General features: G+C 40.0%; 3 protein-coding genes across 9 annotated transcripts; 1 reads left to right on the forward strand and 2 right to left on the reverse strand.

The window, feature by feature from the left end:
• Window positions 1–9374: 9374 nt before the first annotated feature.
• igfbp6b (insulin-like growth factor binding protein 6b) lies at window positions 9375–18159 on the reverse strand. Of its 2 annotated transcripts, XM_067593286.1 has the most exons (5): window positions 18063–18159; window positions 12565–13076; window positions 11555–11589; window positions 10659–10778; window positions 9375–10276 (listed from the first exon to the last, which is right to left on the reverse strand). In XM_067593286.1, exons 2-5 carry the CDS (start codon window positions 12899–12901, stop codon window positions 10163–10165), a joined length of 606 nt encoding a protein of 201 aa, XP_067449387.1. In that variant the 5' UTR covers window positions 12902–13076; window positions 18063–18159; the 3' UTR covers window positions 9375–10162. The 2 variants fall into 2 exon arrangements, with proteins under 2 accessions (XP_067449387.1, XP_067449386.1); XM_067593285.1 differs by lacking the exon at window positions 18063–18159 and having other exon boundaries at window positions 12565–13323.
• A 202-nt stretch (window positions 18160–18361) lies between these two features.
• Window positions 18362–83325, forward strand: spryd3 (SPRY domain containing 3). Of its 2 annotated transcripts, none has more exons than XM_067593288.1 (11): window positions 18362–18488; window positions 24391–24518; window positions 26179–26254; window positions 29763–29887; window positions 32706–32841; window positions 32968–33156; window positions 52721–52870; window positions 66000–66057; window positions 72799–72918; window positions 73420–73562; window positions 82576–83325. In XM_067593288.1, exons 2-11 carry the CDS (start codon window positions 24391–24393, stop codon window positions 82651–82653), a joined length of 1203 nt encoding a protein of 400 aa, XP_067449389.1. In that variant the 5' UTR covers window positions 18362–18488; the 3' UTR covers window positions 82654–83325. The 2 variants fall into 2 exon arrangements, with proteins under 2 accessions (XP_067449389.1, XP_067449388.1); XM_067593287.1 differs by lacking the exon at window positions 82576–83325 and adding an exon at window positions 76370–81090.
• Window positions 83326–84100: 775 nt separating this feature from the next.
• Window positions 84101–114497, reverse strand: lima1a (LIM domain and actin binding 1a). 5 transcript variants are annotated; one of them, XM_067593291.1, is made up of 12 exons: window positions 109550–109675; window positions 109109–109176; window positions 106383–106561; window positions 103906–103951; window positions 100458–100898; window positions 91325–91391; window positions 89559–89656; window positions 87888–87953; window positions 87676–87727; window positions 87137–87201; window positions 86915–87048; window positions 84101–86018 (listed from the first exon to the last, which is right to left on the reverse strand). In XM_067593291.1, the coding sequence occupies exons 3-12, from the start codon at window positions 106505–106507 to the stop codon at window positions 84938–84940; spliced, it is 2175 nt and encodes a 724-aa protein (XP_067449392.1). In that variant the 5' UTR covers window positions 106508–106561; window positions 109109–109176; window positions 109550–109675; the 3' UTR covers window positions 84101–84937. The 5 variants fall into 5 exon arrangements, with proteins under 5 accessions (XP_067449392.1, XP_067449391.1, XP_067449394.1 ...); XM_067593290.1 differs by lacking the exons at window positions 109109–109176; window positions 109550–109675 and adding an exon at window positions 114370–114497; XM_067593293.1 differs by lacking the exons at window positions 109109–109176; window positions 109550–109675 and adding an exon at window positions 114307–114330.
• Between the last annotated feature and the right edge of the window lie 17218 nt (window positions 114498–131715).

A 131715-nucleotide genomic window follows, 5' to 3' on the forward strand; every position in this document is an offset into this window, starting at 1 on the left:
CTCAGAGAAACACTGGTACATGTATTAAATTCTGTTCAATTTCATTTCAAAGGGGCTTTATCGGCCTGGGAAACATACGTTTACATTGTCAAAGCAAGTGTGCAATAAAAACAACGAAAAAATGTACATAAACAGAAGAATTGTGATTTTGCTGTTAAGAAAATACAGATAAGTAAAAAAATAACTTTAAATAAAATAGAAAAATATAATTTGCAGTTAAAAAATAAAAATAAAAATAAATGAGAACTATATAAACACTGCAACATTTTTTTGTTTGTTTTGCATTTGTTTGTCCTTTACGAATGTATTTAAAGATATTTGTTCTGTGTATATGCACCATAAGTATGTCTACGTACAGAGATCAGCACAGTGCAGATGGTCAGTGCAGGAATATGCAGGTGATTGACAGTCTTCATGGTGGTTGTATTCAGTTCCATTTATTTTAGTCTCATCCACATACAAAACAACCGTGGGGTAAATTGTCACGATTCATTGCTGATCATATCTACTCTCACTTTACATTACTTTGTAAAAACTATTATGACAAAGAAGAAAAAGAAGAAAGACTAGGAAAACACTCCAAATTGACATTTTAATTTCTAGGTGGCAATCCCCATTTCCCATCCCAACATTGATGTCTCTCAATCCCATACTTACAGTAATAATATCTGGAAAAGAAATCCATCTTGATATTACAGATTACACATGGACAATAACATATAACACAAATGTTGTAAAAAGAAAAATAAATACACAAAAGAACCAGAATTACCTCTCTACTCATGAGTGCACCTAACTCTCATTGCCATCAGCCAAACTGACCATCTCTCTGTAAATTGTGTATTCTGTAAACTCAGCATACAAATTATTTTTTCCAGTGAGTAAATCTCTTTAATTACAGATTGCCACCTGTCAGAGGTCGGAGGTTCCTTCTTGAGCCAGTTCAGTGTTATTGCTTTTTTTGGCAGCTGTCAGCAGTAGGTGCAATAAATATGTCTTCTCCCTATCTTTAAAATTACATTTAGGCCTACTCCTCCTCCCTTGCTGAAAAATCCAGAATTTATGAATATGCAAACGTTGTTCATTTCAAAAGTTTAACTACAGACACAACATGTCCTTCTGAGAAGTCTGTTCTCAGTATATGTGTTGTGGAAGTTTCAAGCTTCCACATACTAGTGTAAGTTGCAATGGACCAATCCTGCTCATAAGTACATGTCTTAAACTCAGGTCTTAGGGAAGCACAGAGAAACCTTCCTCCTTCAGGAAGTGTCATTCTGCATATACATCATCTGCACAGTGAAGCTCAAACATACAAGTGAAGTAACAAAAGAAAAACTAATTTTGAGTGGAAGAGGGTTTTAAACAGAGTAGCTTATAAAAAAGGATAAAGGCAGTGAGCCTGATGGCAAGGTTATTGAACTCTCAAGTTATCTTTGATAGAGATAAAAAAAAAAACTTTGTTGGTTCAAACCTTGCAACTATGTTTAAGCCTGATATATATGTATTATGTATAACCTAGAGGGGGTTTTAACCTCTAGGGGGCAATGAGATCCCAAAACAAAGTCACAACATCACCAAGTACCAGCTGTGGAAGAAGCATCTTTATTTAAGTAAAAGTTGAAACACTAGTTCTAGCAGTCTAGAAATACTCCAATACAAGTAAAAGTCCTGAAATCAAAGTGTTACTTAAGTAAACCTGCAGAAATATAAGCAGTAATTTGTACTTAAAGCATCAAAAGTAAAAGTACTCATTATGCAGACTAGTTCCTTTAAGTGTGTTATATTTAGGGCTGGGTATTGTTTAAAAAATTACAATACCAGTACCAATACCAGTACCTTTAAAGTGATACCAATACCAGTAGAGTACTTCATTCTGTACCCATCATGTGAATGGAAGCATTCAGTTGCATAAAATTCCACCATTCCTCCCCATCCAAATGATTTTTACACAAATATGTTTTGAAAGTGTTTAAATTATTGACATATGTAATAAATAACTGTACAAAGCTTTACAATGAAGTATCATCACAGACTGTATGGGTTGTAGCTGCTCTGGTAGTGGGCCAATCACACCTCACATTAAATCGAAGAAGGTTTCCAGTGATTGGCTGTGAGACAAAAACCTACAAATAGTCATTTTTGGGTACAAAAATGATCAAATGCAGGTATTGTTTGACTGGAGAAGTTTCAATACCACTTGGTATTGGGTTATTTCAGTCGATACCTTAAAGGTATTGATAACCTGTATATATTATATTGTTTGTTTAAATACATGTAAGATGATTTTAATGCTGTAGTTCATCAATGTGGAGACAATTTTAGATACTTTGGGTAGATTAATAGTAATAGAACTGCATCATATTATATAAATGTTTTTATAATATTAATAATGATAATACACTTTATTATATAGCACCTCTCACACACTAATGCAGCTCGAAGTGCATCACAAATTCAAAAAAAGAAAAGAACAGACAATTTAAACAACAGTTAGAATATTAAAACATAATTTTATGTAAAATCTCACAATATTACCCTCTGAAATGTAGTGGAGAAGAAGTACAAAGTAGCATAAATATGGAAATTTAGTGATGATATTAGAAATATTACTCACTGCAGCTTTAAAGATATTCAACAACTCTGGAGCGTTAACAGATTAGCAGATTGTTTGCAGCTCTACCTACTCTACTTCTACTTTACAATTCACATTCATGCAATTGATCATTCTACTCAGAAGTGTGAATATGCTGTTTTTAAAATGAAGAATGATAAATTAATATTCTGTGCCACTTTCAGATGATGAGATGCAGGGGCGGAGTGGGAAAATAAGAATCAGCCTGAGACCTTTGACTTACACCAGCCCACTAAAACTCTCCTGGAGGAACACCATGCAGCCCAAGTCACACTTTTCAAGAATTACATAGTAGATTAAATTACTGTAACTATGATAATAACACCCTGTGCAATGTTATATAAGTATAATAATTTATATAATTTTGTAATGTTATAATTATTGTTTGCACTGTCAGATCAGATTCTGAGGTGATTTTATAACTGCAGTTTATAAAGTTGTGAGGTGGACGACATTAAGAAGCACCTTTGGATAATAAATCCACAACTGCAACAACAAAGTACAGTCTCAGTCTTCTGCAGCGAGCTAAACACACCTCCAAGGTTAAAGACAGCAGGTTGCCTTTGAAGTTTTTACTGGAAGCAATTGTGAAACCAGTGTTGGACAAAAATACCACAAACAACAGTCAGACTAAAGTTATTGTAAAAATGAATTAATACAGTAAGGAAACTGGATTCATGAAAGTATAAGTCAACAGTCAGGAGCCCAAATGAACACTGACACATGTTTCTTGTTGTAATTGTTCCTCCTGTTCATACTGACCATTAGAAGATCCCTCTATAATGCACTTACAATGTAAGTGATGGAGGACAAAATCCACAGTCCTCCTTCTGTGCATAAATGTATTTAAAAGTTTATCTGAAGCTAAAATGAAGCTTCAGCGTCCAAATTAGTCAAATCAAGTCAATATCACTCAGAGTTACAGGCTGTTTGTGCCTCTTTTTGTTAATATTCTTCCACTGCAGCTGAACAGGAAAATACTGTCCGTTGAGACGCAAAGAGGAAGTTTTTTTTTACTAAAGAGACTGTAACTGTGACAGATATCCACTTTATTTGACTAACTCAGACAAGTGAATCCTCATATCATATTGTGGAGTTTGTCCCCCATCACTTACATTGTAAATGCATTATAAAGGGATCTTCTACTAGTCAGTATGAACAGGAGGAATGATTACTGCGAGAAAAACCTGTTTCAATGTTCATACGGGCTCCTGACTGTTGTTTTAAGACAGTTAAGAGTCCACAAGAGTAAAAGTAAAATGAGTAAAATACAGTCAGCCCAATGGTAATTCAGCAGTTACTTAATGATGGGTTCAGACTACACAATATCAGCCTGATGATAGCCCGACTGTCAGGACTGAAAATAGGCATTGGACGTGACAATTGATTGTTTTATATGGAATGCCAAAAGGATCATTATTCGCCTGCTTCTAGCGCCATTTTCAGCAAGTGAATAGTGATCTCAGTGGTGTTTCATAGCAAGTCAGTCCCTGGCACCTCTTCGATGACATCATGCCAAGCCCCCTGGAAGAGCGCCGGGCTGTGAAGCCAATTTGACATAGTGGCCAAACCGTGTAATTCCGACTTCCAGGTCCGTCAAGTCAAATCATTGGAAAAGGAGCAGTTGTAAAACAGTGAATATATTTTTGTGAGCATCAAACCCCCGGGAAATGATTTATTTTACAATCAGGATTTGATCCACTGGGTCCAAAAACATTTCGAAAGTGAAGAACAGCTGCACAATTAATTCCTTTATCCCCATTCAAGTGAGCGAACAGACACCACTAATTAGCCGGAAGTCTCGTGCACATGCTCTATGGGCCCGAAAATCAAGGAAGTGTGAGCAACATTCTGTTAATTTCGTTACAGCGGGAAGCTAATTTCTTGGCTTGATGCCCCACTGAGCAACTTTCATAGGAATCTTCTACTGGAATCATTGAGTCTAGTATCCAGTTCTCCTTAATACATCCATGCATCACGTGAGTCGTGAAGCTAGCAAGCTATGATTGGTCGGGTACCAACGTGTCTCCTGGCCAAGTCACGGCAATAATTTATGACTCTATAATCATCTTATTTGACACAGTGACATCTTATCAGACAAAAATATCATGTAGTCTGAACCTGGCATAAGAGTGTTGCATTCGCAGAACATTGGCTCAAGATAGCTAGCTTAGTAAAGTGGCTAGCTTGGTTAGCAGTAAGCTGATCATAGAAAAACTGAAACTCACATATTAACAATCACAAAACAGCTGTAATGAAAGAAAACGTACAGGTAATGTTGTAACGAGGGAATTTGCAGAGTAGTTAGATAAAAGTTTACGGTCAATATTTGCCGAGTCACAGATCTGACAAAATGGTGGCTGTAACGTTGTCAGTTAACGGAAAATCCACCGCTGTGAATATGATGATTTCTATTAAAATAGAAAGGTCACCTATGTCGTAGAAATGTGCGGTTATTTTTTAAATTGGTGCCCTACAGCTAGAGAAAACTGAGAAAAAGGCTGCAGATTCCCCAAACTGCTCTTAAGTAGCAGTTAAGGCTGATTTATGGTGGGTCGCTTGAGACTTTTCATAAGTGTTGCTCGACAGAAATTACGTATTTTCTACAGAAAAAAGAGTTGCTTGACACGTTCTTTCATGTCGCGCACCTGAAGAATTTTGTCATGTCGCGGACACCATTGAATTTTGTCATATTTTGTCGCACAGTGTGATTGGGTAATGTTACTAATGTTGCCATGGAGATTATAGTTTTCACTAAACTTCCTTATTTCGGTCTGTAACTTAAGATAACTTCTAACGTCCTTGTTTAATTAGTTTAGCGAGCTCGTAACCTTTCACCAAAGTATAAATTGAAAACGTCGTGTGACACTTTAATTTCTGTTGAGCCACACTTATTAGAAGTGTAGAGCGACCTACCATAGATTAGCCTTTAAGCAGCAGATACAGTTATAACTGCCAGTAGGGGTTGCTACAGAAGCAGGATGTTCAACTGATACCTGCTGCTGGCGCCAGAACACTCGAAACTACCACACATTGTTTTGTTTTGTTTTGTTTTTGTCTCTTTCTGTTCATTTTTTATATATTTTTGTCTCTTGTCATTTGTTTCGTCTTCGTTCCATCATTAGCCTCCTGTTGAATATGTAAGTCTGTTTGTATTTTATTGTTGTATGTCTCTCCTTATATCACCTTGTCAAGTCTTGTATTTCCTGTTAATCAATTCAATAAAACAAAACAAAACAAACAAACGAAAAATTAAACAACCACTGTCGACACACGAACAACTAAAACAGTATCAATATTTTCTGGTATAGCACAGAAACGTCTCCCAACGACCACTTCGTCATCGATGAGATGGGAGATTGGTTTCGTATTTGACTGTATGTAAATATAATATTAGCCTATATTCCAAATTGAAGACCCATTTACATTCCCTTTGTAATAGGAGTTCCATCTTTTTCAGTATGCAATGAATGCAGCACTGTGTTTCCACTCTTTCTCACATACATTTCTTTTCATTTTTTACATATATGTCCATTACTAATTGAAATCATTTGGACAAAATAAGTGCAAGATATTACATTAAAAAGACCAAGTAAAACATAATTTGTAGTTTCTGCCAATTATCTGCTTTAACATAAAGACATTCCCTAAACTTTGTCCCAGAGAATTAATTGTTTCATTTTAAAATAGACACATGCTGTTTTTACTCCCATTACAATTTTTAATAGAGCGATACAAAACGGTAGAAGGATATATTGTGTTATGCTTTACATACATATCATCGGCTTCATCTCATGCTCAATGCACAGAAGAATCTCCAAGAATAGCAATCGCAACCACCACCCTAGATAGAGAAGTAGGACGTGTGGTGGAGTGATTTCTACAAAGGATCATGCTTCCTCCTTTATTTTCTGCAAGGCCTTCGTTTCATATTACGCATGGACAAATGGGATATTCTATGCTGTTACCTTGGAAACAGGCATGTATCGAGGCCCTGTGTGGAGAAGCAGGAGAAAATTATCCTTTATGTGCCTAGTAATGGCAGAAAAGCAGCATGACTCTAATGTGCTCTAATGTGTAATTTCTGTTTCACTGCTGGCAACTGCTAACTGTGACTGCAGAGGGGTTTCTCACAGCCACAGCTAATGGATAAGAGTATAAAGCTTCAAACCGAGGCTCGGTTATACACAGTAACCTGCTCATATGCTGGTGATGATTCAGAGGAACCCTCATATACTGTATTTTTTTTTTTTGGCTGAATGGAAACACAGCGTCCAAGTGTTCAGAGTGACTGTGCAGGAGCGTCCAAAAAAAAAAAATAGATGTACTTGTTTGTTTTTGTTAATGAAACTCACGCCTGTAGGAAATCAAGAATTTTCATCTTTATCTTTCATCTTTCTTGTCTTCCTGCAACTGATTTAGTATCACACTTAATCACCATCTTCATAACAGTTGTCACCATTCTGGCAAAACAATTTAGCACATTTCTTCTCAGAAATATTTTAAGTCCCCCTCCACTCATAAATGTGTTTTACTTGTCGTTACTTTAGTCGGATGTTTGAGCTTAAATGTGCAGAGTTTGACACTAGAAGGATGTTTTCACATTTATCTGCTAAAAAAGGAAAGTTTCTCTGTTCTCACCTTAAATCTGAGTTTAAGACATGTAGCTTTGAGCAGGATTTGTGACATCACAACCAGTTTGGAGCCAGTTGTGGTCCAATATGCAACTCAAGTACAAGTGTGATGTGGAAACTGGACTTTACAGTGAAGTAGGAGACGTCAATGATATAATTGTGTAATTAAATCTGTCATTGCTCTCTCTCTCCTCTTCCTCTGCCAATAGATCTGATTTATTATGGTTTTTAGATGGCTACTGGGTTGTTTTTAGAATGCCATGTTAGGTTGTTTCTATGATTGAATGTCTTATATGATTGTATTAGAAATTTTCCTCATGACTTTATAATCACATTTCTGTTTAATTCTTATTTGTACATTGATGGAAGAAGTTTTTAAATCCTTTATATAAGTAAAAGTATCATTACCAAACTATAAAAAGTAAAGGAAAATGGACTTAAAGTATCAAAAGTAGAAGCAATCATAATGCAGAATAGTTCATTTTATAGTTTATAATATATTATTATTATTACTGGTGTTTTCACATGTAAGCAGAATTTTAATGTTGCAGTTTGCTGTGGTTGATTTTATAAACTGTTGGGCAGTTTAATATTTAGCTATGTATCATGTTTTATAAGATGATTACATGTTTTGTATGTACAATATTTATCTGTAAAAAATAAAGTAGCATAAAATTAAAGAATTCAAATAAAGTGCTTCAAAACTGTACTTTAGTAAATGTATAGTGACTTTCCACCTCTGGATTTGTTGTCTGTAACGCACTGCAGTAACATCTGGGCCAAGACAATCTGGAGAAATATGTATTTTAAGGTTAAAATAAAGGTTAAAAACATCACCATCATTATAGTAATTCTTATCTTCCTCTTCCATCAACTGCAACATCATTAAAATTCCTCACAAACACCCTAATCTCTATGTTCATTGTACCTGTTGGAGGAAAGTAACTAAGTACACTGACTTAAGTTCTGTACTTAAAGACAAATTTGAGGTACTTTTATTTTACTTGAATATTTTAATTGTGTTACTTTATACTTCTACTGTACTTCTTTACAGATGGAAATTACTACTCTACTACATTTATTTAACAGCAACAGTTACTATATTGTACTTCAGAGATTAATATTTTACATACAAAACATGTGATCATCTTATAAATTAAATTTTCCAACAGTTTATAAAATAAGCAACTACAACATTAAAATTCTGCATCAACAATGATAATATATACAATATTATAAGCTATAAAATGAATCATTTAGTGCTTCTATTTGTGATACTTTAAGTACATTGTGATGATACTTTGTAATTTTCCTTTAAAAAAAAAGATTTCAAATGCAGGACTTTTACTTGTAATGGAGTATTTTTACAGTATTTTCAGTGTTTACTTACTTACTAAAGGATTTAAATACTTCTTTCTCTACATTATCAACCGCATTTCATGACAAGAACACACTCAACACCTGTTTTTTTATATTAATATATGTTTTATTCTTCTCCATTTTTATTATCATTATGTTTTATTTTCATATTTGCAAATCTTACAGGTCCTTTGTGCATGGACCTATCATCACGGCACACACATTGGCACAACAAGATTGGTCAGAAATAGATAAATTCTAATCACACTTTAATAGCACACATTTTCATGACTTTTGCAAGGACTCGGGAAAGACATACTATAACAATAACAAATTTGATCTTTTTTTTTTTCCCTCTATTGAAATCAGAATTTATAGTATGATGTGCCAAAATAAAACATAATAGTAACATGGACATTCTCAATTCTCAAATAAACAAAGCATAAATAAGAAGGAAATAAAAACATGAGATATAACCATAAGATGTACAGCAGTTGAATAGAGCTCTGATGAATGTGATGAGTTTTGCCATAAAGGTGCCTTTAAAGCACAACACTTCCCCTAACATGAAATAAAATAATCTCTGTCTTTAAATAAGAAACTGCTGACAATATAAAAATACATGGCATTGTACTGTAGTTCATTAAATAAACCAACAATTCATATATAAAATATTATATTGACGTGTATAAAAATATGCCTTACAACTTTTTGAAAAGGGTAACAGCCGTAAGCTTTTTGTCTGCCACTTCAGAACACACAGTCGACCACAAAATTCGAACATATGTACAAACAATCAACTAATAAGCAGTCAAAACGCCATTTTGACAAATAAAATGAACAGAAGCATCCAGGATCATTTTTCGTATGACTATTTTTTCTGACTTGACATATATATAAGATACTGTAAGATTCAAGCAGTACTTGATGGAAATACAGACTCAAAAATAAATTAATAGAAAAAGAAATATTTCTGTCAATTAGGTATATTGATATCAGTGTATCTTTGGAGAGAGGGAGAGAGGACGGTGAGGGAGACACGTTTTTCAAACATTTGTGTCACATCACCTGCGTAACAGTATTTCAGCCCACTGAGATCAGAACAAACACAGGCAGTGTCAGCTATCCTAAAGTAAAAAGGAAAACAGAAATCTACCAGAAAGCCAGGACAAGAGCCAGGGAATATAGAGATCATTCAGAGTAATACCGCTTGGATCACTGAGGCAGTTCACGGAGCATTAATGTGAGCATGCAGCATGTCACCAGACGACGCAGAGGACGTTGCTGCAACTGTTGAACATTCAGGCAGATGTTATTGTTGTCGCTGCTGGACTGTGAGTGTGTGTGTCTTGCTTCTAGAGAGGACATTAACTGGTGTGTATTTTCCATAGGAAGTGGTTTATCCCTGCTACCTCCTGTCCAGGCAGTGTCTAGCACATGCTAAAGCCACCCCCTCTCCCTGTGCTCCTGCTCCTCCTCCACCGCCTCCTCCTTCTCCTCTTCCTCCAGGCTCAGAGCAATAGGACAGACTCATCTCTCACTCCCCATCGCACGGTAAAGTGCCATCTTCGCTGGCATGTGAGGGCACGGGCGTGCCGAGCTCATCCACGCACCAGCAATGGCCACGCTGCATGCCCTTGGAGGAGCGGCACTGTGTGTAGAGATTAAAAGACAAGAGAGAGAGAGAGAGGGAGATTTTGAAAGGGAGAGAGGGCGGAGATTGAGTGGGAGAGTGGGGGAAAGGTGGTGAGAGAGGAAGAGAGAGAGAAAATGATATGTCATCATAGCGCAGTACTGATTCTCTGAGCCCACAGCTGAGAGGCTCAGAGAGAAAAGTGTCAGTTTATTCTCAGCCCCCTATGGTCACACAGACAAATCTCCGGATGCACCGATAGAAAGCTGCAGTAGAGTACAGCTCTCACAATCTCAGGTATACATACAGTGAGACATTTTCACATCACATAACATCTAAAAGCCAACAAAGTTACAGTTTTATGTGTTTTATGACGATTCAGGTGACTGTAATACTCTACCTGCTTTTTCCTGTAGAACCCACGAGTGTCACAGTTGGGTATATAGATGTCACGGTCAGACTGGAAGATCGTCAGCTCGAGACCTCTCAGGACACTATTGAGCAGTTTGCGGCAGGGTGCCTGAAAACAGCAACGCAGAGTGTGACTTCAAACATCACCAGAGGCAAAGCCAAGAGAACCTGTCTTCATCTGAGGAGAGAGTGGCTGCTATCTCCCCTCAGGTGATTATGTTGGCAAGAAAGTCTCTTTGATCACAACACATGTCGATGGAAATCACACAGGATTAGCTACAGTGATGCAGCATTACAGCCAGAAGCAGGGAATATGTATATTTATATATATCAGATGTCACATATTGTATAACATTATATAACCATATTGTTACACAATTGCTTTTGCTTTTCAGGTCACTGAATGGTTTGAAGTGACTGTGCGTTTTTTTTTTGTGTGTGTGTCACTTTGTGAAATTAAACTATGTGATCTTGATCAATGATGTGACTATTGTGATCACACACACACATATTTGTTCAAATGCTGCGGATCAACCGGCTCGCAAAGTGAAAAATCTGTGGCGGCAGCGGCCGACTTGAAACTTTCCTGATTCTCATCATGGTCAATTAGTTCTGCCGCATAGCAGCACACACATCATGCACCATAATGCATGGCTTCAGAGCCGTGTGTGTACATGCCACTGCAACACCCAAAACAGCAGAGGATGGTAATAACCCTCTATAATGCAATGCAGCTCGATATACAACCCTCTCCATCACATATGACGTGTATTAATGCAATCTTATTACATAAAAGGCTTTAAACATCTCAGAATTTCATGTCATTTAGGTGAGGATTTGTTCTCTTCTCTCATTAAAGACTGTAAAATAAGAACATGAACTTACTTTTTCAATGTCACCACTGTGTGAGGGATGGGGACCTGAGAGGAAATGACACACCGGCATGAGATTGTGATATTAAAGCAATGTGGCCATTAACATCGAACCACATCCAATGTCAAATTGTACAATATACACTCCATATACCGCATAATATTAAGGCTTTGGTATATATATATGTATATATTTGCATCTTTCTGCATAAAACATTACAAAACAGTCTCCCAGACTGAGATCTATCTGAGGGTGGTCATTCAATGAGAGACCTAATTTCCATCAGTATATTTCCTTTTCAGATTGGTAATCGCAGTATCTCAGTTTGAACAGTAGATGGAGATCACTGCAATAAAAAGCAGCTCGATCAGGATGTAGGTGACACTGTGACAGTTTCACATTCATTCTAAATTCTCTACAGAAAGACTGACTTGTAGGACAGATCATTGTCATGCACTCTGTCATTGAAATGGACGAATATTTCACACTGTACAAATCATATAGAAGCAGGTATATGCATCTTTACTTCTAGACTGTCGCAACACCCCCAAGACTAAATAAAAAGCTCACTGAATGCATTTCATAAATAACCCCTGTGCTTTTGGTGATTCGCCATCATTTCTGATTAACAAATTACAGTCCTTTACAACAGGACTGTAATGACAAATGACATTTTTATCACAGTGACTCCAGAGGCACTGCAGAGCAGTACTGAATGCTAGAGGTTTGCAAATTCATCTGTGGTGCACAAAATGCATCCAGGCTTAAATGTCACACACTAATTGGCCTTTCCTTTTTGTTGGTGAGTGACACAGCATCACATGCAATTCACAGCAATACAGGAGGCACACTGTATGCACAATTATCTTTGGTGGCTGTCACAATATCTTCAATATACCACTGTACATGTCAAGCCTACCTGCAGTGTCCATGCATGTGTCTGTGTGCATTTGTAGGTGCATGCATGTACGTGTGCATATGTGATTTCATGCACGTGTGTGTGTGTGTATACAGTATCTTACCTGTGGGGTGGGGCCTCTCAGTGGGACTAGTCCTGCTGTGCTTGGCGCAAATGCCCCTTCCCTGCAACAGAGCCTGGAGGGGGCTGTGCTCCCTTGGTGGGGGAACACAGCGGAGCCCCTTGGCACAGCTCAGGGTGTACACACCACAGGGCTCTCCCTGGGCCAACACTGACGTGCTGCCGGCAACATTATGGTCCCTGGGGGGCCGACCTGCCCCCAGTGGATCCCTGCAGGAGGGACAGACCTTGAAGGTGCCCAAGCGGTTTGCCCCGGTCCATGATCCGCAGTGAGCAATCAGCAACAAAACAACGGTTGTTAAGTTAGAAAGGATAGGCATTTTCTGTCCAGGTCTCAGGTTCTCCACACTGTCACTCTCTGTCAGTTAAATGTGGCTGATGCTATTTCTGGATGTATATTTCTCTCTCACTCTCCCTCCCTTTCTCTCCCCTTTCCTCAGTCTTCTTCCCGTTTCTATACAGTAGCTTTCCTTGGTGCTTTGCCGGTTGAGTCCCCTGCAGTGCCAGAGGAGACAAATGGAGATCGAGAGAGACACAGCAAAGCACCAGCTTTTAAAGATCTGAAAGGCGGTGATAGAGAGTGAGTGAGTGAGAGAGAGACAGGAAGAGAGAGAGAGAGCACAGTTATGACACCTTCAGGGGCTGGGACTCAGAGAGAGGGAGAGAGAGAGAGAGGGAGAGAGAGAGAGAGAGAGGGAGAGAGAGAGAGAGAGAGAGAGAGAGAGAGAGAGAGAGAGAGGGAGGTGGCAGGGAGGGAGAGAGCAAGTGGGGGGTGGATTATGTTCCTTTCAGAAATTATCAAAATCTCCCCACCCTTTCCTGTTATATACTAACACATACATCTAGTCCTTCATCTTACACTTATCTTATACATTACACATGCATACACAGAAGTAGTCAGCTATTTGCACTTTCTTTCCAATGTCAGAGACCTTTTCGGGGATAATATTTGCCATGGTAACAAATACAAACGTATATATATGTGTCTCCATCAGCGTCGCCACTGCAATGCCATTCGCTACAACAAATGCACAGCTGTGTGATTCCTCCTGCTCGAATCCTGTACGAGGTTATGACCGAGAATATTTCCTGTACAAACATGTAATCCTCAAGCTGAATTCCACAGCTGAGATACTCTGTCTTTTTGTCAAATTACAGACATCAGTCATAAAATTAAGTTAGTGACCTCCTGAAGGCACTGTAGTAATGTTTGTATATTACAAAACAGATGTGTAACATACTGAAGATGACTTTATGTGCCACGCACCCGACTCAATCTGTGCCTCACTTTAATCAAATCAGTGCCGAGTGCCAATCCGGTCTTTAATAAACCAGTGAACTTCTAGATTACATTTGAGATATTAACTGACTTCATGCATCGTGTCACATGTTGAAGTGTGAGGGCAGAGGAGGTTATTGCTCGCCAGTTGTTTGAATTGGAAGAGTAATCATCTGGATAATTAGGAGGAGGACTCGCTTTTGCAGGAATGCACATCGACCAGCCCGAGCCAAACTGCTAATAATGCAATCCATCGCTCCACTCAGCCAGTTAGGATTTTCTACACGAGTGCAATCTTCAAAAGATCACTACTGAGCACTTCACGTTTTTCTACTCGACGCACAACGCTAGCTTCTGACATAATTAAACTGTCATGCTTGTGTTACTTTTGTGATAAATACAAGTTGTTGGTGTATAGAGATGATGTTGTTCAATTAAAATGTACAAGGCATCATTCTTTTACTCTTCAAGACAGATGCAGAAGGTAACTTTGCAGCTACTCCGGTACCTGTTTTAGTGATTTAGTGAAAAGAAATTAGCGATTACTTGAATAATTTATAGGAGTGTTTTATATTCAAAACTACAGTAAAATCTGCAGTAACAGCAAATCTATTTAAGGCAAAATATTTTATTTAATGTTCTATTTTTTTGCCGCTGATTAACAACATGCAGAGAATAAATATCAAGGTTGATGCACAGACTGTAAATACTGTATGTGTAAACAGAGAAAGTGAAAGCAAAGTAAATAGTCTGCACATGAAGATCATCGGGTGTTGAGGAATTCCTGTCTTATCTAGAGTCCCATTGTATCCTGTGTTATCTGACATTGCCTTGCTGCCATGGGTGCTCTGTAAACAGATGCAACATGAACATGACACACAAAGAGCATAAACAGAATGAGGATATTGAATTAAAGGGCAGGTTCACAATTTTTTTTTGAAGTCTGTCTTAAAACAACAGTGAGGAGCCCAAATGAACACTGAAGTAGGTTTTTTCTTGCTGTAATCATTCCTCCTGTTCATACTGACTATTAGAAGATCCCTTTATAATGCACTTTCAATGTAAGTGATGGGGGACAACACAGTCCTCCTTCTGTGCAAAAATGTATTTAAAAGTTTATCTGAAGCTAATATGAAGCTTCATCCGTCCAAATTAGTCAAATCTAGTAGATATCTTTCAACGTTACAGTCTTTTTAGTGCCAAAGTCCCTCTTTTTGTTACTATACTTCCACCGCAGCTCAACACTGTCCGAGGAAACACAAAGAGGGAATTTGATGCTAAAAAGACTGTAAATGTGGCAGATATCCACTTGATGTGACTAACTCAGACTGCTGAAGCCTCATATAAGCTTCAAATAAACTTTTAAATGCATTTTTGCACAGAAAATGACTGTGTGGACACACTGTGGATTTTGGCCTCCATCACTTATATTGAAAGCACATTTGAAGGGAATCTTTTAATAGCCAGTATGAACAGGAGGAATGATTACAGCGAGGAAAACCTCTTTCAGAGTTCGTTTGGGCACCTGATTTGTTTTAAGACAGACTTAAAAAAAAGTGTGAACCTATCCTTTAACACTGCTGCCTTGGCATTACTCCACCTTTAGAGTAAGTTTGTGTCCAGGACATGGCCTTGAGACATTTATAAACATGTGCACAATGTACTGTGTGTGTCCCGCAGTAGTAGTACAGACATGACAGGGCACACAGACATACCCACTGGCTTGTACTTGCTGGAATTCAGGGCTACATGAGGCCAAAATCTGCCTTGCCATCAGCAGCCTGTTGTTCTGATGAATCTTGGCAAGGAGAGCAGAAATCACCTGCCGTCTCGTGTTCCCATCAGCTTGCAAGCTACAGCACTAGTCTGTTCCACATATCAGGAGAATGTTCCAACACACACGCCAGACCAATGAGGGCTCTCTTTTCCACATTCCCTTGGATTATTCGTCTTTTTCCTCATCCAGCCACACACATTTCTTCCTCTGTTTCTTCCTCCTCTCTGCCTCCCCGGCTCAGGTCTATCCCAGCTGGCTCAGAGAGTCACTTCTTCTTTCAACATAGCAACCAGAGTCCACACGGTGCTGGAATGGTATCCTCTGACCCTCTTGTTAGGCTGACCACCTGCCTACTTTGGTGCACATTTTTAAGCAGCTTTAAGACTTGGTGTTATTTCAGTTTAGGATCATTAAACACACTGTACAATTTTGAAATACTTGTACTTTACTTGTCCATTTTTTGCTACTTTATACTTCCAGTCCTCTTCATTTCAGAGGGAAATATTGTACTTTCTACTCCACTACGTTTATTTGACAGCTTTAGTCACTTATCAGATGAAGATTTGACACAATGGATAATATAACAAGCTTTTAAAATACACTTTTGACGTCTTACAAAAAGCAGTGTGTAGTCGGGGTCACATTTCACATGTCTATGAGTTGTTAACAGCTCCACCAAATAGTGACTTTTCCCTCTAAACTTCTCACATGGTTTCATTTCAATAAATGTTCAAATGATCCAATATTTCACCACAAATCAAAGTTTAGAGAAAAAGTCCAAAAACTGGAAACAGATTTGTGTATCAGAACTTTGTTTTTTCTTCTTTTCTCTCCCATTAATCATCTCATGACCCCTCAGATTTATCTGCTGACCCTTCAGAGGGGACCGACCCCTAGGTTGGGAACCACTGGACTAAACTAGCTAACTGTATATAAAGTAGTTGAAACTAGCTCCACCTCCAGCAGCTACAACAGCAACATGCTGCTCTAACACTGATGCTTCAGTATTAATAATCTAATGATGTCATATATAATAATATATCAGTCAGAGGGACCAAACCACTACTTTTATTTAAAGGTGCAGTGTGCAGAATTTAGTGGCATCCAGCAGAACGGACTTGACAGAAATGGAATATGATATTCATAATTTTTGTTTTAATTAGTGTATAATCACCTGCAAATAACAATTGTTGTGTTTTCGTTACCTTAAAATGAGCTATTTACATCTACATAGGGAGTGGGTCCTCTTCCACGGAGCCTGCCATGTTGCACCACCATGTTTCTATGGTAGCCCAGAATGGACAAACCGAACACTGGCTCTAGAGAGGGCCTTTAATGTTTTTTGCAAGTTTTGTGGCAACCGCAGGTTCTCCTACATGCTAATAAGGGGAGGGGGAGGGTATTCAATTGGTTGCAATCTGTAATATCACCACTAGATGCCACTAAATCCTACACACTGGTCCATATATAAATATAAATATAAATATAAATATAAATATAAATACATACACACACACACACACACACACACACACACACACACACACACACACACACACACATATACATGAAAGTGGAATCAGACTGTTGGACCTTGTTGTATATATATATATATATATATATATATATATATATATATATATATATATATATATATATATATATATAACATAATCTCATGATGTATAACTATCTGATATATAAAATATCAGGTCAGATGGACAATACCAGTACGTTAATACTTTAATACTTTAACTGTATTTTGCTGCTGATACTTACATACTTTTACTTCAGTAGGATTTTTCATGCAGGACTTTTACTTGTAATGGGGTATTTTTATATTGCTGTATTGGTACTTTTATTGAAGTAAAGGATCTGAATGCTTCTTTCACCACTGTTCTACTGTGATACTCACCGGACACAGGAAACAAGCTGGTTTCCTTTAAATGGGTTTCCTTTAGGATGATTGATCATTAAGAGACGCAGCTGATATTCTCATCACACACACACACACACACACACACACATACACACACCCACACACACACACACACACACAAACACACAAACACACATATTTTGTCCTTGGTCACTTTTGGGGACATTGCATAGACCTACATTCATTTCCTGAAGACTTGCCTTAACCATAACCACTACTTGCCTAACCCTAACCTTAACCACTGACCCAAAAATCAGCATTTTCCAATTGGGGACACAGCTTTTGTTCCCAATTGGACAAGCTGTCCCCAATTAACTGGTCTTTAGTCTGAAATTTGTCCCCAAAAGTAGCCTATGACAGACCCACACACACAGACACACGCACACACACACTTTGCACAGCTATCCATGTTAGGGCATTGCATTGGCTTACATTCACTGTGGACAGCCCAACCCAAACCCTAACCCCTAAACCTTAACACCTCACCTCCAACCTTGACCAGGATCACAGAAATGAGGTTTTGCCTCATTAGGACCGGGATTTGGTCCCCATGAAAACTACTGGTCCCGACAAGGTCGGTGTTTACACCGGAAAAGGTCCCACTGAGGTAACAAACACGCACGCATACGCGCAAGCGCGCAAGCGCGCACGCACACACACACACACACACACACACACACACACACACACACACACACACACACACACACACACAAACAGAGAATCCAAGAGGCATGATTGGCTGAATGCTTGTCACCATTTCTCAAAACTCGACGCGATTGGCTGGTGCAGTAACGTGGGTGTGATGTCACTGGGGAGCGCCGAACTCTAGTTTCCAAAGTTTTTATGTGGAGCTATGGAGAGCTGATGGACAAAAGCGAGTGTCTGTGTAATTAGCCGCGTAGATAACAGGTAAGAGATTGGCTAATCGATAACAATACCTGTAAGAAACCAGTTTCCTGCTCTCTACTCGCAGGAACAGTCGTAATGCATCCTCTTGATCAACGCCTTAACCGCAGCTTCAACAAACTAGCTGTTAGCCGCTTATGATGCTAACGTCCATCTCCGCGTCTCCACCAACTGACGAATGGACAACTAAGACTTAATAACGGCATTTAATTGAGAATAGGTGGTACATTATGATAAACTACAGTTGCAGCAGTTAACTGTCTGAACTTTAATGCTAGATTTAACTTGTCAAATTAGCTTTGCCGTTAGCAAGGTGGCTAGCAAGCAAAGCTGGATAGCGTTAACTGTAAACATCGGCACGCCCACTTCCCCCAGTCGTTACGGCAGTTTGACAGCTTATGTTTTAACGTCAATAAGTGAATGTTTTATTCCCTGAAGCCATCGGAAACAAAATATCTGAATGAGGTTTCAAAAATTTTACGTGTTTGTCCACCCAATCAAGACATCACTCAACGTCAAAGTACTGTCAATCAAATCAGTGCAAAGAATGATTACTGATACCTGCAGCGTCATGTGTGTGTGTTCTTCAGGGGTGGAAGTAACTAAGTACATTTATTCAGATACTGTACTTCAATACAATTTTGAGGTACTTGTACTATAGCTGAGTATGTCCATTTCATGCTACTTTATACTTCCACTCCACTACATTTATTTAAAAGCTTTAGTTACTTTTCAGATGAAGATTTGGCACAATGGATAATATAATAAGCTTACAACACATTGTTAAAGATGAAACCAGTGGTTTCCAACCTTTTTGGCTTTTGACGTCTTACAAAAAGCAGTGTTTAGTCGGGGTCACATTTCACATGTCTATGAGTTGTTAACAGCTCCACCAAATAGTGATTTTTCCCTCTAAACTTCTCACATGCTTTCGTTTCAATAAATGTTCAAATGATCCAATATTTCACCACAAATCAAAGTTTAGAGAAAAAGTCCAAAAACTGAAAACAGATGTTTGTATCAGAACTTCATCTTTCCTCTCCCATTAATCATCTCACGACCCCTCAGATTTATCTGGTGACCTTTTGGAGGGGCCTGACCCCTAGGTTGGGAACCACTGGACTAAACTAGCTAACTGTATATAAAGTAGTTGAAACTAGCTCCACTTCCAGCAGCTACAACAGCAACATGCTGCTCTAACACTGATGATTCAGTATTAATCATCTAATGATGTCATATGTAATTATATATTAGTCAGAGGAACCAAACCACTACTTTTACTGTAATACTTTAACTACATCAAGCTCATAATACTTATGTACTTTTACTTAAGTAGGATATTTCATGCAGGACTTTTACTTGTAATGAGTTTTTTTACATTGTTGTTTTGGTACTTTTACTTAAGTAAAGAATCTGAATACGTCTTCCACCGCTGGTGTTCTTGGGTTGGCCACCTGTGTCTTCTTACAAAGATAATGTTTCATTGTCACACGTCGCTGCAAGGGGATACAGCAAAGAACAATGTCAACTTTTAATTACATTACATGTTGACTATCAAACCATGTATGGATGAAAAATGAATGGTGAACCTGTAAGGAGAGCTAAAAATATGACATATGATATTATACTGTACTTATTTCAGGTTGTGTGACATTAATACAGTATAATAAAACACAAGGAATTTGTATCAGTATTTAGCTTCAATTATATATTGATATTGGCTGTGCTGTGTGTTCATTCTATATCTACTTAATAGAAACTAGCAGAGGAACATACATTATGAAAATGAGTTATTTTATCAACTTATGAAGTTTACAGAAGTAACTTTACTTATTTAGTAAATTCAGTAAACAAATATAATCATCTTAGAAGTTCCAGTAGATTCATTTTTCTGGGTGCACAGAGACATTGATAGCATCGACCCGTATTTGTTTTAGTTACTCTGTGGTGTCTTATGAAATGACTTTCAATGTTTGTTTTGTTACTGCAGTATTCAAACACTGAATTCAACAGCTTACAAATGACATAAATGCCTCTTATTGAATTCTTCCCTGCCCTAGTAATCTAAAATATGCTGACACATCTAACAATACAGTCCTTAAGGCTTGGTTTTATGGCACCGGGGCATGTTTCCTGAAAGCAATTAGCGTGCACTGCTTCCATGTATGTTGCGAATGGTGCCAGCGTCTTGTTTCATAAATGATTGTCATTTGAGTCATACGGTCCTCTCACATGCTCATGCATTAGTCACAAGTATGGTGTTCCCTTGGATATGGTAAATGCTTCAAAATTAACGCTCATGTTGCAAGTCACAGCTTGCATGTTGCGAATTTGGTGAAACAAGCCCCTGGTATGATGGAGCCAGCACCTCCAAACCTTCAAACCATGAAGAGACATAGAGATTTAACTACAACAGCAGTGCCCAGGATAAACAGTGAATTTAATTGCTGAGAAAAAAACAAAGAAGTCAAGAATGTCTTAATCAGTATCAATCTAAAAACAATAGAATTATAATGCTTGCAAGTGTTGTTATTGTGAACCTGCCTCAGTTCTCTCGTTATGGCCACATCTTAAGCAGAAAATGTATGAGAGGTTTCACTTATCAGAAACTTTCAAGCTACTATTGTATAAAATAATGAGGAGCACATGTGTGAGAGGAGCTGGGTAGTTGGTACATAGTATTGGTTAGGGCTGTCAGGATTTTGATTCTAAATTGAAAATCGATGGAAATGAGTGTTTGATTTGGACCTTTGAAATCAAAAGTAGGATCGGCAATTCTTCAACTTTTATTTTCTCTCCACCCACACCTACTTTCATGTGTCGGAACAAAAAAAACCCAACAAAAGCCTTTCAGAGACGACACAGCGTAGCTTACCGGCAGCCTGCAGCTGATTACTTTTCAAGAAACATGGAAATTACCTCAATCGGACATGGTGGGAAAGCAACAGAACAGAAAATCCTCCTGCCTCCGCCGAGACATTGATAGCATCGACCTGTATTTGATTTAGTGACTCTGTGGTATCTTATGAAATGACTTTCAATGTTTCTTTTGTTACTGCAGTATTCAAACACTGAATTCATCAGCTTACAAATGACATAAATGCCTCTTATTGAGTTCTTCCCTGCCCTAGTAATCTAAAATATGCTGACACATCTAACAATACAGTCCTTAAGGCTCGGTTTTATGGCACCGGGGCATGTTTCCTGAAAGCAATTAGCGTGCACTGCTTCCATGTATGTTGCGAATGGTGCCAGCGTCTTGTTTCATAAATGATTGTCATTTGAGTCATACGGTCCTCTCACATGCTCATGCATTAGTCACAAGTATGGTGTTCCCTTGGATATGGTAAATGCTTCAAAATTAACGCTCATGTTGCGAATTTGGTGAAACAAGCCCCTGGTATGATGGAGCCAGCACCTCCAAACCTTCAAACCATGAAGAGACATAGAGATTTAACTACAACAGCAGTGCCCAGGATAAACAGTGAATTTAATTGCTGAGAAAAAAACAAAGAAGTCAAGAATGTCTTAATCAGTATCAATCTAAAAACAATAGAATTATAATGCTTGCAAGTGTTGTTATTGTGAACCTGCCTCAGTTCTCTCGTTATGGCCACATCTTAAGCAGAAAATGTATGAGAGGTTTCACTTATCAGAAACTTTCAAGCTACTATTGTATAAAATAATGAGGAGCACATGTGTGAGAGGAGCTGGGTAGTTGGTACATAGTATTGGTTAGGGCTGTCAGGATTTTGATTCTAAATTGAAAATCGATGGAAATGAGTGTTTGATTTGGACCTTTGAAATCAAAAGTAGGATCGGCAATTCTTCAACTTTTATTTTCTCTCCACCCACACCTACTTTCATGTGTCGGAACAAAAAAAACCCAACAAAAGCCTTTCAGAGACGACACAGCGTAGCTTACCGGCAGCCTGCAGCTGATTACTTTTCAAGAAACATGGAAATTACCTCAATCGGACATGGTGGGAAAGCAACAGAACAGAAAATCCTCCTGCCTCCGCCGAGACATTGATAGCATCGACCTGTATTTGATTTAGTGACTCTGTGGTATCTTATGAAATGACTTTCAATGTTTCTTTTGTTACTGCAGTATTCAAACACTGAATTCATCAGCTTACAAATGACATAAATGCCTCTTATTGAGTTCTTCCCTGCCCTAGTAATCTAAAATATGCTGACACATCTAACAATACAGTCCTTAAGGCTCGGTTTTATGGCACCGGGGCATGTTTCCTGAAAGCAATTAGCGTGCACTGCTTCCATGTATGTTGCGAATGGTGCCAGCGTCTTGTTTCATAAATGATTGTCATTTGAGTCATACGGTCCTCTCACATGCTCATGCATTAGTCACAAGTATGGTGTTCCCTTGGATATGGTAAATGCTTCAAAATTAACGCTCATGTTGCGAATTTGGTGAAACAAGCCCCTGGTATGATGGAGCCAGCACCTCCAAACCTTCAAACCATGAAGAGACATAGAGATTTAACTACAACAGCAGTGCCCAGGATAAACAGTGAATTTAATTGCTGAGAAAAAAACAAAGAAGTCAAGAATGTCTTAATCAGTATCAATCTAAAAACAATAGAATTATAATGCTTGCAAGTGTTGTTATTGTGAACCTGCCTCAGTTCTCTCGTTATGGCCACATCTTAAGCAGAAAATGTATGAGAGGTTTCACTTATCAGAAACTTTCAAGCTACTATTGTATAAAATAATGAGGAGCACATGTGTGAGAGGAGCTGGGTAGTTGGTACATAGTATTGGTTAGGGCTGTCATGATTTTGATTCTAAATTGAAAATCTATTGAAATGAGTGTTTGATTTGGACCTTTGAAATCAAAAGTAGGATCGGCAATTCTTCAACTTTTTTTTTCTCTCCACCCACACCTACTTTCATGTGTCGGAACAAAAAAAACCCAACAAAAGCCTTTCAGAGACGACACAGCGTAGCTTACCGGCAGCCTGCAGCTGATTACTTTTCAAGACAACATGGACATTACCTCAATCGGACATGGTGGAAAAGCAACAGAACAGAAAATCTTCCTGCCTCCGCCGAGACATTGATAGCATCGACCTGTATTTGTTTTAGTGACTCTGTGGTGTCGTATGAAAGGACTTTCAATGTTTCTTTTGTTACTGCAGTATTCAAACACTGAATTCAACAGCTTACAAATGACAGCGTAGCTTACCGGCAGCCTGCAGCTGCATTACTTTTCAAGACACCATGGACATTACTGGAGTTGGAGATGGTGGAAAAGCAACAGAACAGAAAATCGTCCTGCTTCCCTGAAGTCACCGGTGTGGCAACATTTTGTCTTCCTCGTGAGTTTTGTAAACAACAGAAAAACTACAGTTTTAGGCTATGCTACACACTTCGGTAAAGTTGGAGATATATTGAAAGATTCGAACTTCTCAGATCAGTAACTCATAAGCGAAACGCTGTTACAACACAAACAACGTCTCTTTCCTATCGTAGTGAGGTAGACAACGAGCTACAACCTAATTTTTCACCGTCCTCCGAGCTGGACTAATAACACTGCTGGTCTCTATGTACAGCCGGCTGTGGGACGAGTGTGCAAGGACCGTTTACAAAGTGCAACACCTAAACTTGGTTTCCTCACCAAAAAGCCACCAGGATTAATCCTGTGAGGAAACTCAAGCTGTTGTTGTAAAGTACCCTTCTGCCATCTAGTGGCTCCTCTTTTTGTTTTTGTGTTTAACAGTTTTCCTATTGACTGGTGAAATAAGTTATTGTTACAATTTAAATAAATTATTTAAATTTGACCATATCTCTCTGAGGTTCAGGCAAAAAGTTGAAAGGACATAAAAGCAATGGACATAACCTGCCTACTACTAACTACTAACTTAATGGTTTCTTCATTCAGATGGATGACATCAATGTACTACACCACAGATGCCTCCTGAATTTGAGGCGTCGAATCCAAGACATTAGGGATGGACGCCCGGCGCAGGAACGATACATGAGGTTGCTGAAGGACGGAGACACGCTCAGGTCAGCCTGATTTAAACTCACCTTGGTGGGGATTGAGCTGAAGTGATTATGTGGCTTTGTGGGAATCAGAGTTGATCTCAAAAGATGCTTCCGTTGATATTGTGTTGGTTTCTCTGCCTACACGTTGGTGTGTAGCTGTAATTAGGGATGCACGATATTGGTGACGATACTGACTTGATGGGTTTGGGTATTGGCCATGATGTGATTGATCCACATTAAGTACAGTATCTTCAACTATTTTATTATATAAGTCTGTGTTTCAGGTAATCATTCAGTCATGGCAGGTCGTCCACTTGGTTTTTAGCGCCACAGCAATCCCTGGCCTCATATTAACGTTCATAAAAATGATCCCAACGAGTTCCAGGCAGAGAAGTGTACAGAATTGAGATTTGAGGAAAAAGAGAGCACTGGTATTGGCAGATATCCCAAGTTTAGGTATCTGAAGCAGTGCTTGGAAAGATATTCACTGATAATGACTGGTAAACCCTTAAAAACACTATATTTCCCCCTTAAAATCTATGCTAGCCATACTGGAAGTTTACAGTAGATCCTTTGCAATTAGTTTAGTGTAAATAAAATCTTGTGTTTGACTATGAACCTCAGAGGCATATACTTACCATGAATTTCTGTTATATAGTGACTACGTTAAGTAACAAAAGCAATGGATTCTTTATTCTAGCGATTTGATTTGGCTACTTACAACAATATACAACAATACTGATCCAATGGTTCAGAAGCTCCAGTCGACCTTTTTCACAGCAGACCTCGTCATAGTAGGACAAGCACAGGTGAATAATGTTAAAGCTGGCGTGCAGGACTTTTGTGTCCCCCTTCTGGCAGGGACAGTAATTACAAAAACACAGTCAACATGTACTTACGTCATAGGCTCCGCCATAGTGTACTCCGTCGCTACTGTTGTGGCTGTAAAGCGGTGTTTTGAGCGTCACACAATCCCCACAAAATGACTTGTTTCACTATTAGAATTTGATCCTTTCAGTCCGATAACATTTGGAAAGTCTAGAAGAGCCACACGATTAAATTATTTTAGCATGTGCTCGCTCTGCCTGTAGAGCAGAGCGGGAATGTCACACCAGACACCAGATTTTAAAAACTCCATATAACTGTGAAATAGAGATATTTACCTGGCGGTGATAGGCTTAATTTAGCATTGTGAGAACTTTTTTGGCAAGGGTTTGAAAGTAACAGACATTACTCAAGTGTCCCAGTAAGTCATGACAGCATGACACTGGACCAACAAGCATAATACCAGAACCCTGAAATCGAAGCAACTAAGTGGAATTCAGTCATCATTCCTTTTCCTGCCGTGACATGCCAAAATGTCATTGTGAAAATGTGTTTGTCCTCGTGTGTCTCCAGGTTTCCCTTCCATAACAAAACACACATGCTCATACTGTATGTTTAACAGTAACAGCCAATAATCACATGCCTGTCATTTGATATATCATCGTCTAATCACGTGGCTGAGGAGCAGTTGTAATCAGGTTTCATTGTCTGGGATGCACATTATGTCTCATTTGCATCTGCACATATTATGTTGATAGTGTTTCGACAATCCTTCGATCCAAAGATTGAAGAGGTTGTTTTGAGGTGTGTTTCTGATTGTGAGTCCTACTGTTAACCTGTAATTTATTCCCTGTAGTTACCAAGGGAACTCTGAAGAAGTGGGTTGCTATGTGGCTGGCCATCCTTTATCAAAGGGAAACTGCTACTTTGAGGTAAGGCACATTGATAGATGCCTATTGTGACATTGTTGGATTGTAACCGAGCTCTGATTGAGTTGCAAAACCCGATCGTCATCTCTGCTGTCTTTTTTTTTGTGTGCATGATTAGTCGTCGTGATCGCTACAAGCTGCTATCTCTGTTCTCCATTCTCTGTTTACCGTAAAAGAAAAGTAGATAATCATTAGAAAATAAGTGGTCCTTTGCACAATCATTCATTTTGAAATGTTGGGTGGGTGGGTGGATGGGTGGGTGGGGGGGGGGGGGCAGAATTACTCACAATATGATAGGCTTACCACATACCATCGTCCCTAGTTGTGCCCAAGATTGCTTTTCCATCCAGCCAGCAATTTTATCCCCTGGAATCCTGTTGCTGACAATTTTCTCAACTTCATATTAAATTCTGAGTGCCCCCCCACAGTCCCAGTTCACCAGTGCAAAACCACTACCTCAAAAATGTCGTAGCTGCATTGGAATGAGGGATAGGGTGTGGGTTAGGTGGTATCTCTGAGCACAAAGATTAGTCTAACATAGAGTGTTTTTATGCAGACAGGCAGGCAGGCAGGCGGACTGGCAGCAGGACATTCATTTAGCAAAGCTGATGTGCCCCTATGTATCAGCCCTTTTTTTTTAGTAGTTACTCATACATACAGTACAGCAGAGTATGAGGGGGGAAAAAAGTATCTTGGTGATGTAGCACAGGAAAGTTGCAAGAGTTCAGTCATAAATTAGATGCTGAGGGCTGCAGTTTGTTATTTATGAGCCAGCCTGTTTGTGTACGGTGCACGTCAGAGCAGGCCTCGTGACGTGTGGTCAAGTGACTGCAGGTGAGGCAGGCATACTTCCTTGTCTGGGGGGGGTTTTTTTTTTTTTAGGCTTCAGGAGGAAAAATTAAGCTGTACATTATCCAGTGAACCTACGTCATTGTGCTGAGCTACGAATAGAGCCAGACAGACAGGACCACGCTGCATCAGTGTCCCATAGCTATACCAGGCTTTCCTGCAAATGATCTATTTCTTCCACTATTCTTTCCCAGATTTTTTTTCTTGTTTTTTTTTTTTTTGTTTTTGAAAGGAGAAGCACCATTTTGAATATACATTTAAGCATTTCAGATCTGCTTCACTAAGATACAGGCTGACTGTGTGTGCTTTGACTTTATTTATCATGGCTCTAACGTGTCCCTGATGTGTGCCAGATGTGACATTTCCTTTAAATGTGATGTCAAACTCTCATCTGACCTCCAGATCTCTCTCTCTCTCTCTGCTCCCTAGCATGAAAATCCTCAAGATAACAACATTTATATTTAAATGAGAATCACATTTGGAGGCTGATAGATCCCTCTGACATTTAAACAAGTGGATTTTAATGTGGTCATTAACCACAGTTTAATACTACATTATTCTCCACTCTGTGACGCACATGCTGTCAGTTTCCCCAGATATCTCAAAAATTTGGGAGCTTTTATTCTGATAAAGGTCAGGCTACTGTCAAAGTATGCGTCACTGCTATCCTCGTGTTTCTCCACGCTTTGTGCTTTCACAAGGAACCCATTTCACCTTTGTCAGCGCTGCTGCACTTCCTCCAGTTTTTTTTTTTTTCGTCGTCTGTCTTCAAGGCCAGCGAAACATCTGCAGCATTCCACTTGTTTTAATAGATTTATTTAAGAAATTATTATATCAACAAAACTTAACGGCTCATCAGAATCAGATTTATTGCCAAGTAAGAGAGAAAGACAGGTGGTATAAATATATAAATAAAGTATTACAATAAAGAATAAGTACAAGAAATATATTCTATGTGAAGAGAGCTGTTAAGTTTAATAAAATATTGTGCAGGATATTTACTGGGAATGTGCAGATGTTCATAGTATAAGTGGCGTTTCTAACGTGCTAATGTAAATAATAGAAAGACTACAAATGTAACATGTGAGATGTGATGAGCTTACAGATGTGTAGTATAAGATTATAGATCTCACATTAATAGAACATGTAGTGTCTATGTGTGCGGTAGAGTTCCGTGTCAGCGGGGGTCCCGGGCCTTGTTAATGAGGCCAGCTGCAGTCAGGAAGAAACTGTTCCTGCGGTGTGAGGTTTTTTGGTCATGATAGACTGCGGCGTCTTGCCGGAGGGGAGCGCTCGGAAAAAAAAAGAAAAAGTTTATGTCCTGGGTGGGGTGGGAGGGGTCGGCCATGATCTTTCCCACTCGCCTCTGCGTCAGTATCAGTGACTAACATTCCTACTCTTTCCTGATCTAAGTCATCTCACATGTTTTTGTAAGTTTTATTGGGACATTCACACATACATTAATGGATTGTTAATGTGTGGAAGTGGTAGCCTGCAGAGGCCAAGAATTTAGTTTCTTTTAACAAAGCAGAGGTATAAAGTGCCAGACTGGACATCAAAGGAATCAAGCCTGGAGTTTGAGTCAGAGAAACCCGAGAAGTTTAGTTTCTCATGTGCTGATAGTTGTAATGGAGGAGCGGTGATTTGCGGTAGAGAGGTAAAGAACGGGGGAGGCAGGTAGATTTATTTTGACTCAAGACTATGATCATATGGTATGAAGCACAAACAGTGCATGCAATATTGTAATAACAAAACAATGGCGCACAGCATGGACACAGTACAACATGTTATTTAAACAAAGGAAGGTCATTATTCAAAAAGGCACCACATTTACAAATAACCTTTTGGATTATCTGATTGTATCAACAAAATTAATTTAAACAAAAGATGGGCAGCTTAAATAATACCTTGGAAAGTACCTTTCCCGACAACTGGTCATGCTTACAGTCTTACATTCGAACTAAATCAGATACTCGTCTTCTAGACATTTGTCATTAAAAGGTTGCAGATCTTCTGGTTTCTATCTAGTCCTTTATATCTTCTAGTGACCTTTTTAGATGAGTGCAAAATGACTCAGAGAAGTCATCGAGAAAAGAAGAGACCAAACACGTTCTCTTGTGTTTGTCTGCATTGTCTCCTTTCACCTCATTCTGCTCGACGGTGTGTGTCATTTCGCTCCGATTGAGTCGGCTTAGTTGGCGGGCTGGCGTGACGTCTGAGGGGGAGGCGAGGGAGGGGTGGGGGGAGGGGTGGGGGGGGGGTTGGTGGTGATTGTGGAGGTTTTCCCATGTGCTGCCAGTGGCACAGCTGTGTACCCGTGCAAGGAGTCAGACTCTGGGCATTTGGGTGAGCGCCACACAGACAGACTGAGGGCTAGGAAAGGGCGAGATTTACAACAGGCTTAATTTCTTGAGTCGGGTTTTCCATTCAAGGTGTGACTCGGCGAAGGTTCTCACAGTAAAATATAAGACTCGTGTTTTGATTTTGGTTTTCTGCTATAAATCCATGCTGTTTTTAAAAAAAGTACCTCTTCATTTTGCCCACACAAGTGAGTAAAAACATATAAAAAGCCTGCTCTAAGTGTAGCAGTAGGTTAAACTAGCTGTTTCTGGTGCCACAAGTTGTAGTTACATTGTTTTTGTTTGTGTGTGTGTGTGTGTAGGTGACAATAGTGGACACAGGGGTGAGGGGGACCATTGCTGTGGGCCTGGTGCCTAAATTCTACAGGCTGGACCACCAGCCTGGCTGGCTGCCATACTCTGTAGCTTACCACGCTGACAACGGCAAGTAAGTGAAACCACAATCATCTTTGCACTACAGTACAGCATTGGTTTCTTGGATGGTTTGGGGAAAATGGATTGTGGCCTGTTGCTGCTGCATCCACACATAACTACAACAGTAATTCCCTATATCATTCTTCTTAGCTCTTACTTTTCTGAGCATTTTTAAGCAGCATAAAACTCTCTGGTCACAGGAGTAGTTTTGGCGTAATGACGCTGAACCTTGCACCCCAAAACCTTTGGTTGCAAGGATCCAACTAACAGTTATTTTACTTATCAATGAATCTGTTGATTATTTTTTGTCTGTACAAGGAGTACAAAAACCCAAAGTGATCGTCAAATTGTTTTTTTTTTGATGATCACTTGTGTCAACAAAATCAAAGAGGGAGTATCAGTATTTCAACTGCAAATGACAGCTCGAGTCCCACAAAAGTTTGTTCAAACCAGAAGGGAATTTACAATGACATAAAACAGATAAAAGCTGCTAATCCTCATAATTGAGGTAGAACCAGTGAGTGTTTTGCATTTTTGCTTGTTAAAGGATTCAAATGATTAATTATCAAAAATGTTGTTGATAGGGGATGTACCAATCCAACTCTTATTGTGTGGATTGAGTATAGGCCAGACGTGACAGATACACATTAAATACAGCTGCTTTGCCAATGTCGTAAAGTTTTTTGCTATCAGTTACAGTAATTAAGTCGGGCTGTCGACTCAGTTTATAGCGCCGCAGCAATTCCTGGCGTCGTGTTACTTAAGCTGAGGTATCAGAATCTGTATTTTAGAGAAGAAGAAGTAGAAATTGTAAGTAATTCTGAATAAAGACATCCACATAAAGTACTGAAACTAAATTAAAATGTGTAAAAAGTGTACTGGGGGGGGTTTGACGTCCTGTTTTAAAGCTAGATTTACACTCATCTAGCACTTTATTAGGAACACCGGTGCAATCTAATGCAATCCCATACAACAGCTCTGCCATAAATTCTACTTTTACGAAGCTTATACGTTTTCATACATAGTAAACGCTGGTGTACTGGAGTACGTTATATTGTAAAGTCATGTACGTTAATGAGATGGATAAAATATTAGGAAAACATTTCAGTATCATGCATTTAAGTATACCACCACCACCGCCCACTACAACCTCAATAATAAACATAAAATTGAATTATCACCTTTCTGACAATGTCAACAAAAACTGAAAATGTAGAAGCTTCGTAAAAGTAGAATTTATGGCAGAGCTGTTGTATTGGATTGCATTAGATTGCACAGGTGTTCCTAATAAAGTGCTTGGTGAGTGTATATTTGTGCGTCTCGATGTATGGTGTTCCCACCATAGATGGCTCCAGCGTAGTAAATAATTTTATATTTCAGTATCTGATTTCACCTGTTGGTAGCCCCGCCGCAATGATGTATAGACGTGTTGTACATTATCGGTCTGTATTGTGCTGTCTTTATATACTCAAAAGTAACTGTGTGTTTACATTCTTTGATTAACTCTGATAAAATGAGATGAATTGTTTGACATTTTGGGAAATTTGCTTATTATTCCCTTCTTACAGAGAGTTAGATGAGAAGTTCAAAACCACTCGTGTCTGTGGCGTTAGCTAGAGCCTTCAGACGGTTAGCTTAGCTTAGCATAAAGACTGGAAACAGAGGGAAATGGCTAGCTCAGCTCTGTCCAAGGTAAAAAAAAAAAAATGCTTATCAACACCTCCAAAGCTTAGTAGGTAACATGTTCTATGTTGTTTGTTTAATCTGTAAAAAATAATAAAAATAAAATGGCAAGTTGTGGTGCCAGACAGCTTCCAGTCTTTATGCTAATTGCTCCAACTTCATGTGAGAGTAGCATTGATGTTCTACAGTCAAAAGTTTGGACACACCTACTCATTCAAGGGTTTCTTTACTGTTTTCTATATTGTAGAACAACAATGAAGACATCAAAACTATGAAATAACACATATGGAATTATGTAGTAAACAAAAAGAGTTAAAGCTGGAGTGTCTCCCCCTTCTGGCTGTGAGAGTAATTACAAAAACACTGTGGACACGTGCTTACGTCAGCCTACTCTGTCGCCGCTGTTGCGGTTGGTAAATTACCACGAGTGTCACACAACCCCTGTGAAATGACTCGTTTAACTATCAGAATTTGATCCATTCGGTCCGATAACATTTGGAAAGTCTAGAAGAGCCGTACGATTAAATGATTTTATCCTGATTCAAGTTAGCAGAGGGCTAACCGGAAGTTAGTCTCTGGGTGTGCGTTCAAACAGCCAGAGTAGGAATGTCTCTCCCCACATTTAGAGATTTAAAAACTCTGCATACCTTGAAATACAGAGAGATTTATCTGGCTGTGATAGGCTTAATCAGCATTGTGTGAACTTGTTTGGCAAAGGCTTGAATATAATGGACGTTGATTTATATGTAAAAGTTTCACACTGCGGGTTTAAACAAACCATTTCATATTTTAGATTCCTGAAAGTAGCCGCTGTCTTGCTTGATGACAGCTTTGCTCACTTTTGGCGATATCTTGATCTTGATCTACATAATTTTATAAGCCTTATTTTTATAGTTTTGATGTCTTCAGTATTGTTCTACAGTGTAGAAAATAGCAAAAATACAATATAAACCTTGAATGAGTAGGTGCGTCCAAACTTTTGACTCGTACTGTACATGCATAGGCTTCATTAATGTGACCTCATAACCTCACACACACAAGTATAAATTCAGCTTAATCCAAGTCACTTCAGTTATAAAAAGAGTCATGATTGAATTATTATTTTTAGCAGTAACTAGATTACTTATTTTGTCTCCTTTCTTCCCAAGGTTATATAATGGTAACCCTGTGGGGCAACAATTTGGGCCAAAATGTGCTCGCGGTGACCGCATTGGCTGTGGAATACACTCAGAAAATATCGAAGCAGGTTTTACAACAGTCTTTTTCACCAAAAATGGCAAAGAGGTAGGTGTTTTTGATCTTTTTATGACACTCTGTAAGGCTTTATTTCATGGACACAGAAAGGCAAATGAAACCAGCAGAACTGTCTCTGTTTCCTCATCTACTGTTTCCTTATAATCTCCCATCCAGGTAGGTTCAGTGGAGGTTCCTGTGTCTGCGGAGGGGCTGTTCCCCGCCGTAGGAATGCACTCCATGGGGGAGGAAGTGAAGGTTGACCTGCAGGCTGAGTGGTTCCTGGAAGAGGATGATAGTATGATGATGGTGGACAGCCATGAAGATGACTGGGGACGGCTTTATGACGTCAGGGTGTGCGGCACGGTAAGAAGAATGAGTCTTATCGATTGCCTCACTGTTAGAGGATGTTTGGGCGAACGTTTGGGGGAGATTTCCGTAATTCGAGGAGATCAGGTTCATCGTTCTGCGTTCAGAACAGAGATAACTCTTTTGTTTAGTCTAACACAAACATTGCAAGCATGCTGTCGTATTTCTTGGAATTTTAAGGGTTTGTTTTTTTTACTACAAGGAACTTTTAAGTGGTTATGAAACAGTCTCATGATGCCTCTATATGACCTACACAAGCAAACAACACCTCTATATAGTTATTTTAAATGACTGCTGAAATCAGACGGAATGATTTACGGCACCCAGACTGGAAAAACCTGTTTACATTACATGTAGCGTTGTAGCATGAGGGATTATAAAGACGTTACCAGGACGCAGGATTCTCTTTGTTTGATAGTGTTTAAAGTAAAGTCAGGCTTGTTGTCGGCACCATCATCATATTACAATTATTAATCTTTTCGTAGCCACAAATAGATACATCACCTTCATCGCCATGCATCCTGCAAACAGCTGTGTTTAAAAAAAAAAAAAAAAAAAAAAAAAAAAGACAAGTATTAAAAATAAGTCTTTTCTTTCACTCGCTTCCAAAAACAAATGAACGCGCTAGCTAGGATCTTTACGACACAAGTCGGTGGTGCTCATGGGAAATGCGGTCTTCATTTCTGGGAAAACATTACAGCTTTTGTCCACAGAGGGCGCTAAAATCAACACAAAATGAATGTTCCTTGCTTCTTTAAATGATAGTGTTGCTGTCTCCACAAAGCAGCTGCATTACTGTACCACTTTTTGCTGAATGTAGTTCCAAGCAGGACTTTCTGTAGCAATTAATCTGTAGTTTTTTTTTTTAATTAACCATTTGCAGAATACCTTTTAAAAACCCAAAGTGAATTGCTTATTTAATTCTGACCAGAAGCCAAACAAGCTAGAAGAGATTCTTGTGAAAATTAAACTGATCTTGCTTATTTTTTGATGCTGTACCACTTTAAGATTAATACTGTTTATAAATGTGATATGTGTTTCTCGGTTAACGATTAGTCTATTAATCACTTCGGCACGATATTTGCCTTCCTTTTGTTGCGAACACAGAGACACAACGTATGTGAAAACATACGGATTACACATTACATTTTGTTTGTTTCTCTAGCATATGTCTTTTGAGAGAGCTAGATTAAAGTAGCTTTCCTGCAGCTTGTGCATAGTGGTTGCCAGTTCCCCGTGTTTGTTTTGTACTCTTATGAGATCCTTCAGCTTTATGTTCTTTAGAAAATCCCTCTTTGTTGACAACTGTACTTAATGCTATCTTAATTTCGAAGAAAGCTCTAGACACAGTCACCCGAATTAGAATGATTTTGTCTGAGTCGTTGTATGATCTTGCTGGGACTGGATTGGGGTCATATTTAGAGTGTTTTTGCAGATTACTTCATGACATCATCTTAGGGATTTTCCTTTTTCAGAGTTCTGCAGAAATCAGGTTCACTAACAAGATAAACAGCAGACTCGCGGCGAAGACATTGAGTCTGTAGAGTCCGGGATTACGCAACACTTTGGCAAATTAACCTGCAAAGTTTAGACACAAGCTGGGTAACGTTGCAACTTTTTTTTTTTTTTTTTTTTTTAATTTACAGGCCTCAATGATAGGGGATGGGAATTCCATCTTCAGACTTGTTCAATGAATGGCACCTCCAACAGCTTTCAGTTGCCAGATGTTGAGAATGGTTGCCACACTGTAATTGCTTTAATTGCTCTCATAATAGTGTGTTATTACCTGAATTAAACATAATAAATTAAGATGCACACATTCTAACACATTTCTTTTGTTTTTTTCATGTTTTCTGTCACTCAAACAGCTGCATTAGATAATGTATGACATCCCGCCAGTGTTAGTGATGGTGAAATCTGATGCCAAACTATAAATCAGTACCATTCCTACACCATACACATTATCAGTCCTGGATGATTTGGTGCCCTAGGCGAATTCTCAGTCGTACCCTCCCACCTGGCCTGGTTTCCTTCGTTGACATGCTTTTGGCATATCACTAATACCGCTTTCAAACCGTGGATATGACACCGGAACGACGCAGGTATGACGCGGGTATGACGCAGGTGTGACGCAGGTCTACCCGACACGTGTTCTGCTCGTTGGACCCGTTCATTAGACAGCTGTCACCCTGCTTCTCACTGTTAGCAGAGGCTGCAGTCTGCTGAGTAGTTTCATCAAATTCACTGAGAATTACTCTGAATTACATCAAATAATTACCAGATAAAAGTTTCTGTTTCAACTCTCTGTCCATCTATGTCCATCACCCATGGATGCTCACTTTCTGTTTCCTTCTCTCTCTTCTTCTTCACCTTTTTTAGCAAGTTAAATGTAGGGCCGTCACCTAAAAGACGCTGAGTCGATGCATCAATCGATTAAACCCCCCCAAGTTGACTCACACTTTGTCAGTCGAGTTGCTGCCTTTTTTATTTTTAGCCACATCATTACACACAGAGTAACGCAGCGTGACAGCGTGAGAGGCTGTTAACTTTTACGCGTTCTTTGTCTTTAAATGACCTAAACACATAATTGTGATGGAAACAAAGAGGGGTTGATGGAAAACGGAGGAACGGCGTGATGCAGAGCCACCGTTTCCCGCTCGGAGCTCTCAGCTCCGCCGTTAAATGCAGGGAAGTCGGCTAAACTGCTGTTTAAACAGACACATACCAGCGTCTCTACCGTCTCCTCCTCTGCCGTCCGGTGTAATCGACTCTTTGGCTGACAGCGCTGTCAGCAGCCGGGCAGGAGAGAGAGAGAGACGCTCCGTGCTGCGCTGGCATTTTACAACTGATCTAATACAAGGACGCGCACTGCTGTGCTGATTTTCTCTGACGTTTACACGTGACAAACAGCATTAAAACACAAGTCTTACAGGTTAAACAGGAGACTCATCAATGTAGTGCGGGGAGGCTGCTATGCAGGTGCGCTTGATTTAACTGTAACTGTGATATAACCGGGTGGAGACATGAGTAATATTTCTCATAGGAGGCTTTATTGCAGAAAGAAACAAATTAGATAAGTAATGTTTAATATGCATGCCTATAAGAATATAGAGAAATATACTGTTGATGAAAATATGTGTCACCATAATTGTTTTCAATGAGTCATTATGGTCTCATTTGCTAAATTTGGGCCCTCTAATAAGTGTGCTGGTGTTGATTGACAGCTGTGATTGACAGCTGGCTCACCTGCTGGGACTCTCCGGCAATGAGTTGGACTTTTAGAGCTTCTGCTCAAAGAATAAACCTTTTTTTTTTTTTGCTCCAAACATGCAGCTCTACTGTTCTTACTCACTCATAACATGCTATCAATGTCTCTTGATTATGACACCTGTAGTAGCTGATGTATGCACCGATGTTCGCTTCAGTTAGAGAGGTAGCGGGGCGTGTTGCCAGAGCGTGAAAGGCAACACCCGGCACTCACCTACTGGTTTGCATCGGAGTTGGTGTGAAGCCAACTCCGATGCAAACCAGTGGATGACATCACATCTGGTTTCACCCATCTGGTCGGTTGTAGGGTAAAGATTTAGATCTGTTTTCTCAGACTAAACTCTGATTCAGATAGTCGATATTAGCCACTTGAATGGACTTGGCAACAAGTGTTTCATCAGAGGAACCACAATGCCGTATTCCCCCCCCACCACTTTTTTCTATAGTGAACTATACCACCTTTGTTCTATGTCAAGGTGTCAGCTCTACTCCCAACTTCAAAACAGCACAACCACAAAGACTACAAGGCAGCTTTCTCATCGACGGCCGTGTGTGTGTGTGTGTGGGTCCCGTATGTGGTTATGTGATAAACACGTCCGTCCGCAGCGATACACAAACATCTGAAATACACATACGCAGGCTATCATCATCTTCTTCTTCTTCTCTGGAAGCAGACAAGAGGTGATAAAAAGCAAAAAGGGGGGTGCCTGCTGTGGGTCAGAAGGATGATTCAACCAGCAGTCTTTGCTCTCTCTTGTCTTTGCGTCTGTGTCTCTCTTCTGTTTTTCTGGACCCAGGAGTCGGCAATGGCATGAAACGTGTTGATGGAGCCAAGTGCCTGGCAGTCCACCAGGTAGTAAAAATTCAATAAGTGGAGTAACGGGACTCTAAGGAATCTTTTACTCTTTCTCATGTGGTTGGAGGTTTTCACAGCTGGGGTGCCCGGCTGCTCGGGCAGTCCAGCAGTTTTTTTTATCCTTCTCCTCTTCTTCTTTTCTCTCCCTTCCTTTGCTCTCATGAGTAAGCTACCATTAGCGTTCACATCCATGATGTGGTCACCATTGTGAGGGTTTAAGCGGGTGATTATACTCAAACTGATAAGGCTGTCAGGTTTTGACTAGTACAAGGATTTAGTAAACACACTGAAGACAGGGAAGGGTGTGGGACTAGGTGGTAACAGTAGCTGTTTCCTGGAATGACGGAGAAAGTTCGGTTTGAACAAAAAAAAAAAAAAAAAAAACAAAATGAGAGAAAGAAAAAGGAAAGTGTTGCAGAGGAAATTAAAAGATAGGATGGGAGAGGTGAAGGGAAAGAAGAGGTTTGTTTTTGAAGGGTAGAAATCTTTAAGTAGAAGGATTAGTTTGAGGTAAGATTATGCTTTAACGGCAGAATCAGCCACAAGGTGGTCTCACTTAATCTCTGTTGGTTTTGACTTCTAATTAATTTCAATGTGGTTTTAAGCAGCACTGAAACTGTCTCAACTTTTCCAGGTGTCTACTTTAAATCTTCCTTTGAACGCAGGACTCCTCTCTTCTCCTCTCATCTGTCTCTTCTCTTCTCCTCATCTTTCTCTTCTCTCCTCTCCTCCCTCTCCTTTATCTTTCTCCCTCTCCTCTCCTCTCCTCTCCTTTATCTTTGTCTCGATTCCTCTCCTCTCTTCTCCTCTATCTTTCTCTTCTCTCCTCTCCTTTCCTCTCCTCTCCTCACCTCCCCTTTATCTTTTTCTCTCCTCTTCTCCTCTCCTCTCCTCAGTCTTTTCTCCTTTACCTTTGTTGTTTCTCCTCTCTTCCCCTCTCATCTGTCTCCTCTCTCTATCTTTCTCTCCTCTCCTCTATCTTTCTCTCCTCTCCTCTCCTCTCCTCTCCTCTATCTTTTTCTCCTCTCTCCTCCTCCCCTCCTCTCCTCTCTTCTCTTCTCCACTCCTCCATCTTTCCCCTCCTCTCTTCTATCTGTCTCTCCTCTCTCTCTCCTCCTCTTCCCCCCTCTCCTCTCTTCTCATCTCCTCCATCTTTCCCTCCTCTCCTCTATCTTTCTCTCCCCCCCCCCCCCCCCCCCCCCCCCCCCCCCCACTCCTCCATCTTTCCCTCCTCTCTTCTATCGGTCTCTGCTCTCCTCCCCCCCCCCCCCCCTCTCCACTCCTCTATCTTTCCCTCCTTTCCTGTCCTCTCCTCTCTCTATCTTTCCCTCCTTTCCTGTCCTCTCCTCTCCTCTATCTTTCTCTCCTTTCCTGTCCTCTCCTCTCCTCTATCTTTCCCTCCTTTCCTGTCCTCTCCACTCCTCTATCTTTCCCTCCTTTCCTGTCCTCTCCACTCCTCTATCTTTCCCTCCTTTCCTGTCCTCTCCACTCCTCTATCTCTCCCTCCTTTCCTCTTCCTCCTTCTCTCATTTGTGTGGCTACGCAACAGATATTTCCATGCTGGTGGTTTCCGATGACTTACGGATCTATCGTTGGGTTGCCACAGATGAATTAACACCACCTCTCTCTCTCTCTCTCTCTCTCTCTCTCTCTCTCTCTCTCTCTCTCTCTCTCCGGCTGCTCGGCGGTCGCTTTCACCCAACAGCAGCAACTCAACGCCAACGTAGTTTTTAAAAATTTTTTTTTTTTTTTTTTTACACGTTGCTATTTGATAAGTGTGGATAATCACTGCTGCTCCGGATGATGGCTGTCCTTACTGATTGTTAGGAGGTTGGGGGGGGGCGGGGGGGGGGGGGGGGGGGGGACTGAGTGATAAATTACTTTACTGACTGGTATGCTTTTGATGAAGCGGTACTGAGAAGTGCAAAGCCGCAGAATGTAGAGTACAATGGCGACGGTAGTGACTTGTCTGCAGCTAAGTCTTTGCCTTTGTGAACTGTTTACATTACAGTCGGGGGGGATGGCCACTCCTGTTTAGATAGGTGGGTATCTGATCCTAGATTTCTGCCCACTATCATCATACCTACCTTGCCAAATATTCCTCCTCCCTGCCCCCCCCCGCCCCCCTCCCACCACCTCCCGCTCTGTTCTATCTACTTGTGCGTTTTGTCTGTTTTATAACCCTCCAACTCTTTATTTCTTTCTCCCTCTCCGCTCGGTGCATCGTCATCAAAATCTGACATTTTCATAATTATCCTTGAAAGGAGCTCTGATAAAGTTACTTTAAAAAGGAAACTCCGGAGATATCTTTCAGGGCGGATACTGTTTTTTTTAACTCCGACCTCCTGGGTTTTTTTATTTTTGAACGTTCTTTATTTTGCTACGCTCCGAGGTCCCTTTCAACTTTTTAATCACTCAATCTCAAGGCCATTCGTTCAGGGTAATGAATACTCTGCCCTCCAAGTTCTGTTTGAGTGTGAAAAGTTTTAATTGAAAAGGCCGTGCCCTCGTCGGCTCCGTTTTGTCTATAAATCTTCGTACCAGCGTCTTGATACGCGATGAAAGCAGGTTTTTTTATCAACCTGCTGATTATTGTCTTGATGAATCAGTTTGTCTGGCTATAAAATGTCAGAAAATAGTGAAATAGTTTCTTAGAGCACACGGTGACATCTTCACATGTCTGATCAACAGTTAAAACCACCAGATATTCAGTTTACTGTCATGTTTGACAAAGAAAAGCTTCAAATCCTCAAGTATGAGACCAGCAAATATTAACCATCTCTCCTTAAAAAACGACTGAAATGATGAGATTATCAAAATAGTTCTGTTGATCGACTAACTGATCGACTAATCGTTGCATCTCTGTTAACCAGCCACTTCATCTACAGCCAACCTTAACTTTAATTAACAATAAATTGATGGTAATGAAGAGCAGAAGGAGAAACCACTAGTTTTAACAATACGAAACATTTCTTTTCTTTATTTCATCCATCAGGTTTTTCAAAAATTTTTTTTATCATATTATCAGAATTGTCAAGTTTATATCTGACAGAGCCTCAAAAAGATGAAAAAAAAACACCTGAACACTCCTGTCTCAGTCCAGTTCATCTTTTATTGTACATGAACATTACAGTGTTTGTACTCTTTGACATGAGAAGACTGTTTTCACATTCATCTGCTGATAGTGGGAAAGTTTCCCTGCGTTCACCTTTTTAATCTGAGTAGTAGACGGGGTGAACCTACGAGCACGACCGACAGTGACATCATCACACTATCCAGTATGAAAATGATAAGTGTGATATGGAAATTTACAGCGCGCATAGACTTTTCAATGAAGTAGGAAACTTCTTTTAGTCCAGCAGTGAAACGTTTGAAATGATATTTGTATATTCGTAGGAGGAGTTGTTTGTCATTTGAAGCCTTTTTTTCGTGGAAAAACTTTATTATTTATTTTAGTTGTCTTCGACATGTCCTGAGAGGACCTTCAAGGTAAACTTTGCGGTGATTCATGGATTTGATAAATTAATTAGGTACGAGACAGCGTTGCAGAGGCATGTTTTCATTTCATGGCTGTTAATCTGCTTAGAATTTATGGATGTGACTCCTGGTAATTCCCCTAATTTGACAGATCCTCCCCATGGCGAAAGGAAAGTGAAACTTGGAAACATATCATAATGGCATTGATAAACACTTATCAGTGTTTGCTGATGTGTCACACCGTCAGACGGCCTTTGTTTGAACGAGTCCAGAGCGAAGGCACAGAGCTCAGTGACGATGTGACAGTGCACTTTCTGTGTTTTTGTGATGGGGCGCGCAGTGCACTTGGAAATGAAGTGGGGGGGGGGGGGGATTAATGGAAGCTATTATCATTATCAACGGGTGCGTTAAGGGCTGGAATGAGTCATGACCAGTCACATCACCTCCTCTCCCTCCCTTTTTTTTTATTTTTTTATTTTAAAAGTAGTGCTGTGATGCACGCAGTCCAGTCCAGAAGAGAAAAGAGTATTTCTTTTTAAAACAAAGGCGTCCACATATTATACTGTAGCGCAGCAGGTTGTCTCTAACTTTCCCACAGTGCTTATTATTAGTGTTGCATTAGAATTAGACATGGCTGCATTTATTCAATGCTGCAAAAACTGCATAAACTGCATGTAGCATATAATGAACTTGTTTACATGACTGTTGTGGTTTATCGCCAAATCGACCGCCGGACTGTTTTTTGCAGTTAATATGCAGAGTGTTTGCTGTGGCTAGCTGGAAACATACGCACTGACTGACTGACTGTGTGTGTGTGTGTGTGTGTGTGTGTGTGTGTGTGTGTGTGTGTGTGTGTGTGTGTGTGTGTGTGTGTGTGTGTGTGTGTGTGTGTGTGTGTGTGTGACAGCTCAGCCTCTGACAAATCTCATGCACTCACCCAGAAACTTCAGTTTTTCCTTCACTTACTCTCCTTTTTTTCCTCTCGTCCCTGTACATTTATAAAGCAGAGTTATAAGTCTGAGCATACGTGTTTTTTGCAACATTCAAAACTTGTTTCTTGGCCTCATTTTGTTCCACAGGATATATTCACCTACGCTCATGTCTTTCCATTTAATTCATGCAATCAAGCCACTTCTAAAGAATTTTTTAAAAAAAATCTCCGTTCAGTGTTTTCCATCTAAATAGAGCCATCTGCAGTCGCGGTTTGACCACATCTGTCGCGGAAACATTAATAACAAATTCCGTCGTGAAACGTCGAGTCGATAAAGTCGTGACAAGAGATCTACGAGGGGAAAAATACTACGCTTTCATGACTTTCAGCTCTTTTCAGTGTTTTTTTTTTCATTTAAGACTGTGTCGGTATTAATGGCTTCCTATCCATCGGGTTAGCCAAAACTGTGTTTCATATCTGCTTTTACACTTACAGCAAAGCACAAAATTAGCACCAGACACCAACCAAAAAAAACTATTTATTTAGTGGCTGGTAAAAACATTCACTAGCTGTTTGACTGGTGGACAAAAAATTTTTGTACCCTGATCTACAGAAATGAAAAGATGTTACAAAGTGGTTTCCAGCAGCTTGAAACAGTGTAAAGCAGTCTGGGTGTGGCCACAAGTACAACAGACCTCACGTGACCACACCCAACAGACTGCATCTTTCTACCAATAGAGGGCAGTGCAGCAGTGCTTTTCTTATCTATTTATTTTCTCTAATTAAAGACAACTCTAACTAAAAAAGCTCTGATTTAAGTTGCTTTTAAATGTTGGAATGAAAATCATTTTCATCAGCTTCTTGGATTCTAAAATCAATCCGCTAACATTGTTCATAAAGATTTGATTGATCTGTTGGCTTTAAGTTTCACACTAATAAACATAATGTTCCTTTACAAGTGATCTGACTTCTTCATCTCACATACATGGAGGGATTTTTTTTTCTTCTTCTTCACCTTTCTTTGTCATGACTGTCAGCGGAAGGTGTCTTAGGCAAACATGTTCGATAATAATCCACATGAATGAAGTTTTTTTTTTTTTTTTTTTTTTTATGGCTTGCCACCACGCTCCTGCTCTGCTGTTTTTCTTTAGAGGAGACATTTGGCTGGCTCTCCACTGCGTACGTGCGGCTCAGTGCGAACACGAGCCTCCAATCCTCTGCCTCCTGTTGTCACAGCAGTCGCTGTGCCCACCAACTTAATCCCCTCAGCTGCGGATGAGCGGGCCGACAAGTAAGTGGACAGCACCTGAGTCTGCAGTTATCAGTTTTTCCCCCAAGAGTACCGGCGCTCCCTCACAGCCCATATCTCACGTTCACTGCCTCCCCCCCTCTCTCTCTCTCTCTCTCTCTCTCCACCACCACCACCACCACTCCCCTTCATGTGGAGATTAAAACTCTTCAAGATGTATGTATCTTACCCTCTGACACAGTTTTTTTGTGCTGCACAAAAGTTGGAGCCGTTTTTTTTTTTATTAAAAAACTCTGCTACACATTGCAGTATCTTCTCCGGGGTATCTCCTCTTCTGCCCCGGCTTTAAAGTTTATGTGAGCGTGAGCCACACCAGTCATTGTCAAGATTGTAATAATCATCATTGCTCCGTTCCTCGTTGTACCTTTTCCAATTGCCAGAGCCAGCTCAGTACCAACGCCCCTTCTAAGGTTGCCTGCTTCCTTCCTTCCTTCCTCTGGGAACAATAGTCGTGAATCCCAACATGACACTGCTCTTGGATGAAAGTTCACAACTTTCCCATCAAGTTTGATGTGTTTGCAACTTCCCAGCCCTAGCAGCGGCACCATTGCCGTTGCCTCCCGATCTCTGATCGAGCAGCGTGAGAAAAGAGGAAACCAGGAATAAGTAAATCCGAGGAAAGTCGACGGACCGAGCGGAGGCTGGCTCGTCGCGGCCTATTGGACCTGCTCCACACAAGATGACAAGAGTAAAAGCTCTGCTTTGTCCGCATCTGGACCCCAGTTGTTGGCTGTTGTCACCAGAAGATGACCCTACTCACCCATTATCCTTTAAAATATTTTTCTCTTCATTCTTTCCTCACTGGCTCTGTTTCACCTTTTTTTTTTTTTGAGATTCCCTTTCCATGTTGACAGCCTCGCACTCATGTTCTGTCTAAACACTCTTTAGTCTTTGTTTTGCTCAGTTTCACAGTCTCTCTGTTCTTAAGGTTCCCTGATATTCTTATAGAGGTATTAAAACACTCTCACTTGACAGGTTTTCCTTTCCAAACCCACTGTACCATGCAGCTCATTTGTTTTTTAGCTATCCTTACATAACTGATCGTAAGCTGTGTTTCCCCGGAGGTGTTTTTTAGTGGTAGAGGGGGACGTTAAGCTTTTGCTGTAAGCTGTTATGATGTTATTATTATTATTATTATTGTATTGACAAGAGACCAGAGGAATGATATCCAGGTCACCCGTGGCCAGGTCACCCATAGAGGTTTAATATATTTAGTCTTTGATTGGTTCTTTAGTTCGCTGCTGATTTATTTCTTTAAAAACATTTTTTAAATAGTGTGTAATACGGTGTCACGCTGACATTGTTATGTAACATCTGCTTTTATGTCTGAAGGAAATTTTTCAGCAGAATTTATTTCCAACTGTGGCTCAACTGTGGTCTTCAGTCGCCTGTCGCCTCACAGCAAGAAGGCACTGAATTTAAACCTGCTGCGTGGATGTTTACATGTTCTCAACTTTTCTCTCCTTGTTTCTCTGTTTTTAACAACGGGTTGAAATATCGTGTTGATAATTTTATTCACTTTCAGATTTAAGTCTGTTTTGTGGCTTGTTTCTGAAGGGCTGAATGTACTTTAAAACTGATCCCTGATTATTAAGACTAATGATTACTTTCATCATCGATTAATCAGTTAATCTATTTCTCAATTAAGAAATTATTCTTTTGGTTTATAGGATGACAGAATATTGTGAGAAATACCTATAACACATATACACAATATCACATAAGACTAAGAAAAGCTGGACCCAATTAATGTTTGGCATTTTGGCGTGAAAAATGACAATCATTTATCAAAATAGTTAGATTGACTAATGGATTAATCAATTATATATTTAAGGTCCAGCTCTGTTTATACTACATTCGGTGTCTGTGTAGTGTTCAGACATGTACAGTCATTAAGTTTATGCAGGGAAACCTCACGGAAATGAGAAAATGACAAAATTTACATTATGTTCTCACAGCTATGCAAACAAAAGTATAATTCTGTGCCTGGAGTCGTGCATGTTAATCATCAAACCTGAGAAAATATTACATTTATTAAACAGATTTTTCTTAAGTTGAGCTGAACTTTAAATATAAATTAAAGGATATGTTCACAATTTTTCAAGTCTGTCTTAAAACAACAGTCAGGTGCCCGTATGAACAGGTTTTCCTCGCTGTAATCATTCCTCCTGTTCATTAAAGATTCCCTTCAATCTTTCAATGGAAGTGATGGAGGCCAAAATCCACAGTGTGTCCACACAGTCATTTAGTGCAAAAATGCATTTAAAAGTTGATGTGAAGCTTATATGAGGCTTCAGCAGTCTGAGTTAGTCACATCAAGTGGATATCTGACACATTTACATACTTTTTAGCATCAAATTCCCTCTTTGTGTTTCCTCGGACAGTGTTTCCCTGCAGTAGAAGTATCTCTCTATATAAAGCAAGGAATCTGTCTGTATGTTTGTCCTTCGTATATCTGGAGAACCGTTCATCTGATCTACTTCATACCTGGCAGGTGGATTGCTGGAGAAAGGAGGAAGTGCAGTGTCAATGTGTAAAGTTGTTTGGATGGGCGGTTCTTGAGAAATATATAAGAATACCTCATAAACAATGTTGATTTTCTGCTTCTTCTGCCTGTGGTGTCAACGAGCAGAAATACTGACAGCGCCACTTTGTCATTGCAACCCACATTGTGGTCGGAGGTGGGATTACATCCGTAGTGTTAATGACTTGAAAAAGTTTAAGAGACTTAAGATCTACTATTGAACTGTGTGCTGTGAACGTAACTTGGCATGTATGTTCAAGACTTAGTGCTGGATGTCTCAGGCACGTTCACAAATATATAAAAATACCTCATAAACAAACGTTGCCTCTGCTTCTTCTTCTGCACATGGATTCAACGAGCGGACATACGGACAGCGCCACTCTGCCATTGCAAACCACATTGTGGTCAGAGACGGGATTACATCCGCAGTGATAAGAACTACCACAGAGAACGAAATGTTCCTCATGCCTGGGAACTTTGTATGTATGTTCAAGACACAGTGCAGGATGTCTCAGGCACGTTTTAAATGAGCGCTAAAGTTCATCTGATCAACTTCAGCTCAACTCAGAATTGTAGCCTCCAGATATTCTGCGTGTGAGGCGTTTAAGTAGCATCGGTAAATTGCAGCGTCTACCGATAGTCTGCATGAGAGGCGTTTAGGGGACGGGCACTGTTCTCTCTAGCTATTGAGTAATCAGCCTGTTCTGAACAGGCACGTTTTAAATGGGCACTGCACTAGTAGTAACAAAAAGAGGAACTAAAAAAAGACTGTAACGTTGAACTTGATTTGACTCGTTTGGACGGCTGAAACTTCATTTTCAGATAAAGCTTTCTGAGGGAAAAAGGATCTTCTAATGGCCAGTATAAACAGGAGGAATGATTACAGCACAAAAAAAACTATTTCAGTGTTCATTCGGATATCTGACTGTTGTTTTAAGATAAACTTGAAAAATTGTGAACACACCCTTTAATCTCTTCAGTTAAGTAGTTAGTATTTCTATTTCAGCTTCACTAACCTACATTATCATTTATTTTCTGAACTTGGTGATGTTTGACAAATCCCACCACTAAGCTGTGCTTACTCTACTTGCTCTTCCTCACTGGTTGAATATGCTAGAGGGCAGATCCAGGACCTGACTACATCATAAGCTGCTGCTTTAGTGAACCTTGTGGTAAATACTCAGATATTTTGAGGAAATCTGACCTGTGCCTTCATGTTAGTAAATCAGGCCCTGTGTATTTCTTGGTGAATCCAGTTGGAAGTGGAAGCTTCTTTCAATGTGTAGTCTCTGGACAGCAGTACTGACTTGGATCCTTGAAGAATGGTCATAAATCACCTTCCTCATCCCTCTGAGCAGCGCACTAGTACGACAACTGTGAATTTATTATTCTATACCTACAGTATATACGTCTTGCCATCTTTTCATGGCGTCCTCTCTCTCTTTTTCTCTCCGCTCATATTCAGCTTGTGTTTTTCCAACATTGGCAACCTTCCTGCAAAACTGTACTTTTTTTTTTTTACATCTTTGTCCAAATAAATCACTGGTGGTGGCAGTAGGTTGCTGGCACCGGGAGCCTGCAAGTTAATTTGGGCAACATCTTCCCAGCAGTGGTGATGGTGATAATGAATGGAGCGAATTAAAAGGTGATGAAAAGCTCCACATGGCCGGTGTGCGTGATGAGGTGTCAGCGAAGGGCAACAATGTGGGTCCTCGCCTCTCACAGGTTTCAAAGGAAATCTGGAAGGGACGATTGATTGATTAAACCTGCGGAGCGACCGCATACAGTCAAATGTTTTCAGGCGTTGTTTCGTGAAATAACTTGTGGCGGTTGCGTAGTATTCAAATGTTATTGCTAGTGTCATACCGCATGTGACGGCTGTGAGAACATAAAGATCTCAACATCAACGTCTCTTGTTGTCTTGCAGAATTTTTAAAACAGTGTTGCTGCAGGTGGGAATGTTGCCGCGAGGCATACTGCATGCATCAAGGCAAATATCATCTTGTCTTCTAACAGTAAATACTTGTTCACCTAACTGCACATCACTTACTCTGTCAGTGCTATGGTAATTACAGGTTATGTTTTGATTTTTGCATTTTGTTTTGCTGCTAAGTGCTTCTTTGAACTTCCTAATCCAGTTAAATAACGTTAGTCCCTCAGCAAGCGCTTGTCAGAATCACAATCAGAAAAAAACTGTATTGATCCCTGCAGGGAAAATTGCTTTTGTTACAGTTGCTCAACACACAGTTAGGAAAGAGGAAGTAAGAAGGTAGGAGAGATACTATAAAATGACATAGTAGTAACAATAAATACACAGCAAGTAAATGGAAAAATGTGCAAATGTGCAAAAGGTCACAGTATGGAGGCGTGCAAAGCGGATTAACAGTAATTTAACAGCACTTGTGATGTCACGCGACACATCACACGCTTAAACAAGAAAGTTGTTAAGGCTTCGTAATAAGTAATTGATTTGTTTTGGATGTGCTAATCTAAAAATCACACTAAATTGAAGATACAATAATTTACTGCCGAGTATGATGTTTGAGGTTTTAGCAGAGGACCTACCGTTATGAGTTGAGTTTGAACATGTGCGTGATTATGATGTTTTGAAATATCTCCGCTTCTAATGAATAGGCGGTTGTGATTTGTAGCGGTTTTGTTCAGGTAATTTATCACTTTAAAAAAAAAAAAAAAAAAAAAAAAAAAAAAAGACAGAGCCAATGTAGCGCGTTTCATGGTAATGTAAACAAAGTCATGACACGGTTTAAGGAAGAGTAATTTTCACACCGTTCAGCACTAGTGGATGCATTCAGCACAAACATCACCTGTTAGCCCGTTTAAAAAAAAAAAAAAGCAGCATTAAGACGGAGCGGCTGTAATCGGCTGTGGCGTTATGGCGTCGGGGTTTTTCAGTCCATCAGTTTGCTATGTGCACAAAAAAGAGTGACTGATGGACAAATCAGATTTGGCTACTGGAAGGCACCCAAGCCAAGTGAGAGATGAATTAGAGCAGGGAATCACAGCATCTGTTCCAAAACGACAAGGCCAGTGGATATATTTTCCATATTAAAGTGGCACATTTGGATCAGATCATTCAGATTTTTATGTTAATATATCAGTTTTTCAAGGACCACAAGTTGAACAGATAATGGAAAACAATTTAACGTAAAAAAAAAAAAAAATGCACTCTTTGTCATTTCAACTCTTCTAATCAGGTCAGAGTTTGGTGGAAGTGTGAACCGCATAATACAGAGGAGGTCTCTTAATTTCACCTTTCTTTAAGTTCCCTCCATTAGGTGTGACAGGAAATTGGCAGGACCACTCTCTGGGCGTTACATCTGTTTCCCAGGCAGCGGCTCAACAAAACACATCTTGCACACCATCATCACCGTTCTTACCTACTCAGAATTATAGGAGTGAGAGAGAGAGAGAGAGAAAGAGGGATAGAGAGAGAGAGAGAGAGAGATTGTCAGCTATCTCAGTGAGGCATGCTTCGCTCAAGGCTATGTCTCTCTTTTTTTTTTCTTCCCTCCTGTCTCTCTCCTCCTTCCATTACTCAGCAGCAAGAAGCAAGAGAGAAAAAAAAACACCGAAACTCTTTCCTGCTCTCCCGAAGGAACAGCAGTTGTCCAGGCATGAAAGTGGAGTAGGTTAAGGAGACACAAGAGTGCACATGAAAGGGCAGTCTGTAACAAAAAAAAAAAAAAAAAAAAAAAAGGTGGAGGCTAATGCAGGAGGTGTAACTGTTATCCATGTGAACAATTAATCAGCTAGAGTACTATAAAGGAAACTGTAAAGAAATCCGGTTTGGGTTTCAGGAATGTTAAGAGATCCTCTTTCCACTTTATAAGTGTAAAAAGTGCATCTCAGAAAGCTCTTTGCAACAGGAAACTAGCGAGAGGTCGGCCATGCGCTAACTTTCATCATCAATCAGCGTGTTGACGTGCACTTAAGGGTTACTGTGAACGTTCTCCATTAAACTGATTTCTTCTGAACTGTCATGTAAATCGGAAAACTGGCCACCGTAATCAGGATAGAGGGTTTAGAGAAATCTGATTTCCTCAGATAGGGAAAACAGACGGACAGAGCGTCGGAATGGTTGGCTAGGTCGCGTTAGCTTTTAGTTTGGCTAACAGACCGGCCAGCTAACCCCTCTTCTGCTTTCGTGCACACCGCTTCCTCTCGCCTCTGAGCCGTTATGGTCTGCCAGATCAGTCCACAGTGGAAGTGAGGCGGGCGAGTTGTTGAGAAGTTCACAAGTTCTGTTGGGCCGTACCTTCTCGGCCTAGTTGCACTGGTCGTGTTATGTGCATGCTTACTCACGTTAAGAGACTCTTTATGCCGTAACCAGGAGCCTGAGAAGCCGCTGCACTGCTTTGTGCTGCCATGAATACATTTGCATCTTCATAGACTCTGGAATTTTTAATGAGGGAGAAGGAGTAGATGTCATTTTAAGGATTTTAAAGTGGTAATTATACTTTTTTTTGGGTGGAAAAATCACATCAGAAACACATTATTGTTCCAAGCAGAATATCTTTATACATCTTAATACATGTGTGGATCTTTAAACAACCTTTCAATTAAGTTTGCTCTGCATTCATGGATATTTTTGAAGATTAAATCCTGTGGCATTGATGCACTGCTGCATTGATAATTTAAGTTTTTCACTGTAAGAATTCCAAAAATCTCTGGTGTCGGTTGTATTTTCCTTTTAATGTGGGCACACTTTGAACACTGCACGCGTTTACGAACAACCTGTTTTTTCGGTTTTGATCATTTGAAATGAACCAAAGTTGGCATTAAACATAATTTCGTATAATATACAGCTACACATCTATGTAAGTACTGCTCTCACCAACCATTTAATCTATCGTCAAGCTCACAGACTTAAATGAAAGTTTTCGACTGCCTCATTTTCATTTTTTTTCCAGTTTGAGGGATCGCTAGGCAACAGGCAATAACAAAAAAAGGGAAAATTGTAATAACTTAATTGAGACACTTGACTTTTTTTTTTTTTTTGACATGGATGTTGAATAGCTGTTCCCACCAGGTGTGTCCTTCAAGTGGCTGGCTAGTGAAACCCAGCACACCCAGGCGGTGTTACTTACACACACACACACACACACTCACACACACACATGCAAAAACACGTGCACACAAAGGCTTAATACAGAAGTAATTTCGTCCACCCCCACCTTGTCTGTCATCCTAGACTTTCAAACTGGGGGCGTATATTCGTCATTACACACACACATGCGCTCACATGGCATGGAAACAACGCTCAGCCTAAAGGCTTTGCGGTTGCCTAGCGGCCCACCTACTCACCTGTACCCACCCATCCCCACCTGTTTGGATGCTTAAGACCTAAAATAGACCTAAAAATAATCACATTATCACCGTGTACTCTACATGCAATCACTCATGCGGTTGTTCATACTTGTAGGATAGTCAGCCATGGGCGGTTCATTGAGAGTTTGAGTGGCTTTGGAAAGTGTCAGTCTATCATGATGCCCACTCACTTTACTGTAGGACACACACTTGCAAAAGCCAGTTGCGTGGTTAAGTCTTTCGCCTCTGGAACAAAATAAGACTAGGATCCTGCCCAAGCTTGATCTGCTGTCTCCATCTCAACTTTCCCACTGAAAAAAGACTCATTACTGCCAGCTCTTTAACCAGTCAAATAAAAACTGAAACAAAGAAAGTCAGGAAAATCCAACCACGGTAGAAACAGGTTTTTACTGACAAACTCTTAAGTTAAAGGAAAGTTGATTAATAGTTACTGTTTCGTTATTAGCTGCGTGTAGAAATACATGTGATGTTACAGAATACATCAAGTAACAACTAAAAAAAACCAGATTGTTCAGGTTGGTTGTTCAGATTTTCTCTCGCCAGGACAGTATGACACATAGTGTAAAGTAACACCACAATCATAAACTGTATGCGTGACTGAGATGAGCTGTAACAACGGAGTAGCTTCACCAAGTTCAACCTAACAAGCAACAAATGAAAAGGACAATCAATAATCTGAGTATCAATACACAGATCTGCTCAGCAACCCTCTTAAAATAACAAAACAAAGCTCAGAGAGTTGAGACAAGCTATTAAACTTCACGCTCCAACAGCTGTAACAGTAAAATATGTCTATGTAACAAATATATATCGCTGCCATTTCACAATTAATTGGTAAAAAAAAAACATTGCTGAGCTTCACAAAACTCCAACCACAGAGCTGCCGTTCCGCCTCATTTTCACCAGCTCACTTTGTTTTGTAATCAGTTCTGGTTGAAATTCAATTATCTTTTTTTTTTTTTCTTTATTATTTGGAACAAGCTCCGTGCCAGTTTTTGACGACAAAAGAAATCTGCCAAAACGTACATGTTTGCACTGATAAACACTTCACACAGAAGTCAAGAAGAAGTCGACTCCTGCCAACACTAATTAGATTAATGCCTGTCAATCATTTAAAGGAGGCGCCCAGGTCGGAGCGGTTTTCACTATTTGGATCTCTCTCTAGGAAACTTGGAAATAAAGAGGATACAGTTTAGGTGAAGAAACAACAACTGATGACATTTCTAAGAGCTGATGGCAAAACGACATAAATAATTAACTCTTATTACACTACAAATGAACTATTCTCCTGCACCTTTAAGGCTGAGGTATGCTTGGAACAAACTGACCACGTCTGATGGAGAAAAGTATTCATAGCTGTTCCAAACAGCCGCCATAGAGAAGAGGGAGACATGATAATTGTGCAAATTTTTCCCACTTTCTTACCTCTACACACCTGGCCAATGGTTGAGTGAAGTGGGATTAAATGTCGGATTACTGGATCGGTTTTCTGGGAAGTTACAACCTCACTCAGATGTCAGAAATGTTAGAGATAGGAGGTTTCAGACTCTTTTTAAACCATCTTACAAGCACTTCATCTGAAGCATACTGACTCCTTCAGCGTCAACATCATAGTATTGCGAAAGCTCGAGCAACATCTTTGATTGTGATCATCATTACTCAGCTGAATGAGCCTCGCGGTTCGGAGTTAATTAGGCAATAACTCAGTCGGTAGTGTGAGCCTGCATCTTATTATGCTCATGTTTATATCATTATAATCAATATATTGTTTATACTGTATCTCAACATATTAACCCCCCCCCCCCCCCCCTCCTCCCCCATATCCTTCTGTTTATCCCCTTCCCTCAGCTCTTGGAGTATGTTGGCGAAGGAAAGAGCATCATGGACGTGGGTTTGGCCCAGGCCCGCCAGCCACTCACCACCCGCTGCCACTACTATGAAGTGGAGATCGTAGATGCTGGAGAGAAGTGCTATATCGCTCTGGGCCTGGCAAGAAGGGTGAGCTCTCTAAGAAAAGAACAGCTTCACACACACACACACATCTACACTCACTTTTTTGCCCTTTTTTTTTCCCCTCACTGTCATATATTACTGTCCAGCTTAATGCACTCAAGGGACGTGGACTGCATGAATAAGCCTCCAAATGGCTGACTTATACTCTTCCCCCCGCTGGTCCCCGTTCAACAAGTGGTTGAGCTAACAACTATAATGACGGAAAACTTTGACAAAAACCTGGATTGGGAATTACGCAGGTCATTAGCATCTGCAAAACGTTCCTCAGATCCTGCCTTGGGAATGTTGTAATCTTGGAAGAGCAGCGGTGATAGTGTCTTTTTTTTTTTTTTTTTTTTTAAAGGTAGGATCCTCCACATAAATCTTTATCACAGCGAATAGAGAAAAGATGATGATGAGTGACTAAGACCGGACGATTGGCATCCGCGCTAGCGTTCTGAGGTCGACCTCTGCCTACAGTGAAACGCATTAAAACGGCTAAATCTCTTCTTCGCCTGCATTTCAGTTGGCAAACAACAAAACTGTATCGCAGCCAACATCTGGTAAGGAGTAGGGAGTGAGACAGACAGCCCGGCTGACCAAATAATTATTTAATGGTTGCAAAGTTGTGTGATAAAATCAACATAAATACAGGATAATGACAGCAGCTGTGCTGTGTAATCAGCTATATCATTGACATTTAATCACAGAAAAAGTAGAGAGTTGTCTCCTTAACTTTGCTGCCACACAGTCGACTGCGACCGGACAGCTACAGACAGTCTGTTACTGTGTCGAGTGCCAGCCCATTAAACCTCATCTCCCCCTGCTCTATGTGATCACTCTATACCGTGTGTGTGTGTGTGTGTGAGTATGAAATAATTATTTAATCACGGCCCATTAACACCAACAGCAAGCCGCTGCGCCGCGGTGATAAAATTATTATTTTATAATCGCACCGTCGTCTGACAAAATCAGCATAAATCCAGGTTAATGGAGAAATTTCCACTCTTGTTTTTTTGGGCCGTATTGACATTCAAACAATCACAGAGAAAGTTAGAGGGTGAATAAAGGTCGTCTTCTTTAATTTTTTTTTTTTTTTTACTGCCACACAGACCTGACCTTCACTGAGAAGCTTACATCACTGTTTTGCAAAAGCTCAGTTTTCCCCTGTACACACTGGAACAACAAGCTGGAGTTTTAAGATTTACACACTCTGGAGGCTGTTTTGGAAAAGATCCGTTTTTTTGGAGGGGGGGGGGGGGAACGCAGTTTTAGTCCCGACAGAGGGCTGAAAAAAGGAGGGAAAAAAAAAAAGATGTGTTTACAAATTGAACCGGGTTAGTGTGGATGTACTCTTTTTTTAGGAGGCTTGAACTGTGTGAAATAGAGTCTAATAGTAGTAAACATAGTGGTAGTTGTCATCAGCTTAATTTTCTTTCCCATTATCCAGCAGCTTAGCCATTCTCTTTGGATCTAATGGCCTACTTTGTGGAGATGAAACACGTCCAAGAGGAAAATACAATTAGAGAAATTTTAACACCTCTCATTTGAGCCCTCATTTCTTTTTCCAAAGAATGCACATGCGGTTCCCATTTCAGCATTAGCGCTGCAGCTCTGCAAGTGACTATTACCGTGTTGACCTGCTTTGAAGAATAAAACAGACAAACCTGTAGATGTTTGGGCGCTGACGCTGAGACTGATTCAGTATGAGCGTCATTGTTTAGGATCTTGACGTCAGTTACGTTAAGACTAGAGGTTTAACGGTACGTGTATTCATCCCGAACCGTTCCCTCGGTTCGGTACGCTTCATGACTCAAACGGTTGCTGTCGAAATAGTTTAATAATCCACTTAACTCTGACGTGTGGAACAATCATTCTAGAGCGCGACTTCCACCTGGAACATTTTAGCATGCTCATGGATGTATGCTAGCCGGCTTAGCCAAGGCTTAGCCTGGTTACCGTGGTTACCCTGTAACATCGCCGCTGTCAGAATGACAAACGAGAGACCTATAACACTGACTGAGTGCAACACTATGATTAAAATATGCTCTGTTATCTCCGTAGTGAAGCAATACCGTGTCTCCTCACTCCCCCTCCCCTCTCTTTTATGGTCGGCTTTTCACTTGGTTTGGTTCCTCTGACTGATATATTATCATATATGACTATAATTAGATTATTAATAGTGAAGCATCAGTGTTAGAGCAGCATGTTACTGTTGTAGTTACTGGATGTGGAGCTAGTTTCAACTACTTTATATACAATTAAACCATCAATCAACATAAAACAGCTGTCATCGGGTTGTGTACTGTTACACCCTTAATTAGGACTGTTTTTTATCCTCTCTAGTAAGCTTATAAAGTACGGGATTAAACTGGTATAAACGTCTATTTTCTTAATAAATGGACTCTTTTAGAAAACCTATTTGTATTACATGTTTACCTAATATTATTCTTCTGACTCAGACGCTATTTTGACAGTATGGATTCATGATTTGATATATTTTTTTTTCACACACTGTAAGTTTAGCCTTGAAAATGTTATGATTGTGAAATATTAGCGACTGCCAAAGCCAAGGTCCGTGGAGAGCTGCCAGCACTGTCTCTCTACCAGGGTCAAAACTCCTGCTCCTTTTAATAACAAAAATAAAAGATGAAACTTGTACAACATCTTTCAAGGTCTCAGAGGCGATTTATAAAACGGGAACAGAGAGAGAGAAGCACGGGTCAGTAGATGACAGTAAGACAAAGAGAGCTATAGATGAACACAGAGAGGAGGAGAAATACACTTGCACTAAGGCTGGGTTATGTATTGATATTATATCAATATTATGATATGACAAGTGTTGTCTTTTCCTGGTTTTAATGGCTGCATTACAGTAAAGAGATGTAATTTTCTGAACCTACCAGACTGTTCTAGCTGTTCTATTATTTGCTTTTACCTACTTAGTCATTATATCCACATTACTGATGATAGTCATCCCTACAATATTGTTGCAATATTGATATCGAGGTATTTGGTCAAAAATATTTATAACTTGCACAGTATACGTGTGTTCTGCTTGCAGGTTTCCATCCATGCCCTGTAATTTATTAGTAATATATTCATTATTTTAAGATCTGATCATCCTCTTTGTGGAAAAATGGCTGTTCTGCTTTTAAAAAAATTCATAAATGTCTTCTACCTGACAGTGAAAGAATAAGACACAACATTAAATCAGAACAGAATAGAACAAGTTTTTGGACATATTTGTGGAAACATCGTCTAAGCTGCAACCTTCTGACAAGAGAATGTCCTAATTTAGATGCTACGAACGTTGATAAAATATGTTTGTTTCTCCCTTTTTTTCCCCCCAACAAGCTCACATAGCGTAGCTTCAGCGATTTAAGACGTCTGTCCCCTTACAATAGTTGACATTTGGGAGAAGCGTCAAGCTGTTATGTACTTAATGTATTCGCTGGGAAAGTTTATGCAGTTAAGCTAGCTTGCTAATTGTAGCGCTTATTCCCACTATAGTATTATGATGGTTATTTCAACACCTGCTGAGTGTTTGGCAGTTCCCACACACTGATGTTGTGTTCGTTGCACGCTATACAAAGGATGGGGTTTACTGTAGGTAGCGTTAGCTGTCTCTCTTACATGAGTTAAGGGTTGTCGTGGCAAATGATAAGACTAAAACTCGCATTATCGTCTAGTTGTGCATGTCAGCACGCCGTATGTTATCCTGTGATTTGAATTATTTATGAGTTACTAATGTACTGAGTCGCAGAGTAACGTAAGGAGTGCTCAAATCACAGATAAGATGATTTAATTACAGTTTAAAGTCTTTAAATCATACTATACTTCAAATCTACATCGATTATATTTACTGAATTATGTTCTGTGAATATGGAGACAAAATCAGTAGAATATCCTCTGATGGAGCTATAAAAGGGTACATGTTCATACACATGCTCTCAATTAAACACACAGACGTGCTCCCATGGGTGAGGAAGACGTTGAGTGGTGATAACTCCAGTCCTATAACCTCCTCAGAGTTCCCTTCTCCTTACTTTTGCTCCACCACTTTTCTCTCTGCATCTGGGTTTCATTATAAAGACATTAAGTTTAAGTCCAGGAGAGGTGATAAAGCAGAAAATTGAAGGGCTTGGGTAATGACTGTTTACTCAACAGCAGTCGCAAGTTTGCATGCTTGTTGGTCTCATTCCCGTAGCATCCCGTGGTAAGACGACAGGCCTGAATATAAACACAAATCCGCTCATTAATGCCCCACAAACTGCTGGATTCTGCCTGTCTGTCTCTCTGTCTCTGTCTTTGTTGTGGTTGCTGACTGCATGCTCGTCTTTGTACTGTACTGTATTTTCTGCACTTTACAAATCTCTTTATCCCCCTATACCAGCTCTACGTCTCTATTCCCATCTTAACTTAAGCAGTAGCCCGCCGGTCATGTTTCATGAGAAGTGATAGTTTTTTATTTGGGTCTTTGTTTTAGCCACGTTGGTGGGATGGTGATGTTGGTCGGTCATTCCACCACTTTGGTTCAGACTGAAATATCTCAACAACTATTGGATGGATTGCCAAGAAATTTGGTACAAACATACATGGTCCCAAGATAATGAATCCTAATGACTTTGGTAATCCAATGTTTCCTCTAGCGCCACCAGCAGGTTGGCATTTTTGGTTCTGAGTAAAATATCTTAACAACTATTGGATGGATTGCCAAGAAATTTGGTACAAACATACATGGTCCCAAGATAATGAATCCTAATGACTTTGGTAATCCAGTGTTTCCTTTAGCGCCACCAGCAGGCTGGTGTTTTTGGTTCTGAGTAAAATATTCCAACAACTATTGGATGGATTGCCAAGAAATTTGGTACAAACATACATGGTCCCAAGATAATGAATCCTAATGACTTTGGTAATCCAATGATGTTTCCTCTAGCGCCACCAGCAGGTTGGCATTGTTGGTTCTGAGTAAAATATCTTAACAACTATTGGATGGATTGCCAAGAAATCTGGTTGACACATTCATGTCCCTCTCAGGATAAATTGTTATAACCCCTGACTTTTTTTACCTAGTGCAACCATGACGCCAGAATTTTAATTTGTCCAATACTAGATGGTGAACATGGTGATCATTATACCTACTAACCATCAGCTTGTCAGCATTGTGCCTAAGTACAACCTCACAGAACAGCTACTGTGGCTGTAGACTCTTAGTCTTGTTTGCATGTTGCATGACCAAAAATTGTCCCATTTCACTTCACTTTTCCTTTCCAAAACAGTTCAAGACGTTAAAATCGAATCAACTTGTCAAAAAAAAAAAAGGTGGAAGTAAATTTTTGAATCCCCAAAGCCACTGTTGCCAGTTTCCTGTCCAACAGGGAAGTTGGAGGAATTTGTGCTATGTGATAAGTTTGTGTTGTGTGTGTGTGTGTGTGTGTGTGTGTAATCTAAGATCTGTTTTGACCCTACTACAATTCCTAGACCTGTCATGACCTCTCACTTTCTGAAGATAAGGGTCTACATGAATGTACAGCATGCATAAGCTTGGTAGCAAGGTTGTTTTTCATCCGGTACACACAGCGGTTGCTAGGGTGTGGGACAAAGAGATCTAGGCTTAGTTAGCGGTGGAAGAGTGTAGGGGGGAGATGGGGAGTGCAGGGTTTTAAGGAGGTGGGGTAGCAAGGTAGATGGGGAAGCCTGAAAGTCAGGAGGTAGAAAATTCGAGGGAAGCTATTCAGAATATGAAAAACACAGGAAAAAAAGCAGGAAAACCCTCATGTCCTGAAAAACAAACAAACCCCTAAAATCCTTCAAAAAAAAAGAGAAAGATCATAACCCTGAGAAACAGTGGGAGGATGGAAAATGTAAAGGTGGGTTAGGGAGTGGGGCGGAATATGTGTGATAGTTGTAATGGAGGGGTGAAGGAACAGATATGTGGTTCATGTCATCAGTGTGTGACTGAAACAGATGGTTTTTGCGGTTCACCCTTGACCCTGTGTCTCTGATGATTGTCTTGACTCACTCTCTGTTCTGTTCATGTACATAAACACAGTCATAAAGCCACACACAAGAAATAAAACTACTCAAGAGGCTGGAATGGCAGCGTTTCCTCTGTCCTGGTATGCCCCGGGACCGGGTCCTGGGAACAGCTCCCTTCCTCTTCCTCCCGTGATGAAGCAGTCCTACTAACCTTTTTCAATGTTGCTCCTGTGAACCTGTTTATAATAACAGGGTCAATTTAGGATCAAACAAAGGACCAGTCACTCTGCCAAGACCTATGACGTTGAAGTTACAGAACACACGGCACCACTCACATAATTTAGGAGGTGCTCCTTGGTGCAATTAGAGAGATTGATATTAAGACTGACAACACGTTAAAAAACATATGGTTTGATGTCATTTTTGCACACAAGACAACACCAAAGTCATCACGATCCTTGTAATTTATTGGTGTGTGACTGCACTGATTGTTTGAGATGTGCAGAAAGGGTGATGAAGATGGTAAGGCAGGTCGGTCATTCGATCGCTCTGGTACAGACTAAAATATCTCAACAACTATTGGATGGATTGCCATGACCTTTGGTGCAGACATTCATGTTCCCCATAGGATGAATTGTCATAACTTTGATGATCCCCTGATTTATAATCTAGTTAGTTAAAAGGTGTATTTGCTCAGTTCTTTGGTTTACAACCAAATACCTGCAAAACTAATGGCGTCTCCATCATCCGCAGCTATACTTAAATGTTAATGCTAACATGCTAACCTAAGCTTGTGACCATGGAAAACATTGCCTGCTATAGATTAGCATTTTAACAATGTCATTTTGTGCTTGTTATCATGCTAAAAATAGTCCAGTCAATATTGGATTTTTGAGGCTGTTATCAATGATATATTGCAAATTGTTTGTTTTTTTCTTTCCACACACAAAAAATCTATTTTTGATACCTGACTGACACCTTAAATGGTTACCTGAAAGGTTTATAGAATGAAAATTTGCAGAACCCAAATGGAAAAATGAGTTGTTTGGGACACATTTGGGTAAAAGTTTGTATAAAATAATGTTTAATACACTGCTAAGCTGAACACCATGTGTGCACTGACTCCTACCATCTTTTCTGCCATTTATTCATTAATCATTCATCGATTTATCCGTTTATTTCAAGAATCACTTGCATCCATAGAAAGCGATGAACGTGCCTTAACATATTGACACTGAAAAAGGTTGTTGTTCTCCTTGCTGCAGCCAGATCATCCGCTAATGTCAGGCGGTTGCCGTTATCGCGTGGGGAGCTAGAGGTTTTAGCTCGATGACACAAGGTTAAACAAACAGACCTGCATTACTTCCCTCTGCCCAACCCCTATAAGTGAGGTTGTGTGGGCACGTACAAACAGAAACTCACAACTTTCCCTCCCCTCTTAGCCTCTTACAAACTCTACCTGCAAAACACACACACACACACACACATTACACACATTCATGGTAATTCATGGCTTTAGTTATATTTTTAGGCAGCTCTGTGATATGCCAGTGTGATAGCCGCAGTAGATGATGGGTATCTGCTTCCACAAGGTTCCCCTTCTTTGCCCGCACCTTTCCGCTCTTTCTCTTTCATACTTGTTTACTCTGCCACAGTGTGGAAATGCAGGCAGCTCTGATGACACCGGTGTAGCAGCTGCAGATCTGATATTGAAGGCTTTTTGCTCCACCATGCTCTGGACACGACGACAGTGTTTGTTGTTCTTAGAAGCAGCTTGCATTTCGCTGATGGCTTCTGCAGGCCGGTTGGGGTAGTGACAATGTTTTGAAAATTTACAGTATATCAGAGGCAGCTGCTTAACATGGTCTTCTTGCTGTAAAATGTATTCCATCATATGTTGATAGAGAAGGAGTGTAAGTGTGATTTAGTGGCGCCACCACTGATTCGAAAAACAAAAAGTCACAGCATTAACTGTTGTAATTTCCAAACCACATTAGGGTGGAATGTTTCTTCTATCAGAGGGAAGGCTGCTCCAAGTCTTTTTAAACAATATGATCTGTGCTTTAAATAATTGATGGCTAAAAACAGGTTATTACTGACTGAAAAAACATCATATTCACACCGAGAGAGCCTGAAGTTTAAAATCTTATTTTTGCACTCCTATAAAAATGTTCCGCATCTGTGTACCACAATTATTATAAACCACTTGGCAAAAAAAAAAAAAAAAAAAAAAATCATAATGATATGTTGGGTGGTGTATCACTGTTCCACTGTTTTACAAGTACACTACCTAATTTTCAGGTATCATTTATACTGTAGCAGCTTGAGTATGTCGAACTCATTTGAAGACAAAAGTGCGCTGTTTGTTACCAACTGAAGTCACTAAACCATGACTCCCTTAATTACCGTCGCTACGGCTGTTGAGATTTAATACACAATTAACAATGGTAATGGTGACAAATTAACCACCCCTAATTCTGTAATTTTTAAATAAATGGGTCATTGATTTCACACAGAGATAAGCGAAAGCGGTCTTATCATGTTTATCTAGTGACAGATTTGCAGACTGAAATTACAACCAGCGTAGCAGATTTTATCAACTGATGCTAACTAGCAAACTTAGCTCCATGAGTTGGTTGGAAATGCTCTCCTCGGCTTGAATCTAAATGAAAATCTGTTAAAAAGGGGTATTTAGTATGCGCTTGATGGCTACACAGTGTACATGATATGGGTTAGGGTTAGGGACACGGATACTAAAAGACTCGATTCGGCATCACGGTGCAACGATCCATGTAGAAGACATAGAAGTAAAGAAGTATTGCTCTTGTATTGCAGTGTAGAGCTCGTATTAAGTGTGATCATGAAAAATGTAAGATCAGACTTGTTGTTTCGTCCGAACATAACCTCTTTTTGGCTGCCTCGCTCACATACTTGTTCCTACAGTTTAATGTTACAAAAGAAAATGCTTCTAGGATGAGAACTAACAGATGGGTTTGGCAAACATAACGCTATCTTGGGTAACATTAACGGGGGTTGCTAAAGTGTAAAATTCCCCAAATTTTGAAAGTTAATGGTGCTATATGAAAAGTCTCTAAAAAGGGGCTAACCAGAGTTTACAAGGAGTATGAATATACAGTTCTGTATAAACGTTTTAGGTATTTTAGACGTTTAGATCCTTATCCATTATACAAGTACCATCACAGAGGCCTCTGATCGGTCCCAAATTAATTCTGCAGCATGACAACGATCCCAAAAATACAGCCAAAGTCATAAAGAACTATCTTCAGCGACAATGAGAACAAGGTGTCCTGCAACAGATGGTACGGCCCCCACAGAGCCCTGATCTCAACATCATGGAGTCAGTTGCTTCTGTCTTTTCATGTAATCCCAGACTGAGACGCCTAAATCCACAGAAGAGCTGTGGCAACTTCTCCAAGATGCTTGGAACAACCGATCTGCCAAGTACCTTTTTTTTTTTTTGAAAAACTGTGTGCAGGTGTACCGAGGAAGTGGAAGAACTATTTCAGTCGCTTGGCCGACCGACCGACCGACCGACCTTGCCATCCCTTGAGTCAGGCAGCTAGCACGGCTAAAAATCCAGCGATATCCAGCTGTTTATTACTGTAATTACTAAGATATTGTAAAGTTGTATCGTCAGTATAGAGAACGGAGTGCTGCCTCAGTTTTTCTCACCATCACACCATATTTATTTAATAGATAGAGCTCGCTGAGTAGATGTTTTTCAATTGGAGATGATGGACACAACAATTACCGAGAAGACGGCTATGAAAACAGACATTTAAGACTTTGATCCATTTATCAGACACAAGTCTGCGGTTTACATTAAAGCACTATAAATCCACCCGTTATTTGTTTAGCCATTCCTAATGTTGTCTTATTTCAGAGTGTTCCTCCAAATCACTGATCAGATTAGTGACTGTGGGTCATCAATCAGGGAGCAAACGCCCAGACGTTCCTCTCCTCGCGGAGATGCAGCCCACATGCCAGTCAGCCAGAGGAATCCTCGGGCTTGTGGTTGAGACGAGGGGGAAGAGGAGCAGACTTGGCGGATCAAGGGGTTTCAGGCTTGGAGCAGTAGCTGCATTCCTCCATGTCTCTCTGTCTTCCTCTGCTGGTGTCTCACTCTGTCCGTCTCCCCTCTCTCACTCCCCACCTCCCCCCTCCGCCCCCCCATCCATCTCCATTTCCTGTTCCTCAAGCCCCAATGGGGTTGTCAGACAGGATCGTTGATGTTTCCCTGATGTCCTGGCCTCAAACGCTGCACTCTGTCTGTCTGCAGTGTCCCTATTACTCATTTCTCTTGCCCACACAGGTGCTAATAGTAATAATTTAATCAGCCTTATTTTGTTTTTTGAGTAATATAGTGCCTCTCTAGTCCCCTGCATCCGTCATCTGTGGCTTTTTCTTTCGTTCGGGATAAAAGCACATTTCCTTTTACAGTGACTCGCTAACGGCTGACCTTTCGCTGTTTTTGGACGTCATCCTGGTTAAAATGTTGTATTTCTTTCAACTTGAGACACAATGAAAGGGTTTTTTTTTTTTTTTGTTGTTGCCTTTTTTTTTTGCCTGTTAATACTTACGGAAATGAAACGCAGTTGGGAGAGTTTACCTGAGAGAGAGAGAGAGAGAGAGAGAGAGAGAGAATATGTGAACAAGAAAGCATTTAGAAGATGTAGCCTACAGAGAGATGAAAGAGGAGCACTATTTCATTGCCCTCCTCCTCCTCCTCCTCCTCCTCCTCCTTCCTCTCTTGTTCAGTAGTGTGTTTCTACAGTAATGGAGGTGCAGCCTAGAAGACGGATAAAAATCTCTGGTAATTACCTCTGAGTCATACTCTGATCTTATCCGAAAAAGTTGGCCCACTAGTTATTTCTGTTGGCATGGTGAAACCTGGAGAAAGACATACATACTATATATGCAGACAGATGGAGAGAGAGAGAGAGAGAGAGACAAACACATCCTCAGCACTGAGAGAAGTAGCAGACACTGACAGATTTCCAAAACAGAGGGGCAGACGTAAAGGAATCCACACTCATTAATATGTTAACATGGGTAAAAAGGAATACAGCAACCCGATTTTTACTAAAAACCTCAAAAGGTCTCCTGGCTTTCTACTCATTCTACTGACATTAGCTCTATATTGGAAAAAAAAACAAAAACGCAGCATTTAATTCATTTGAATGGGTTCAGTCCGTTGGTGTGGTGGGGGTGTCGACGCAGAGGTCTCCGGCACAAAAAAAAAAAAAAAAAAAAAGTTGTCCTGACTCAACTTTTTCCACAACCCATGACATCATCCGGCAAAGCGCTTGTTTTGGCCACTTACATGCAAGCGCACATTCCTGGTAGATCACTTTGTAATGTAAACTAAGTATTCCTACTGTTTACCTCGCAACTGCCGTGATGCAAGGCGAGGCAAGGCAAGGCAAGTTTATTTAGATAGCACATCTCGTCAACAAGGCAATTCAGAGCGCTTTACATAAAACATTAAAAGCATTAAGACAAAGTGCAAAAGAAACACATCATAATAGGACATTTAAATACAGTTAAACACAGTTATTAAAGAGTTCTCCTCGAGTAAAGAGAGGAGAATAGAAGATAAAAATAAGCTGAAATAGAATGAGACAGATAAAATATGAGGATAAAAGTTACAGCCCAGTGCAAGAAATGAATCAAAAGCCTCAAATTTGATTTACTAAAAGGAAGCGGCGATACAGAAAAAGTCTTCAGCTGTGATTTAAAGGAACTGAGAGTTACAGCAGACCTGCAGGTTTCTGGGAGTTTGTTCCAGATATGTGGAGCATTAAAAACCCAACGCCGCTTCTCCATGTTTAGTTTCGACTCCGGGGACAGAAAGCAGACCCCCGCTCCCAGACGGACCCGAGAGGTCTGGACGGTTCATATCGAAGCAGCAGATCAGAAATGTATTCTGGTCGTAAACCATTCACTGCTTTTATAAACCAACAGTAGCATTTTGAAATCAAGACAAAAACTTTTCCAGAGTTGTAAAATCTTGTCTGTGAGTATTACAGTATAAACTACTGTGCTGCGTTTAGGTGTCTGATGAGCCTTAAAATTTATAGATGTTATTCAAACTGAGCTTCCTGGATCGCATTTCATTCTGGTCGCTACCTGAAGCTACACAACAACTGGCTAATTTCAAGTTGAACGCCCGTCCAGAAGCGACTGTTTTTTTTTTTAAATTTTATTTTATTATTTATTCAAACGACCTCTTTTTCATGGGAGAGCTGGACCCGACGTCAAGTGTCAGACAGGAAAATACAACATCAGGCATATAAATTAAAACGATGCTAAAAGCAGATGAGGACGTATGAAGGCTCATAAAACAGATTAAGTTAGAAAACAGTTGTCAGTATTAAGAAAACTTAAAGCGTAAAACAGAGACAATTAGTATTTATTAGTAATCATTCATCATAGAGTTTATAATATCTTTGAATTCAGTCTGGGATACCGAGTTCTTTAATTGAACTTCCTTCTGCAAGTGAAAACATTAAAGCTTTCTCTCTCGCCTCCGTCTGTACGCCAGGGACAGATAGTAGATATGAGGGAAGTTTGTCTAGAGTGGTTTTATAATTAAAAATATACCAAGAGGGAGTACTACTCTGGAGTACTACTAAGCATTTTGTGTGTGTTGTGTTGTTGGGTTAAAGGACTAGTTTGACGTTTTGGGGAAATACGCTTATTGGCTTTCTCGCTGAGAAACGGAGCCTCGCTGTATTTCAAGCTGGCACGAAAATCATTTTATAAAATGTATCCATGACTTTTCCTCTCAATAGGTGGTCCATATAAACATTCGACGCTCGTTCAGTCTGCATACAACAAAACGCTGATCTCTGCATCCTCGCTTGTTACTCCGCCGCCCGCTTCCAGAAGTTGAACTCCCTCCATCGGTCTCTGCCAGGAAAACTAAAAATCATATCTTTGCAATAAAAGATTAAAACCTTGATTTGATTTCGCTTATTCTCGATATTAGTGAAATTATGTGTAATTTTGGTTGAACGAAAGCCTGCAGGCTCTTGGCGTGTTCTTCTGTAATACAAAGATTAAACGTTTATCTCATCAATGACTTGTGAAAATGTGTATTTATGACCTGTGTGACTTTGTGTTTGTGCAGGACTACCCCAGGAACAGACACCCGGGATGGAGCCGAGGTTCAGTGGCCTACCACGCAGGTGAGGTTTTCACTTCGTTCCCTCCTTTTTTTCTCTCAGTGCTTCCCAAAAGGATATGGAGTCGCCAGCCTGGAGGGTCCGAGGTCATGGCGCTCCTGGAGAAAAATTTTGGCCGTAAAAGCCCAAATTTGGCAGGTTCAAAAGCCACTATTCCATCATATACATAACTTTTTTGCATATTTTAATAAGTTTGCTGGCTTTTCTTCTCTATTGATATCCTCCACACCTACAAGCAGTAAGCAGGTATGATTTAAGGATGAACATTGTTACACACAAAGCAGGAGAAAATGACAGAATAACCAAGAATGTAAACCATAGATAAAAATGTATGATGTGGAAAAACATATATATTACTGCAGGAAGTTCCATTACATCATATTTTATTTTTAAAACATGATTCAGAAGCATCTGACATTAGTTTGTATAATCGGTCAATGGCAAAAAAAAGTAAAAGAACATTTTAAACTGTAAAATTGAAATTACATTTTCCTCATATGACACACAGGCCTGTTACTTTGACAACACTGCCTGTTTCAGTGTGTGTTTGCTCTGCGTCTTAGCTGTAAAAAGCACAATGTAAATAAAGATAATTGCAGCACTTTCAGTGGACTTTTAAATACTTACTGTGCAAGTCGCTTCCGACGGTGTTTTTTCCGAAGTAGCCTGTCTGATGAGGACGTCCTCTGTCTGTGCGATCGATGCGATTCTTCTTCTTCATGTGTTTTGTCATCAATTATTTTTTTCTAATATTTTGTCAAACGCTGAACTCTCCGCTCTCTACTCGGCAGGACACAACCTCTCAGCTGATCACGCACACACACACATTTATATAGAGCATGTCAGGGCGGGACTGAAAGAGACAGATAGGAACGTTTATCTATCATCATGCTCGCATTGTTTGGAAGCGGAGGCTAGCGGTCGTAAACCTACACGCATAGCGAATCGCAACTTGTCAATCAAAAATATTTTTTACCCGAATGAAAACTGAATATGAAGAAGTAACACGGCTCGGACTTAAATGAGCCGTCGGCTGTTTGGGTCGGCATCAGTCTGCAGTATTTCTCAGGAATTCCCCCCTTTTTTTTTTGAATGAATGAAATAAATTGGAGATTCTTCCTCTGAAGCATCTATCAGCTACCTTTTTAAGACACAAACATCACAGGGCGCAGCGTCTCAGCTGGATGTTAAGGTGCCTAGCACAAACAGAGATCAAGGAGGATTGCAGGAAGATAAAAGGGCAGCAGGCAGATAAAACAGATGGTGACAGCATCAGAAAGAGGAGAAGGATCATATCTCCATCTCCTGCTCGCTCTCTCTCTCTCTCTCTCTCTCTCTGTGGGAGTTTCATCATCTAAATGCCTCTCAAGTGATGGACCACAAAAAACAAGACAGAAGAAACTATTTTTTTTTCTCTCAAACTTATCTCTTCCTTTGCTTCCACACACACACACACACACGTTAAGTCTTGGTTATTCACGACCACAGGCCTGTGAACATTATCTGCACAGGCATCCGCACAAAAAAACCCCCACAGCTCCCATTCCAGGCCTCAGCAGCGCTGCGCTATCAGTGCTAAGAGATTAGCTATCAAACCCCTGCTCCCATGATATGAGAATAGGTAGGTGGTTGTTATTACAGCTACAGTAGGTCGCCAGCTCTTTATCTGACAATCCACTGTCACAGTCAAGATCTTGTTAGTCCTTATCTGACCAAAGCAGTTAGGAGCTAGCTGGCTTATCAGCATTATTTTTGGTCTGAAGCATCCTATTGTTAATCTTTTCTCACAGGGAATTTCAGCTGCTCTTACTGAATGATTCACACGCCATAAATGTCACATTCTGTTTATGCTTTCCCAACAGGAAACGTGTATGATTTTATTTTTAGACAAAGGTTTATATACTTTCTTCCAGTTGACCTCCAAATCAGCTATCAAAACACATTTTCTCGTTCACTCCGCACATTCCATTCATGTTTCGGGTTGATGTTTATAGTCCTAAATCCTCCGTATCCCCTTCGCAGATTCCATTTAAACTTAAGGATACATTAATAATAATAACAGTTGATGCTGCGCGTCCTGCCCCCGGGGTCTGCGGATGATACCTCATTGCTGAGTGACAGAAGAGGCCAGTCGTTCAGAAGACTCATCATGCCAGTCCCAGAGGTCTAGCGCTGTGGTCTGCCTCGGGTTTGGCTGCTGTGCGCTGGACACCACAGAAATGTGCACGCCCCAGCACAGCTCCCATTCATCTTATTTGTTAGAGACTAAAATGATGTATGTGGTTTTCCACGCTGTGCGTATGAGGTTTGCCTTCCCATGCTTGGGTTAAGGTGCAGGCTCCGATCCAGCTACTTAAAATCAACAGCCAGGGCCTCTTCTTCATATCTCCCCTCCGCTCCCCGACGCATCCGAGATTCACACAGGACTCGCTCAGGAACCTCAAGAATTGCATGCAGATGCTCTTTGGCAGGGTGACAAAAAGTTAATGTATACACAGTATTATATACACTAGGTCATATAACCACAGCAGAAATTACTTAAAGAAGGAATGACTTTAGCTGTGTTACACTGGTTTTCCTGTTCAGTGCGAGCCAAGAATGCTGTGAAGAGCTGTTTCTGTGACACGTGGTACCTCTGTTATTAACTTTTATGGTTAGTTTTTGTATTTGACCTCAGTATCTAAAAGGCTAAACGTCTGCCAGAATATTCTTGGCAGGCTTTAGCTTCGTATAGACTGTTGAAACTCATTGTTATATTTTTATCGCACCCCATGCTGTTCTTTAGTGCACTGTGAGTGTTTTGTAATGTTTTTATCTTATATTTAGCATTAAAAGAAAACTGTGCATAGTTTTATATTACGCAGCAAATGAGGCAAGTGCATAAATTACAAAATGAACCAGTGCAACATTTCTCATTTTCTTATTTACACTTTAACACGTACAGTCGATTTCTATTCGTGTCATCCTGATTTATGGTGTGTTGTATTGGGCACGCGACCAGTGTTGACCTGGCTCACACGTGATGTGTATTATTGACTTTTAAGGTTGTTATTTTATTCCAGATATATTCCAGTTATATACACAAATGCCTGCCAACTATACCCCAGCTCCTTTGTATAGCTTGTATAGTTTTGAGAGTTCCTTGGCCTGCGCTGGTGTTACCATGAGTGTTTGTGTTGGGAACCGGCCCAGCGTGGACCTCCATCCTGTGCGTTGGCTTGGGTTGGCTCCGCAAGTTAATGGTCCGTGGGCCCCTGTGGGCCCTATCAGAGGCAACCAGCCATCCAACCAGTGAGTGCTCCTCAGCAAGCCTCATTAACCCTGTCACCCCCTCCAAAACCCCCCATCAGTGACTCACACGTGCTATGACTCAACACCCGCAGCCGAATGTTGTGCCCTACCGCCACCGCCTCCATCCATCCTTCACCACCAAGCTAACCTGAGATAATAGGGCTCAGTCTAACTTCTGTGGTGGGCCCTAATCTGATTCCAGCTCAGGTTCAGCAAAAACATTTATTCACTAGAAACATGTCTTGCAGGGAGATAATATCACCGTCTTACCTAATGGGACAAAAATGGATTCGGATGACAGTTTAACACTAAGTATAAAGCTTTGTTCATACTTGTTAGTGCTCGGGCTTCCACGCATACTTCAATCATTGATCTACGTATGCAGATGAATTCAGAACAAGATGGCGACCTGACGACAGAAGAAGAAGAGCTTCTTTCTCTGTTGCCTCTTGCTAAACAACAAGAAAAAAAAAAATAGTGTGTTCAACCTCTTAACTAGAATTGGATCAAGGATGGGGAATAGAGCCAAATTTGGGATGCACACGGACGTCCACAAAGGTCAATGCAAACCCTCATGGACAGTAGGAGATAATGAAATTTACATCACACGGAGCTTCGCAGCCGCAAGGATGCAGCAACCATGACCTGAATGGCCTTAACAGGCACAGAGAGAGAGAGTCTGGTAAACACATTAAACACTATCTGAACCAATCATGTACCCAAACCATGTGTGTGTCCGTATTATAGACGTCACCAAACCAAATGACTAAGAGGATGAAGGTCGTAACTAGTGATTATTTTCATGACTGATTAATCCACAAAGTGATGAATCATTTGGCTTATGAAATATCAAAATAAAAGTGCTTACAATCTGCCAAAATACAAGTTGATGTTGTCTAACTAACAGTCCAAAACCCAAAGATGTTCCGTTTACTGTCATACAAAACAAAGAAAAGCACATTGAAGAAGCTGGAACCATAGATTTTTGCCAATTTTGTATGAAAATTGTGTTGTTATCTATTAATTTTCTGTCAATCAACTAATTAATTAATTGACTAGTACAGCTCTAAAGGGGAATATACTGTATATTTTATATTATATATCAGCAGTTCAACACTTTGTTTGTGATAAAGTCTCACAGCAGCTGCAGATTGAATCTATCGTAAATCCTTAGGAACATGTGCAAACTCACGCTTGAGTGTTTGGGCTCACGGAATAATATAAATATAAATATATTTTAATTTTTTTCATGTTTAAGAGTCTGTGAAGTCATTATTCTCCGGGCAGGGAAGCCCAGTCTTTTCCAGACAAACTCTCATGTTACGAGAAATCCTGTTTTCCTGTTCCCAGCTGGTCTCAGTCCTCCGCCAGGTTCCCAGAGCTGCTCAGGAGCCACAGAGCCTGCCCTCTCCTCCTGTGGGCTCCTCTCCAACCCCCCCCACCACCCCCCCACCACCGAACACGGCTCCAGTTTTCACCTTGTTGTTACTCCTATAATCAACCTTAGACCCCCTAACACCTGGCGGCGGTCACATTAGCTAACACCTTCAGCCTTACCGGAGACCGCCTCAGTCTGTGATCTTGACTTTTTGCATTAACACCATCACCAGTGTGTTTTTTGCTCCCTGCGCTCGCAGCAGCAGCAGCAGCAGCAGCAGCAGCAGCAGCAGCCTCGGAGCCAAACTCTGGTCAGCACCTCTATGCTAATTTTAGACTCTCTAGTCTCCAACATAAATTTTAACATTTTCCGCCACAACCCTAGCCCCCGAAATGAGCTTGCTTCCTGAATATTGATTTCCAACCTTTTTCAGTACCAAAGCACGCCCGAGAAAAGTAACTCGAGTAAGAACTGATTGTTTTGCTCAAAAGTAGCTTTCTAGCTGCCAGGTACATGAATCCTACTGGAACTTAAAGGCTATTTCAGGACCACGATGGAAATAAGTGCTGTGTCGTGCTTGAATTTTATGCATAACACTTGTTTTATGTACGGCTCACAAGTTTGTTTTGTTCGTCTACATCTTCATGTTTCATGTCGGTTTGTTAGGTTTCTTGGTGAATATGTGGAAAAGGTTGTTAGGTTGTGATATGATGGAATAAAACCAAACAAAGTCATGATTATTCAAATGTTTATCCAGAAGATTTCATTTACAGCTGCAACTAATTGTCACTATCTAGTAAGCTTTTTTTTTTTTAATTTCATCTGAATAATTGATTTTCTACAAAATATCAAGAAATATTGGAACACACCCATCACAAGTCAAACAGATAACAACAATAAATACAGTTTCAGAAGCTGGAAACAGACAGTACGGTGTATTTTCCGTCAATGAATGACTTAAACAAACAATAGATTCCAATTGCTGATGATTCATTTATTTTCTGTCGATCGACTGATCGTTACAGCCCCGATCTCATTATTAAATATACAGAACACTCAGGAATCAAACAATAATAAAAACAAAACTCTGAAAGACCGTTCAACCATAACAGTGTGTGTGTGTTTACAAGCTCCTCTCCAGTAAAAGCGAGAGCAACAACAGTGTGTTTAAAGGATAATTAAAGTCTTACGCCATTAATTTAAGTCTTTAAATTTGTTTAGGTAGTTGGAGTCGGCGATTTTTTTTTTTTTTTTAATATATATAAATATAATCTGAATAAAAAAAACGAGCCAACGAACTCGAACTTGCAAGAATATGAAAAAATCCCTCCAGCTGCTGTAGCGAACATCCTTCCAGCCCCTTGACGCTCCGCCAGAGAGTTCTCCCACCGTTCCCGTCCCAGTCAACTGGCTCTATCCTTGGGCCCAAAAACCTAGACTTCCACATCCCAGCTCACCTCCAGTGCCAGCCCTTGTGACTCTCCAAAGCCCTTGCTCTGCTATTTTTAGCAACGCTGCGCCTGTGCCGGCGTGGCTTCACTGTTTGCCTAGTGTGTGGTGTTGTGACAAGGGCCCGCATGGGAGCCGTAATGATACAGTGTCTCCGTCTCCCTCCCGGTGCTCAGATAGAGATTGTTTAAACAGTATCCTGAGCCGGGGACGGGTCCCATGACAACTCCATAAATATTTACCAGCAGCAGCCACGCCGCTTCGCTTGAGGAGAGCTCGTCTGCAGGCTACCTCTGCAATGTTTTTCTTTTGCTCTTTTTTTTTTTTTTTTTTTTTTCCATTGTTGTCTCTCGCAACTGTAGTATGTGTTGTTTTGATGATTTCCTTTTGGATGTTGTTGATGTCTTTTTTTTTGCAAGATAGGTGTTTTTACTAGTGCTGCTTTGCCCTTTACAGAACATCCAGCTCTATATTGTATATATGCACATATAAACAGGCTGTAAACACATTAAACAAGTAGTCTTGTGGGTCAAGTTGAGCAACGGAAGTATAAAAATAACCTCACAGGTAAACAGACTACATGATAAACGGCTCAATTAAAAAAAAGTTTCCTTTTCTCCTGACAGATGACGGGAAGATCTTCCACGGCAGCGGGGTCGGGGACGCTTTCGGTCCTCGTTGCTTCAAAGGTGACATCATGGGATGCGGCATCATGTTTCCACGAGACTACATCCTGGACGGAGAAGGTGAGGGCGGAGGGTTCGGGTGGGACAATTACACTAGTCATTCATTCTAAAGTGGTTCGCGTGTCCGTGGGAGGTTTCGCTCTTATATCTACTTATCGTGGTTTTAGCATAAGACGGTTTTGGCAACATTTGGTCTTAATAGAGTTCATTGTGTTGCATGTGGGGGGGGGGGGAGAAAAAAAAAATGGATGTGAAGCAAAGTCCCCCACATGGAAAACCCCTTTCCATGAGAGACAAATTTAGGATTTCCATCCCTCAGGTGCTTTCAGAGCATTTGCATCACATTACGAAACCTTTGATAACAATTCCGTACTTCTGTACTTTGTAATGGAAATCATCCTAATTATTCAAATTCACACAACGCACAAGACGGCACAAATGAAATCTCAGGTTGCGTCATAACTCTGCAGGTACATGTTTTGTTGTCTAACTACTTCACTGCTCTGTGTTACCTGGTCATTAATGCCTTTTCTTCAAACAAACACACACACATGTCCTCAGGTGATATGGACGACTGGGATCGGCGGCTGGAGGTCCGTCCGGGTCAGGCAGGCGTCCAGAACTTATTTTACCTCAACGACGAAGAGGAGGAAGAGGAAGATGGGGAAGAGGTAGAGCGGGGAGAGGAAGGCAGGAAGGTCACGGTGAGGAACACTCCCCAGACATGACGCAGCTGTTTAGAACATACATGTAAACTGAACACGTCACTGACTGATTTGCATTTCAAACAGGAAATTTGTTCCGTTGCGTGACAGACAGATGAAGGCGTCATCAGGCCTTTTTCAATAGCTGCTTTTATTCAATGAAGGTAATAATTGGAAAAAAAAATGAAAGACATAAGCAACTCTACTTCCCTCCAAAATATGACATTACACCCCTCATGAATATTCATACAAGCTATAATTGATATTTTCCATAATAACTGTAATAAATGAAAGGCGTGGCTCTTAATGATGAACCTACAGAGGATTATCAGCAGCTCCTCTCGGCTTTACAGAGCTTCACAGTGAGTTTCAGCTCATGTTTAGCTTAACTCGACTGTTTTGGTTCACTCTCAGCTCTCTCATAATGTTGTTTTTGGCCGTAACAGGCAGCTGTTCTCAGACGGAAAGCTCTAAAAACCCCACTGTACACTACCTACTCCGCACCAAATGACAGATAAACACAGTTAGCTGTAGACTAGCTGGTGAACATAGTGGAGCATTCAGCAGTTAAAGAGCCAGATATTTCCCTCAGGAGTTGGTAGAGAGCAAAAACAAGAGTTAAAAGAGAGTGAATATTGGACTTAAATTCACCAGGTGGACAGACGCACGACTCCAAATGAATGATAATGTTGCTCCGTAACTGCTGGATGTGCAACAATATCTGTTTCTTATTAGGATCAATTGTTTTTTGTTGACAATAAAAAATGGAATTACCAGCCTTTAACAAACTGCTCCAAATACAAAGGTGGAGAATAGAGATACTGTTTATACTAGGGATGTCTCGATCAAGTTTTTCCAGCCCCAAATACTGATCTGAGTCCTTTTTAATATTGATTATCTGCCAATACTGAAGCTGAACTGATGCCACGATGATTTTAAAAAGCATCTGTCACATTGAAACAACAAGTACAGCCTTCTGACTGGGGCCAGCGCTCCAGGACGTGGTTTCAAAATATCAAATGAATCAGCTGAAATGATGAAAAATTAAACTGGAGATCGAAACTCCTGAAATTGATGCGACTCCCACTATAAAGCAAACAGATCAGTCATCAGTCATCGTTGTGGGGAAACTACAACTTCCCTCACAGATGATCTTTGGCTGAGCGCAGACAAACAAAACCAGGCGACAGCCAAGTTTTAAATTTTGGCCTGTCATCAAATCACTCACAGAATTAAGTTGCAACAGCTGATACGACCTGCCGCCACCGCCGCCGCCGCCACCGATGTCGTTGCGACCGTCAGCCCCGACTACAAATGAGAAGCTGCTAGCTGATTGTTTCATACACTGATGCTCTTTGCCAATAATGAAGAGAGAGTCAGTACATCAGAGTCTGAGTTAAACGATCCAAATGAGTTTTTTTTTTCACTCTCGTATAGAAGAGAGATGCTTTGACTGGAGGATGTTGTGAAGGAGAGCAGCGCTGCAACACTAGCAGGCAGTAATGTAAGGATCGGTTGTGTTTTGTCAAATACAGATCCTTTTAAAATCATCTCTAGTACATAAACACAGTGCAGCATCAAGCTCTCAGCCGTCCTTGTATCTCAATTATTACTGTCAACAGTCTAAATAGCCAAAGTACAAGATTGGTGGTCAGTTCCTTGTATGTTATTGTATTATTATTATTTCTTTTGGCAAACCTCAGCGACCTTGCACCATCAGCGATTACTCTCCTACTCTGGTGTAACTCGGCTCCTGTGGGAGGTCACCATCGCTCCGTGACCTTTATGTCGCGATCCGCACACCATCTCCCCCCCCCCCGTCTCACCACCACCACCACCACCACCACGCCTTCACACTGGAATCATCCAACCGCTTCGTGCTCCAACTGTTGTTTGTTTGTTATTGTTTTAATTACTGTGGTTTTCAGTTTGGGGAGGGGGGGCGGGTGGATGTGTGTGTGTGTGTGTGTATGTGGTACTGAAACCCGAGTGGGTGAGAATGGAATCGGCCGAGTCGTAATCCAGGGATTTGTCAATATTTGTTCAGCAGGACACATTACCCTCAATGCACTGCTCCTTGACATTACAGAGGTCTCTGTGGGCACGGCTGCACGTGTGTGCGGGTGTGGAGGGCGAGGCGCTCGTGCGTGTGTGTGTGTGTGTGTGCGTGTGCAATAAGGCTGTACAATAGAAAAGCCACAGCACACACACACTGAATCGCCGCGCTGCCGGTGTTGTTCAAACTAACGAAGCCTGTTGCAGTTTCACTCACCCTTCATCTGTAATTCAATAGCGGTTAAGCCTTTCTTTTTAGAGTGGGTGGTACAGTAAATGTTTGATATGTGACTCAGCCTGATTTATCGAAGACATACACTCCACAGTACTTCACTTGTTGTTTTAGTATGTTGGTATTTGCTCTCCGACTTGGAAAGAAGCCCTCGGTATTAGCATTGAAAAGCTTGTTGGTGTTCTTTTGAGAACAGCTAGATAATGTTTGATCACTCGCTGATTTAGTAGAGACATGTACTATAAACATTGGCTCCCCCCCCCCCCCCAAAGAAGACAGACATTACACTGTCACTTATTTGTTTAATGATATTTCCTAACAGCACATAATTCCTGTTTACAACTGGCGCACTGAAAGCTCTCAAATGAAGTTTGTTTTAGTATCAGCGGTTATGAAAAGTCTTTTCTTTAACAGCTAATTATTCCTTGGATCCATCAGCAGATTTACCATCACTGAAAGGTTTTTTTTCTGTGTGTGTGTGTTTGCTTTAACTCACTATCGCCCCCCTGTGGTGTTGCAGGTGTTCTTCACGAGGAACGGGAAGCTAATGGGCCGCAGGGAGATGGCGGTACCTCCCGGGGGTCTCTACCCCACCGTGGGGATGCTGAGCAGCGGGGAGAAGGTCAAAGTGGATTTGCATCCCCTCAGCGGATGAGCCGAGAGTACCCCGGACCCCGGACTCGTTACGCCCCCTGCGAACAGCTGGCTGCACTGTAGAGCTCACCCATGGTAGCCTAGCATGCTGCTAACAGCCCCACTTGCCAGAAAACACAGCAGCTGCGGTTCTGTAATGCACGTCGCCTCGTCATCTTCCTCGACACTGCCCCGGCTTTTATTTATAAGACTCGTACATTTCACCGTCATCACAGCAACACGACCGGGATCGTCCTCCTGGTTGCACGGTAGCAGAGAGGAGGTTACAGCGTGCAAGGTGCGGGCGTAGATGGCTGAACCTAGAAGCTAAAAAAAAACTCCTCGGAGATATTTAACTGTTAATTCTATGCAATCTGTACTGCTATCATCCAACCTCTTTTTTTTTTTTTTTCTCAGCTGTGTAACGCATGCAGTGTGTCTCTGAAACACTGAGCTGTTAAATCCCTCTCATGAGGTCTGGCACACTTAGTTTATTTCATTTGTCACGACCCCAAGCAAAGCAGAGCGAGGCCAACAGTTGTGCCGAGTCAGAGCTCGTTGGCAGTTTATGTTTCAGGGAACTGACCCTCTCTCTCTCTCTCTCTCTCTCTCTCTTTCTCTTTCTCTCTTTCCCTCTGTCTCTCTTTCTCGACCTCCCTCTCCCTGTCCTCTCTCTGGGAGAGGCTGCCCTCCTGTGAGCGATCAGGGACTTGCTGTTGCCCCACCTCACACTGCTCTCCTGGAGCTGCCTGGAAGCGAACAGTGGATTTGTTTCGACATTTTCAGAAATGCATCCATGATTACTGTTAGAGGGTTGTTACAGGTTTGGTAATCGCAACCAAACAGAAGATGTTGTTTCCTGGAAAAGTGGATGAATAGATCAGCAAGTTTTCTAGTTTTTCGTGTCGGAGCCAGATTACAAATGAAAACTTGTCAGGTATATTTTCTACAAGGCGAATCTGGTGAATACACGTTTAAATTTCTATTCTACGTCAAAAAAAAAAAAAGTTCAGGGAATGTATTTTGTTTTTGTACTCAGCACTTTGAGAACACGAGGGAGGCTGGGGGTAGACGTGTAGGGAAGACATGCTTACAGTGGGTGGACAAAATAACAGAAACACCTCCCGATATAATGCAGTCCGATGCAACACCAGCCATAAAAATATATATATATATAAAAAAAAATAACCATAGAGTTAAATCAATTAAAATGTAACTTTGTAAACCTCACACAGAAGAAGAAGAAGTTGCAGGGCTATTGTATTGGATTGCATCGTACTGTAACGTGTTGTAATTGTAACATTTTGTTCTCCGTATGTCGAGGTTTTACTCACTGTGCGTGTTTCCCCTCAATATGAAGGATTATTTCCTATCTGCATTTTCTTTTCCCACCTTTTTGAAGCCTAAAATTAGAATGACCTTTTTTTAAAGCAAGTAGTTTAAAAGATGCTGAAGAGCTAAGTGAATGAATTAATTACTTGCTTTTGTAGTCAGAAGGTAATTTCCTCTCTGTGATGCCATATGTGATGTAGAATTAACTGCTGGATGTTTTTTTTTTTGTTAAGATAAAGACAATAATGTTTGGTTGCTGGTTTTACTTTTTGTGTGTGTTGCCAACGGCACTTTAGTGATGCGTGTGGTGTGTCTGCGCAGCGTATGACAGCAAAACCAGGAGTCTGTATCACGAAGCGAGATCAGCGGGTTAGCCGGCTAGCTTTAGGCTTAAAGGACAGGTTGACGATTTTTGAATCTGAGTCTTAAAACAACAGTCGGGTGTCTAAATGAACATTGAAAGACATTTTTCCTTGCTGTAATCATTCCTCCTGTCATTAAAAGATCCCCTTCAAATGTGCTTCCAATGTAAGTGATGGGGGCCAAAATCCACAGTCTTCGTTTTGTGCAAAAATGTATTTAAAAATTCATCTGAAGATAATTTGAGGCTTCAGCAGTCTGAGTGAGTCAAAGAAAGTGAATCTCTTCCACAGTTTTCCAGATTCTCTCTTGGCACTAGAGGGAATTTGGCACAAAAAAAAGATATTTATCTTTGGAAAGATATTGACTTGATTTGACTCATTTGGATGCTGAAGCTTCATATTAGCTTCAGATAAACTTTTAAACACATTTTTGCACAGGAGGATTATGGATTTTGTCCCCCATCACTTCCATTGAATTTATTACTGGTGAGTACGAACAGGAGGAATAATGGTCAGTATGAAGAGAAGGAATGATTACAGCAAGAAAAATCAGTTTCAATGTTCATTTGGCCACCTGAATATTGTTTTAAGACAGACTTGAAAAGCTGTGAACCTGCCCTTTAAACTCAGGTTTTCTGGGACAGTATTACAAAGCTGGCTCACTTTAGCCAAGGTAGATCACCACGGTAACCTCGGCTGCTTTGAGGATCAAAACCTGTCAACAGCTCAACTGTTGACCAATCAGATCACTGGAAAAATATAGAAGTTATTCCTACAGGAGTTTACAGTAGTCAAAATAAATAAAGAAAAACAGAAACATTTTTATAGATCATCATTGATTATTTCTTCTTCATTGTCGATGAATCTGCTGATAATTTTCTCAATTGTTTGGTCTAAAACGTCAAAAAATTGTGAAAAATACTTAAAAAACCAATTTGATGTCTTTGATTAATAGTCTCAAACCCAAAAAACTATCTATTTACTATAAAGAAAAACTGAAAAATGTCACAACTGAGAAACTGGAACTTGATAATGATGATAAATCAATTATCAGAATAGTTGACAGTTAATTGTCTATCGATCATCAAACTGATTTCTTGCTTTTGTAGTCAGAAGAGGTGATGCCGTATGTGATATGCGTCTATAAAACTGAACTTCTTCATAGCTGCATAGAAAACCCAGAGTTAACTGAGCCTATTGATAACCAGCATCATGATATTGATTATCCAGGATCGCCGGTGTCGAGCTCAGTGAAGCGGCTAACCCAGAGAGAGCTTCATGATACAGGCCTGAAGCTGCTGAGTGAGAAATACTGTCGAAGTTGTCATATGTTGTCTGTGGAAGCTGGTTTCCACAGAAAATAATTCTGATTGATTATTTTTTTTCCTTCTGTCTGATTAAAGGGAATTATTATATCAACATGATTATACTGTATCAGCTAAATCGGTTAACCAACCTCTTAATCAAATCAGTTTACTCTGCGTCATCCGGGATGTGTGTTCAGCCTCTAGACGTCACACATCAGTATTTGTCCATCAGCAACATCAGCAGCACTGAAACATCAACTATAATGTACATTCTGGTAACGATTTATCTTACAAATCCTGTAATTTTATCCTAATTTGCTGTAAATTTTCTGAGTAATTTGCAGGTAAAAAATAGTTAATGGTTCATTTTTAGAACATTTTACAGAGAGGGTGGTGCAATTTGATACAAATTATAAGAAAAAACGGAAAAAGTGTTGAGTTGGTTTAGTTGGTAAGTCCCTGATCATTATACAGTATTTGGGCTTGTATGTAGTTGTTAATTTGGAAAAAAAAATCTTATCAAATTAGACTCTTAACACTTCTTTAACTGACAGAAAATACTTAGTTTTTAGTGTGTAGTTTTGTGTGTCAAAGTAAATAGTAGCATATTAGGTTGTACATTTCATGTATTCTACCAAACCCTTTCAAAGAAATATCAGAAGAATTAACAGTTAAACAAAAAGCTAGTTTTAGAAAATTATTCAATAAAGCTAGTAAGCTAATATATCATTTGACACACAAAACTACATGCTGAAAAAAAAAACTGTAAATTTTCTGAATTAAGAGTCTAATTTAGTAAGATTTTTTGCAAACAACTACTACATTTAATGAGTGGGTATTAAACTGCTAAACAAACTTAACATTTTTTTCAATTTTTTCTCGTAATTTATACAAATTGCACCACCGTCTCTGTAAAATATCCTAAAAATTAACTGTTAAACACCTGCAAATTACACAGAAAATTTCCAGGAAATCAATTTAAAATAACGTAAAATAAAGCGTTACCTGCATTCATCTGTACCTGCATACAGCAGGTTTCTGTCGTGTTTTAGCATGTAGACAAACTGCATCATTCATACACTTGGATGCTGCAGACAGTAATGCTAGAAAATATAAAGTGACGTAAAGATTACTACACAGGGTGAACTAATAAATCACATATCTGCTGGAGATTGTACGTTTTGTTTTAGCTGTTGTGTTTGTTTTAGGGCCACTGATGGTCCACAGGACATGTAAAAATGTAATATGTAAACAGTCTATTCTTTTCCTGCAGGGCTGGATAGAGACATTAAGATCAGGTTATTACAGCCTGGACTGTAAAACGTATGCTAGACAGTGCAAAGATATTAATGAGACAATGATGCGGCTATTTCAGCCACATCTAAGTTCAGGGTATTAAAAGTCACTTATTTAAAAGTTTACTCAGAATCTCAGTTTACAAAAAGTTTCACAGTTCAACCAAATTAGAGCTAATCTGGTTTTGTAGCGTCTCCAACTTTACTCACCAAGGACTCCTGTAATAATTCTTTGCCTTGTTGACTTGCACTATAATGGCCTTGTTCAGTACGTGTGTCATCATCAATAAAGACTTAAGTAATGTAAATAAATTGTGGATTGTCTCATTGTTAATGTATCTATAGCCATGCTAGCAGCTCTGTGAGGCTAATTGTTTGCATCAGCATGCTAACATGTTGACTTTTAGCAAGTGTGATGTTGTCAATGTTCACTGTGTTTGGGGTAGCGTGGTAAGTAGTACTTACAGGACAGGTTTACAATTTTTCAAGTGTATCTTAAAACAACAGTCAAGTGTCCATATAAACACACTGAAATCTCACTGTAATCATTCCTCCTGTTCATACTGGCTATTAAAAGATCCCCTTCAAATGTGCTTTCAATGTAAGTGATGGAAGCTAAAATCCACATTGTGTCCAAAATGTGCATTTAAAAGGTGATGTGAAGCTTATGAGGCTTCATCAGTCTGAGTTAGTCATATCAAGTGGATATCTGACACATTTACAGTCTTTTTAGCATCAAATTCCCTCTTTGTGTTTCCTCGGACAGTGTTTCCCTGTTGAGCTGCAGGTGGAAGTATAGTAACAAAAAGAGGAACTTTGGCACTAAAAAGACTAACGTTGAAAGATATCTACTTGATTTGACTCATTTGGACGCTGAAGCTTCATATTAGCGTCAGATAAACTTTTAAATACATTTTTGCACAGAAGGAGGACTGTGGATTTTGTCCTCCATCACTTACATTGTAAGTGCATTATGAAGGGATCTTCTAATGGTCAGTATGAAGAGAAGGAATGATTACAGCAAGAAAAATCAGTTTCAATGTTCATTTGGGCTCCTGACTGTTGTTTAAAAACGGACTTGAAAAAACTGTGAACTTGTCCTTTAACACAAAATACAGCTGAGGTTGGTGATGGGGGGAAAACAAAGCTTTTTTAAGCACTGAATCAATATGAAGCAATTGTATTGAAAATGATTCACTGTTTCGAAACATTCAATACAGTCAAAAGGACATCTGCTGATCAACTATTGGTATTGCACTTGTATGGCTGAATTGAATCTGAGACAGTGTTAGATTATAAGTGGTTTTACTGCTTTCTTTATAGTTATTTTGTTCAATAAAGTCTGAATAATAAAACTAATCACTTTTAAACAAAGTCTACATCTCTGTCTTTAAATACTGTGGCAGATTGAGAAGCACTACCTGTATTCAAAACCAGCGCCACACGTCCCTAATATGGTTGTGACTCTTGCTGTGACACTTTTACTCTGAAAGGTCGATACTTTGTGGAGTAGTCTACTCCAAGAGTAACGTTAATGAAATTTTGTCCAGATGATGGCGCTAGATTAAAAGGCAGGAAGTTCTTAAAATTCATTCTCTGGGGACCGAACATGTGATCAAAATTTCACAGATCCATCCAATATTGCTGAGATATTTCAATAAAGAGCTGAAAAAGTCGCTCGCAAGGTGCTGCTTGAAGAAAAATCAGATGATCACTAAAGTCAGTAGAATATATAGTCTGGAAACCTTGAATGTCCCATAATATTGTACTAAAATCTGTGAAATCTTTGACCTGCAGGTGGCGCTAGAGGAACAGTCTGAGGATCACTACAGTCCTGACGATGTATCCTGTAAGAACTTTGAATATCTGCTTTAAATTTCATAGAAAACTCCTCAAAGTTTGTCGAGATATTTCACTCTGAACCACAAATGTCAACCTCATGGTGGCACCAGATGAAAAGTCAGAGGAGGATCCATCTGGGAACCATGAATGTCTGCACCAAATTTCATTAAATAGTTGTTGAGATATTTCAGTCTGGACCAAAGTGTTGACAAACCAACAGACAGACAGGCTGCTTAAAAGATGAAACCACTTCAGTTGAGTAGCTGTGATGTTTTTGTGCTTAAATGTGATAATTGCCCTTTAAAAAGAGGGTTTATAGGATGTAACAAAGGGCTTCATGAGTTGTTAATAACATGCTAATGTTGTAGAAATTAGTCATAGACCAGAAGAACAACACTAAAGGTTGGCAGGTTCATCTGACTGATGTCCTTTCTGTTGGTAGTTCACACTTTCTAAAAAAAAAAAGCTGTAAAGTCAGTAGTTAGATGTGTTAATAAATTGTTAATATTGCAAATTGTTTTTGGTCAAGATTCAGGTAAGTGACTGCATTAAAGAGCTAAAAAGACACTCGACCTGCTGGAGGATGATAAAAGGAATTTTCTTACAAGTTGTCAACACAAATGTTCTTATTAATGGTTTATAACTGATCTATTAAACAACTTTTAACCCCTTTAAACAGTGATTTATTAGAAAGTGGTACTCAAGCCTTCAACCACTGAGAACTGAAAACTATCAGATGATTTGAAGTTAAAGTTTGTACAGACGTTCATGGAGAAAAGAAAATTAATTGACAACTATTTTGATAATTGAATAATTATTAGTAATTTCTTAAGCAACTGACAAATATTTGCTCCACAAAACAAAACTAATCTCTGAAATCTTATAATTAGAAATAAACAAGTAATAGAGAAGATAATTGGCAGACTGATTGATAATGAAAACAGTCAGTTAGTTGCAGCCCTTCTGACTGACTTTGATGGTCCTCTGACGCCACCATGAGGTTTTCACTGAACACATCCAGGAAGGAGCCCTTTAGATGAGGCGGCTCAGCCCTTCTGGATATACGAAGACCTGGAAGACTGAATATCTTCACAGGCTTTTAACCGAGCAACTATTTAATGCGTTGCCATGAAGTCTGGGATATTAATGTTCCCCTCTAAGAGGAGCAGTAACCACTTTGATCCTTGAACTTCTCTTCTAGCATCAGCATGAGGTTAATTTAATTTGTCCAGTACTTTGATTTTTGACCAAATTTCTGGCAACACTAACGACGTTCCCGTCAGCCTGAGCTGCACTCTGTGTTTAAGGTTAATTAGCAAACGTTAGCGTGCTGACATTCTGAGCCGAGGTGAACATGGTAAACATTATACCTGCTAAACGTCAGCATGTCAGCGTTCAGCTCAAACCACAGTTTACAGTAAATAAAGCCTCATGGCTGTGGCGTCTTTAAGGATGTTCTCTGCCTATAAACAAACAAGACTGAGCAGGAGTTGAGTTTATTGCCATATTGGACACAGATTAGCAACTCAGACATTTTGTATATAACAATTTATTTAAACAGTAGCAATCTAGGATATTTGGTCCCCTGGTTTAAAAACAGTACAACATTATTCAGATCCAGACATAACTCTTCAAAATGGGAAACAAAAGGAACATAAATGTTTGTTTTTTTTCCAGTTTAACTTGTACATACAGAATGGCAACTGAAAATAAAGTGACAGATGTATTTTCTACAGATGTTGTGTCAAAAACTAACCAAACCCATCATTTAAAAAAAAAAAAAAGAGAGAGAAATGTTAACAGATGGAAGTGCTGGGCTTCATTTCATTTTTTTAGCTCTCATATTAAACTTTATAAAGAGGCAAATTTAGTGAGCTTTTTTCCCAAAAACCATGTAACTGGTAGATAACAGTAGTTTAAATCTTTTTTCAGAATAATGGACTGATTAGGAGGCATCGAATGAAAATAGAAAATTACAAAAGTCATGTACACTAAAATAAAACAGATTCTATGTGTCATAACCTTTGGACGTTTCTGTCTAAAAATATTAATTACTTGGGGTTTAATTTTAAATATTGTATATTTAAAATGTCAGAGCGGAAACGTTCTCCGACAGTCTTTGTAAAAACTATCTTGCAGGAATGGCTTTAAATGTTTCAAACTGTTCAAAGAGGCACAAATAAAGAGCTCAGTAGAGTTCACACTAGACACTGCAGCAACTTTCTTTTAGGAAGAGAAGAAGAAAACATCTTTAAAAAAAAAAAAAGGAGAAATGTCCATGGCTGTCATCTTCTTGATCAAGAGCAGATTATTCAGTTTATACATCCTCATCCTCTTCGTCGTCCTCGTAGTATCGGTTCCGTTTGATCATCTCCTCCACCGTCAGCGCCTCCTGCTCCTTCTCGTCCACCTCCTCGCTGTCCCAGAAGCCCACGTCCTGCGAGGATCGGCTGGCCTCCACCTCTCCCTCGGGAGATGAGATGGGCTCTGTCGTCTCCTGGTGTTTCAGAGGAGGCATCTCTTCCTCCAACACACCTCCATCCTCTTCTTCCTCCATCTGCTCTTCTTCTTCTTGCCCGGGTTGTTCCTGTGGAGTGCTGTCAAGCTCTTCTTCTTCTTCTTCTTGGTTGAGAGGATGTTCTGGCATGTCTTCACTCTTCATCTCCCCCTCATGCTCCTCCTCTCCTGAGCTGGTGTGTACGTCCACGCAGCTGTCCTCGGTGGGTGTTTGGCTGTCTGACGACTGGCCGCCGTGCTGCAGCTCCATGCTGGAGGGTTCAGGGCTGAGGTTGCGGTCGTCCATGGCAGGAGGTTGACTCTCTTTTCTGGCCTCGGGAGCGGGAGTGCTGCCGGCCAGCGTGAAGGGCAGGCTGCGCTCCTTCAGGGAGGAGCTCCGGCGCAGGCAGGGCGTCTCTCTGACCTGCTCGGGAGGCGAGGAGGGGGAGTCGTCCTCTGGGGGCCACTTGGCACGGATGGGCTTAGTGGCGGAGCCCCCGTCTGTGATTGTCGCGGCTTCGCTGCGGCCGGTCGTGTCCTCTGGCTCTGTGCGTGGCGGCCAGGAGATTTTCAGCCTGCGGGTCTCGGTGGGTCTGTCAGCCTTCTCCGATGATCCTTGTCCCAGAGCCTCCATAGTGGCTGTCAGGATGTTGACTTTAGCCAGCGGGGAGTCCTCCACACTAGGGCTTTCCAGGTCCGAGGTCGGGGTGGGGGTCTGGATGTTCGGCTTGGTCGGAGTGTTGGACTGTGACGAGGTCTCCCCGGCCTCGCCTTTGCCCTCCCACAGCTCTTTGTGGGGCCGGTGGCCGAAGCCCTCGTCGTAGTTGCCCTTCGCCTTGAAGAGCTGGCAGAAGTGCGGCTTGCAGTAGACGTTGTTGTGCAGGGAGGCGTAGTTTGCCAAACTAGTCAGGAAAGAAATAAGAAACACAGTTAGAAAATACAAACAAACAACAAATAGCTCATTTGTTTTTAACTAATCATGGGACACTGGACTGGACTTAATGTGAGCTATTAAAAGCCAGGAAATTGAAGCAGGAGGCCACAGCAGGAAACAGAAAAATAAAATGATGTGGAAAAATAAACCGTCACATTTTTATCTTGTGTTGTGCTAAACTAATTTGAATTAACTGTAAGCTGTCTGGAATTATTCCAGATGTTAAATTTAAGGCCCAGCGCTCAGAGGGCCACAAAGCCTCTGTCTGTCTGTCTGAAGAGACTTTCATTTCCTTTTTGAAAAGAGATCCCAGTTTAATTTCTCCTGGTCATATTTTTTTGTCTGCCAACAAAACCAAATTTAGTTTTTGTTTCTTTTTACCCCTCATATTACAGCTGCACAGTATAATTAGACTACAGTAACATTTCATTAAAATGCAATAAAATCAGAAAATCAGTTTGACAGAAGAAGAGCTCTGCTTTAAGAAAATATAACCTGCATCTCAGGTTCCTTTGATGGTTTCATATAAATATTTGTTTGGTGGTATACTGTAATATTTTGACTAACATCTGTGCAGATGTTACAGCTTCTCCTCAGTGTGAACTAAATATTGAAGCTCAGCTGCTGCAAAATGTCACAGAGAGAGACACCAAGACAACATTTTGTTTTGCAGTCAGGGTGTCTCTCTCCATCTTGCATGAGCCCAAACATGCAATTTTCAGCGGTGCCGCTTTACTTCCGCAAACTTTGATGTAGTTGTTTAGTAAATAAGAACAAACAATGACTGTCTAGTGCCTTAAAGCTCTAGAAAATATGCCTCCAGTGTCTCCGGCTCTTTTTGAAATGATTAAGTTAAGTCCTCACCTGAGTTTGGTGTTGCAGTGCGAGCAGCGGAAACAGGAGCTGTGGTAAACGTGCTGATTGGCCACCAGCCTCTCCAGAGGATAAACCGTCTTCAGACACGACACACAGGTCTCCCTCACCGGCAGGCGGAAGCTCTGCACACACAAAGTAAACTCAGTTATTGGTACAAAACAGAACAGAAATGTGTTTTTTGTCTGTTTGTGTCCGATGTGAAGGACTCACCCTGGAAGTCTTGGGCTGAGAAGAGTCTCTTTGATTGGAGGATGCTGGGGTGCTGGGACCAGAACCTGAGGGAGAACGAAATGGGAAGTATAAGAAAAGGCAGTGACGCGTTCTGACCACTAGATGGAGCTGATTTCATGTTTAATGAAAGTAGAGCGCTTGACTTTTTCCCCCCACATAAAGTGAATTTTAGATGTTCAGGGATCCAAAAATGAAGCAGTGGATACAGTTTAGAAATTAATTATCAAATGATTCATAGTAGACAAATAATTACTGCTGTATGAAGTAGAACATATAGAAATGTAGATAAATTAATAAAAAGATCAATTACTTTCTGAATAACTCAACTCTTACAGACTGGACTCTATTTTGAAAGTAGAATAATCAGCTTCAGGTGCTTCATGTTTTGCCACAATTACTGTGTGGACTCCCATTAACTAAACCCAAACATCCACTCTAAATGAGACTTGCCAAGTTCTCATTACAGGAAAAGAATTCCTATCATCTTGAGTCATATGAAGACATGGAAAGTAAATTACTGTTGCTCTCTGCGGTAAAACTCTTCCTGCTGTTTGGTTCAGACTCTGGACTCTGTAACAAATGAAGAAAAAGAAGAAAGAGTCCATGAAGTGAAACATCAACCATATCTGACATATCATGTAACTTATAATAACGTAAGTGAGCAGAAACTGAAAGGATTGCGACAGTTTGTGGCATTTAAAGGCAGTTGTGTTGACGTTATAATCCTCACCATGTCCAGAGAGCACGGAGGGACATTTTCCTTCTGCTTCCCGCAGTAACTGTCCAGCTGATCGTTCTGAGAGACAAGAGACACACAGGAAGTTCAGAAACAAAACGCTTAACCCACGTCGCCGCTTTACACTCACACGAGACAGACTTTCAACCTAGAAAAATTTGACTGTCTGAGCTGCGTGTGGCCTGTTTATTTGCTTACGACACTGTGATCTTGGCCGCCCTGCGGTTCAGAGTCAGTTTGGGTGATTGGATTTGACTACAGCACAGAGCAGACACCTTGGAAGCTTTAGCTGCAGGCAGAGAAGTGAAAAAAACCCTCTCAAGTACTGTGGAAGTTCAGGTATGTGAGCAAAGTAAAATACTGACAGTTAAAGGGGAATTCCAGTAGTTTACTATTGTATTGTCCTAACACTGGGGGATTCAGAAGACAATATTTTTAGAAAAGAAGAGTTAAAATCAAAGCAGCAGAGGCCGAGATATCCTGACTTTTAGTCCCTGCTATGGGTCAACATCCATACACGCTGAATCCAGCAATCACCATGATGCAACTCAATAGCTTCACTTATAGCGAAGGCTTTCTATTAATAGTCTGAAGTCTTGGGGAACCCTTTTGACCTTTGGGTTTAAGACACTGACCATGAACTGCAACTGTTATAAGCTACTTCACACACCTGCTAGCGGCAGCTGCGTCAGCTGGAACATGGAACTGAATGCTGAAGCAATTATTCTCAAAAGGCTTCTCCTTGATCTACCGAAGCTTGGATTGTACTCATTTGTACATCGATTTGGATAAAAGTGTCGGCCAAATGAAAAAAAAGTAAATGTAACGTCCCTGGTTTGAGTCTGGCTGGGGAGCTTTGGCCCCATGTTACACATTGTCACACATTGTCACACATTTCAAGTGTCCACATGAACAAATCAGTGTCAGCCCTGTTAGTTTCCAGGTGATAACGCACCTGAAGCTGATTGAAATGCCAGAGGAAGAACAAGTTAGAACAGTAACAGCTTAGCTAGCTAGCAACTTCCTTAAACCAACTCAAACACATGAATGAATCTTTTTCATGAACTACAAGTGAAACAAAAGTTTTAGTCATCACAGGCGTTCATTGACGCCACTCTTTTCAACCACAGGTCATTCAGTGGTTGCAACTCATGAGGGGAAGTAAACGCTGCAACAGCTCTGTGCTCATTCTGTACAACTATACGTGTTGAAATCACTGGAACTGCTTTTTTGTCTTGTTGCTTTAATGAAACAGGCAGAAAAACGGCTAAATATAGAGTAAATTTACTGTAACTCAAGCTGCCATTAACTAGTCATAGCTACACTTGAGAGAAGATGATACACTTATCAACATCTGGCACCTCCAGATGGTGGTTTAAACAGGATTTCAATCTGTCTTGAATGATTCTTGGATGCATTTACACTTTTTTTTGGACATTCAACTACTATCCGATCTGCCCAAGACGCACAAAGTGACTAAGTGTACATGGGGTCTGTTTTGCACGTGGACCCCCGTCTCCTCTCATTTCCTTTAATTTTTTGGGGTTCAAAGCTTCTCATGAGGCACAAATTGTTGACCTTTATGTGTGAAATCGGTGAAATGCCCCTTTAATATCTTTCAGCACTACTGGAATGAACTCAAGGATGATTGACGGGAGTACTCACACTGACTGAGGTGGGAGAGACATCCTGTTTGGAGATGGCAGCTTGGTAGAGGGCCATCCTGTCCCTGAGAGGAGTCGACTCTGCGAGACTTCCATCTGCTGAAACACACGATATTGAGACGTCTCAAATTAAACCTTGACCTCAGATCATCATTCTTAGGAGTTTCTATTTGTTTAGGAATCTAATTTCTTGAGGTTTTGGGGGCAGATAACCTTGCTTGAAGTGCATCACGGCTGAGATTTCACTCTTCAAACTGGTTAGAGATTCGTCGCTTGCTGTAGTTTGACAGCATCTTGCATTTTTTTTTGTTACAGTTATTAATTGCTGGGGAAGTTTGGTAAATTCTACATTATAACACCACTGTTCCTGTTCAGGATTTATTATTTTTTCAACCCATCCCAGTTCAGAGGGAGTGCAGAATGTGCTGGTTAGTCATGCAGGCTGTGGACGGGAACATGAGGTCAGGAGTGGTGTGCAGAGTGGGGGGAAACAGAGGCTTGTCTCTTCCTGTGCACTCTGAAACAGTCTGCTGATCGCAGTGCTTCTACCACCGCCTGCGTCGTCACTTCTGAGTGCTTCACTTCTGACTGTTTCATTTCTGGGAAGGATGTAATCCATCCAGAGGAAGTCGGGACGACGCTGAGTGTTTTGGAGGATATTGTGACTAATTGAAAAGCACCAGAGAGAACAATGCTGGATGTGCAGATGAAGAAGTTCGAACAAAGGCTTTGTCAATCTGACACCATAAGTGCAGCGCATGTTTTTGCCTTACTTAAAATAGATATTATTGATGATTTAAATCAGCTATAATCAGCATTTCTATATGAACAATAGATGGAATGACTACTTGTGTGTGACAGGAGTCACTAATAGAGATGAACATACTGAGAAAATATCAGACTGCTGCTTTGGTTCGCTCTCAGCGCTCTAATAGCGTCGTCATCGGCCGCAGCAGGCAGCTGTTTTCAGAGGAAAAGCTCTGAAAAGTCACTGTACACTACCTGCTCAGCACCAAACAGCAAACAGACACAGTTATCTGTAGACTAGCTGGTGAACATAGTGGAGCACTTAGCAGCTAAAGAGCCAGATATTTCCCTCAGGAGTCGGTAGAAAGCAAAAGCAGAAGCTAAAAGAGAGTGAATATTGGACTTATATTCACCAAATGGACAGAAACACGACTCCAGATGAATGATAATGTTGCTGCTGGATATATACAACATATACTTAATGGTGTATGTTTTTTAAGCTATAGGCGAATATAAAAATTTTAAACCTGTAATTAATTAATTAATTACTTTTTCAGTGCACCAAGCTGGAAACAACATATCATCACCTTATAAATGCAAACAGTCCACACATTCAGCAGATATGGAGCAACATTATTATTCATTTGGAGTCGTGTTTGTGTCCTCTGATGACTGAAAGTCCAAAATCCATTCTCTTTGTAGCTCTGGTTTGATGTCTACTGACTCCTGAGGAAAATATCTTGATCTTTAGCTGCTGGCTACAAGATCCAACTGTAGTCGTTCACTGTTTGCTGTTGTGCAGGTAGTGTCCGGAGCTAAATTGCTCCACAGAGATGAGAGGAGCTGAAGAGTCGAGTGATAATTCTCTGTTTCATTTGATCCAGTGCTAAAATAAATTAATTAAAGCAGCTTTAAAGAAAAAGAGAACAGACAAAGTACTACATACATGTAATCTGGTGTGAAATACTTACTATGCCATTAGTAAATGGTTAAAATAGTCAGATTTAAAGTGATATTTACCTCCTAGTAGCTGGTCCATGCTGACAGTACCACCGCTGTTTCTTCTACTTGTCTGCTCTCTGGACACCTGCAAGAACACCAACAAACAAAAACCCAAAGAAAAGCAGAGAATTAGGGGTGACAAATTACTCAAAGTATCAAAAAAACATATTGAACGCGTCCTGCATGACCGACACAAACACACTACAGCTCCAGCATACACGGCCGTTTGATGCTCACATGTTTTGGCCGGCGGAGCGAACGGGCTGGAAGCAACGCTGCTGTCCATCAGGAGGATCAAAGTGGAGAGAGACGAAGGAAACGCAGAGACAGGAGGGACGGAGGGAGGGAGAATGATAGGTGGTTAAGAGTGGTGTGTGTGTGTGTGTCCGTCCAGTTCAAACCACTTTAATCCCCTTATGAGCTCAGAGAGAGACGGAGCCTGAGACGAACACCCCGTCTGTCCACAGTCGCCGGCCAGAAAACAACTCAACTGATTATTTATCTGTTGCGGTTTTAAACTGAAATTCAGGCCTGACTCATAAAAACCATTTCAAAATAATTCAACCAGCATCTCAGGGCCTGACATGGGAAACATGAACAGTTTCTAAAGAACCGGTTATACTTATCTTTTTATTATTTCCGGGTGCAAAGCAAAGAGAGCGCCCGCAGTCACCCTAAAGATATATTTTTGTTGATCTGGTGAAATCAGGTCAGGCTGACAAGCCTCACCTTTATCCGGGCGGCAGTCTAACCACTCCCACTAACAGTGGTGCCACTTCATCCTCCCGACACCATCGTCCCTCCTGCCGTCGCTTTCAGGTACAGATTACACAACAGGTCAGACAGCGACTGACCCACAGTCCACACGTTAAGACTTCAGTCTGCGACTCGCCTTCATCATCATCTCAGGTCAGATAGACTGATATATCTGATATATTTACCACTAAAAAAATGCACAAAAGGTTTAGTTTTTGTCCTGTTTATACTTCAGGTTCAGTGTTCAGAGCGTTTGCAGGCTTCAGCAGGTAAAGTCGAGAAAGATTTCACAACAGAGCGGAGAAAGAGGTGGATGCAGGTCATGGAAACATAACAAGTACCGTTCAGACAAGTTAATGCTTATCAGTTATCAACCAAAAATATTGCTTTTTTCCCATGAAACTGTGTATGACGCAACAAGTATTGTGTGTGTGTGTGTGTGTGTAACCGAAGCCTGATATATCTTATTCCTCTGTGCTGTTGAGCTCTATTGTTGTCCAGAAACTATTGAAAACACATCAAAGAGCCAAATCGCTGCACTGGGAGACATGTTTCACCATTATGATGAACACACAGTTCTGATGCCCTAAATACTCACTAACAAATTTTTACTGCTGTTTAAGTAACGTTTGCTAAAAACTACAGCATCCAGCTGTTTTAGGAAAGTCTTTTTTTTTAATGAAAGTATAAATTCATGACTCGTTTTTAAAGATTTACGTCATTAGTAGGAACCAACAGGCTTTGGGCTGAGTGTCACTGACACAGTAGGGAAGTTGGGAAGTATTAAGAGAGACAAATTGTTTTTTTTTCTTGGGAGTTGTTGACAGTTACTACAATACAAAATATCACCAGCTTTATCCGTTAAACTACACCCAGCGCTCTGTTTTTGTGTGTGTAATATGACATCTGTATCAACTTTTAAAGCAAGTTCTACTGAACAGCAGCCACTGTGACCCCAAACGGCGATTACAGCATGATGATAAATGCTGAAGTCTAACAGTAGCACGAGTAGAAAAGACTCAATAAGTCAGCAAACCGACTCTGTAGTGCAGCAATATCAAGCTAAGGTGTGTTAATATTAGCCAACATTAGCCACCATCAGTTTAACTAGATAACAAAAAGCTTTCCTTTAAGAAACGATTTTTAAACCTGATCGGTCTAAACATGCAGTGCTGGTTCTGAAAAATGTTTGCCACAATTGTGCAAGAAGTTTTTCTTGGATCCTGAATGAGTTAATGGAGACGGACTCCTGATGGGCCACATTAAGAACCACCATGATGTCTTTTGTGGCAGTGAAACAATGTTCACAAACTGCTTGTAAACAACTCAGGCTGTTCCACTGCTGTAACTTTTATTTCTGTAGGAACAAGAAGAAAAAGTTACAAAGGAGAACTGTTTCAGACTCCGTTAGAGGACGGCTCGACTGGCAGACACGTAGCAGAAGGGTTGAAGATAACAAGCTTTGGTTGAGTGTTTGAAACAACATTTCTAGGTCTGACAGGATTTAGTAGAGAGTATTTAATTGATTAAAGGTAAGTTTTATTGCCTAGATTATCTCCTGTTGTAACTTGAAGTGAAGAATCTTTGCTGATTTGAACTGTTTTGCTCAGTTAAAAGATTTAAAGTCACTGACAAGGTAATTTTTTCACTTTTTCTAAGCTTGCATCACTGTTTAAATGCACTTTAGTTTGAACAAAAGTAAACGCTGCAACGTTCAGGCTGATTCTGGCTTCGGTTCAGCAGTACTTTCAGTCTGCTGCTGATTCGAGCTCTTGTGTTCAGTTCAGTATAAAACTGAGCCTACAGCAAGTTTAAAGCCAACTATTATGAGTATCATGATTGTTTCTGTGGCTTTTCATGGCCTTTCAATAAGCTTCTAACCACAAATTAACATCCTGTGAGTCACAGCTAAAAGCTCATTTTTAAATCAAACTTTTATCCTTTTAATCAGGTGAGCCCGACTTTAACAGATGATGTCATCGGAGGGCGAATCTGTGTCAAATCTGAGAGTCAGAAGGGAGTTAAACATGATACAAAAGATGCAATCATAAAATAATACAAATGTAATGATAACAGGCGCTGACTCACACTGAATAACGGCTGAGTGCAGGAACAACAAAAATGAACATTTGGCTTGTGTGGCGGAAATCAAAAGAACAGACGAATCCCGACAAAGAGTCTCCGAAAACAGTCATCATCATAATAATGGATCTATCCCCGCGGGTGGATTATCTTCCACAGACCGGAGGTGCGGCTTTGCAGGAGGGGGGTGTCTGAGGCTGGTTTGCGTGTCTATGTGTGTCTGTGTGTGTGTGTGTGTACATGAGGACGGGGTGTAAACATGTGTGGGGGTCAGTAGGATGTAAACAAGCAGGCCAGGCTGGATCAGCAGGGCTAGACAAAGAATCTGCCGCTAATCCTGACACTATTAAAGCTCTCGTACAGACTGACTTGCAGTTCCCCTCATGACCCCACCCACCTCTCACACACACACACACACACACACACACACACACACACACACACACACACACACACACACAGTTAACCCAAGACAATACCCTCCTCCTCTTACATTAAGCTTTCCCAAAACAAAGACAGAAGAGGAAAGCATGAATCAATAGCCTTTTAAAACGCAGCAATATACCCGAAGCACGACACTCAATAATGCTAATAAATGGCAGCAGACACAGATGAAAGGAGCCACTGATAAAGTTAGCTCATGAAGTGGCCTTTCATTACAAGTCTACAAAAAATAACTCCTTCAGCTGCAGAGAAAACGTCCTAAGTCGACGAAAACAGACAGAAAAAGTAAAAGTGGAGAGAGTGGAAGCCTCGGGGTCTGTTCAGAGGCAGAAACAAAGGAAAAAACACACCATATGGCCGTCTGGGTCTGAATGAAAACACCATAGCTACCTCTCGTGAAGACGAACGGAGAAAGAGTCACAGAGAGGGAGGGATGAAGAGTCAGCAGAGAGAGACGGAGGTGAAGCTGGATTTCTGATGGACTTCAGTCGTACGAGTGAATCCAGCAGCAGCTGCAGTGAACTCCAGAGGACTGAGACACACAGACTGAGCACAGCAGAGCAGAGCAGAGCAGCCCCGATCTGGCTTACGACAGGGGAGACGTGGGGTAGGGTCTCTCTGGAGATGGAGGAGGAGGAGGAGGAGGAGGAGGAGGAGAGGCGACAGGGAGCAGGTGTTCCAACGGGGGGCTGATTCAAAGGGGGGTGTGGCTGGATGAAGGTGGGGATGGTGACAGGAGGGGAGGCAAAGTGTGCCATAGTGCTACAGATGGTTAAGGGAGGAAGGAGGAGGAGGAGGGGGGCATATTTAATACAAGTATATTTATAATATTAGTGGGTTAGTAAAGTGTTCTGCATCACATGTGTCAGTTTTTAGGGTTTTTCATTGAGGGGGTGTTAACTGGTGCAGTGGAAAATTAAAAAAGAATAAAAATGTATTTATAACAGTGTTTAGGATTGTATATGAAGGCAGATGTGTTTGTTTCCAAGAGTAAAAGAAGGCTTACAGCTTGTTTTAATACTCTCATATGTGAATAAATGTTCTGCGTTGCACTTCGGGGATTTTCTGTATTTTTCTTATCGTCAACAAATCTCATGTGCAGAGCCAAACCAACAATAAATTGATCTACTTAAAAACTATTGTACGTGTATCCAAAGCCTGATAAATCTTATTTCTCTGTGCTGTAAACCTCCGTTTTTGTCCAAAAAAACTATTAAAAACACGTCAATGAGTCACATCGTTGCGCTGGCTGACATGCTCCTTGGCCCCTCGAAGATTATAGTCACATTAGTTTGTTTAGAAACGGCTCCAAAGATTAATAACAGATGACATTTTCGGTCTCTGGAGAGTAGTTCTGTGTAAGGCAGATGTGGCAGATGTGTGCATGTGTGGGAATGCGGTTTGGTTTACAGAGCTTTGTTAGCTTGTTGTGCTTCGTATCACAACATGTTGACTTTCTACTTAAAAGTTCTTTGAGTAATTCACAGTGTAATATAAAGTCAAGAGGTTGTGGTAGCACAACAAGCTAGCAAAGCTCCGTAAAAGGGAACCACTTTCCCATTCAAGTGAAGAGGAAAGTGGTCTCAGACTTTGGATACACACACACACAATACTTGTAAGTAGATCAGTTCATTGTTGGTTTGGCTCTGCACATGAGATATGTTGATAGTAAGAAAAATATAGAAAATCACCAGCTGTATCCTTTGTACTTTATTGTTGTCCACACATGAAAACGATGCTATGAGAGCGCCGAGAGTGAACCAAAACTGTAAAGTTGCTAAACAATGAGCTGAAACTCGCTATAAAAGCTCCGTAAAGAGTCACTACGAGACATGTCTCTGACATCACACTGTCATTTGATACATTTTTACTATAAAATATATTGATTATAGCCACTTTAAGTACTGTTTGATGTTAACAAATGTATCTGCTTGTATCATATAATGTACCAACACAGAGTTTTGGGGGTGAAAAAGGTTAAAATAAAAACTAGAAATACCACCTCGCAGTTGTTCGCCTCCACCAACCAGTCAAGTTGCAGTTTAAATCCATATTTGTCCAGACTCATAACATTTATAGTGAAGACTTTGAAGGAATTTAATAAAAAAGGTATTAAGTGGGTTTTTTTTTTTTTTTAAATTAACATCTAAATTCTTGAGTTATGGCCAAAAAAACATATTATGTGAGGTCACAGTGAACTTAATCTTTGACCATCAAAATCTAATCAGTTCATCCTTGAGTCCAAATGGAGGTTTGTGCCAAATTTGAAGAAATTCCCTCAAGGCGTTCCTGAGATATCGTGTTCATGAAGATGAGACGTACAACCTGAAAACACAAAGCTTCCGGCCACGACTGTCGCCAGCGCGGAGGCATGAAAGCAGATGGGTGAGGGGAGGTTAAAGGGGTGTGTGCAGTTTTTTTTTTTTAATATTTGTTTTTTTTTTTTCCTGTGTCATGATCCCCCCCAGTGTCAGAATAAAGAAGCGGCGGGTGTACGGGGGTGGTGTCATTTGGGACAGGAGGGTGGTGGTGCAGGAGCAGCTGGTGCGGGGGGGGGGTGACTGTGGGAGTACAGGGAGGCTGGGTGGGGCTCGGCTCTAGAGAGGAAGCTTGTATGACTGTGTGGGAGGGAGGGGAGGGAGGGATGGAGAGGGGATTTCTAGGCCAGTGGGGTGAGGGTCAATTAATTTCAGAGCGCCTCATGACTGCATGCCTCTCCAAGCCTGCAGAGAGGGGGGGGGGTTATTTAGATAAGGGTTTGTGGGGGGGGATAGGAGGTAAAAAGGGTTAATAAAAAAAAAGTAGAGAGTAGCCTTTGATGATGTGTAGAAGAAGAAGGGAGGGATGGTTGAGAGAAAACAGGAGGAGGCCAAGGAGCAGAAAAGTGGACAACAAGCATGATTGATGAGGTGGGGAGGGGAGGGGGGGCTTTGATGGCCTCAGGGGAGACGGTCTGATGAAGCTCAGAGTGCGGATCAGCTGTCTGCAGTCATGAGTCTGCCAGCCTGCAACATTACATCATCTGCCCTGTGAGGAGGGGGGGGGCTTAACAAAGAGAAGTAGAAAAAGGACTCGCCTTTACAGTAGAGTCTATTGTACGAGTCTCAACACTGTGTCTATAGAAGTGTATAGATCTTGTATGACGGCTTGAGGATTTCCTCAAACAATTCCTCCTTTTGGTTAGACAAACTATGCAGCATGCAATTAAAAAGACTCTCCAAAATCCTTCCAACTTCCCGTAACGCTCCTTGATCTCACTTTTTTTTTTTTTAAAAGCCCACATACTGCAGGAGGTCAGTGTTGAGCTGAACACGGTGGAAAAACTAAATCTTTGTTAGAAAGGCACATTTTAGTTGTCTGACTACAGGTCGTTTTTTGCCAAGAACCGCTCCTTTGTTAGTGTTGGATCCCATAAAATCTCAACAAAAATCCTCTCAGGTTTAAAAGGATAACGCTGGTGATATTCTATGCTTTTCTTTTTAACCATCAAATCCCATAAAAAGACCAAAATCAACACTGAAGTAGAAACAAACTGTAAACACTGATGTTTTAAGTTGATCTGTTGAACTTAATAGAATATGATTGCTTATTTATACATCCAGCAGGAATGGTGCAGTTTGGAGTCGAGTTTGTGCAACATTCACCCTGTTTTAGTCTCTGCTAACTCCAGAGAAAAGTATGTAGCTTTATGCTCCACGATGCTCTCACCAGCTAGTCGCTGACTGACAGTAGCATCGAGCTGTGTCTGCGTCGTTATCTGATATTTTTCCAGCCAGATATTCTGAACACAGTTGGTTGGTTTTGTTTGGCAACAAACTTACGCAACAAGCGTAAGCGTGAGCGTTCTGTCATAGTCAACAACTGATTTGACAAATGTGGTTTTCAAACTGGTTGAAACCTGCATTAACTGAAGTTTTTGGCCACTTAGGGGCAGCGGAGACAATCTGTGAAGGGTTGCAAATAACGATTATTTTCATTATCATTTCATTATATATTTGACGATTATGTTCTTGGTTAATCAATTCATTGTTTAGTCTATAAAAAGTAAAAAAGAAGTGAAAAACATCCATTAAAACTACCCAGAGCTCAAAGTGATGTCCTTAAACTGCTTGTTTTGTTGGACCAACAGTCCAAAAAACAAAAGATATTTTATTTGCTATCATATATGATAAAAACAAGCAACAAATCATCATAATTCAGAATCTAGAACGAGCAAAGTTTAGGATTTTTTGCTTGAAAAATGACTGATTAATCAATTATCAAAAAAGTTGTCTTTCAATCAACTAATCGATTAATCGACTACTCGTTGCAGCTCAATTACAGAGCAACATTTACCACCTGGTGAGTATAAGTCCAATATTCACCCTCTTTTTGCTCCGTTTTTAGTCTCCACAAACTCCTGAGGGAAATATCTGGCTCTTTAGCTGCTAAATGCTCCACTATGTTCACCAGCTAGTCTACAGATAACTGTGTCTGTTTGATGTTTGGTGCTGAGCAGGTAGTGTACGTGAGTTTTTAAAGCTTTTTCTCTGAAAACAGCTGCCTGCTGCAGCCGGAGACGACGCTATGAGAGCGCTGAGAGTGAACCAAAACAATGAGCTGAAAGAAGCTAAAATGCTCCGTAGAGTTGAGAGGAACTACAGAGTTGGGTGATAAATATCTGTGACCCATTTCACATAAAAGCAGTCATGTGATCCATTGTTAATATAAAAATATTGATTAGCTTTAAAGACTGCGCTGACGTTTTTCTGATCGATCATGTACAGTATAGTGCAGCAGGCCGAATACAAAACACAAATACATCCCACATTAGTAATAAATTGATTGGGAGGCCTGCTGATTGTAGGTCAGTGATGTTTTACAAGTTGTTAACTTTAAACAGAGTGAATACTGAAGCACCATTATGCCTCTTAAAGCCACATAATGACTTGTTATGCTCTCTTTCTGTCATAAATAGATGCTTTGTGCTGAAGAAACACAGCATGGCTGTTGTTAACATGCCACACCTCAACTATAAGCACTTTACATTTAACATGCCTCGAGGAAATGCATGACTGGACCTTTAATGTCTCCACTTTTATGCTCCACAAATAACAATAAGTTGTCCGGCAAGCATGAAGTGAAGCTCCAGGCGCTACTGATGCTAGCCCGGAGGATGTGCTAGTCAGCTGAGTGTGTGTGTGTGTGCTCGAATGTGTGTGTGTGTGGATATGAAGGATGGTGAAGTGAAGCTGCACCATGTGACTAACAGCATGACAGCACCGAGGGGATCTGACCTCTTTGAGAACAAGCAGACTTTTTTTTTTTTACTCAAACTAAGACGAATCCTGATCTTGTTGTGTCTGAACTAAAGTTTCAGACTCTTAAGAGTGGAAACTTGCACTAAAGCTGGAAGATATATTGAATTAATTAGAATTTTTGTTTTTGCACGATGTGTGAAGTGTGTAAAAAAAGTTTATTTTTAGTTAAAAAGAAGTAACGTAGATGTTAGCTGCTACATTAGCAGTTTTGAGTCACAACAGTCTCATATTAGCTATAGGTTGTCTCTGACTATCTCATTGGGAATTTAACAGTCGTCGAGAGGAAAACTGAAAATGACTGCACACTGGTTTGCATTTGTTGACGAGGTATCATCTCTGGTTACGAGAGTCGAAGCGTCGGGAGTCGACTGAACAGTTTCCAGATTCTACTTTCTTCAGGTTTGTTCAGGCAAACAAAAATCGATCAGCCCTACGTCGCACTTCATTCATCTTTAACTCCATACTGTGAAACATTTATGATGGAACTAATGGAAATCCTGCTTACGTCAATCTTCCCTCATGTGTGCAGTAAGATGTGACAACAAACCGTCACCGAGAGGAAGACTCACCTTATCTCTCAGGTTCTCTCCCTTCTCAAACATCATCTTCAGGCTGTTGAGGGGGACGCTGGGCTTCTCGCACTCGGGCACTTCCGCCGCTGCTCCCTCCCGCTCCGCTGAATCTCTGCCGGGCTTCGCCTCCATGTCTGTCAGATCGTCGGGTTGAGCAGACTGGAGCTGGTTGAAGTAGGATTCACCGGCCTGCGTCTCCGGCTCAGTATCCTGGTCCTGCAGGGCTCTCAGGGTGTCAGGCTGGGTCTTGATCGGTGACGTGTGTCTCACTTTGGGACCTGCCGATCGACTGATGTGGGCCTGAGGGTCGGCGGGGCTGCAGGCTGCGGCCTGAGGTTGGACTCTGGGGCTGGACGGCTGCTGTTGTTGTTGTTCCCAGCGTTTCTTTAAAACACTCAGATTCCCAGAGACCAGGGTCGAGGGTAGAGGCTCCACCACCTACAGAGAAACATAAGCATTCAGCGGTTTTTCACTTAGTCTGAGACCCGACATGCATTTAAACCCTGATCCTCAGGCTCGGTCCAACACTGACTCTGACGTTAGACGAGACCTCTTACTGGTTTTATGTCAGTGACAATAACTTCAGACATCTATATGTATGCTCATCTGTTTCCTGAGTAACAGAATAACTATCATATATATACAAAGAAAAGCAGCAAATTCTCATATTTGAGAAGCTGGAACCAGACAATGTTTGGCATTTTTCCTTGAAAAAGGACTAATCTGTAATCAGTGATCAAAACAAACAGTTGCAAACAATAATCAGAGTTTGTTTGAGTCATCATGGAAACTCGACTCATCTAGTTTTAGTTTTCACATTCAACTAGAAATATCTGCAAATACAACTGGACTCACATCTGTTATACGGCTGCAACTAACTTATTTTTCTTATTAATCTGATCGTTTTTCATGATCAATCAATTCATTGCTCATCTACATGCACATCACAATATCCCTGAAACTCAAAGCGAAGTCTTCTAATTTCTTATTTTGTCTCAACGCTCCACAAACCAAAAGATATTCAGTTAACACATAAATTATAGTCAAATATTTAACGACTTATAATCATTATAATAATAATAATAATAATAATAATGAATCCACTAATCACAATCTATCATGCAGATACAGAATAAGAGACGCTCATCAACAGAGTTTACATGCACATAACTTTGGATGCATTCAAACAGATTAGTGAGAAAACAGGATACACACATTTTAACTCTCTGCCACACAAATATGATGACTCACTATTTCTGAACCTTTGGAGAAGACGCACACACACACTGAAGGATGTTAGCTACACTTTAAATCTGTCCTTAGTTCAGTTTGCTCAATGAATTCCACAAGTGTTGGATTTCCGCCACCTGAACTGCTGAATGAAGCTTAAAAAACACTAAAAATATAAACACTGTCCATACACAAGTACAAGTCAGCATTCGTGCAAGCGAACCCACAACATTCTCTCAGCTATGTTTAAAAAGAGAAAAGTAAAGAAAGGAAACAGAAACAACTGCACAGAAAAAAAAAGACAAAGAAACTCAGCATGCAACTTAGATCTGCTGGATACAGAACAGAAAGCAACAGAGCTGGAAAAAAAAACCTCTTCTTTTTGCCAAAGTAGAGAGTAAAAACCTGAGAGAGAAGCTGATGAACCGGGCCGTCCGCTCGCCGTTGTGTGTTTGTGTGTGTGTGTGTGTGTGTCAGTGTGTCTGCTGGACACCCCCCCTGGAAATGCTACAAGCTGTCCCAGATGTGAGAGTCTTGAGAAGTGATCAGAGCAGCATGAAGTAACTAGCCCACCCCCTACACCAGAGAGAGAGAGAGAGAGAGAGAGACATAGAGGGGAGGAAACAGAGAGGGAGTGAAGGGGGTGACAGGGTGAGGGGGCGGAGAGGGAGAGAAAATCAGAAACAGAGACAGTCAGTGAGGGAAAAGAGGGAAAATAAGTCCAGGAAATGAGAAAAAGGTAAAAAAGGAGAGAGAGAGAGAGAGAGAGTGCTGGAAACCTGAACGGTGGGCTTTTCAGAACTTTTCACAAAGAGCTACACAGCGACTAAACCTGCGTAAATAAGAATCTTCTGAAAAGCCTTTTTGACTTGTAATTATATCTGATGTTTATTTTAAGGGATTGGATCTGGCAGCAACACCTTTATCTGCCTCTCTTGTCTCGTGTCCCTTTTTTTTTTTTTTTACTTTTTCTACCGAGAGAGGATCATAGAAGCTACAGTCATCATGAGTGATGAAGAAAAGCCTGTGATGTATAAGGAATAAACATAAAGGACACAATATCTTCATTAAAGAAAGAAAATGTGTGTCGAAATGTGCCTCATTATCAATGTTTTTTACATGCTTCTATGTTTTCATGTAAAGCACTTTGAGCTGCATTTCTTGTATGAAAGGTGCTATACAAATAAAGTTATTATTATTATTAAAAACAACCAGGAAGTAACTGATGGCACAAAAAAAGAAGGAAAATGTTAAACCATCTATCAGAATACACTGCTCTCTGCTCCTACAATGTTTTATTTTATTTCTCTTACTGTCTTCAAAATAATTTTCTGTCTGTTCTGTTAGTTATTGCGTTCAAATTGTTGACACCTGTAAATGATGATCACTTTCATTGTCTTTTGATGACACGCCTGTGGTTGCCCAGGGTTACAGCCAATGGCTTTCCAGTTCGATCAGCTGATGAGACATCAGGTGAGACATAAATATAATGTGATGTTTTCTGAGTGTTGCCTGAAGAGGATAATATCTATCAGAAACTCAAAGTGGAGTCTTCAAATAGCTTATTTTGTCTGATCAACAGTCCAGAATCTAAAAGATATTCAGTTAACTGTCACAAAAGTTACAGTAAAATATTTACTTAGATTAATTTTCTGTCAATCAAACAGTAATAGTCTAATTTCACTGCTTTTTTTCTCATTCTTTACCCGACATTGAAACTTCATCACTTCAATACATCCGTATGTTTGAGCTCCAATCTGATATGAAATATGTGAGTAGACAACACAACTTTAGCAACAAAGGCCATCAATGGGCGGTCAGTTGTGGGCATGTGCGAATCATCAGAAGGAGGAAGTAGAGGTAACATTGCAAACGGAGCGTTCAGAGCAGGTTGAAGCCCTGACTTTTACACAAGCTCAACTCAAGTTTCAGAACTTTGAACATGTTTAACAACCGACATCATAACAGAAAAAAAAAATGCAAAAAGCATGATATGTCTCCTTTAACATAAAAATGTAATGAAGTCATTTGGCTGTGAAAGGATCAATCCCCCTGAGCGGCACCAAAACATCCAGAAGCAGCAGCAGCTGTGTTTAATTGCAACATGTGGATCTACAGGTGTGGCAGCACAGCTGTTAATGTGCAACAGTATGAGAGCAGCAGCATGTGGTGTGTGTGCAGACGAGACATATTTCACATCGAGTCTGGTACCTACCTTCTTCTTATTCTCTGCATTTCCCTCCTCTGCTGCCATCTGGTACCTGAAGACGAGTTGGAGGACAGACGGTGAACGGGAGACATTTATAGTCACACAATCATCATAAACTGTGACACAGTAAGAAGCAGAAGCATCTAGTCTTGCCCTACCCCGCTGTACACACCCTGGAAATAACCATCAAATGTCCCTGATCCTCTCCAAAAACATTAGATGACATTATGTGTTGCATAAACCTGGATAAAAAAAAAAGCTTCAGCCCACAGAGGAGACACAGGAGGGATTTTAGCGGATTCAGCATTTTGTCCACATTGGCTTTAAAACTACAGAAGATTTAATTAAAGTTGCATGAAAAGGTCGTTTCACAATGAGGAATGGCTACATAAACTGTCATTTAACATGTGTTTTTCATTTAATTATGACATAATACATTCAACATTGTATTAATTGCTATTATAATAAATATAACATGACATGAAAATATGTATTACATTATACTGTAATCAGCCTTTTTTGATATTAGCAACACTATCAGTGTCAAACAAACATTCATGTCCTCCTCAGGATGAACTGTAATAACTCTGACTTTTCCTCATCATCATCATCATCATCATGCAAATATGCTTAACTAAGATGGTAAACATGGTAAACATTATACCTGCTAAACATCAGCATGTTACCATTGTTACTGTGAGCATGTTTGCATGCTAACATTAGCATTTAGCTCAAAGTGCAGCCTCACAGAGCCACTACCACGGACTCTTGTTCCGGATATAAGATGGACTTCTTTGCATATTATATTTACTTAATTTGTTTATTTTATTATTATAATATTATTTTAGAGAGAGAAGCAGAGTTCAGACGCGCCACCAAACTGGAATAAACTCCCAGAAAACTTGAGGTCTGCTGCTACTCTCAACTGTTTTAAATTAAGGTTCGCTGCTGCCTTTCATTAAATCAAATTTGGGGCTGTTTATTCATATATCGCACGGCAGCTGCACTGAATCAGAAACAGGTTCATTGTCAAGTAGGATTGCACAAAAAAGGAATTTCCCATGGTGTTGTGGTGCATAACAATCAAAAAAACAGAAGGTAAGAGAAAAATACAACTACCAGAAAAGACAAATGATATAAATATATGAATAAAATGTATAATTCAAGAATAAAATATGGTAAAAAATATATTCTAAGTGAAAAGAGCTGTTGAAATGTACAAAATATTGACCAGAATGTAATGTGCAAATGTAAAATTGCTAATAATGATGTGTAATGAGTGATGAGTTATTTCTATTTACCCTTAAATTCTTATTTAAATGTATCGTTTTGTAATATGTATGTCATGTTTCCTTTACATTTTGTCTTAATGCCTTTTATGTTTTATGTAAAACACTTTGAATTAACACGTTCCTGAACTATACAAAAAAACTTGCCTTATTTGATGCCATTATATTCTTATTGAAAAGGCCAAACATCATCTTTCTTACAGTACAACAAGCATTTGATGGATTAACATTTCCTGTTAAGCAGCTGCTAATCAACTAAAAGGCAGCTGTGCATCAGTGAAATATTTCAGTAAAGTCTTAAGATCGAAATACTGTTTTAAAAGTTTTCCACTTCTAATAAACTCCAGCAAAAACAAACAACCAACTGCAAAACATTTGTCCTGAATATGTTTTTAGTTTTTTGTTTAAAAAGAGATACACACCCAATTTTGGATTTACCCATTTTTCCTACTGTAGGTACTTTAAATGCAAGTTGCTATGAACAACAGTGTTGTAACATCTGTAAATCCAAGATTATTATTCTTGGGGAAACACAAATAGATGTTTGGAATGAAAATATTGAACATCTGCACAAAATCTTATATGAAAAATATCAGTTTCGGTTCTCCAAAACATTTAAAGGGATGTTCGCTTCACTTCCTTGTCAGAGCCAGATGATGATGATGATGTCCTCACCATCTGTCAAACTTACTCTCATCACTATGAGACAATAATGAAAGTACTGGTGAGCTGTTACAGCTGTACACCGCATTCCTCAACCCACAAGCACAGAGCTGTACTAACTCCTGCTGGTCATATGGAGTAAATGCAGAGAGGAAACATCCTAACATGCGGCCGCCGTCTCAACTCACAGTTGAGCAACCTGATATGTTGCACTTAAAAGGGTGAAGGGGGGAAACCCTGGATGTTAGTGCACTTCCATAAAAGGAATTCACCTTAGTTTTATACTCACTAATACGTCTGTGAGAGAAATGACACAAGTGGAGCAACTGGTCAGAGCTGACGATGTGATAAAAATCACAATTTTACAGAAAAGAGGAAACTGAAAACAGCTGAGTGGTAAGAAAGTGTGTCAAGGCCTCGTTCCTGATCAGAGACAGAAGAGAAAAAAAACAAAAAAACAAGACAGCTGAGTGGCTGCTGGTGAATTATTAAACTCACGGTCGAAGCCAGAGGCAGAGAGAAGTGACTTACTTAGAGAAGCGCTCTGCGATGGCGTTGTTTTTACCCCTGGCGGTGACGATGGACATCTCCTTGGCGGTGACCCTCAGCGACTGGGATGCCCACTGCCTGCGGGTGAACGGAGCGACGGAGGCCATCTTTGCTGTGCGATCGATCTGATTGTCACCTTTCCAGGAACACAAGTCGTAACTCTGAGAAACGGGAAGAAACAATAAAAAAAACAAGAAGAAAAAAAGATGTTTAGCCGAATAAAAAGAAAACAGGCGAATAAGCTCTTGCTTCTACTTCCTTATCTTCTGCATTTCTGCTGCTCAGTTTGTCTGAGCAGAAAGAAAACACCCTTCCTGTGCATTTAAATTTTCTATAAACACCCTTCTCACTGCTAAATAAAATGCCTTTGCTTCACACATCTTCCACGTCAAAATGCTTTAGATCAGATCAGAGATGCCAGTTCTGCTTTTATATCAGCACAAAACCTCACCCATAAATCAATATATTTAGTCAGACCACACATTTGACAGCGTGTTACCACTGCAGCCCCAGACAGTCAATAGAGTGCATCACACAGCCATTGACCATCTGTTCCCTGTGTGACACCACTCTAACTGAGCCTTCGGGGCGACTAGCAGCAGACAAGACAACTGATACGCCTGCATCACACAAAAGCGCTGTTGTATACACACACACACTTTCACAACACACACACACACACACACAGATACAAGTCTCTACCTGTTCGCCTCTTCTGCAACTCTGCAGCCTCGAGGCTGAAGCAAGCAGACACACGCGGCGGCACCGTCAGCTCGCTGTAAATAACTGTCATCTGTGAGTTATACACGCTCTGGCTGAATTAAACAATGAGGCCGGTGACGGCAGAGCCTCCCGGCCCTCGACTCATCAGCTCGACGCCGTCCAGCAGGTGGGCTATTGTGGGATGTTGCCTAATTAGGACTGGCTCATTAATTTCTACAGCCATGAGAATTTTTAGGAACTGTGACTCTCGAGTTGAGAAAGTTCTCTAATGCAGCGGTCAAAGAGTCCCACAATGACAAAAAAACCTCAATTACAAGTTAAAGTCCTGCATTTAAAGTATCAAAAGTAAGTAATTATAAAAATTAGCTCCATTTAGAGTGTGTCATATTTACAGGTAAGCATCTTTTTACTCTAATCAAGGGTTTAGTGGATTAAGCGATTAGTTGTTTAGTTGTTAGTTGTCATTTTCGAACCAAACTTGATTCTCTGGTTCCAGTTTCTCCTTTGTGAGGATTTGCTGCTTTCTTCTGTTTTATATCACTGTGAAAGGAAAATCTTTGGGTTGTAGACTGTTGGTTGGACAAAACAAGACATTTTAAAGATGTCGTCTTGGCCTCTGGTAAAATGTGATGGATATGTTTCACTGTTTTCTGACATTTTATAAACCAAATGATTAAATCGAGGAAGAAATCGTCAGATTAATTGAAACTAATCGTTAGTTGCTGCCCTACTTAGTTTAAAAACTTATACTGTTGGGTTTATACAAGGTTGCAGCTGACAATCGTCTTAATTATCAATTAATCTGTCGCTTATTTTCTCGATTAATCAATTTCAGTCTATAAAATGTTGATCACTGTTTCCCAAAGTCCAAGATGCAATCTTAAAGGTCCTGATTTGTCCCGACCAACAGTCCACAAACCAAAGATCTTCAGTTTATTATCACAAAGGACTAAAGAAATGAGAAAATATTCATATTCAAGAAGCTGGAATGACAAAGAAATGACTCAAAATGCTTGATTATTATAATAGATATGACTAATCGAGTAACCGTTGCAGCCGCAGGTTCATAGACAGACAGGTGACAAATTAAAAAAGGAGAAAACATGCTGATGCTTCCCTACAGGACCGGAGGGCTCAATGAATGTTTTGATGTGTATGAAAGAGATGTGAATCATGTGCTGTGGCCTCCACATCTCAAACACAACTGAACACCAGTTGGATATTTCAACAATGTGTCAGACAACACCGCCATCGTCAAAAACACCCAAATATGGGGATATGTTTTGTGAGAATAGTTTCCATCCTTCCAGCAGAGTTCAGAGATATGACAATATGACAAGATGGATTAAAGCTGTGTCAGCAGCTGGTGAAAGCAAAACACCTTCCTGGACTGACACACTTGCTTTTACACTTAATTTGTCGCCAATAATGCATATTTTTAGAAATGTATCAAATGTTGTACGTATAAAACATTTATCTGCAAAGTAACTAGTATCTATAGCTGTCAAATAAATGACGTGAAGTAAAAAGTACAGTAATTCCTCCAGAAACGCAGTAGTACAGTAGCAAGTATAAAGTAGCATAAAATGTAAATACTTTAGTACAGTTTTGAGGAGCTTATTTAAGAATTGCACTTAAATAAACTGAATGAACTGAATTATTCCACTTCTGTTCTTATCTGGTGATTCAAGGCCAAACGTTTGGTTATTTTCACTATCGATTTGTTTAGTTTATAAAATGTCAGCCCGTTGCGAAACTGTGAGTGTTCATTCAACTTCAAAATTATTTATTTTGTCTGACTAAAAGCCAAAAGCTCAAAGATTACAAAAAAAAGAAGAAGAGAAAAGCAGCAAATCCTCACATTATCAAAGCCGTAGCAAGAGAATAATCTGCATTTCTTTCTTTGATTATTTGACAAACAGAAGCTAAATATTAAAAAGTGACATTATCACTGTGCTCAGGTCAGGATCACTAAACTCTCCTACCAGATCAAACACCAGTGAAGAAGGATGAGCAGCGACAGACTGTGTCCAGGCGACACTTCAGGTCAGCTCTGTCAGGAGATTTAGATTACAAACAAAGCAGCATGTAAAACTGATGCAAAGCTGGGTTTTAAAGTCCAGTGTCAAAGGCAAAGAAAAAAAAAAAAAAGAGTCCAGGATTACCAAACAGCCTGCAACACATCCTGAAGTTAAAACAGAAAAAAGAAGAAGAAGAAGAAGAGGAGGAGGTGCCTTGAGGGTTTAATTTCACTTTTTAAAACATCAAAAGAATTCATGAGGGATTCAAACTTCAAACAGAAACACACGGTAAAGAAGCTCAAAGTTTCAAACAGCTTAACTGGACATATTTCTACATTTTAAAGTCTAAAAACCAAAGAAAACAACTTCAGCTTCTTCAATTATTTTAAATATAACAACACCTACCTGCTACTATCTGCTGTTTTACACTCTTCTGCGTTTCAGTTGTGCACTACCAGCGTTATTTCCTCCTCTTTTCACTCCCCGGCCGCTTCCACAAGTGCTTTTGAGTCGACAGGGAAGTAGGAGGAGTCGCACCGCTCCTATTTGACTCCTCTCAGCCAATAACGAAGCAGCATTCACCTCCACCTGACAGGTACAAGCTCCCCCCACCTCCTCCCTCCTCAGTGACTACAAAGGCACCTGAAGGTATGTGTGATGACTATCCTGAGGGTAATGAACAACATGGTAGAAGAGGAGATAGAGGAGAAGGAGGAGGAGGAGGAGTGGGAGGAGGAGGGGGAGGAGAGGGGGAGGAGAGGGGGAATCCCACGCTGGATTCCTGGAAGCTGAGCTGACTCCTGGCTGCCCACTTTCTCACAATGTCAAAGGTTTAGAGGATGTGACTCATTCACAATCCTGGCTGACTCCTCTGAAGCAGGAGGGGGGAGGAGAGGAGATGTTGCTTCGAGATAAAAAGGTTTTTTTTTTTTTTGTGAAAAGAGAAAGAAAAAAATAACCTCTGAAGTAGAGCCGCAACGATTAGCTGATTAATCGATTCGTTGCTAACTATTAAAACAATCACCGTCGTTCTTAAAAGAGGAAATTCTCTGATTCCAGCTTCTCAGATGTGAATAATTTCTGGTTTCTTTAGTTTTCTGTGACATTAAACTGAATATCTTCAGGTTCTGGACTGTTAGTCGAGACAAAAATAGACATTTGACATTATTTTCTGAACTTTCCAACAAAACAACTAATCAATTAATTGAGAAAATAATCAGATTGTCTCATTTCATTCCTAAAAAGGAGATGAAGTGTCGTCTAATACACACCTGGTGGACAGCTGCACATGACGACTGATTTGTAATTTACTTTATTTTTCCTTCTTAGTGCTTTAAAATATTGATCATGTGTGACTATTGAACATTTTCACATGAAATATTGACTTGATATGTTATATATGATATTAGACTGTTTACTTAATTTCCTTAGTAGCAAGATTTAATTTCATTATCTTCATTAGTAGCAATAATAATAATAATAATACATTTTATCTGTATGGCACCTTTCATACATGAAACGCAGCTCAAGATAGTTCACATAAGGTCGAAAACAAGCAATAAAAATGAAATATAGCCTAATAAAACTGATTAAACTACAGACTTGAGAATCATTAAACTATACGATCTGTTTGTCTTCAGGTTTATGAAGATACTTTCAGTTTTGAGATGAGACTTTGTCTGGTTCTCATCTTCTATTTAGAAATTATTGTATATGGAAACAACAACAACAGAGTTTTGGTTTTTAGTTCGGTTGCTGTTCCCTTCTTGTTAAGTTTCGCAACACACACTTTCACCCACAACTTGGATTGTTGAAATAACACTTCAAGAAACATTTAGAACCAGTAAAAAGTGATTTTACTTGTAGTATTTTTACTACAAAGCTGCCGCTAATGATTATTTTCATTATCGATGAATCTGCTGACTATTTTTTCAATCAATCAATTAATTGTTTGGTCTATAATGCTTCAAAACATACTTAAAAATGTCAATCATGGTTTCCAGAGTCATGATAATGTCTTCATGTTGTCTTGTTTTATCTGACCGACAGTCCTCAGTCAACACTTTACTATAATTGAAGATAACAGAGAGCAGCAAGAACCGTGAAATATTTGACATTTCTGCCAGAAAAATCACATAAACTATTAATATCTTATCAAAAACAGTTTCCGAGTCATTTCCTAATCATTTCACTGTCCTCACAGTACAGATTCGTCCTCTTTACTACATTTTGAGCTGGTACGCCAACACTGAGGCCCTCTGGGATAACTGGATTCCAGCTTCATGGTGGCCCTTAGAGACTTTCAGCTCCATCAGCGTCACATCTCCAACAGTGAGTCCGTCTAATCCCAAACACATGACGGCTGTGGAGAGAGCGGATGGCCTTATCTCACCTCAGAAATTCCCAACAATGGCGCTCAGGATTCCAGAGAATTTCATGTTAAGGGCTAAAGTTAGTTTCATTTTCACTTGCAGTATTTCAGATGGTCTTATGGGGGTTTTTATTTTTTAGACATGTCTCTGTTTCTCTTTTTTCTCAAATGTCAGCACTTAAGCAGAGGAGGAAGAGCATGTAGAGTGTAGAGAAGTGGTTTCAGATATCCAGTCTCACTCTGATGAACTCTTAACCGCAGAGCACATGTAGTGTCCTGGTTTGTACATGTATCATCTTCCTCTTGCATGTTAAATACAACAGTTGAGCTTTAAATCTGTCTAATCGCAACATCTTGTAATATAGACTATAATTTTGTCAGTTTATTTAACAGTTGTAAGGTGTACATATTTGTGTTATTTTTTATGCTGTTATCTTATATTTCATATTTAATACTTGGCTAGACAGTATCCAAGGTAACGATGCAGCTATAAAGCCCGTCACCGTGGGAACAAGTCAGACCGGGCTTGTATCCCCCAACTGTTAAATGGAAACCTGTAAATAATAATGTACAGCTGATCTGAGAGAGAATTAATTACTAATTATAAATATATTGACAAACAGAGTGATTATCTATGTGAACTGATTCATCTGTATCAATAGTGTCTTTTATGTAATTTGTAATATAGTAAGTCTTTGATCCTGGTCAAGTTTAGACCGTTGGCCCTGTAATTTGTTATTTAACGGTTATTAAGCTTTGTCACAGAAATCATTTATTAGTATTTTAAGTTTCCTTTGATTATCCTTTTATTATATTAAATTGTTTTACTGAGACCAAGCTTGTATCCCCCAGATCCTGAAGTGCTTGTAAGCAATAAACATCATTGAATCGACATCGGCACGTGTGTTTGTCTTCGTTGGAGTCAACAGTAACTGTCAGCTGTTAGTCCACCATCATCATCATCACAACACAACACAGAGACTATCAGCAATATAAAAGAATTATAAACTGTGAGGTTAATATAGTCCCCCGTGACACACACTTCATAGTCCATTACCTCCTTTATCCTGTACGACCCTGCTACATGTAGGCTATACTGTATAAAGTCATTCTGCTGCTACAGGTCAGAGAATAAAACTACAAAGATAAACACACACACATGCCGCGTACTCATTCACACTCCTCAGATATGAAATCATCAGCACAGATCAGCGTTTGTGTTGTGACTCAGTAGAAATGACGAGTCCTCTGTTTTATTCATGAGCATTCATGTGCTAAAAACACAAAAACCTTCTTCAGAGTTCAGATAAATTGCTGCTCGCCTCCATCTGGTTTAAAACAAACACTAAAAAAGATACTGACTACTGGCATTTCCTCACAAATATGTAACCGGCCAATCTTATCTAGTAATCTGTCCAGCTGTTTTTGCTGTTTACTCTGATTACTGGAAAACTTCCTCCTGTTTTATCAGTAAAGTTTATTTTTATATTCTGTGGGTTCTGGGTTGAAATTAAAAGGTAAAAAGGAGTCGCAGGTTTAGACAAAGTAAACAAGAGGCAGGAAGATTACCGTCATGTTAGTAAAAGAGACTTTTGTAAAAACCCCAGTTCATGTTGTAACATCTACAAGCTGGGATATGATTTAAAAGGGGGATTCCTTACTGGTTTTATTGATAAAAATGTTACAGTCCAACAGTCCAAAACCCAAAGATAAATCGGTTTAATCATGTATGACACAAAAAAAGCTTAAAATAATCACATCTCAGAGGCTGCAAACAATAAATATTTGGCATTTTTCCTTAAAAATGATAAAATCAGATACAACGATTATGGAATATTTTGTTAATTGTGTGTTTAGTTTGGTTTTTCTCCACTAAACGACTGCAGATTTGAACTTATGATGTGATGTGTTGAAAAGTAGGTTGTTGGTATTTTGCATCTCTAGGGCTGCAACTAACAATTATTTTCATTATTGATTAATCTGACGATGATATTCTCAATCAATTGATCAGCTGTTTGGTCTGAAAATGTCGAACGAATGTTGATCACTGTTTCCTAAAGCCCAAGATGCAACCTATAATGTCTTATTTTGTCCATAACTAACATAAAGATACTTACTGTCATAGAAAACTGAAGGGACCAGAAAATATTCACATTAAAGAAGCTGGAAGGAGAGAATTTGGGCCTTTTTCTGTTGATCAGCTGATCGATTAATCGACTAATCGTTGCAGATCTGATTAATTTTGAAGACACCATGATGTTGATTATATAAAGGGTTTTGAGGACCTTTTGGAGCATCCATGTGCTGTTTTACGCAAACTGGGATACAGGTTTGGTGTTTTTTGTCACATTTTCTCAAAACTGGACCTTCTGTCTCTACCAATACATTCAATCAATCCTGAAAACTGTTAAATCTGCTCCTTACAAGTTCTCCAATTTTATGGAAGCGCAAAACTAAACAGCTGAAGTACCTCAGACAAAAACTGAGACACTGACCTGCTCTGCACATGTGTTGCTGTTATTTTGTCACCTGCTATTCTGAACTTTGTCTTCGCAGTTTTCCTCCTTCCCGATATGAACCAGATATTAGCCAGGACCATATAAACTCACACTACAGCCAAAAATACATTTACTCTGGCTGCAATCCAGCTGTAATGAAAACGAAATCCTCTTATCAGGCTTTATTTCTTCTAAAGAAGTGAACGAACAAACAGGTCTTTAGACTCTGACAGGTACATCTCAGGTGAGGACTGACTCACGCTCTTGTCTGGACAAGACATAAATCTTGTTACCGCATTGTGCAATTCATGTTGAAGCAACTTTCTTAGTTGTATGTCATCATGACTCACACTCACCTGAGCCGACAGGTAGATTCTCAGGCACTTCAGTCATCAATCCTTCAGCTGGTGGATAGTTAGCGCAGCGACACACCAGCTAACACTAACTTTAATCAACAGCAATTAAGTTAGTGTGAGAGTTCAGCGGTATCCTTCCGCCAGGTAGCTGTTGGTCAGTAATGCGGCGTTCAAGTGATATCGGAGTTATCGTAGTTATGAGCTTCAGATTTTTAAATATCGTTCACGTCAACATCCAAGTCTCAATCTGGGATTTGTCTGAAAGCTCCTGTATATGTGACCTGGAACTTAACACAGAAGTGTCATAAAACTACCGGAATGTGGATCCTTCACATCAGCCACAGACCCCCGTTCAGTCTAATTAAACCCAAATTTAATGGATATGATGTAGTTAAAATAAAAAAATATACATCTGTAGTTAAACCTTTTCCATCTTTACCTCCCATATGAAATGAACGAAACATAAACCTGAACGACTGTTTGCGGTCAGAAGGTTTATGGGGGATTTTTGCAGCTGCCTCCAATGCACCAAACACAATAAAACACTTTATTGATGCCCCGCCGGGAAATGTCAGTGTATCAGCAGCAGCAACAGTACAAGAGCACTTCTGATGAATACTGTGGGGACTTTTGGACCAGTTTTATTTCAGTTTGCTGTGTTTCCCATTAAATGTGGCCTTTGTGACTCTCTGGGTCATAATGATTTTACTCTTTCCAGCTCCGTCATACAGATTCAGGGGGAAGTTGCTGAGCCTCATCCAGCTTTCACGTTTTACATTCATACTCAGAGACAAATCTGTGGAATGATTCATAAAAAGTCATGTTTAATTGGAGCTGGTAAGTGCAAAGTAACCATGACCCATAAAACCACAATGCCCAGAGTTATGGGAAAAACATCTGGTTGAAATAAACAGGAATTATCCTAAATGTTTATGTCCATTACCACAACTCTTTCTCTTTATATGTGTGCACAGACTACTTTGCCCAGTATGATTGTGTTGGAAGGTGTAAATAAACGAAACATTTAAATATTAAACTGTATATATTATGTATTATTGTGTGTATATAACACCTACTGCAAAAAAACCATTAAGTTATTAAAGTAAAAGATACTATATATAGTAGGTGGCTGCATAACTGAAAGTGCAAGTAATGAAACCTTTGTGCAGTAGGTAGTACTGATAGTATTGTGTGTCTGGAAATTCAACCTACACAGTCACACATTCATTAAACTACCTAAAACTTAAACGACTGTTAGTTTTTTTTAACCATCTTGTGATAAAATTGTAAAATAATGAATGATATGAAGAAATATGGTGTAAAAACTAACCAGCTTTGATGGGAAAACATTGCATATATCTGTGTAGTACTTTGTGTTGTACCTGTACTGTAGGTATTCTCTGCTTAATTTAAGTGGGATTTTACAGTTATTTGTAACGTCCTGTTCACAATAACACCAAAATCACACACTTCATTCTCATGTTCAGTCAGTTTATTTTTTATAAAAAACATATTTTAGTCCAACAGGTGGCAGTGTGGCCATACAGGTAAAGTTTAATGTTTACCAATCTTGCAATGTTCTTATTGTGCCACTAGATAGCAGACAACAGCAACTATATGACTATATGATTTTTCATGCATACATCTACTATATCTATCTATCTATCTATCTATCTATCTATCTATCTATCTATCTATCTATCTATCTGTGTCACCTTGCTCGAACACAGTTTTTCCTTTTCTTGTTTTGTGTTTTTGTGCTTACTGATAAACTTTTACGCAAAACTGCAAGAAAAAACACATACATGAAATATAAATAAAAGCTTCGCACATCAAAATCAAAATCATATTACCACATTTAGTGGATTGTGGGTGGATGAATATGCTACAGTTGCACATTACACAGGTCAAGACATTTCCACTTTAGACAATGCATGGCTTGATTGTAATGTCATTCCAAATACCTGGCAGCCTACCTACATACTTCCATAAGTATGTGTCCTGCAGCTCCACTCTTCACTACTATATATAGTCTGTTTGGTCACTTGCTAACTTACTTTACTAACATTTACATAGAGACCAGGAACATTTTCACAAGAATACACGATTAAATTATTATTTCAAAAGCCCAAATGTAGAGTGAAATCACTTTGCCCTCTTTAAATGAATAAAATGCTATAAAAGAAACTTTGACGTATAGAGATTTTTCTGTTTTAAAGCTCTTTCTAGACGCTGTTCATCCAGGCATGAAACCACCCTGTCATCACTGCACCGAACAAGGCAACATGCTACAGGTACAAAACAACACAATGACCGCTTCACTCCTCTTTTTTCCAAATGCTGGTTTCATGTGTTTTCCATCTGCTCGCTCATGAAAAGAGCCTCACACATTCATTCAACATTTATCTCCTAATGAAACCGTCAGACACTGAATGATTTGAGGCATTTTTTGTGCGACTTGATTAAGAATCTGACCTTTATTGGACCGGTAAAGACATGAGAGGTATATGTGTGGAGAAAAAAGGAATAGAGGGAAGGAATGCTGGAGAGAGAGAGACGAGGGGGGGGGCGGTCAGGGGAGACAAAAAGGGTGTCTGGTCTCTGTGGGGCCTCAGCTCGGAGCTCAATCACTGTTTGACACATGAGTAGAATGGTATTTATCTGGAATGGTGGCAGATGAATGGAGACACTTGGACATGATGTGCCGTGATGGCAATAAAGTGTTTGATCCTGGGCTCAACTTGTTCACATGGTCCCCCCGCTGAAGGTCAAGGTCACATGGTCACACTGTTAAAGCCCATTAGGTTGCACAACCAGGAGTGAAACGTAAGCGGTTACACAGGAGAAAAGTCACTCACATGTGTTGGGAAATGGTTTGTAAAGTGCTACAACAAATACTTGGATATAAGGTTGCTATGATTTGTAATCTCTGCAAGTTCCCTAAAGAAAGTGCAACAGGAAGTGATGGATATCATTTGCGTTGGTGGTAAGCATAAAACGTTATTATGAGGAACTGGGAGAGGTGTCCCTGATGCAAGTGGTAGAAATCTTCTTTAATGGAGAAACTCATACATATATTGAAACTACAAGAAACACAAAAATGGGGAAAAAAGGACCTTTAAAAGACTCAAATGGCAAACAGTCAATGTTGCAAATATTGCTGCAACAAACTATTATTTTCATTATCAATTGTTTTTGGCCATAAAATGTCAGAAAAATTGTGAAAAATGTCCATTATAACATCTTCTAATGTCTTGTTTTGTCTGATCAACAGTCAAAAATCCAAAGATATTCAGTTTCCTGACAACATAGAAAAGCTTCTAATCCTCTAATTTGAAAAGCTGCAACCTGCAAATATTTTGCATTTTTGCTTTAAAAAATGACTAAAAGGATTAGCCAATCAGAATAGTTGCAGATTAGTTTTCTGTTGATTGACTAATTGATTAATCCTTGCAGCTCTAGGTGTAAATCTTCTGCTGATCATTTTTCACAATTCAATAAAATGAAACAGCATTCATAATAACAACAACAGGCAAAAAAGACAGAAAAATAAATACAATACAACCAGACAATTGCAAACTCCTCATGATGCAGGAAGCATAAAGTCAATTTAAATATTTCAATGACTGAACAAGTCCGTCACATTGTAGTAGACTATTTCTATCACCAGTACATATGGGAGTGTATTGGAAAAACTGAAGGATCAAGACAAAGATAAGTGTAACTAAAATATCACAAAGACAGAATCCATGAGAAAAGATTTACTGATAATAATTTAAATGGGGGTCCATGTAGGCGTAGTAAGTACATGAGGGCATCGGCCGCATATCTGCCACGCTTCTCAGAAAGTGGAATGTAAATGTACAGTATAGAGTCACATGACCAGCAGGATATGTGGTCTTTGCATTGCAACACAATGAACGAGTGAAAAATACATTAACTTAATCCAAAGCAAGTGAGCAGGCTTTACCAAAGAGCGCAACCCGCCACAGTTGTTTACAAAATGGTATAAGTAAAGAATCTTTCTGTTTTACTCTCAGCTTTTTTTTTCATGTGTATACCATGTTTCTTCACCTGAAAAACGACACCCCGCAAACTCCAAATTAAAGCCATGTGCAGATTCCACTGATGTTTTTTCCTCCAATCGCAGCAGAGGTGGAGCAGCAACGTCCTACCCACCAAACCAGGTCATCGGAGTGAAAAACTTCTTTTTTACATTCATATGAGCACATATGTTTGCATGTCCTCCACATCTTTATGTAGACACAACGTCCTGCTCTTTTATGTCAACGTTCTCAACTGTGCATACACTGTAACACACACACACAGTTGCACAGAGCAACCTACATATGCATTTCCACATATCAATACAGATGTGCTCATGTATTCTCATGCAAACACATTCATACATTTACTATTATGTAACAGTACAACAGTCACTTACATTAAAGCTCACTTACAATATTTACTTACCCACAAAAACTGTAATCAGTGACAATTATTCAAACTCTTTAATGTTATTTTCAGATGATTTTTGTGATATATGCAAAAACAAGAACTTAAAGAGTTCTTATAAAGGGAGAAATGTAGCTGCAGTTTGCATGAAGAAATACATTTTCTTGCTAATCTTTCAGTGCATCAACAATATTCTCAGAATAAATACTCCACTTCCTGTGAGTACTTCATGTAAATCACATCAAAATACAATTGTTTTCTTGGGGAATGTAATGCACTACAAGTACTGTACTTTTTTACTGTTATAGAGCCTGACATGCACTGGACTTTTGAGGCTTTTGAGACAATATGTCATCAGACCTTCACTTTTTTAAAACATACATCAATAGAGATCCCTTGAATTTGGTTGTTCAAGGTACCCTGAGGAGTTTTTGACCAATGGTGGTGCATTGGTGCAGTTTTTTTCCCTGTTTTGTTCGTCTTGCAGACAAGGACACACATGGATGACATGACACACATTCCTACCGATGATTTCACACCGTTCCACTGATCTAAAGTTGACAGTAACGTGCCAACAAACACAGCAACACACCTGCAAAAACAAGGAAGACAAAGACTACTAGTCTGTAAACATGGATGTAAACAACACGGTATTCAAAATGTTCAAAAAAATTGGCTTTGCTAATGTTTTATGAGGAAGGAAATACAATCAACATGTCTGTTAGACCTCAAAGATACATTAAGAGTCAGTTTTATTTGTGTAGCCCAAAATCACAAATGACAATTTTGCCTCAGGAGGCTTTACAGTCTCTATCTATCATTGAATCTTTGTACATGATGAGCACTGCTGGACGGTGCTGTGTAGTGGTTCTGTGTGTGTTTAAAAAGGACGTCTGCCATGTGTGGACTATGTCTTGGGTTGCTACCAATTACTTCTCTTTCTTTCTTAGAGTGTATGTTTCTTTTATTGTGTATGTTACATTTTTTGACCACACCACGACACAAATTTTCTCTCAGGGAAAATAATGAAGTTAATCTTAATCTATCTTTAGATCTGATGTGTTTTGGGGAGTAAAACTGCATATAAATATAACTTCTGTTTGTTTACAAGAAAACTCCACAGGACACCTTTAAAGATGAAGATAAAAGATAAAAAATATGGACTGATTCAAACATTTAACAGCTGATAAACAAACTTGTTACTTATCTGCGCTGGATGGGAAAACTGTCTCTAAATTATTTGGCATTTGTTTTCCCACGACCTCTTGTTACTTATCAGCTGACATACAGTTTATACGGGTACCGACACCTGTGATAAGCTAATATTTGTCTGATAACGTCAGTCCAGGTGAGATTTGAAGTGTTCACTTATGATCTACCTCTGCAGAGTCTGTATTACATGTAAAACTGTAAATATCAGCTCTTGCTATAAGAGCTATGATTGTGTTATTCTGATTCTAAGTGTTTATTTACATGCAGAGCATTGATCGTCCTGTTGTTTCTGTCTTGATGCAGAGACGTTACATTTACGAGTAAAGAGGAAAGAAACAGCGAGGACGTTGGAAGTAAAAACACCATAAAGGAAGTTAAGCTGCTTTGGTGAGAAGAAGGGGGGGGGGGGGGGGGGGGGGGGGCGGGTGTGTCTTAAATAAGCCTCAGCTGTGTCCCGCAGCACAGGAATGTCATACATGTGTGGTGGGGAACTAACACACACCAGATTAGATGTTAAACAGTAATAACAGCGAGAACAACATGGGGCTTCTTATGTGCAGATCAAACAAATTACAGGTGTTTTTCACAGTATTTTTCACTTGTCATAGCAGCAAAAGCACAGGTGGAACTAATTAACGAGGGCTCTGTTGCATTAATTAATGCAACAGTAGTTACAGATGTGTTTAAATAGTCAAGTTGCCTGCTTTGAAAAAAGGTCTGTTGTACATTAACAACTTTAATTTAACAGTATTGTTTAAAAGAGCAGGATGAAGGTGTTCAAACACGCTGCTCTTTCAGTTCACACAGGTTTGTTATTTCATAATGTCTCTGCACAAACAGACTTTATCAAAGTGAAGTTTTTTTTTTTTTGGCAAGTGTCAATGGTTCTAGTAGAAACAACTCCCCTTTCCTTATCTGAGGTTTCAGATAAGGAAGAGGAGATTTCAGAGATTGGATTTCATTAAGCGGTAAAGACTGATACAAATCCACTATTCATTTTAAAATGTTGCGTAATAAACCTTTATCTTTTGCCAAAGAACTTTCTATAACTGGAGAGATTAAATTACTTCACCGATGAATGTTTCTGCTAATGACGAGGAGTGAAATAAACTGATGATAGTGTGTACCAGTAAACTTTATTAATATCTTGAAGGTGAATTTGGGACCGACGTCACACAAAGTGCAGTTCCTGGAACGGCATTGTACTGGATTGTGTTACAGATTCAATGTTTCACCGGCTAGGAAGGAAGAAAAGAGAATCTAAAGTGCTGCGTCTTTGTTGTGAGTATCCTGTAGCAGCAGCGTGAAGGAAGGAGGTCAAACTCCTTATCAACATGATAATCAGGACACCTTATTTATATATTTATCTATTCATTTATTGGGGACAGAAGACATAAATCGACATTGACATTTTAACGTCATTAATGAAAATGTGCTGGGGTTAGCTCAACTAACTACAGGTGCTAATTTGCACCTGTAATCCTGATTTAACTTAAAACTAACAAATGGATGAAACAATGCATCACAACTCTTTGTCCAAACAATGTTAAACAAACAATATAATCAGACTAGGGATGCACGATATTGGATTTTTTGCTGATATGCTGATATTTCCAACTCATTGTGGCCGATTGCTGATATATGCACATATTTTTACCAGCTGGCTGAGGAGGCTATTATGCATGCAAGCATAGATTACACTAAGTATGATCAAGAAAGACAATATATGAAGGAAGAACTTAGGAAGACTGGAGTTCAGGAGCTCAGTGTTAAAACTTTAATGAGGCTAGCGGAGCGTTAGCCGCAGCATGACCGGAGGGAAGCACAGCCAGCTAGCCTCCCAGCTAACGTTAACCCCGGCTCTCCATGTGGATCCAACCGGAGTACCAAGCCCCGGTTTGTTATTCAGGTTTGAGTGGGAAGAAGCAGCTGGTCTGATGGGCAGCTGGAGTGAAGTGGAGCCTGCGGAGGAAGCACCAGGACCGTCGGGGTGAAACAGTCCTTGGAGGGAAACACAGTCAGGGGGTGGAGGAGAAGGCAACAAATCGGCCTCTCATAATCGGCAGAAATGGCCGATGATGATGTTTCAATATAAAGCTTTTATCGGCCGATACCGATGACGTGCCGATAATATCGTGCATCCCTAAATCAGACAGGTATAAAACACTTCAAACAAGTCTGGGTAGATTTTAACAATATTTTAAGTTTGATTTTAAAAGTGCTGTATGCAGCACAGTCCTTATTTATTCCAAAGATTTACTGCTCTCACAGAAAAAGCTGATCGTCCAAATTTGCTGCGTCTATTTGTCACAGTCACCTCGGCCAACTGCTCTTGTTTTCCTGGAGATGTTATTCTCTGAGTTTAACAAAGTGGCTTAAAGGAGGAAGTGTTGCTCCATGCAGAATCTTAAATATAAGACACAAGTCCAAACACAGAATAAAACTCTCTCAATTATATCTCTGAATGATGTGACAGTGGTGATAATAACTGGTCTTGTTGCTCAGACTGTGTTTTAAAGATGGACGTAGCGAGGTGTGACGTCACCCGGTGGTTTGCATCTCCCTCAGAATAGAGCAAACACTGAAACCTTTTACAGTGTCGGTATTTGACTTGAAACAAAGCTTGTTATCAATGGTAATGCAATGTCAATATCAATATCTGTGTCCTGAATGGTTGTGTAATGATACCGAGCCGTGTCCCTGTAAAATCAATGAGCAGGTCTTCTGTTCTCCTGAGTTAAAACTCATTTGACTCATTATCATTTAAGAGACAATGACAGAGTCGTCAGCGAATGTTATCATATGTGCTTCTGTAGATATTAGTGTAAAAGATATAAAGAAGAGGAGACGGGACTCCTGGTTGTGTTATAACCTGACAGTGTTACATTGTGACATTCGATCCCATCATTCAACCATTTAGGCCGACGAGTCTGTGGTATAGTTTTTAGTTTATTTTCATTTTCATTTCTGTGTCATGCAAAACATCCCACATGGCATCACAAGACACCGCTATTTTTACAAAACATGAATCTTCTGTTGATGCATACACAAAAACACGTGGAAAAAGAACATTTCAAATGAACTGAACTGTTTCATATCTACAGCTTATTCCCATAAAGGACTTCTTCTCTTCTTACAGGTTTCCTCTTAAGTATCTATTAATGTGAGCAGCCAACTCAGTCTTTGTGCATCATCCATACTTAGAAAGTCAATATCTATTTTAATCCTATTAAACAAAGCAGTGTGCAGTTCCCAGTAAAAACAACAATAGAAAACAAGTCATTCAGGCAGCACAGTAAACAAATCCACTACTGTATTCGTCTACATATCATCCAGTTTCAACACCAAGAGGTAAAATAAAAAGATCTCAGCCAGGAGCATATTGATCTTTTCTTTTAAGACAAATTATATACATCATAATTATCAGAAATATACATTTTGTGGCAATTTTGCCCTTTAGTGTGTAGTATAAATGATAAGATGTTATATTTAAAGTCATGAAAATGGACCAACACTGTCACTTTCCTGTCACATTTCATAAGAATCAGCATAAATGTTGATGCTAATTATATTTTTCATTCATATAAGGAGCAGATATTTTGATATGATAATGTTTTTTTTTAATAAGAAATGACGAAAACATACTTTTTTCATCCATCACATGCCGTAAAGGACAGATGCACAATTTTTAATTTTCCTTAAACTTGAAAAATTGTGAAGCTATCCTTTAAATGTGTATATGTATATAGAAATGTTTGAGAAAAACACTGTTTTATTGATTGTTTTCTTCTTCAACCTACAATGACGTACATGGCACATGTTTATACAGTTAGTGTGTGTCAGCGACCGGTGACCAGACCTGTTTTTGTGATGGCACAGACTGTGGCAGTTTGAGGTTTAGAGGTAATGCTTGTTTCCAAATGCAATCTTTCGGTATTTGGAGATAAGTTTCGGGAAAAGCAAATCTGGTGTAAAATGTATCCAGAAGCTCCATTTAAAATGAAAAAACTCAAAATCTTTTCTTCAAATCCAAGACTTTCAGTGTCGTCATCTGTTGGATGGTGGTTATACCTGACATGCAAGTTGTTATTCTTTCTACAGAGTCACACCTGCTGGAAATTAGAGCAATGAGCAATTATTTCCTCATACTATTGATACCCTGTTTGTTCTCCTGTGCAAAGTACCTGTTGGGAAAGTTTCTCATTATTCATTCATATATGTTGAGTGTATGTGTGTGAGAGGTGCAGGCCTTGACCCCTGCTGCTTTATGTCTGACAAAGATTAGAGGATAAATACAAAATGGAGTTTGATACATGAGGGTAAAGGTAGGAGGGGGGATGGTGACACACTGAGCCACTGAGTGAATGTGGACTAAAGTTAAGCAGGACAAAGGTAAGAGGGTCTCTGAATGGGCAGGGACAGTCTGTCCCGACAAAGGTGAGGGAAGCCAAAGAGTTCACCAACATGGTGGGTGAGATAAACAGATCAATACTGGGAGTCTGACCAGTTTCCAGCGGCAACCTGTGCCGCGTGACCTAAAAAAACGTCTCTAATCTTTCACACCGCAGATGTCACAGCTTTCTGGATCCACGCAGGGAAGTCGACTGACTTTATACAAACACAGACGCAAACAAACAGTAACCCTCGTTTTTATTGATTTTTTTCCCTACTTGTTATTTGTGGGTGAAATGACAAATACAGAGAAGTCTAAACCCTGAGATGACTGTGTTTTCTAAAAATTTAAAGGAATAGTTCAGGTTTTTAATTGCATGTATATTCTGTAAGTCCATATTGTTAGTTTTCAGCCATGCAAGCAGCACATGGCTTTAGGGATCGGTCGGTTCACCACTTTGGTTCAAACTGAAATATCTCAACAACTATTGGATGGCTTGTGATGAAATTTTATACAGACATTCATGTTTCCCAGAGGATAAAACCCACTGATTTTGATGTTCCCGACTTTTCCTGTAGAACCACAACAAGGTGGATAATTGCGGTTTTGGGTGAAATATCTTGCTATCAGATGAATTGCCATGAAATTTGGTGCATGCATTCATATTTCCACCACTGACTTTGGTACATTTCCCTGAACTTTTCCTCAAATTTGCAATTTGTCCAATTCTTTGATTTAAAACTAACCATTTACCATCAGTCTCAGCTGTACTTTGTATTTAGTGCTATACAGCAAATGTTAGCATGCTAACATGCTAAACCAACACAGTAAACATTATACCTGCTAAACATCAGCATGTTAGCATGCTGACGTTTGCTTTTAGCTCAAAGCAGCACACAGGAAAGTTTGTGCCCATGATGTAAATCATTAAATTTCAGTGTGAAGACTTGGTTTAAACTTAAAGGACAGGTTCACAGTTTTTCAAGTCAGGTGCCCATATGAACACTGCAACAGGTTTATCTTGCTGTAATCATTCCTCCTGTTCATACTGACCATTAACAGATCCCTTTCTAATGTGCCTACAATGTTAAATGCCAAAATCCACAGCCCTTGTTTTGTGCAAAAATATATTTAAAAGTTTATCTGAAGATAATATGACGCTTCAGTTGTCTGTTAGTCAAATAAATTGAATATCCTCCACAGTTACAGTCTTTTTAGTACAAAGTTCCCTCTTTGTTTTTCCAGTGTTGTCAGCAATTTCTTGCTGAGCTGCAGTCGAAGGATAATAACAAAAACACTGATAAATATCCACTTGGTTCGACTAACTTTGAATGCTGAAGCCTCATATAAGCTTCAGATGCATTTTTAAATGCATTTTTGCATGAGGGCTGTGGATTTTGTGGATTTTGTACCCCGTCACTTGTCCCCCTTTGTCTCCCATTGACAGCACATTATCTTTGATTGGCCAGTATGAACAGGAAGAATGATTACAGAAACTGAGCAACTGAATATTGTTTTAAGACACACTTTAAAAATGGTGAACTTGTCCTTAAAGGTGAGGTTAGGGTTAGGGTTAAGTTTAGAGGAAGTCTTCAGGAAATGAAACTGACTCTCTCCCCAACAGTACTGTGTAGGCTGTGGGAACCCTCAGGTTTCTGAGATCTACAATCTCCAAGGACTTGAAGTGAGAGTCAAATATCGACACAGTCATCAAAAAGGCCCAGCAGAGGATGTACTTCCTACGCCAACTCAGGAAATGCAACCTGCCCGAGGGCTGCTGAACCACTTTTATACTGCAGTCATCGAGTCCGTTCTCTGCACAGATCGGCCACCAAACAGGACAGGAACAGACAGTTGGGTCTGCTGAACAGATTAACGATGCCGACCTGCCCGCCATCCAGGACCCGTTCACCTCCAGAATCAGGAAACGGGCCAGGAAAATCACTGCTGACCCCCTCACACCCTGGACGTAACCTGTTACAACTTCTCCCCTCTGGTAGGCGCTACAGAACACCGTTCGTTCACCAAAACCACCAGACACAAACAGTTAACTAACTCTGGCGCTGTGCAATATCTCTGGAGCACAATAACACCCACTGTACCTATCTTTATTGCAGTCTAAAATACAAAACATGCAACACATTTCACTCACTACTGCATATCTGAACAGGCTGTATATGCTGCACATAACCACCTACTATACAGTATGTATTGCAAAGTTACACCATTTTTTTTACCATTTAATATTTATCACATCACCATCTTTGCACTCTTTACTTCTTTGCACTATTTACATCCTGTTTACAGTTCACAGAAACGGTTTCACTGTCATTCCTTTTGTATATTTCTGACTATTGTGTTGTTATTCTGTGTAAATACATTTAGAACCACCAAACCGGAGGCAAATTCCCTGTATATGTAAACATACTTGGCCAATAAAGATGATTCTGATTCTGATAAATCAATATAATGTCCCCTTAAGCCCTTAAGTGTGTGTGTGTGTGTGTGTGTGTGTGTGTGTGTGTGTGTGTGTGTGTGTGTGTGTGTGTGTGTGTGTGTGTGTGGTCTGTCATAGGCTACTTTTGGGGACAAATTTCAGACTTATGTCCAGTTAACTGGGCACAGTTTGTCCAGTTGGGGACAAAAGCTGATTTTTGGGTCAGTAGTTAATGTTAGGGTTAGATTAAGTCTCCAGGAAATGAAACGTGACCATAGTCAGATATGTGTGTGTGTGTGTATGTGTGCGTCAGAAGGAAGTAATTAAACAAATACACCTATAATGGGTGTGGACCAAACAAACACACACATACTCACGCACACACACACACACACATCAGATCATGGTCACTTGGGGACATTACACTTAGATTCATTTCCTGGAGACTTACTTTAACCACTGACCCTAAAAAATCTGCTTTTTTCCAGTTGGGGACACAACTTTTGTCCCCAAACTGGACAAACTGAGTGTGAAATAGACAGAATCTCGACAGACAGACATACAGAGGCAGACAGAAGCAAAAAGATAAAGACAGAGTAACCTACAGGAAGGTAAAGAGAAGGCCCTTATCTCTGTGTGTGTCTGTTACTTTGTATGCTGTGACTTAGTGGACTCTGCACATCAGCAGTTTTTCTTTTTTTTTTTTTTATGGTCTCAAAGTTTGTATGGCCGTCATAAAAAAAAAAAAAAATCGCTTACTATGAAGATGTTGTTCTCAGGGCGCTAAAATGACTGAGATCCTCTCATGTGAGGAGAGAAGCTTATGAAAGCAGAAAGAGATCATCGCAGACACACAACTGTTGTTTTCACTCTCAGCACGCACCCCTAACACCCCAAAATCTCCCGCTGAACCCTTCCCAAAACTAAGATCTGTTTCTCATTCCTAGTCCCCCATCCCCCTCTTCACCATTACTTTCTTTCTTTTTAAAAGTCCTCCTCCCCCCCCCCCATCTCTTTGTTTTTCTCCTCCTCCTCCTCTTTGTCTGGGTTAGTTGTGAGATCTAGGGTGAAGCAACAAAACAGGAGTGTGTTTCCCAATCTCCCTTGAACTGTTTATTGTCTTAGGGAATCCTGCGAACAGACAGAAACAACCATTAGGCAGACAGTCTCAGCTGTGAGGGCAGATAAATATTGAGGGAAAAACTGCAGTCTGTTGGGAACGAGTCCAACAGGAGCAAAATCACGGATCTTCAACTCTAAGGATCAATGTGACACTAGTTTTGCTCCTGATATGAGATAAACAGACAATTCAAAGTCCCCGCAAAAACACACAAAAGTGTCCTCATTCTCTTATTTCACTCATCCAACTCCGCCGCCGTCGGCCCCCCCCTTTCTCTTCTTCCTCCTCCCTCATTAGCAGAAACAAAAATGAATATTCCAATTAGGGACTGTCACATCGCCATGCCAAACGCATCCTCACACGCTGTCAGCTGGAAACATTCGACAGGAGATGGTGACGGCCGCAATAATTACACAAAAGCACATTACATAGGTGGAGCCATTCCAGACCGTTGGATGACTTCCCGAGAGCGGAGCAAAGAGTTCATCTTTTTTTTTTTTTTCTGAGTGTATTGGAGGTCTCTGCAGATGGGAAGTCTCGCAGGTCCGATAACATTTACTGTTACAGGGTCAAGAACATGTGATTTCCTTATTTTTAGTGGAGGATGAGGAGGGAATGTTAATTCAGTGAACTGTGCTTTAGCTCGTATGCTGTGGGAGTGTGCAGCAGCGAGGGCAACAGCTGAGGAGAGAGAACATCGATTTCATGGAGAATTCATTCATGAGCATGTTAAACACTGACTGACAGTTGGTTCTTGGGTTATTAGTGCTGAAATAAACTTATACAGTATTTATGGTGCACACTAAAAATCACTGGGTTCAAATTTTGCCCAGTTTGGTTCAATATAACACAATACTGGGTTAATGTTACCCAGAAATCCACTCAAAACAAGGGGTATCTTTGACCCAGTTTTACCCAAACTAAAGCTTGTTATAATCTACTCTACTTTTTTAAAACTTACATATCACGCTTTGTTATGGATTGTTGATAACATGTGTGTCTTTTGAGAGTCATATACACACTGTTTTGCACCAGAAATAATACATTTGTAGCTGTTTTTAGCTAAAGTTTGTTGTGTGGCTCAAAATAACAGCTTGCTAAAGTTAACTCAGTGTTGTGTCGGTGCTGTACTGACCCAGATTGGGTAACATTTTAAAACCAGTGATTTTTTTTTTTTAGTGTGTACACATGTCATTCATGCTCCTGGTGACAGATATTAGTTGTAAACAGAGGAAGGAGTCGAGTGCAGGATGTAAAAAGAGGGATTCACTCATTTATCTCCCTGCAGCTGTAACACAGAAGCATATTTTTAAAATCTAATTTGACTTTGATTATGTGGTGTCTCTGGACTGTTTCAGCAACACACCCATTCTTGGCTTCAATTCAGTTCTCATCTTCTTCAATTGTGCAACGCTCTTCCCGCTTACACATGAAGAGAGAGGGAAAGAGCAGGATTTCAACACTATAGTTAAGAGAATGCTGACCTTGGTTCGCAACTCCACTGTTTACGCACACGGGTGTGGTCATGATATATGCTTGGTCTGTACAGTATAATGCAATCAAATAAAACAGTTCTGCAAAACTTTCTAAAGGGTCACAGCCTCAACAAAAGGCTTGTGAGCAGAAACATATAAAGGACACCATACCTGAGCAGCATGGTGTCTCCCGCCACTCAGAAATGTGTTTTTCTTCTTGTTCTTTCAGTTGGATGTTTGAGCTTCACTGTGAAGAATGATGTATGTGCAGAGTCTGACACTAGAAAGCTATTTTCACGTTCATCTGCTGAAAGTGGAGAATTTCTCTGTGCTCACCATAAAAATTAAAAAAAATCAGAGTTCAAGGCATATAACGTACCTATGAATAGGATTTGTGACATCACAACTGGTTTGGAGGCCAGTTGTGGTCCAGCATTCAACTTACATGAGTGTGATGTGGAAACTTGGAGCCTCCAGGACACATACACACACACTGAGGGTGCACTTTACAGTGAGAGACATCTTGTACTCAGCAGGTAAAGTTTTAAAATGAAAAATATTTGGATGTTCATAGATTCTGGAGTTTTTAATGAGGGAGAAGGAGTGGGCTAGAAGTCATTTTAAGCATTTAAACAAGATAATTTAACTCTTTTTTGTGGAAAACCCATATTTGACACAAATAATTATTCAAAGTAGAGTATTTTTATACATCTTTAAACATGTCTGGAGGGGATATTTAACATGCATGAGATAAAAAAGTCATAATTATGATTAAAAAACTTTTATTAATGAAAGAATTTAGCATTTTTTTCCCCTCCATATTAATAAGTGTGTGAAGATTATAAAAAAAACAGATTTATTGAGACAGGTGTACAGCACCTCTTGTATAACACTGGAGTCTACAAACGCACTGGAATCTAAAAAGGTTGTAATAAAAAAATAGTTAAATATCTTGTTAAGGTTCAGCTCTGAAAGGGGTTGGCTTTTTGCTTAAGAGTTTTGATTTGGATTGATGGATGCGTATGTGTGGTTATGCATGTGTATGTGGATGTACAGACGGGTGACAAATTAAAGGAAAAACCAGTACAGGTCTGAATGCTTGACCCCTACAGTGAGGGGATCTGGTGGCTCTGTTATGCTTCAGGGAGCATTTTGCTGACATGGTTTGAGTCTATTAGTCCTCTTAGAGGGAAGAGTTATTGTAAATCAATACAAAGTTGTTCTGAGTCATCACCTCTATCTTACGATGAAACATTTCTATCCTGATGGGAGTTGTTTCTTCCAGAATGATAATGCCCCAATTCACAGGGCACGAGGAGTCACTGAATGGTATGATGGGTATGAAAATGATGTGAATCATCGTCATCAGTCACCAGATCTCAACCTAATTTAACACCTATGGGAGATTTTGGACTGACGTGTCAGACAGCGCTCTCCACCACCATCATCAAAACACCAAATGAGGGAATATCTTTTGGAAGAATGATGTTCATCCTTCAAGTAGAGTTCAGAGACTTAAAGAATCAATGCCAAGGAGCACTGAAGCTGGTCTGGTGGCACATGGTGGCCCAGCGCCTTACTAAGACATTTTATGATGGTTTTTCCTTTAATTTGTCACCATCTGTGTATATATGTATGTATATGTATATATGTTGTTATTATGTTGTTGTATTTAATCGGACAATGTACAGTTTTAAACGTAAATGTTAACATTTGACGTACTGCACCAGAGTTAGCTTTAAAGCTAATTTTCATCTTCAGTCCCTCACAAGTAAAACATTATAACAGCACAATAACAAACAGTGCAAAGCAAACAACGCACACACAGGACACATTATTCAAAATACAAAGCTACACACGATAGCACATCACATACACCCACGATGTCAACTAGAAATTAATAATGTAAGCTTGTCAAATTAAAGGCAAGATTATTTGACGTTATATGAGAAGACCATGAGATGAAATTTAAATTCAGTGGTTACAGAGCTGAGTAGCAGTTTTTTTTTAATTTGGTTGATGGAACTGCAGCTGTGTGCATGCGTGTGTGTATGCACGTATACGCAACGTCACACTACCTTATTTTCTCTTCTTCTTTTCCTCCCTGATTCCTTTTTCTTCTATTATTATTGTTCTCACTATAAAATACATACATATTGTAAGAATGCTATAAGTATGAACGTCATCATATGTACGCAAATGTAACGCAAAATGTACTTTTGCAATAAAGTATTTATAAAAATAAAGAATTTGG

The sequence above is a fragment of the Thunnus thynnus genome, chromosome 6 (assembly GCF_963924715.1).
Source record: "Thunnus thynnus chromosome 6, fThuThy2.1, whole genome shotgun sequence".
Classification (NCBI taxonomy): Eukaryota; Metazoa; Chordata; class Actinopteri; order Scombriformes; family Scombridae; genus Thunnus; species Thunnus thynnus.

Excerpts from the sequence above, each read along its gene's own strand:
- igfbp6b (XM_067593286.1), bottom strand. The coding sequence starts at position 12,901 with ATGCCTATCCTTTCTAACTTAACAACCGTTGTTTTGTTGCTGATTGCT. Across the intron at positions 11,590-12,564 it reads TGAGAGGCCCCACCCCACAG|GTCCCCATCCCTCACACAGT; the intron begins GTAAGATACTGT and ends ATTTCCTCTCAG. Across the intron at positions 10,277-10,658 it reads GGTTCTACAGGAAAAAGCAG|TGCCGCTCCTCCAAGGGCAT; the intron begins GTAGAGTATTAC and ends CTCTACACACAG.
- spryd3 (XM_067593287.1), top strand. The coding sequence starts at position 24,391 with ATGGATGACATCAATGTACTACACCACAGATGCCTCCTGAATTTGAGG. Across the intron at positions 29,888-32,705 it reads TACCACGCTGACAACGGCAA|GTTATATAATGGTAACCCTG; the intron begins GTAAGTGAAACC and ends TTTCTTCCCAAG. Across the intron at positions 66,058-72,798 it reads TTCAGTGGCCTACCACGCAG|ATGACGGGAAGATCTTCCAC; the intron begins GTGAGGTTTTCA and ends TTCTCCTGACAG.
- lima1a (XM_067593290.1), bottom strand. The coding sequence starts at position 106,507 with ATGGCCTCCGTCGCTCCGTTCACCCGCAGGCAGTGGGCATCCCAGTCG. Across the intron at positions 100,899-103,905 it reads ATGCAGAGAATAAGAAGAAG|GTGGTGGAGCCTCTACCCTC; the intron begins GTAGGTACCAGA and ends GTTTCTCTGTAG. Across the intron at positions 87,049-87,136 it reads CTCAGCCCAAGACTTCCAGG|AGCTTCCGCCTGCCGGTGAG; the intron begins GTGAGTCCTTCA and ends TTGTGTGTGCAG.